The following is a 123,006-nucleotide window of genomic DNA, read 5'->3' as shown; positions in this document are numbered from 1 at the left end:
CTAATTACCACATATATAACAGACCTCACATTCCAACAGGTCATAGAAGCATGCTTGTATCATACAGCATGATTGTATCTACACAAAAATTGAAAACAGGAAGAATCAAGCAGTATATTATTTAGGGATACATATTTGTATGGTGAAATTATAAAGAAAAGAAAAGAGTAAATTCAAGAGTTTAGTAACCCCAGGGCTGGGGAAAATGAGATTTGTGAGTTACACAAATGCTTTCAGAGATATGGGTAATGTTCTACTCCTTAAACTGAGTTGGGAATACAGAGCCATTAAATGTACTATTAATCCTTAAACTGTATAATATGCTATCTATCCACTTTTGTTTCAATAATTTCTTCATATTATTTCAATATATATAACCACTGGGGATTTAGCTCAATCTGATAAATAGCCATTTTATGACAAACCTACTGCCAACATCATATTTTTCTCTAAATTCAGGAATAAGACAAATACGTCCACTATCGCTACTCATGTTCAACATAGTATAGTACTCAAAACATTAGTAAGAGAAATTAGGCAAAAAAATAAAGAAAGAAAAGAAAAGGGATATGTATAGGAAGAGAAGTGGTCAAATTATCATTACTTGCAGATGACATGATCCTTCACATAGAAGACCCAAAAAAAATCCACCAAAAGATGCAAACAAAATTTAGTAATGTAGCAGACTACAAAATCAACACAGAAAAATCAATAGTGTTCCTGTACACTAATAATGAACCCACTGAGAAAGAAATTAGAAAAACATACCATTCACAACAGCACAAAGAAAAATTAAATACTTAGGAACTAACCTATCTGAGGAAATGAAAGACCTTTGAAATGAAAGCTACAATACACTGAAAAAAGAAATCAAAGAAGACATCAGAAAATGGGAAAATATCCCTTGTTCCTGGATAGGCAGACCCAATATAGTCAAATGGCCACACTTCCACAACTCATATACAGCTTTAATGCAATCCCAGTTAAAATGTCAGCAGCATTCTTCACAGAATTGGAGAAAACAACCCTAACATTCATATGGAACCAGAAGAGGCCAAGAATAACAAAAGCAATCCTGGGTAACAAGAACAAAGCCAGAGCCATCACATTTCCAGGCTTGAAGTTATATTACAAAATGACAGTGATAAAAACTGTGTAGTACTGGCACAAAAACAGACAAGAGGATCAATGGAACAGAATAGAAGCTTCTGCACAACAAAAAAAACAACCAACAGAGTGAAAAGACAACCTACAGAACAGGAAGAAAATTTTACCAGCTATTCCTCAGACAGAAGACTAATATCCAGAATATATAAAGAACTCAAAAAATTAGACTCCCCCAATAAAAGACCCAATCAAAAAATGGGCAAGCGAAATGAATAGACACTTCACAGAAGTACAGATGGCCAATAAATACATGAAGCTCAAAATTGCTGGTCATTAGGTAAATGCAAGGTAAAACACTGAGATTCCATCTTACCACAGAAAGAATAGCCAGTATCCAGAAAACAAATAATAACAAATGCTGGCAAGGCTGTGAGGAAAAAGGAACCCTTCTATACTGTTGGTGGGAATGTGAACTAGTACAACCACTATGGAAATCAGTATGGGGATTCTTCGAAAAGCTATGACTAGAAATTCCATTTGACTCAGTTATTCCCCTTCTTGGTATCTTCCTGAAAAAGCTAAAGACATCATATTACAGTGATACATGTGTACCCACATTTATAGCAGCACAGTTCATAAATCTTGGAAGCAGCCCAAGTGTCCATCAACAAATGAATGGGTAGGGCCGGGGATTTAGCTCAGTGGTTTCGCCGCCCGCTGCACAAGCGCAAGGACCTGAGTTCGATCCCTGGTACCAAAAAAATAAATCAAAACAAATGAATAGGCAAAGAAAATGGGGTATTTGTACACAATGGAGTACTTACTCTGCCATAAAGACAAAAACTTGAGTCATTTGGGGTTGAGGATTTAGCTCAGTGGTTCTGCTGCCTGCCCCGAAAGCACAAGGTCCCGAGTTTGATCCCCGGTATCAAAAAATAAAAAAGGGAATTAAGATGTATGATGTACATGTACCAACTCCACACACAAGGAATGTAAATATTATGTGCTGCAACCATGTACTAATAAAAACAATAAAAATAAATCCAGGTAAGAAGTGGGAATTAATTCCTGGCTTTGGAGACATTGGTAAATCCAGCGTCATTGGTTCAGATCTCAAAATGGGTGCCTGGGATTCCAGGACAAAGACTATTATCACAGTGATAACTATACTATATTTACCTTGGGACCGCAGAAATGCCTGTATTTTCAATTTAAAGGATAATCTGAGTTTATTTTAAAATTTTGTTTAAAAGCAAATTGGAATACTGTACATAAAAGAGTACAAATATAGTTCATATAAACAGATCCAATAAACACTGATTGTGTTAAAATGGTACAGAAATCAACTGGGCATGGTGGTACACACGTTTAATCCCAGAACTTGTTCACACTTCTAATCCCAGCATGTGGAAAGCTGAAATTGCCCCAATTTCGAGGCCAGCCTATGATACATAGTGTGTTTAAGACCAGCTTGGAATTCATAGCGAGACCCTGTCTTACAAAATAAACATACAAAAATGGTATGGAATGCGTGAATAAACAAGTTCAGAAAGAGGAAATCTAAATAGCAAGTAAACATCTGGATTTGTCTTTAAAAAAAAAAAAGCTTCCATTAATTAGTAGTTTAAAAACTATTATTATTTTTTTTTTGGTACCAGGGATCAAACTTGGGTCCTTGCGCTTGTGAGGCAGGCAGCGGAACCACTGAGCTAAATCCCTGGCCCAGTAGTTTAAAATTTTTAATTTAAACTATTCATCTTGACTGGATGACAGTTCAAGTTTATTGACTCCCAATGTGAGTTTCCTTGTTTATTCACACTTTCCCATATCTCATTGCCTTATTTGACAAGGGAACTTTTAGTTTCTTGCTAAAGTTTGGAAAAGTGTGTTGTATAAGTTTTGTCCTGTTAATTGTAGAGTATTTCCAAGCTTGATTTAGTAATGAGTTTGAACAAGTTTTAGTCTGTTTATAAAATGTGGATCCCAAGGACTGTATCTCCTGAGAAGAGCCATAGATTTCTACCCTTTCCTGAAGACTGAATCAAATGCAGTTTAATCTGGCCAATTCCCAAACTTTCCTCTTTTTTTAAAAAAAAGTTTTTAATTTTTAATTTATTTATTTTTCCAAACTTTCCTCTTACATCTTCACCACCCAAAATTATATTTGGAATCTCAAAACTAATGTCTAAACTGTATAATAAAAGAAAATGTTTTTAAGGCTTTTATTTGGCAAAATCTTTTATTTGGCCCAATGTTGTGACCAATAACCCTGAGACAATAAATAAAAGAAAACTTTTACACTCCTGGGAAAGTTCTTGTGTGATAGAGAAGGTGAAGCCTAATAGAGGACAGGAAGCAGGAGAAACAGGAATTCATAGGCTTCTGGAAGCCTAAAAAAGGGAGCGCAAGTTTGAAGTTATACAAAAAAAAACACATTTTTTTTTTTTTGGTACCAGGGATCAAATTTAAGACCTTGCGCTTTCAAGGCAGGCGCTGAAACCACTGAGCTAAATCCCTGGCCCTAAAGAAAATATTTTTAAAAATTTAATCTCAGAATAACAATTCACTTTTCAAAGTAATAAGACTTAGCACCAACTCATCAGTAGTAAAACAATGTAATTCCTGGAACAATTGACCCAGAGGATTAGTTACTTTGGGTTGAAATTGCAGACTCTAGATAAAGCGAATTTCCACTATGACCTTAATATGTCCTTGTATCGAGTGACAAGCTCACAAAAGGCCATGTACTTGCTCTGGGGCTGACCTTTCTCAAATAAAATGTGGTTTTGCTAAAATAAGAAAGGATCTATCAAGGTCAGGCTGTACTTGATTATTATCTTACAAAATTTGGCAAAAGTTTTTCTCTGAACCCATCAGCAAGGATGACAATTCAATAGAAGAGTTTGTTTAAGCTGGTACCACTGCTCCTGAGGCGTAATCTTATTTTAGGAAACTTCCTTTTTAGGGGAACACCACAGTTTAAAGATGTATAATTTGATTATTATGGGACAATTGAAATAATTTCTGAAGGGAAACATTCTAAAATAGAAAGTCATTGAAGGAAAACTCTGCAAAAAAAAATGGGGGGGGCGTGGTTTCCTGTGTAGTATAAATGACTTTCCCCCTCATTAGTCAGTACTTATAATAATGTCTTTTTATGCATAAAACTTTTAGAGCGTATTTTCTGAAGAAGGACAAAAAAAAGAAAATGAAGGAAGCTCTTAAAATTTGGGGACTTGAAGTGTTGCACAATTTTAAGAGACAGGAAAAACCACTGGGAAACAGGAGAACTTTATTGGCTGCACTGGCAACAGCTGGACTTATGTCCAAAAGGACTGAAGCCCTGAACAAAGAAATGCTCTAGTTTTTATACATTTTCTGAAGGGGTGGGCTCAAAACGGAATAAAGACAATTGTTTATTTGGTGACAGTTTTAACAGCTCAACCTTGAGAGAAAACAGACATAAAGAATTTTAGGATGTCATAAGACTTTGTTCAGGAACACAGTTGTCAACCTTATCTGTATCTCTTGAGAGGAAACAGTTTCTCAGAGGTTGTAAGCCTCTTATTTACAGGGTTATAACTGTCTACCTTATCAGGACCAGGGGGAGGTCAGCCTTGAAGAAAGGCAGATTCCTGAGAAACCAGAACATCACAGTACTCTGTTAGCCAGAGTCTTGCCATTTGTCCTATCTGTAGCACAGCAGAGGTCAGTAACTGCAGGGAGGCAGAATCTAAGGGGAAAGCTGCCTGAAGCTAGGAGAGACTGCTCAAGGCTTAAGAAATCTAATTTTCTTTTAAGTTCTGTTTTAGAGGGAGAGGATCATAAAAGCTACCCTTTATTATACTAGGAGTCATCCTAGGCAAATTTGTGAAGAAGTTTTCTTCTCTTCTGCTATCATTTCTTCTAGTGCCCTTTCCAACTTACAGGTTTTGTAATTTTTAAAGTCCTTATCTCCAGCCAGATGTCAAACACCAAAAATTATCTACTCAACAAATCTTCATGATGATGGTTTACCTTTCTAACTGTGCGTGGTGACGCATGTTTGTGATTCCAGCACTCTGGAGGCCGAGGCAGGAGGATCACAGGTTCAAACCCAGTTTGGGCAATTTAGTGACTTAGTAAGATCCTGTCTCAAAAGCTTAAAAAGGGCTGGCAATGTAGCTTAGTACAAAGGCCCCGGGTTCAATCCCTAGTATAAATAAATAAATAAATAAATAAATAAATAGTTTTGCCTTTCTAAGGAATATTTAGATTTCTAAGAATCGGAAATGAACATAACTCTGATATTGGTATTTTATTTTATTTTTGGTACTGGGGATCAAACTCAGGACCTCAAGCTTGCCAGGCAGGCACAGTGCCACTGAGCTAAATCCCCAGCACTGATATTAGTATTTTAGACTATGGGATGTTGGTGGGTAAACATATGGGGCCCTCAAGAGCATCCCTTACTCATAATACACGGTTTGATCACATATGAAACATGTTTAAGACTAGTTCCAGGGCCAAGGATTTAGCTCATTGCTGCCACACCTGCCTCACAAGAGCAAGATCCTGAGTTTATTCCTCATCCCCAGTACCAAAAAAAAAAATAAAAGATTAGTTCTAGATCTTCAAAATGCCCTAGGAAAGGAATTTTGATTTCTTTGGAATTGTCTAGAACTAAGACAGAAAGAAGCGAGGGAGGGAGAAAAGGAGAGGGAGGGAGAAAGACAGGGAGGGTGGGAAAAGGAAGTAAGAAAGAGGAACTGGGAGATTGACATCAATATGTGGCAGGTAAGTCATTAATGGGCAGGATTATCATATCTCCTAGAAAAGAAAGAAAAGGACAAACACAATATTGTCTTAGAAAACAAATTCTTGTTTTTGACAAACTTATGTAAAAAACAAAGATTGCCCTAGAAGCATACATGACAATTCTCTAGCCATGTGATTAAAATATACCTGAACATTTCTGGCTCTGTTGGGTTGGCTATTTTTTTTTTTTTTTTGTACTGGGGATTGAACTCGGGACCTTGTGTTTTCGAGGCAGGCGCTGGAACCACTGAGCTAAATCCCTGGCCTAGGTTGGCTATTTTTATGTGCATATGGTTTCAACAAAAATCCTCCCTTCTTACTGTCATCCATTTATGTTTTTGTTTTGGTTGTTTGTTTGTTTGCTTGGTTGGTTTTTTGAGACAGAGTTTTGCTTTGTAGTGACAGGCTGGCCTTGAACTCACTATGTAGCCCAGACTGGCCTCAAACTTGTAGCAATCCTCCTGCCCCAGCCCTAAGTGTCCACTTCAGTTTTTTAAGGTTTTGTTTTGTTTTGCAGTATTAAGGACTGTTAGGGTTTATGTCTAGATGACCCCCAAAGCCTCATGTGGGACATAGGTGGGACTTTTTTAGAGGTGGTTGAATCTAGAGTGTGTGATGCTGGGTTTAAAGGTGTGTGATTACTAAATCACACATGATTGGTTTGACACCACTCTAATTCCTGTTGCCTAGATAAAGTATAAAAGGGGCAGAAAGAAGCTGCTAAGGTCCGTTGCTTGCTTGCTTGCTACCCTCTGCCCTCTATACATTGTTGCTCCTCTGCAGTGCCTGTCTGCCATGCCACCCTGCCTTGGAGCCAGCTGATTATAGACTGAAAGCTCTACAAACAGTGAGCTAAATAAACCTTTCCTCCCTTAACCTGTGGGTGTTGGGTATTTTGTCTCAGCAATGAAAAATATAACTAAGTCAGGTATTGAACCCAAGATACTCCCTCTGAGCTACATCCCAGCCAATTTTATTTTATTTTATTTTTTGAGACCAAGTGTCATTAAACTTCCCAGGCTGGGGCTGAACTTGGACTCATTCGGCCTCAGCCTCCCAGAGTGCTAGGATTACAGGTGTCCACCAGTATACCCAGTTCTACTTCAGTTCTTGACATCAGTTTTACGTTTTAGTTCTTTTCTTTCTTTTTTTTGGTACCAGGGATCAGACTCGGGACCTTGTGCTTGTGAGGCAGGTGGCGGAACTACTGAGCTAAATCCCCGGCCCATTCTTTTCTTTTTAAAGATGCCTCATTATCTTGGGATTTCTAGGTACCACAAATCAATTAACAGCATGAAACAGAGTGTGGGGCAATAGACGCCATTACCACAGCTGTAGCACTCACCTCTAGCATAAAATTGCATTTATTTTTGTCTTTTAGGATTTGAACGATGTATAATTGCATTGTAATGCTGTTGAACACACGTATAGTGTGAGCATTCACACATACTATGTTTCTCCGAAAGTAAGACTAACCAGAAAATAATCAGCCTTGAAAACTAGACCTAAAGAATACCAGCCCCTGGCCTGTAATCCCAGCACTCAGGAGGCTGAGGCAGGAGAATCAAAGGGAGTTCGAGGCCAGCCTGAATTGCACGTGAGACCCTGTGTCCAAAAACAAAATAAAACAAAAAAGCCCCCCAAAACTCACAAATGTCAGCCTCCATCAGCCTATTCTTGCCTTAACTGCCTTACAGAGTAGCCACCATGCAAGAGAATAGTGATGGCAAGGGCAGGAGGAGTGGGACTGGCATTTTTGATCTCTAGTTTTCAAAGCTGATTGTTTTTCAGCCAGGTCTTATTTTCAGGGAAAGGTCACACCTTACCTGATAAGATCCCTCAATTCTGCCCACCTTTTTTTTTTTTTTTTGCTGGTCTGGTTAAAAGCCTAAAATATGAGGTCAGAGTCAGGTACTTTAGGTCTTAATATAAAACCACATCAACCATTTTCTTTGGAGGAAAAAAAATGCATGTATTTTCACTATCATTATTGGATCTTAGTCCCTGGTGAGGTACATTTTCTGCAGGGAAAATAAAAAAGGAAATTCTGATGCAGATAAAATGTTGAATAAAAGGAGAAAATGAAAACATTCAAATCATTCTGAAACTAAATAAGAGTAAATTACAACAGCTTTCAACAATTTCTTTGTTCTTAGGAAAAGTACTTACCATAGCAACCATCATATCAAATTGATCTTCAACAGATCCCAACCCATACAAAAAAAGAAAGCAAAAGAAAATTTATGTCCTAAACCCATATTTGTTCAGTCTGTGGACAAGGGGGTAGTCAACAGCAATCTGATAACACCCACATACATAGTTCACATGCACCATGATTTCCCTCTTATGCCATACTTCATCTGTACCATTTTGTTGACGTGTTCACGACAGTGGGCCCACTTTAACTAACTTGATCGCCCTCCTGCCATTTCACAAGGGATCCCCAGACTATTTAACTGGGAAATGGGAGATTTTCAGTAAATAGTGTTCAAGACCCCACTTCTCATGGGATTTCTGAAATAGAGTTGCATTAAAAAATTTTTTTCTTAATACATATTAATGGGTGTTGGAGTCCGTATTCCCTTCACCGAGGCATAATACCTGGGATTTGAAATGGATGTCCAAGGCAGAAATGACACAGTGGAAGGGGATGGCTGAAGAAAGCTGCTCATGTTACAGCAGCCAGGAAGCAGAGAGAGTGAGGGGAGGAGCCAGGGACAGGACGACACCCTTTTAGGTTATGCCCCCAGTGACCCACCTCTTCTGACCTGGCTCCACCTCCTACCAGCAAATTCAGTTTACTCCCACGATCCCATCACTTTTCAAAAGCCCCGCCTGTGAATGTGAGAATTTGTGGGGACGTTTTCCATCTAAACCATAACAATGTGGTGTGATATTTCCATATGTGCAGACAGCGTACACTGATCAAATTCAGCCGTCCAGAACTGGAGATGTAGCTCAATGCTGGAGCGCTTCCATAGCATGTACAAGGCCCTAGGTTTAATCCTCAGCATGAAATTTTACAGAAACAAAATCAACCATCCTTTTTCCATCCTCTTCCCTCCTCAATCTCTAGTAATCACTATTGGATTTTCCAGGCAATTTTACTTTAGCCTCACATCTGAGAGAAGATGTGGTATTTGTCTTTCCATGTCTGGCTTATTCCATTTAACATAATGTCCTCCATTTTGCCCCTCAATGTTAAGATTTCATTCTTTGTGGCTGAATAATGCTTCGTTGTATATATGCTACATTTTTGTTATTCATTCATCTGTTGGACAAATAGTGTTACTTTCTTGAAGTCCCTTCTATACCATAAGTTTGCTCCCCTACTTTGATTTTATATCATAAATGAAAATATGCAAAGATCTTAAGGAAATAATCTTATATATAGATAAAGATATATAATACAGCATTATAAAAACCAAAAAACTAGAGCATGTTCTAAGAGCATTACTCTTTTATTCTTATTACCATAACATAACAATAATCAGAATGAAGGAGTAAGAGCCTGGACTCAGGACTTAAGTATGTAGCTTCTTTCTCTTTCAGTTTTTTTTTTTGTTTTTTTTTTTTTGGTACTGGGGATCGAACTCAGCAATTTGTGCTTTCGAGGCAGGCGCCGGAACCACTGAGCTAAATCCCCGCCCCATCTCTTTCAGTTTCTTAACTATAAAATCGGGATGACAATAATATTATATATAAGATTTTTACGAGGTTCATATGTGGCAAAGGCAGTATGGTTAATAATGCATATATGTCTTAGCCTGTTTTGTGTGGCTACAGCAGAATACTGTACCTGCAACTGGGTAATTTATTTTAAAAATTTTATTTCTCATACTTCCGGAGACTGAGAAGTCCAATATCAGATGATGGCATCTGATATGGACCTCCTTGCAGTATCATAACGTGGCAGAGGGCATCATCTGGCGAGAGAGCTTAAGTGAATGTGGGAGCATAAATTCAAGTATCTCATCCTTTTCTTATAAAATCACTAATCCTGTTATGAAAGGCCCACCCTCTCAACCTCATGTTATCCCAAATATCATCAGTCTATGAATGTGTGGATTAAGTTTCCAACCACATCAACTTTTACAGGACACATTCAAACCATTAGCAACATAATAAGTCCAATGTCATTGTCATTGTCATTATTATGAGTGCATACTATTGTGCCTGACCAGAAGTTCTTTAATATATAGGATGTTGGCTCATCTAATCATTGTAGACACCCTATATGGGTGTCTTATTATAAGTCTCATTTTACAAATAGAAACTCACACTCAGAAAAATTACATAATCTGCCCAAATCATGAAACTAGGAAATGGTATGGCCCACACGGCATAGATGAATGTAGAGATAATTTTTAGATTCTAGGCCAGTCTTTCCTAAATATAGATATGTTTAAAGAAAAATTTTGGACCAAATGAACAAAATTTATTTATTATTTTTAGATTTCTTATACACAAGGTCTTGCTAGGTTGCCTAGGATGGTCTTGAGCTCTTGCACTCAAGTGATCCTCCTGCCTCTTCCTTCCAAGTAGCTGGAACTACAAGTGCATTCCTTTGTGCCCAGCTACTAAGAGTTTGTTTGAGCAAAGAACATTTCATGAATCTGGCAACGCTCAAAAGCAGAAGAGGTTCAGAGAGGTGCCTGGCAGCAGTATAGGCAGTGAGATTTATAAGCTGAATGTACAAGGAAAACTAAGAAAATATATTTGATTGGTTCTGTGGAAAAACCCCACATAAAGGTTAGCTAGTGATTTCCAATTAGTGAAGTCTCTAGTTTTGTTTTGCTGTTTACATTGGGATGTCAGTTTGCCTACTTGGGAACTTAAAGCACTCCCATTCTAATTTCTTCCCAATTAATTTTTTAACAGATGGAATATTTGCAAAGAAAAAAAGATCTGACGTAAAATATAGGATACCTGATTTACAAAATATTTATTTTGGGGGAGAACTAGAGGTTTCCTATCTAGAGCGTCTGATACTAAAGTGTGTTAAGGAGTTGAGAGTCTAGATCAGTGATACGGAGTTCACCAAGCACGTGTGAGCTCCAAGTTAGGGCCTCAGAGCTGCTAAGAATAACAATGAAATATGAGGAGAGGGCACTTGCATGTTCACAAGGAGATACACACAGCACATACAACAATCTACAGGCAGAGAAAACAAAGAGCTATTTCAAATATGAGGCCCAAATCAGAAATCACAAGGGCAGACTCAGCAGATTTCACCGTTAATGGGCAGAACTACAGTCTTGCTGCTTCTCACACGCCCACTCCATGCAGTATTTTTCAGGAAGAAAATTATCATTGATTAAGTGATAACTGTTGAGCCCTAGGAAAACAGGCCAGCAAACTATGAACTGTGGGCCACATTCTGTTTAGGTGTTGCCTGTGGCTGCGTTTGTACTACAGTAGGAGAGGCTAGTACCTGTGACAGATACCATGCAACATATGAAGCCTATTGTCTGACCTGTTATAAAAACTGCTTATCAACTCATGCTTTAGAGTAATGCTGGAAAGGCCAGACTATTTCATAGTCACAAGGTATTAAAGTCATATATTTGTGGGCCAGAGATTTATCTCAGTGGTTTCGCTGCCTGCTGCGCAAGCGCAAGGACCTGAATTTGATCCCCGGTACCAAAAAATAAATAAAATAAAATAAAATAAAGTCATATATTTGTGTATGACATCTGCCTGGGGACATATAGGTTCTTATAAGAAGAAAGCATGTCTGAGTTAGAAATAAATTCTAAAAGAGATGACACTCATTTTTGTAAGAAGGATTTTGTATGCCCGAGATTTTCATGCCAGTAGCACTCACATGCACTTTCTATGGAGAAGGTTTGGGTAGAAACACATGCTATATTTTGGATAGGATAAGCCCACAGTGGCAGTAGCATTTCTAGGTTTCTACTTAATAGAATATTTATAAGCCAGATGGAGATAGAAGTCTGATGCCTAGGAGACAAGACAAGGGTGGAGTTATAGATTTGGGAGTCATCAGTCAAACATGATCTTTTGAGTTTTTAAAAACGGATAAGCCCTTGTATTACTGGGTTTGGGGTGCTCACCTCTTGGTTTCCAGGTTCTTCTTGTCTGGAACAATAAATCAAATAAGACAAGCAAAGATGGTGACAAAATTTATTTGAAAAAGTAAAAGTGAAGAGTAAGGGAGAAATTGGCTCTACAGAGTGAACTTGGGTGAAATAGAAGAAGAGAAAAAATACACCCTCAAGAGCACAGGGCTACCATGAGGAAAGCCACCGCAGCAAGCTCTTCATGGTGTCTGTCCTCTTTTATGCCATCCACACCGTGTGGGAATCCGCAAGAAATTCTACACACGGGGTCCTGAGAGGCAGTGCTGAGTAGGTTTGAGAATCCTGCCACGCCTCTCTTCCCAGCCAGTCTAAACCACACCCTATCGTCTATCTCACTTGTAGGGGAGGCATAATTACAATTTTTCTTTTAAGTACTCTTTGACTTCCCTTGTACACAGACATTAGAGAAGCACTCACAAATTGAAATATATGCAAATGTACGTAGTAACATTGTAATTCCAAAAATTTGAAAATCTACTACATTTATATCAATGGGGAAAAACAATTCATGAATTGTTCAGACGATTCACGCTAAACACAGCACTGGTGAAATTGAACAACTTGAACTACATGTACCATCATGAGCTAATCTCACCATAATAAGGTTAAAAAAATACTATAAAGTCAAGCAGAGAATCAGATTGGAGAAGACAATTTAAAGTACACAGCATAGCCAGGGATGTAGCTCAGTGCCACCATGCCTGCCTGGCAAGTGCAAGGTCCTGGTACCAAAAAACAAAACCAAAAACAAACAAACAAGCAACAAGTATATAGTACTAACAGAAGTGCATATTTTGGCAAAAGCTCAATAAGCTAAAATTAATATTTCACACCTGGTATGGTGGCAAGCCCCTGAAATCCCAGCACTCAGGAGCCTGAAGCAGGAGGATCACCTTGAATTCAAGACCAGTCTGGACTACACAGAAAGACCCTGTCACAAACAAAACCAAATCAATATTTCATTAAGGAAACAGATGAGTATCAATGCCAAAGAATAGCTTCTGGAATACAAAATAAATCTGATATTGTATTTAAAATATTATTGATATTAATTTTATTAGTTACTAGTTCATTTAGAACAATGGAGCTGAGGAAATCACTTCCCTCCACCCATTTGAGTTTAAACAGCACTCTAGGGCCATTCTACCTTCCATTGTCCTAAGAGAGGTAGAGAATAACCACAAAAACCCAGGAAATTGTTAATATCCTAGGCAAGAACACATGCACACTGAATCTTCTGACTTGACCTGCAGCTACTTTTACCCTACTCAAACCTTATTAAGGGTTCATAAATATGCACTGTAGGAAACCAGATAATGAGAATTGAGGCCTGATTAATTTTCCCTGGGCGCACAAAAGAAAAAAACAGCAAGGTGTGCCTCCTTTGGGAAGGTACAGGCATGCTAGCACGTTGCAAGTTCCAGAGAAGTCAATACAGCTGAGATCTAGATGTTTACCTGGGTACATGCTATAGATAAGAAGAGATAGGTGAATATTCTATTAATCTAATTGTTTGTTCCCATATCTATGTGAATAAAAGAGAGGTGAGCCAAATGCACAGGGCTCTTTGTCCACTAGAAGCCAAGAGGCCAAGAGGTCCCTTCATTCCAAATTATCTTTGTGTCTTGTCTTTCATCCTCGTTCACCCCTTGGTCGAGGATAAACTTGTAGGCTAGTTCCTATGATGCACTACACCTCCTCCATGTAATTAAAATCAGAGTGAATTCTGGGACAAGCATGCCTGTTGAGAGCCCCTGAGATGACACTGCACCCTGTCGATCATTCTGGTCAATCTTACCTAAAGACTCATTGGGAGGCACCTTGGCTGGCGTGCATATCCTTTGAATTCCGAAAGCCTGATTTATCTGTGTTCTGTGTGCTGCATGCAGTGTGCAGTGTGCAGTGCTTTTTACTTTTTGTCATCCCAGCACCACTTTTCAGTTTGTGCCATATTTTTGGTCAGCATAGACTTGTCCTGAACACATCTTCCCATGATCATCAATAAATACAGCTGCTTTTCAATTGCCATTGGGATAAAAAAGAGATGACAGATTTGCATGATTTGAGAGGGTTTCCTCTTGGTTAAATTTTAGCTAAGACATTGACATTCTACTTTAAATTTATCCTCATAGAAAGAAGAGGGGTCCAGTACAGCACTTTTTCTTGAATAATTCATGATCTAACTGGGATATAGAAACTAAAAATTAGAGTTCTTAAAGATTATTTGTTTTGTTAATTTTTTTTTTTTTTTTTTTAGGTACCGAGCATCGAACTCAGGTCCTTGCGCTTGCGCAGCAGGCGGCGAAACCACTGAGCTAAATCCCCAGCCCCATTTGTTTTGGATACTAGTACACACAGCTATACAATGATTAAAAATGTGACATCTAAGTCCTATTAGTCTAACTTGTATTGTTTTTATAAGGATATATTGACTCACTAAAAAATCTACTGTTCTTCCTAAAACTGTCTAGCTCGTGAACTCTTTTTTTTTTTTTTTTAGACAAGGTTTCACTATGTAGCTCAGGCTGGTCTTGAACTCAAGGCAGTCTTCCTGCCTCAGCCTCCCGTTTGCTGGGATTATAGGTGTGCACTGCAATACCCAGCTTCATGCACTATTAATGATGGCACAATAATGCATAGGGCAAGCTTTTTTGCCTTTGCCTCCCCTCATGTTTTTTTCATAAAATGTTTTGTTCCAGAAATGTAACTGTTTGAGCTGCAAGATGTTCCTGCCCAATGTACCAAAATGTTCAGTAACTGTTTGAGCTCCACCATGTTCCTAGCAGACCTTTCAAGAATGTTCTGTTAACTCCATCCCTCCACTTCTGTGAGTATGCTCGCCTGGTACATGTTTCAGGAATGTTCTATAACTCCACCCTCCCACTTCTGTGAGCATGGCCACTCAGCACATGGGCCCACCTCCCCTAACCCCTCTACCCCATAGATGTCTATATAAGGCTGCTTCCATTTCTGCTCGGGGCTCAGAATTCAGAGAGTGGGCAAATTCCTCTGAGCCAACTGGCTAATAAAGGTTTTTTTTTATCTCTTCAAGTAACTTACAGATTCTCAAGTCTTCAAATTGCTGTAGCTGTAAGCACTGGAGCTGTGGCACTGGAGCTATAGCACTTGAGCTATGACACTTGGCTGTAACACTGAGCTGTTCCACTTGGCCACAACATTAACCTACATACCTATATATAATATTCACCTATATACCTATTGAAAAGTTCTTAATAATGTCTATATGTAAAATAAACAGTTTTCATGATAGTAATTATCACAGTATATTCCTTTTGCAAAAACTCATTTTTACTTCAACCTACTAAAATTTCAACATACAAGGGCAGAGATTTTTACTCCAAGTTACAACTAGAACACTTAACTATATTAGAAAGTGACCTTCCAGATATTAACAGTAAATCCAAATAATACACTTTGTTCCTATGACTGACATTGTGGCACTGAATAGCTATGATTTACCTACACTTGATGGCATGATTATTGATGGCACTTTGAACCCTGACTCAGGTGCCAGAAATGATACTGAAGTAAACATTCAGCTATTTGGCCTTCCAAAACCAAAGCTGGGGCAGAAGTTGTAGTACTTCTCTTACTTGGAAAAGCTGAAAATTGTACACAAACTTGGTTTTGTTTAGGAATTATATAGATATAAATCACAGTTACAAAGGCCTGAGAACACTCATGAACCACAGGCGTCCTTTAGGTTCTCTGGGAGAGAATGGAGTGGCGGGGGGAGGCACCGAAGGAAAGACAGGTAAAAGGACCAATTGTGTTTGTAATTTGTTTGTTTGTTTGTTTTTAATTTATTTTTGGTACCAGGAATTGAACTCAGGGCCTTATACTTGCCAGGCAGGCATGGTGCCACTGAGCTAAATCCCTGGCCCAATGTTTTATTTCTTAAGCCAGATTTGGAACTTGAATGATGGTTTTATTATTCTCTCTCCTTTTTTTTTCTTGCCTAAAATTTTAATAAAAACAAACTGAGTTGTGGTGGCACATTCCTGTAATCCCAGCACTCTGGCAGGCTGAGGCAGGAAGCAATTTAGCCACTTCACACCCTGACTCAAAATAAAAAATAAAGATAAAAACGACTGGGGATATAACTCAGCCGGAAGGTCCTGGGTTCAATCACTAGTACTGATAATGATAATAGCAACAGCAACAATAACAAAAGAATAAGAATGCTATCATAAAATAAGAAACTTATTAGTATTGTTAAGAATCCCATACAGGTCTAGAAACCAGAAATACAACTTTTTCATTTATTAACTTTTATCGGAGCACTCAGGAGGCTGAGGCCAGAGGATTACCATAAATTCAAGGCCGGCCTGGGCTATATAGTAAGTTCAAGGCCAACTTGAGCTACATAGTGAGACACTATCTCAAAAAAAAAAAAGGGAGGGAAATTTAGTAACTTACGATTTAACCACATAAACAACAACCAAATCTGCAGTCTTCAGAGGTAAGAGCTCTAGCTTTAAAGGTATGTAACTCACAAACATCTTGTTGCAATGTTCCCTCACTGTTATTGGCCAGTTTTCTTTTCTTTTCTTTTTTTTATTGTTATTAAGCACAAATTGTCTGTTTTTCTCCACATCTCAAACTTCTGTTGAGAACCCTTGGTTGGAGAACCCCTCCCTTATAGTTGTTTGCTGTTGCTAAATAGCTGCCTTGTTTCCTGTTTTCTTTCTCTTAGCTAGAGACAAGACAGGTACAAAGCAGAGGAGGATATGACAGCTAGAGGGAATGTTGTAACAGTGATGAAAACAATCACTCTGAGTCTTACCCCTATTTACTCATTTTCATTCTAGCAGATTTATATCTGCAAGTAACACTTAAAGCGGGACTGGCCACACCAGTACCAGTAGAGAAGTCATCTGGCCCCAGGTATCCTCATTTAGCAGTTCTGGATAATTTCTTTTCTTTTTTGTTTTTTTAAACCTTCCCTCTAATCAGACTTTGAATTTGATGTTGAGCATTTGTAATTTTGTACCTCAATAATTCTGCTTGGAAGCAGATATGTGGCCTAGAGATGCAACAACGAGTTGGCTTTTCAGAGATGGCTGGACCTAGAATGTGTGATGCTGAGATCAAAGATCCAATGCTAGGATAAAGGGTGTGAGTGCTTCCTGCCCTAAAAGTGGATAAGCCAGGATAAGATATAAGGAACAGAAAGAGGCTTATGTTTGTTGCTTGTGCCTTGCTGCTTGCTGTCTTCTGCCTGCCTGCCTGCTCTGCGATGCCCCTCTGCCATGCCCCCTGCCTGGAGCCAGCCAACTATGGACTGAAACCTCGACAAACTGTGAGTCAAATAAACCTTCCCTCCTTTGACTTTGAGGGTTGGGTATTTTGTCTCAGCAACAAGAAAAGTAACTGTAATCCCAGAACTCAGGAGGCTGAGGCAGGAGGATTGTCATGAATTCAAGGCCAGCCTGTGCTACACAGTGAGTTCCAGACCAGCCTAAACTACATTTTGAGATCCTGTCTCAAAAAAAAGTAACTGAGACAGCCAACTCGGTGGCATGTGCCTATAGTCCCAGCTTCTTGTGAAGCTGAGACAGAAGGATGCCAAGTTCAAGGCAAGCCTGAATAATTTAGCAAAATGGTGTACCTGAACGAACGAACGAATGAAAGAATAAATAAATAAATAGGGCTGGGGTTATAGCTCAGTGGTAGAGCACTTGCCTAGCATGGATGAGGTCCTGGGTTCAATACCTCCTACACCAAAAGAAAGAAAAATATGGCTACCTTTTGTTAACCTACTACTATTTGCTGTAAATAAGCACCCTGTTACTTGCAACTATAAGCACTCCAAAAAAGCCAATCATAAGACTTTCATATTTTAAAATTATTAAAATAGGGCCGGGGATTTAGCTCAGTGGTTCCGGTGCCTGCCTCGAAAGCGCAAGGTCCCGAGTTCGATCCCTGGTACCAAAAAAAAAAAAAAAAATTATTAAAATATGTCAGCGTTGGGCCGGGGATTTAGCTCAGTGGTTCCGCCACCTACCTCGAAAGCAGAAGGACCCGAATTTGATCCCTAGTACCAAAAAACAAAAACAAACAAGATATGTCAGTGTTCAAGGAGATTTATTTTAAAGTCCAGGGGCTGCTTCTTGTGCATAGAAGAGACCACTTACAGTTAGTTTGGTTTTAAACTGCTATACAATTTATCAAACAACTTTTTAAGTTAAATTTAAAATATCTTGGGCCAGGGATTTAGCTCAGTAGCTCCGCCACCTGCCTTGCAAGCCCAAGGTCCCGAGTTCAATCCCTGGTACCAAAAAAAAAAAAAATTAAAATATCTTCTTTATAATTGGTGCCTTTATAGAGATCTGTGCAAAGGATAAAAATTATTTCTCAGAGAAGCATTTTCCAGAGCTAGGACTTAAATAATGAAGAAGGAAAAATATTGAGGCAGAAAGAATTTAAAAAAAAACAGAGTAGCACTCAGACTCATCAAGAACATGTGTGTTCTATGAGACAGAAACAGTGGAGATGAGATTGGAAAGCAAATTGAGGCCAAATTGTTTAATGGGTTTTTTTTTGTCGGTACCTGCCCCCATTTAAAGTTTTATATTGTAACATAAAAACCAGAAAGCTCTTAGCAGGTTTATTGAAGGGAGTCACATGACCCATATGGGTATCTTAGGAGGACACTTGGTTGCTATGAGAGGTCATATATTTGGAGACCTTTGCAAGTCCTCAACGGCTTGCCATCATTCTTCCTAATCCTTAAGTAAGGGGATAGTCAGATCTGCAGTCAGGTATGGGGTTCTTCCTTCAGAGCCTGACTGAACAGCATTCAGGGAAGGAGACTGGGGTGGGCGAAGGCTTCCTTGGTTCTTAGACTTCAGTGAACATGGGAATAGTAATTTGGGGAGTTTGCAAAGAGTAACTGAGTCAGATCCAGTGACTCCCCAGAATATTCTAATGTCCACTGAAGTTTGAGAATCATTGTCCTATTTGGAAGTCCCTCCCTCCTCTTCTGTGACTTGGTTACCACTACAGAGTACCTGCTGCATTCTAGCTGGGGCCCATGTTATAATTTAAAATATTTGCTCTTTGTCCCTGGTAGCTGATACAGAATCCTAAAACCCTTGGAATCTCCTGAGAGATAAAAATTTTGTATGCTAATAAGATGACTTATACAAAAAAATAATAAGATGACTTATGATGTGGGAGGGGACTCAGTAGCTTCAGAATGGAGCCTGATCATAAGAAAGGGGAATGAGAAGGGGGCAAGAGATTGAGTTCAGTCTCCAATGGCCAATGCTTTAATCAACCATACCTACTTAACAAAACCTTAACAACAGCAAAGCCCTAAACAACATAGGTTGATAGGTTTGGTTAACTTCTGTTATGGCTTGTTTCTAGATGTCCCCTCAAAGCCTCATACACTCACAGATGGGGCTTTTCAGGGCTGGCTGGATCTAGGGTGTGTGATAGTGGAATTAAGGGTGTGTGACTAAATTAGTCCAATATTGGAATTAGCATAATTCTGGGTGGCAACACCCAGCAGGCTCATTGCCTGGATGAGATAAAAGGGAAAGGCAGGCTGGCTGCTGCTGCTTGCTGCTGCTGTCTTCTGCATGCCACACCATGGACTGTTTCTCTTCTGTGATGCCTTTCTACCATGCTGCCCTGCTTTGAACCATCTGACTATGAACTGAAACTTCTTCAGACTATGAGCTGAAATAAACTTCTTTCTTTAACTTTAGGTGTTGGGTATTTTGTCTCAGTGATGAGAAACGTGACTAAGATAGCTTTGAGTTGGTGAACACATTTACATGCTGGGAGGGCAGGGAAGCTCTGCTTACTCCTATACCTTACCCTATGCATCTTTCCATTTGGTTATTCCTCGGTTGTGTTCTTCATAATACACCAGTGAACATAAAGTGTTTTCCTAATCTCTGTGAATCATTCTAGCAACTTACCAAACCTAAGGGTAGGTCCTGGGGACTCCAAAATTTGTAGTCAGCTAGAAAGAAATGTGGATATCCTGGGCATCTCATTGCTGCAGCTCTGTTTTTTTCTGTCTGTGATGCTTGTACTATGATTGGCACTCCTAAAACTCACTGGCCAGTTAATCCTATTGCTAGAGGCACTGAACTAATATCAGCAAACTCCACAGAAGCAATTCCTTTGGAAGTCTTGAATTTCTATCAGAAATCATCCTTACATCTCAAACCTTTCCTACTCTCTTGGTCAAATTCTTGCTGCCAGCTACATGCAGAAAACTGTCCTTGCATCTCTTTCCTCTGGAGTTAGATTATCAATGGATTCCCTCACAGGGCTTTTGTCTTTTCTGAATGCACTTTTCATTGGAGAATGTTGTCTTAATTTGATGCTGTGTGGCAACCCAATCTTTCCTCAGATGGCACTGTTAAATTTTGGTCCGGAGTAGGGACTTCTGTAGCAGCCTCGGAATCTGCGATCTTGACTTCTTGAACGGCTCCGTCCCCTTTCTTTGCTTCTACTTCACTTCCATTCATGGCCTTTGCTCTTTCTCCTTTCTCTATCTCTACTTGGCTTTCTTTCCTTACTTTCGCTTCTCTTTCATTCATGACTTCAACTTCTTGTTTTTCTTCCTCTTTTTGCTACATTCGTCATGGCTGTTAGGATCTCTACAACTTGTTCTCATCCTTATGATTGACAGTTCACAGTGGAATCAAAGGTGAATTCATGGGAGTAGAGGTGAGATATCGTTAGGCAAGTCTTCTTGTAAGGGCCCTCAAGAATTGCTTCAATAGCAATATCATCTACCACTTTCTCTAAACACCTGTGTGGGCTTTGGACTCCCGTAGCGCTCGTATTCCTAGCCTTGTATCTTGTTTGTGGCTGGTGTACACAGTGGGGACAGTCTGGTGGCCCTGAGCCATTTAGCTTGTGGGGTCTGTCCCTAAGTCCAGGTAGGTAGTGTCAGAATTTAAACGGAGTGACAGCTTTCCTCACCCATCATAAAGGCCATGGCACATATCTCTCTAATAAAAGACAAGTTAAGAGAAAAAAATAACATTTATTTAATCAAAATGCTTTTTGGTTTTTTTTGGTACCGGGAATGGAACTCGGGTCCTTGCACTTGCGAGGCAGGCGGCGGAACCACTGAGCTAAATCCCCAGCCCTGCTTTTTGTTTTTTTGAGACAGGGTCTCGCTAGGTTCAGGCTGGCCTTGAAATCACTATGTAGTCTAGGCTGGCCTTGAACTTTCAGTGGTCCTCCTGCCTCCTGAGTGCTGGGTTTACAGGGGTGTGCTACCATGCCGGGCCCTTAATCAAAGTTTTATGTGAATGTTCAGAATGAAGATCCAAAGACACAGAGCAATCTCCCTATTTTTATGCTTAGATGAAATGAAACATGGACAGCTAGCTGTATAAGAAAGTAAATGGAGGGGCCAGGGATTTAGCTCAGTGGTTTCGCCACCTGCTGTGCAAGCACAAGGACCTGAGTTCGAGCCCCAGTACCAAAACAAAGTAATTGGAAAGTAATGTGAGTGGAGAAACCTAGCAAAATTTGTCTGTTCAGATTCTTCTATTGTTGTCTGTTTGGCCCGTTCTGGAATGGGAGTCTTATGATCTACTCTCAGACAAAATAAGCCAGGGAATCTCTTTATGGCAAGCTCCAAGACAGAAGAGTAATATTTTTAGGCTTACTGACTTGCTTTGGAGAAAAAAGATTCTGGTCCCTATGAACTACCTTGAGGAAGACAGATTCTAGTTTCTGTGACTTGCCTAGGGGAAGAAAGGAGAGCAAAAGATAGAAGGAGAGGAGGAGGTCAAAGGGGGACTTTGCTTTGTGAGACCTGCTTCTGAAGCCTAAAGTGCCATACTTCGGATGTCATTTTTTCTGAGTCACAACAAATTATGGGACACTCAGTTGGTATCACAGAATTGGTTGGCATGTGGGGAAATGACACATAATTGGTGTCAGGAGAAAAACCGCTGTACAGGGTCCCTGTCACCTTTTGTCTCCTCCTGATCTCACCTGGCCCTTGTATAACCACATTTTTTTTTTTTTTAACAGAATGTGGTTAAGCCAGGGGAAAGGGCAATTCTGTTGCAATTCTCTGACCTAGATTCAGGGCTGAACTTTTGAAGAGGACAAGTGGAGCTTACATTTCTCTAAGCAAGCCTACCCCATGGAGGCCCAGACCTGCAGGCCTTTGACCCTGGCTTCTGATTACAGTCTACGCAATGCCTGGTAGGCAGTTCCAAGAGGCCAGGGAGCAAAGGGGCTCAATTCTAGAAAAGTGTGCTGCCCCATGGCTGTTATCTTCTCATGGACTCGCTGATTGATTGCCTTGACTCTGGCTGACCTGCCTGGGCTGTCTGTTGACCTTTGAGCCTGGACACATAATGTCTACCAGAACCTTCCCACCTAGATTCTAGATTACCCTAGTTCCTCTTGGCTCTTTATCTGTCGTCAGGCCTTTCCCAGGGCCCCAAAGTTGCTGCAGTAAACTCACTTAGCCATTTTCACACAAAAAGACCCTGGGAGCCCAAGCAAAGGCCCTGCTAAAAAGGCTTCCTATCCTGATCCTTGTATCTGAGGTCCCAGCTGTCCTGCTTTCTCAGTGCTTGGTCTTAAATCCTATCTCCTCTTTGCCTTTTCTTTTCTCTGTCTCCTCCTAAAGAAGACACACAGTTTCTTCAGTCAATTCGACCTGTCTTAGTCCACTAGTGTTGCTATAACAAAAGTACCCGAGGCTGGTGATGTATAAATAACAGAAATTTATTTCTCACAGTTCTGGAGACTGGGAAATCCAAGATCAGTGTTATGGTTTGGATCTAGAATGTTGCTTGAAAGCTTCATGTGTTCAGAGGTAGGGCTTTTGGAAGGTGATTGGCCCATGTGATATGCATCTGTGGATTAATGCACTGATGAATTCAGAGCTGAATGTGCTGTTAGAGGGTGGTGTCTGACTGAAAGAGGCAGGTTACTGGGTGCGTGACGGGAAACCCATTTCTCCAACTCTGTCTCAGGCAACCTCTTCCAAGACACAAACAGCCCAAGTTCTGAGCTGACTTGGGGTTCTCCATATTCTTCATGGGAGGCAGCTCTGTGAGGTTTGGGGGAAATTTTGTGTAGCTTAAGATGTTTGTCGACAAGCTCACCACCATCAAAGTGTTCTCCAACCTGTACCACCATCCTCTGGGCATAATAGATCTCTCTATCCAGAACTCTTTCAGACCTTCCCATGTTGATCCTCCAGGTCCTAGCTCTGCACTTCCGAGTCCTCCATCACCTGTCTTCTTTCACATTCCTGGAAATCATCCTTCTCTATGTTTTCACCTTGGGCAGTACCTAAATTGTATCTGGCACTCCAGGTGTGAGCTCATGAACAGCTAGCAGTGATTGGTACACATCTAGACCACAGACTCAGATTCCCACTATGCATGAAGGGTAGAAGGAATGAGGTGATGCTGTCAACCCTCCAAGGTCCTAGGAAAGTATTATTTATGAACTATAAACTTTTTTTTTTTTGGTACCAGGGATTGAACTCGTGTCCTTGCGCTTGTGCAGCAGGCGGCGAGACCACTGAGCTAAATACCTGGCCCTATGTACTATAAACTTGATAAAGACTGTGGCAGAATGCTACTTATTCCCCAATGCCTTCTTTTTTTTATATTACATTAATAGAATGCCTAGGATAAAGATTATACATTTCTAAATTTACCCTGCAGTTCAGTACGATTATTTGAGTAAGTTTTGACCAATAAGTATAAGGGGACATGATACATGGAACTTTAAGGTTGAGTCTTGAAAGGAGAGTCCTTGCCTTTTCTCTAAAATTCCCTCTTCATCTGCTTTCCTGTTCTGCTACTCTGAATGTGGACATGGAGTTAAGCCCCATTAGCCAAATGGACTTCAGATTACACCCTAGGGATGGTGAAACAAGAAGTCAGAAGGAGCCTAGATCCCAGATGACCACATACCTGAACTGCCATACCAGTCTTGGACCACTTCTTGAGAGAAGCAATCTTCCAGTGCCCTTGCTATCCTTGAACATATTTTTGGACGTACCAAAAATGCAAGGCCCTGATCACTCTTCAACCAGCCATTTCTCAAGGTTAAGTTTTCAATGAGCAGCTGTGAGGGATGAGGTAACATCTTCTCCCAGACAAAGAATAAGTTTGCTTACCACTTACTATAAAAAGCTGAGGGGTTAGCTCAGTGGTAGAGTGCTTGTCCAGCATGCATGAGGATCTGAGCTCAATTTCCAGTGCTTCAAATAAATAAAGTGGAAGATCCCTGCTGCAATGCTAACCTTCCTTGTGTAGTGTCTACCTTAGTCTCTTTGTTGCCACGATGGGTTTCAGGAGACTTGGAGAACTAGCACCAGCACAATAAGAACACCTCTTGTTATGCAGCGAGTAGTAAAAAAAAAAAAAAAAAATTGTCGCAGACCCAAGAATCTTGTGCTTTTGCCAGCATCCATGAAAGAGTAACTTATTAGCCTGAAGTAGGGTTAAAGTCTCAGCACCTAACATATGTACTTCTGCACTGTTTTTAGGAGAGAAATCAAGTCACCTATCTCTTAAGCCACTAATATTTTGGATTTCTATCACAGGCAGTCAGTCTTAACTTATCAAAGAGTAACTTCAAAGTTCAGTTTTGGGAACAAAATCATACTCATTATTATCTTATTGGATATTTATCATACAAAATAAGCCAAATATAATCCATTCAAAAGTAGGAAGTATATGCTGCTTGGGATCTCTTTAGCTAGTGTCATGTGGGAATTAGGAAGGCTACACCATGCAGGATCCCATGTGGGTAGCAGATATTGAAGGCACTGTAGACTTGAATCAAGCTGTCAAAATTATGAAAGTGAATTCTATGCATTTATATGAGTATGACAATTTTGTAAAGTTAAATGCTATTGTCTGCCCAGAGCTGTACTCATTCACCCATGCTTTTTAGTGTGAAATTCCATCTTTTCTTTTTGGTACCGGGGATCGAACTCAGATCCTTGCGCTTGTGAGGCAGGCGGCGGAACCACTGAGCTAAATCCCTGGCCTCTAAAATTCCATCTTTTAAGGGATGCAGTCCAGATAAACTGGAGAACAAATTCCTTGATCCACTTTTTCCTCAGATTTCCTTCTACTATGCTTGGCACCTCTTATCCTTTGTAAAACAGTAGAGTCACTGAAAATATTGAAGAAGGCTCAAACAAATTTGCATCACTATCACATTAATCAGAAGACCAAACAGACAAAAATAAAATAAGAATAGATGTGAGGATAGAGCAACACTGCTATCAAACCAGAACCACTGACAAAATGTTGCAAGCACCTCTGTGAGATGCAGGTTGTATTCTGATGCTTCAAAATATTCTTAATGCTTCAATTTAGTCCCGTCGCTCTTTTCTGGGTACATGTTGTTTTTGTGTGTTCAGCACCCATTCCCACTGTGGGACTAGCACCCAGATTTTCCCTTGGGAAATCCCCCATTCCCCTCTCCCAATCTATAGTTGGGGATGAAGCTGACCCTACTTTACAGTGATCAGGTAATCAGTTTAGAAAGGCACCAGCCTGCCCAATGCGATTCAATTCAGACACTTTGGTTGGCTATTGGGAATGAGAAGCTCACTTTATATTGAGATTGCTATTGCAGTATACTGTAAATCTAGAGGTGCTAAAAATTATTAGGTAACAAGTGAAGTGCTGAAAATAAGGCAAATTTGGAAAACAAAACCAAAGGGTAAAAAAAGCAACCAAGGGGAGGTGGATTTGGCTCAGTGGTTTCGTTGCCTGCTGCGTGAGCGCAAGGACCAGAGTTCAATCCCTTGTATCAAAAAAAAAAAATTTAAAGCAACCAAGTCACACAGATACAGTTTTAGCCCAGACTCATCGTTTTTTTGTTTTGTTTTGTTTTGTTTTGTTTTTGAGACAGTCTCACTGTGTAGCCCAGGCTGGCCTCGAACTTGCACCGATCCTCCTGCCTTAGCTTCTCAAGGGCTGGGATCACAGGCATGCGCCATCGTGCCCAGCTCACCTAGTATTCCTGAAGCCAGTTTTCACTATATTACTCAATAAATTTCCCTTTTTTCCTAAACCAAGTGTGAATTGGTTATTAAGTTTTTGGAACTAAAAGAGTTCTGATGTTTGAAAGCATTGCTGTTACAAAGGACATCTACAAATGGCTATCTTGTCTGCATAAAAGTAGAGAGTGAGTTCAGGGGCCGGGGATTTAGCTCAGTGCTTTCGCCGCCTGCTGCGCAAGCGCAAAGACCCGAGTTCGATCCCCGGTACCAAAACAAAAAAGAATGAGTTCAGGCCAGTTGTTACTCTAGAATTTCTATAAACAGGAAGAGTTCAGATGCTGCAATCAGGTCAGAAGAGATGAGATGAAAGACTCATTTTGAAGCCAATTTACAAAAAATTGATTAAATATGCATTATTCATATCAAAGAACAAGGGGGAGAGAATACCCTTGTTCTTAGACCTATATGCTGCTGTATTTAGGAATGAGGGGTTCTGACACCTACAACTTACTCTCAAAAATGAGGAAAGAGAAAGGGGAGGAGGAAGAGTATGATTAGAGAAAACTATTCAAACGCCTCAAATTCTTAAAATTACTGACCTTATGTAAAGAGTATATGGAGTTGGGCTGGGGATGTAGCTCAGTGGTGCCACGCCGGCCTGGCAAGTGCAAGGTCCTGAGTTCAAGACCTAGTACTGGGGTGGAAGGGTGGGGGACACACATACACATGAGCATGGTTGTGCACGCCTGTAATCCCAGCACTCCAGAGGCAGAGGTAGGAGGTTTGCCAAGAGTTTGAGGCCAGCCTGGGCTTCATAGTGAGTTCAGGGGGAGCCTAAACTACAAACCGAGACCTTGTCTCGAAAAAAACAAAAAGAAAAAGAAAGTGTATGTGGTGCTCATTGTACTATTCTTCCAATTTCCTATAAATTTGAAATTCTTAAAAAAATTGAAAAAGGGGACGGGGATTTAGTTCAGTGGTTCCGCCACCTGCCTCAAAAGTGCAAGGTGCCGAGTTCAATCCCCGGTACCAAAAAAAAAAAAAAAAGTTGAAAATGAACTTCAATTTAAAAATGCATAGTTTTGGGGGGTTTTTTGGGGGGTTTTTTGTACCGGGGATTGAACTCGGGTCCTCGCACTTGCAAGGCAGGCAGCAGAACCACTGAGCTAAATCCCCAGCTAAAATGCATAGATTTTTAGGGTCTGGGGATTTAGCTCAGTGGTTCTGGCACCTGCCTCACAAGTGCAAGGTCCCAAGTTTGATCCCCAGTACCAAAAAAAAAACCCGTAGATTTGGGGCTGGGGATTTAGCTCAGCGGCACCATGACTGCCTCGAAAGCTCAAGGTCCTGACTGGGCGTGGTGGTGCACCCCTGTAGTCCCAGCATTGGGGAAGCTGAGGCAGGAGGATCACCACAAGTTCAAGGCCAACCTGGACTATATAGTGAGTTCAAGTCCAGCCTGGACTACATAGTGAGAACTTGTCTCAAAAAACAAACAAACAAACAAAAGCATACATTTCAGATTCACCCTTTGATCCAGCAATTGGTAATAATCTATTCTACCTTCATTCCTTCCTAACTCCATACAGCAGTATACAATGTGAATCCATAACCACAATTCTTATAAACCTGAACACTGATAATAAACTGAATAAGAAGTGAATTGTGGTACATTTACACAGTGAAATACTCTGCAGTTATTATAAGGATTGAGGTCTTCTATAAAAACTAGTAGAGAAAAAAATCCAAACTATGGAGTTAAATGACTAAAGTAAATTAACAAAAGAGTAAGTCTAATATGATTCTGTTTTGTTTTGTTTTGTTTTAGTGGCAACTGTATGCTGTATTCAATTTTTGTTATTTTCTAAGTTCTTTTTACTTATATCAAAATTAATGCATGCACATAAAAAAACAAATAGTATCAAAATATTTACAATGTAAAGTAGGATCTGTGGGTTTTAAGAACTTTTTCTTCTTTTTTCCCTTTGAGACAAGGTTTCACTACATAGTTCAGGTTGGCCTCGAACTCACTATTCCTAGGCTTGTACCAGGCTGAGCTTGATCTCTTGGAGATCCTCCTGCCTCAGCCTCCCTGGAAGTACAGATAAGTGTCACCACACCCGAAAGTCCCTTCTTTATCTACAGTAAGTGAATGCAACACCCTCATGAGCCAAATGTGACCTAATTCAAGAAACCAATTTTTAAAAATCTATAGTTACCTTAGAAGATGATCGTGTTTATGTTACTGTAATGTATGAGAGTGTACAAAGTGATTCATGTTGGCCCATGATCACAATCACAGGCAGCAGATAAGGAAGCAGTTATGTGCTCCTATCTCTGTAGCCCAGCTACCTAGAATCAAATCTTGGTTTCCTGACTTACTAACCATGTGACCTTGAACAACCCAAACCTCTGTACGTCTCAGCTTCTGTATCAGATAATAGTGCTTGGGCAGGGGTACTTACCACAGTATCCTTGGCCCTCCTAATGCATTTTTAGGATGATACCAAGGAAAGTTTTAGTACTTTATGCTTACTAACATTCAATTAATAATAATTGGATGGGCCAATCAATGTGAATTATTCCCATTTTAAGGGCTGGGGATTTAGCTCAGTGGTTCTGCTGCCTGCCTTGAAAGTGCAAGGTCCTGAGTTTGATCCCCGGAACCAAAAAGAAAAAAAAAAGAAAAGAAAAAAATAAATCTTATATAAAAAAAAAAAAAACTGCTGCCTGCCTCAAATTATTCCCATTTTATAGATGAGGGAATCGAGGTTCAAAGTGGTTGAACTAATTACCCAGCCAGTAAATGCTAGTGGCTCTTGAACTCAGGTCTTCTAGTATCAGAGACAGTTCTCCACAATGGCATTATCTTCATGGAAGAATCTACCATAGACTCATTTAATAATTATTTATTGAACAGCTAATATGTGCCAGTCATTGCTTGGTCCTAGAAATTTTAAAATAACCCCAATATAGCTGGTTATCTTGAAACAACCCTAAAATTACAAATACCTCGAGGGCAGTCCCAACATTTTGCTTCATCCAGCATTGGCTGATAGTGAATTCTGAAAATTTAACTGAAGTTTTTTGTTTGTTTGTTTTTTGGTACTGGGGATCGAATTCAGGTCCTTGTGCTTGCGCAGCAGGTGGTGAAACCACTGAGCTAAATCTCCTGCCCTAACTGAAGTTTTTATAGAGGATAGAGATGAGGATTATATCATGTTAAACTAGAATCTGCTCAAAGACCATGTCTTATTTATTAATGTATAACCAGCATTTAGCACAGTGCTTGGCAAACGCTCATTTAATATTTGACAACTGAACAACATGTCACACAGGCAAATTTGATCCATCTTCCTAAATAACTTCTCACATGGCCCCCATGATGCCTTCCCCTCCAGAATTATTAATGAAATTGGCCTGAATTGAACTGTGAAGAGTTCTACCTTACCTGAACTTGATAGGATTCTTCCTAGTATTCCTGGCTTCCAGACACAGGAGTTTTATCTGCAACAAAATATAATGACTTTGGGTTACGAAAAAAATATATAAATCAAAATGCTGAGTCGAAGAGCCAATGGTGGAATAAACAATAACAACAACAAAAAATCTTATGGAAAGATAAGGAATACTGAGAAGAACTGGCAAGGAATGAGACAGAGAGTAGGTCTGTAGTAACATATCAACCTGATGGAAGAGAGTCCATTCTCTTTATAGACAAACTGTGAGTTGGTTCTGTAATTATATCTCAGAGAGTTTCCTCTGTCCAGTAGCCTGTCAGCAGCTTCAGGCTTCAAAGTCGTTTCTATGAATCCAGGGGCTAAGAGGTCCCAGGAACAGCGCTTGCTGCTGAGGAGGAGGAGGAGGCAGGGCCTGAGGGCTCCGGTTTCCTCAGGCCCAGTCGACTCTGTTTTGAGGACTAACCTCCAGCTGAGGAGAAACAGGCTTTATTCTTTATTGGTACACCCTGACACCTCCTCCCAGTTGAAAGAAAAATCATTTCTTTTGACAAAAAAATGTCACAAATCCTCCTCCCTTTACCTCATAACCTTGCCCTCAGGTTTAGCTCAAAGTTAAATTAGGTACTTCCTGCTGGGGATTTAGCCCAGTGGTTCTGCCACCTACCTGGAAAGCACAAGGTCCCTAGTTCGATACTTGGTACCAAAAAAAAAAAAAAAAAGAAAGAAAAAGAAATACTTCCCAGAATTTGGCAGCGTTTCATTTTATATATTCCCTCCTTGCTTCTGACCTTCTCACAGATGAAGAATATTCTCCTAGACTGGGGGGGGGGGGGGACACACAAATATTCCTAGAGTGTATCACTGTGAGATTAAGAAAATGGGATAATTAGGGTAAAAAAATCAGTTTGTGATGAAGCTGACTTAAACTCAAGGTAGTCCTCTTTGGAACAGTTAAAGACTTCACAGTGAAAGGAAAATAAAATCAAGAAGTGTACTCCTTACACCTTAGGGAGACATCATAATATATTTCATTTTCTCCCAAGCTAGGAAACGTGACCTCCCCTAGCAACACCTGGTGCTGGCCACTCAAATGCATTTATTTCTTCTGTGATGGCAAAAGGCAGAACAATGAGAACCAACTGGAGGCTGAAAGAAAAAAAAAATGTGGACTTCCTGCTCACAGAAGAGATTCTAAGACATCCTTGCTAACACAGCATTGCCGAAAAGGCTTGTGCATGAGTCAGGCACAACTGTTAAGTGGGGTGATGGGACTTGCAGAGCTTATGAGAATTTCTGATGAAGCAGCAGGCCGGGAGTGCCTGTCTGTTATTGTATGCATGCAGCCCAGTCTGTAATCTGACTTGTTTGGGTCTTTTTGTTTTGATAGGTTTCGGGTCACTGAGGCCTGTTGCAAGCCCTAAGCCTTCGCTATCAGAATTCCTCCCTAGTTCGCAGTGGAGAATTGAGGCTTTGTGGGAAGAATGCTGAATACTCCTACAAACTACACAGAAAAGGCTGAGAGACATTTATTATGGTTTATTAGCATCTGATTACAGGAACATGATCCCAGTTCTCCTAGTCTCCTAATCACAGATGCATTTCCCAGCACACCGCAATTTGGCTGGATGCTGTCTGAAGCGTGCAGGAACCAAGCCAAAAGCAGGGCCCAGCAAAGAACAGAATGAAGACAACTGAGTAAAACGTCTCTTTAGGCTTCCAGCACAGCCTCTTCCCTAGGTCCAGTACCCTTCTAGAGTTTCTAGATTTAGCAAAGAAACAGACACCCATTTTTTTATCTGGTAGTCTATTAAGGCTCTATAATAGATTTATTGTAGTCCTCTGTCAGAGCCTAATTCAGGGAAAATCTGAGTTAGCCATCAAATCTTACAGTTAGCCACCAAATCTTTCTTTATGTCTGGTTGTAGATAATATGGATCAGAATAACCTGAGGGAGGTAAAAAATGCAGATTCCTAATTATCACCCTAGGCTCTGAGAATCAGAAATGCAAGAGTGGGCCTAGGAATATGCATTTTAATACCTCAGATAATGCTGAGGGCTCACTAAGGCAAGATATTCAATGACCTCAGGACTTTCATACTTGTAGACTTCTTCCTGCTTGTAGGTATGGAAGCTGGTATCTACAGGGACCTGTCTATAGTTCACTTAATTTCTTCCTAAAGGAAGTTGAACTTCAGGAACAAGAAGGGAGAGCTCTGGGAACATCAGTTCATGCCATGTTGAGAAGGTGAGCAGGAGAAGCCAGTGGAATTCCCCGGCTCAGGTTTTGGGTTTAGAAAGACTACAGGCCCCAAAATGCAATGCCACTTTCTAAGGACTACCATTCCCAACATGCAGTGCGGCCAAGTAAATTAAGGAAAAGAATTGCCAGCCTGGCTGGAAAATTTCCCTTTCTGTCGCCCTGGCCAAAAGATTTAGAAAAGCCCCGGAGGGTATTTTTTTGCAGTAAAGGTTACTCCCTAAATCCAGACAAGGAAGGGGAGGAGCCTAGGCAGAGTCCCGTCCCTTCTCCAGTAAACTTGAGTCACTCCTGGCTTGGCCACTGGCGTTTGAAGAGCTGGGAGTAGTTGCACGTCCTGAACTTTCCCAATGGTTTCGGTGAACAGAAACGTGTTTGGAGAGCTGCCCTCGGGGGGAGGGACAGTGGAGAAGTTCCAGCTGCGGTCAGACCAGCTGAGAGTGGACATCATCTCCTGGGGCTGCACGATCACAGCCCTGGAGGTCAAAGACAGGCAGGGGACAGCCTCAGACGTGGTGCTCGGCTTTGCCGAGTTGGAAGGTGGGTTGCATCCTGCCCCGGGTCACTGGCGGACCCCAGGAGCTCTCGTGACACACCCGACTCGCTCGGGCCTCCTACTACACCAGTCCCCGAGCTTGGGATCGTCTAACTCGGGAGTGCGTGGACCTTGTTAACAGGGTTGTGCCGGTATCAGTGCTAGGGAAAAAAACCCAGAATGATTGCAGATCTCTCTAGGATTTGTTGTCTGATTACCCACTCAGGCTTTGCCTCTGGTTAACCTTCTCTATTGAGATTAAGACAAAGCTTCAGTAACCCTGGGGCAATCTTGAACTGCTGGTTGGGGGGGGGGGGGGTGTTCTTCCCAAGCGCTCTTTCTGAAGCAGGAAAATCAAAACTTGCGCCTTCTACTTCCTTTTTCCTTTGTCAAATTCTCTTGGAGGCCTAATCGACCCAGAAATTCTCCATAGTGCAAGCTGACTGACTGTAAGAGTGGAGAACTTGGCTCTTTTGGTTAGCGGAGGTATAAAGGTCAGTCTCCCCTTCTGCTCAATAAGCACATAGTTAAGGAAGGGAGTCCAGCTCTGTCTAGAAATGAGGCCTTCTAACTCGGTGAACTTTTATTTCATCTCAATCCATGGGTAATTAGGATCATGTACTAATGATTTAAAAACTTTTAATTCATTGAAATCAATTCAGCGAGCCCAATTCAGCAAGACAAACGAGGTCCCCGGCTTTGAGGAGCTTGCAGTTTAGTTGAAGAGATAGATTTTAATCCAGCAGTTGCATAAATAAATAATTATAATTGCAGTTTGATTGCAGCCGGGGAAAAGGTAAATTGTGCGATCTCTTTGGGTTATGGTGTACCTAGACAGAAAATGAGGTCTTAAAACTGGCAAAGGGAAACAGAATTAATACGCTCTGGTCTGTAGTGGGATAGACAAATTCTGCTTGAGAGGAGGTTTGAGGTTTTTTTTCCACATGTCATTCTGTCTTTTTTGTTCTCTAGATGTTTAAGTTGGTTCATGATTTGGGGTCAACAGGAAAGCTGAGAGTTTTGTTTTGCCCATAGAAAAACTATCCCACCTCTTTAGTAAAATTTATGATAAAATATTGTGAGGATCCCATTCCTCACCTCTGGCTGTCTTTACGTGCCCTGAGCTTCCAGGCTTGGCTTGGAGAGGGGTCCCTTCAGCAGACTTCCCTGTTGATAACAAGTGAGGAGCCTGTTACAGGAGACTGACTGGTAGGAAAGTGCGTGATGTGGAGATCAGGCACATTTCCCCTTCCTGTTTTTTTTCCAGACATCTTTAGAGTCAAGAGGGCAAGGCAAGTGTCCAAAGGAGACCTTAAAATCATTTTGCTGAGTCATTTTTCTCTGCTGGGAGCATAACCCCTCCCTCAGAAATCGAACTCAGAGCCTTGGGCTTGCCAGGCTGGCGCTTGGCCGAAGAGCTACATCCCCAGCCCTGCATAACCCTTTTCTAGGCTGAGATAAAAATCACAAAGAGATTATGTGTGCCTGTGCAGAATCAAATTGCTCATAGAGGCCAAGGAGAATTGATCTATACCTAGAATTCCAGAGCCAGTGAGGAAGTTGGAGAAAATACCTTCTTTCATCACCTGGTTTCCATGGCTTCCCTGTCACCATTCAGGGAGGTGCTGCCCATCTACCAGGACACACAGGCTCCCTCGCTTCTTGCTTTATTTAGTTCTGAGGTAAGAGTCACATAGATCTAAAAGCACCAGCACTCCTGGGAATTCATATGAAGCCTGAGCCACAGTGACATGGGACCCAGGAAGCACCAGTTTCTTGGTAAGCATGGAAGTGCCAGTGTACGGAAGTATACATTGTGGGAGGGCATTCACATTACCATCTGTGCCTCTGTGACTCTTGTGAGGGTCTCAATAAAAGTAATGTTCTTTTTTTTTTTTTGGTACCGGGGATCAAACTCGGGACCTTGCACTTGCAAGGCAGGCGCCATAACCACTCAGCTAAATCCCCGGCCCAAAGAAATGTTCTTAAAAGTGAGAAAAGACAGCTCCCTGTCCTCCCTTGTGTCAACACATCTTGAGAATGTTTGCTAGCATTTTCTTATCAGCATGCATGCAGCTTCACAAAATGCCAAGTTGAATCAAAGCATTCACATATTCTTCTTGGTGCTAGATCAAGATGGACATTTTCATTCCTGTATTATAATTTAGATAATTTATCCTAAAAGGAGTGAATACTATCTTCAAAACAGAAATTGAAGGAGAATATGTTTGGAATATAAAATAGTGCTTTCTAATAGGTTTAGAGGCCTTTGAGGTTATTCTAAATGGACCCTAGTTCCCTTTTAAGGCCTTGTCTTTCAGTTTTTCATAGATCCTTTTAGTATTGCCATAGACTTCACATGTCATAACAGGAAGCAGGTTGTCTCTGTCATAAAAGTATGAAATGGCTCTGTGCAACTCTTTTGGTTAAATTTTTTTTTTGGTACCGGCGATCTAATTCGGGTCCTTGCGCTTTCGAGGCTGGCGGCAGAACCACTGAGATAAATCCCCGGCCCAACACTCATTTTTTAATATGGGTTTTAACAAATTAGAATTAACCAAAAGAGGGCTGGGGATTTAGCTCAGTGGTTTCGCCGCCTGCCTTGAAAGCGCAAGGTCCTGAGTTCGATCTCCAGTACCAAAAAAAAGAGAAAGGAACCTGTAGCCAGGCATTGTGGCACAAGCCTGTAATCCTAGTGCTCAGGAGGCTGAGGCAGGAGGATTGCCATGGGCCTGACCTACATAGCAAAACTGTTTCAAAAAAAAAAAAAAGAACCTGGATAGCTGGGGTATAGAGTATAGGATGGACACATTTTTCACTGTATATCCTTTTTAAATGTCTGATTATGTAAGTATATATGAGCAGGCTGAGGTAAATAAAGTAATTAGACTTGACACAATACAGGATTATCTTGACATTACCATGTCCTAAAAATGTTTTGATCCATGAGGAATGGCCAAGCATGGGTAATTCCATGAGACGTGGGCCTTTTGTAACTGCCAGGCTGGATGTGAACAATCTTTAGTTTCCCAGATAGGTTATATAAACTGCTTGGATGACAGCCATGACCGGAGGTCAGAATGGTTCAATTTCTCCCTGGGAAAATGAGATCTTTTCTCTGTATAATTCTAAAGAGGTAAATTATACAATCTTTTAGTTATAGTCTGGAAAAAAAATCAGTAATGACTTCTATGAGCTTTTCCTACCATTTCTTGTCTTTAAAAATGTTTTTCATCTGAGTGTCCTGCCTTCAGTTGTTAGAGTTCTTTCAAAGCCTGTCATGAGAATATTTGCTTATAAGTCCGATATAAACAAGCAGTCTGCACAAGCCGTGAGACCTCTTCCCCTTGATTTTTCTCCTACTTAACACCAACACCCTATTATTGCAATGAGAACTATTATGGAAAAAAGAAAAAACAAAGTCTGATTTTAGGGCTGGGGACTTAGCTCAGTGGTAGAGCACTTGCCTAACATGCACAGAACGCTGGGTTTGATCCTCAGTACCACGACAAATAAACAAACTTACTGCTTTTACAAAACCTGAGATCAGAAGGAGGGTGAGGTAGAAATCAAAGGGGTCAGGGTAGAAGCTGCAGTTTAATGTTGTTGTTTTGGTTTTTTTCCGGTACTAGGGGTCGAACTCAGGACCTTACACTTGCGAGGCAGGTGTGGCACCACTGAGCTAAATCCCCAGCCCTGGTTTAAATCTCTACCTTGTCTCTTACAGCTGTGTGGTCTTAGGCAAGTGACAACTCCTCCAGATCGGTCCCTCCCCTGAAACAGCTTGGGGTGATTAAAAACACTGCCGACTGTGACATGTCTCTAATCAGAGCGAGCAGTTAATCATTTTTATCTCTTTTCCTTCCTTTGGCCCCAAAGATCTTCCCTCACCTTACTAGAATTTTTTGTTTCGTTTTGTTAGCCTGCAAAACATCATAGGCGCCTGGCATGGTGACGCATGCCTGTAACCTTAGCACTCAGGAGGCTGAGGCAGGAGGATCACTACAAGGCCAGCTGGGCTGCATAGTAAGTTTGAGGCCAGCCTGGACTACAAAGCGGGACTCTGTCTCAAAGGGGAAAAAAAAATCACTTATAGATAGATAGGTGGATCTGGGATAATTGAAGTGATTGTCACTGAAAGTTCACTTACTTCCTCAGAAAGCCAAAGCATAGTCATTCAGGGGGTGAAAGCTTTGAGAGAAGAATAGTAAATAATTGTATTTCTGTCTGAAGTGGGTGTAATAGTGGGGACCTGAAGTATTAGCAGAGTGGAAAGACCATATCCCCTTGCTAGGCATTATTAATTTATTCTGGCCAGTGCCCTCCCTGGAAGAGGGGTGAACTTTCTCTCACTTTAGCAATTGAGTTAGGTCAAATCAGCATTCATGGACTGACCTAGGAACTTGGAACTTTTCATTGAAAACAGTATTTTCTGCAATGCAAAACAACATTTCAGTTTTGCTGTACTCAGGATTTGGAGGTTGTCACTTTTTGTCATTCTGACCCAAGGTGAAAGCTAAGCAACATTTGTGTGAATTCTGTTTGTTCTGTGAAGGATCTTTTCAGAGTCAGCTGGGAATGACGGTTTCTCTGTCTTCTCCTCTAATCCTTAACAGCTATTCGTCCAAACTGGCAAGTGCTTTTGCTCTCCCTGGGCTGACTTAACTGTGGCCAGGGAGTGGCCACTTCTCAGGGACACCTTGCCAGCCTGTGGCAGGAGTCTAGCTGCCAGGTCTGTGCTTGTCTGCAGTGCCCAGCATACCTCCAGGCCAGAGTGGCAGCTCTGTACATTTGTGGAATAAATCGAGGTAGGACTGACAGTTAGCTACCACCCAACAGTCTTTGAGACAAAATTTCTGCTTTTTTCTACATGTTTTTTAGCCTTACTGAGGTTCAGAAAACAATATCCCAGGCAGTGAAGGCTTTAGAAATCGTTTCTGACTTCCTGTCCTAATTGCCCTTCACCAGGCCAGGTCATAGGACCAGAAACCCTTTTCCCCCAAACCAACCATAAAACCTAGAAAAATGACTCTACCCGCACCTTCTCTTTCTAAGAGTTGGCCATAAAAAAAATTCTCTGCTGAGCACAGCGGCACACCCCTGTAATTCCCAGCTACTTGGGAGGCTGAGACAGGAAGATTACAAGTTCAAGACAATTTAGGGACTTAAGCAAGACCCTGTCTCAAAATAAAAAACGAAAAGAGCTGGGGATGTAACCCAGTGATAGAGCAGCCTCGGTTTCAATTCCCAGAACTGCAAAAAAAGAAGAAAAAAAAAATTCTCTCACCTGCCTCGTTTGACTGTAGGTCACCGGCTCCCCCATTCCAGAAAGGTTCCTAAGGAACTTGGGAAGAAGGAACGCTTCCCAGATGGGTCAAAAAGAATCTAGACAGATCAGCCATGCTGGGTTTCTCCTTCAGTCACTATTATTTTATCAAACCTTTCTTGTCAGTCGTATTTCTGCATGGCTGTCCATACTTCATCACACCTAAATGTAAGAATGGATAGTTCACCCAGAGGTCGTTGAGTCAAATAAACTATGATCAAAAAAATACATGACACTTTTCTCTTGGTAGCCTGTCTTTTGCTGTGATCCTTGAAGATGGTTAGGAAAGGGATCATCCCTTTCTCTGAGTGAAAATCAGGTGAAACAAAACCAAGAAAGAGCTTGTTTGGCCCTTTGGACTGACTCCTTGTAGTTAACCATGGTTATGGCCATTATAGATGGGGGTTTTCGGAAGTGGCTGGATCTAGAGTGTGTGATGCTGGGATCAAGGATGTGATGCTAGGATTGATTCCTGGTGCAGTGCTAGGATTAAGGGTGCCCCACCCTGGGTGTGAGTGCTGCCTGCCCTAAAGACAGGTACCCTGGATAAGACATAAGGGACAGAAAAAACGTTGCTGCTTGTTACCTGTTGCTTGTGGCTTGCTGCATGCTGCCTTCTGCCTGCCTGGTCTGTGATGCCCTTCTGCCATGCCTCCCTGCCTTGCAGCCAGCAACTATGGACTGAACCTCTGCAAACTGTGAGCCAAATAAATCTTTCCTCCTTTAACTTTGGGTGTCAGGTATTTTGTCTCAACAATGTGAAAAGTAACGAAGACACCAGTGTAAGTAGTTTTAAAGGTACAGCTTCAAAAAAACCAGGAGCATAGGGAGAGAGGTGGAAGCTAGTAGAGGGATCAGCCAGGCGTGTGCCTAGAGATGGTAGTAGGGTTGGTCAACCAACGTGTTTTGTGCTCTCAAGCATAGTCAGTTCTCCCTATCTGTGGATTCTGTGTCCATAGAGAAAATCTTTGGGGGGGAAAGAATTGCATTTATGCTGGCTGTGGTGGTATATGCCTGTAATCCTAGCTACTCAGGAGGCTAAAGCAGAGGGATCACAAGGCTAACAAGAACCTGACTCAAAAAATAATAATAATTTTTTTAAAAAGGCTGGGAATGTAGTTCAGTGGTAGTGTGCTTGCCTAGCATGTGTGAAACCCTGGGTTTGATCCCCAGTACCAAAAATAAAATGCATTTGTACTAAACATATTTACACTTTCTTCTTATCATTCCCTTAATAATATAGTATAAAAACTATTTGCATTGTATTAGGTATTATATGTAAGGTAAAGATGACTTAAAGTATATGGCAGGGCTGGGTATGTATGGTGCATATACCTGTAATGCCAGCACTTGGGAGGCTGAGGCAGGAGGATTGCTGGGAGTTTGAGACCAGCCTGAGCTACAGTGAGTTCAAAGCCAGTCTGAAACATATAGCGATATTGTCTCAAAAAAAAAAAGTAATTTATGGGAGGATATGTGTAGGTTATATACAAATGCTACCTTTTTATATAAAGGACTTGAGCATCTGCATATGGTGGTATCTTATGGGGGTCCTGGGAATAAAGCCTCGGGGTTACCCAGGGAGGAATGGTAAGTAATGTGACACTTTTGGGCACAAGGACTCAAACTGCTTGGATTCAAGGTTTGGTTCTGCCACTAACTAGTGTTTTGGAGCAAGTAATTTTTCCATCCTCATGTGTGCAGTTTCCACATCTGTCAAATAGAAGTAGTGATAGTATCTACCTCAGAGAAACATTCTGAGGATGAAATGAGTTCAGTGTAGTGCCACAGGAAGTGACTAGAACTTAGAGAGTGCTCAGTCAGTGTTAGCTGTTGGAGGGCCCATGAGTAGGACTCAGAGGCATCCAGATAAGCAAGGGAGGAAGCAGGACAGGAAACCTGGAAGAGAACCATTCATCTTTAACTTGTGCCTGGCCTGCTGAGGTATGGGGACTTGTGGCCTGCAACTGGCCTGACTGATTCAGCCTGTATCCTGAGAGCCCCTTCACCTGTGGAAAAATAGTTCATGGGCTTGCACTCCTACTAATCCAAAGAAGACAAGGTGGACACAAAGGACCTCAGAAAATGGAATGGAATTCTAAGTGATCTGAAGGAAAATAGAGTCAAATGAAATCTTGGTGATAACACAAAAAACAGCCTATATCCAGACCATAATCTCTTCCGTGTAAACCAAGCACAGAGGAACTTAAAGAAACAAAGTATCAGGAGATGGCCAGGCACAAAGCTGTAATTGCGGTAATGCAACATCACTCTCTATAGTGTCCCTCCCCACAAAAGAGTCCATGGGTATTTTATGCTCATCAGTATATCCTTTCACCATGAAAGATACGTAATGACATAGAGAGGGGCTGGGGATTTAGCTCAGTGGTTCTGCCACCTGCCTCGAAAGTGCAAGGTCCTGAGTTCAATCCCCGTTACCAAAAAAAAAGACATTTGACAAATGAGAAGTTGCAAAAATTTCTGTATGGTACAATTCTGTATATATAGAATATATGTATGTATGTGTGTGTGTGTGTGTGTGTGTTTGTATATATACTTATATGAAGTTAATTCAAAGAAAAAAATGCACGCCAAACTCTTAACAGTGGTTACTACTGAGAAGGAAGTTAAGAGATGAAGAGTGGCTTTTATGTTTTACCCTGTGTTAAGGTTGCTGGATTAGCAAATACTGTAAAAATACAGGGTATCTAGTTGAAATTTCAGGTAAACAACTGATACTTAACATGTGTAATAATACTGTGAACATACTTATACTAAAAATCATTGTCTGAAATTCAAGTGTAACTGGACATCCTATATGTCCTCTGGCAAGCCTGAATTATATCCTTTTGTATTTTTTTTTTCTCAAGATAGGGTCTCACTATGCAGTTCAGCCTGGCCTTAAACTATGTAGCCCTGCCTGGCCCCAAACTCGAGGCAATCCTCCTGCCTCAGCCTCCCAAGTGCTTGAATTACAGCTGTGCACCACCAAGCCTGGCCTCTTTTTGTATCACTTAACTCTCTTTAAAGGATATTTTCATATACTAATTGTATAGTTTTAAAAAAAGAATAAGATTTTTCCCCAATACTACATAAAGGTGTAATTTTTAGATAAAAACATTGATTGGCCTAAAAAAAAGCAAATTATAAAGCAGCATTATACTAAGATCCCAGTTGTATAAAAAGAAAAAAAAAGCACTAGTCTGCATACACTAGAAGAGGGAAAGATATAAATACGATTATGAACAATGGATCTCTCTGGTGATGGGATTAAGGAGGATTTAAATTTCTTTGTGCATTATAAAAATACTTTAAAATTTTTATAATGAACATGAATCACCTTTGGAAAAGGAAAAAGTCATGGGTTAAAAAATCACATTTTTCTGTCCTTCCATGAGGACTCTTAGGGCCCAACTAAGCGTAGCTCCCCTCAGAAGAGAGTGGTGGGCAGCAGTAAAACTTGTCGTCTCCTGACCTTGCAGGATACCTCCAAAAGCAGCCCTATTTTGGAGCCGTGGTTGGGAGGGTGGCCAACCGAATTGCCAAAGGGACGTTCACGTTGGATGGGAAGAAGTACCAGCTGCCCATTAACAGGGAGCCCAACAGCCTGCATGGAGGACTGAGGGGGTTTGATAAGGTAAGCTAGGGGCCTCGGACAGAGCCCCCTTTTGACACAGTTCACAAAGTGCCCTCAAGCGCGCCTTCTGTTTACGCAACCCCAGCCCTTGCGGTGATCTAGGGTTTGGGGAGCAGACCTGGGACCCATCATTCTCTGGCTCCTCCCACTGTCACAGGCGCAGGAGCTCTGAGTGAAAAGACAGGAAGTGGCTTTCTCACATTTCGGGATTGAGAAACCAGGTTAACAATACATTGATTAATAATAATACCCAGCATTTACTGCTCAGGCCTTTGCATACATTATCTCTAACACTTACTATAGCTCTGTATTATAAGCAAATGAAAAGGCTTGGGCTTTGAAAGGTCACACAGCTCCTAAGTGGGACAGCCAGGGTGGGCCTGGCCCCAAGCCCTCACGCAAGCCCTACAACTGCTTTGAATGTGTCTTGTAGCCATACCCCGAGCAGTGTGGCACTGCACCCACACCTCCCCTTCTGCTGAAGTGCTTTGTGCCTCACAGTTACCTCTGGTTCTCTCCACTTTCCCCTTCTAAATAAAAATTCCCATTCCCCAAGTGAATCCCTGGAAAACAGGTCAAGAAAGCAAATGGATCCACCAGCTTCTCCCTGGTGTAGAAATGCCTAGCCTTCTGCTCCCCAGACCCATGGGAATGTGCAGGTTAATCTCAGTGACTCTCCTGCTAGTCTCGTTTCAGGCTGTGAGAGAATACTTCAGAGATCAAGTCCCTTTAAATTATTACCCCCTCGCACACACATCAGTTATTTGCTAGAGTCAGATAAGACAGCAACAGATACAGCAGCTAACGACCACAATTTCTTCTTTTCTGCCTCTGGCCACCACCTCTCCTGTTGAAGGAAGTTGGTTGCTCTCAGTTTTCCCTCTCCCACCAGCTTCCTGTCTGTGACCTAGAACCAGATTGCACCGTTGGTTCTCTTTTTCCTCAGTGATAGGCTCTTCACCCGTGGAGAGCAGAAGGCTGAGGGTGGCAAGTGTTCTACCAGTGTTGGAGCAGTCTCCAAACATCCCAGGTCCGTGGCAATGCCCAGCCAGGGGAAGTTGGACCTATCTCTGGTTGGGGTGAAGCTCTTCAGAGTTATCGCAGAGCAGCACCTTGTTCTAGCTTGTTCCTCTTCTCTCTGTGGTATTTTCTGAGGTATTGCTTCATAAGGATTCCCTGTATGAACACAGAAAAACAGTCTTTGTCCCTTTTCAATTGCTGCAACTGAACACACCCACTGGGTGATTTATACAGATGAAGATTTATGTAGCTCACAATTCTGAAGGCTAGAAAGTCCAAGAGCAGGGTGCTAGCCTCTGGTGGGGCCATCTTGCTGCATCACAACATGGGGGGGGGGTGTCAGTCACGTGGTGGGATATGGTAAGTGAGCCAGCCTGGCTCTTTCTCTTTCAAAGCTGCTAATGCCATCTTGGGGGGAGGGGTGACTCTCATGACCTCATCTGATCCTAATCACCTGCCAAAGGCACAACCTCCAAATACCATTAACGTGAATTTGGGGATTAAGTTTCCAACACAAACTTTGGGGGACACAGTCAAGCCATAGCGGTATCCTCCAATGCAGCAAGCCCTTCTGTGAACCAGGGAGCCCAATGCGCTAGGATTCCTGAGGCCCACGGTACAGTGAGGCAGATGGACCCTTCCACAAGCAGCAGTCATAGGTGAGCTATAGTAACACATGTGAGCAGCTTGCGGTAGGAACTGGGTGTGAACAAATGAATAGCAGTGGTGGAGGTGATAGCTGAAGTGCCTTTGAAGAATAGATAGCGTTTCATTCAATCTGCAGATGTTGGAGAGGATGACTGTGTAGCAGCCAGAGGGCTGGGAGAGAACAAGTGTTTTTATGGAGCCACTGAAAGATTTTCAGCAGTAGGTTTTGATAGAGTAACGTGAGCAGCATCAGATGAACTTTTTTCTCAGTATTTTATTGGATCTCAACAAATGCTAAATGACTAGTTTGGAAGTATGTGCTTTTCTATTTACATCAACACATTTTTTAAAAAGATGAAAGTTGAGTAACCTGAGAGGATTCAGAATAGTACTTTGAAGCCTAGAGATATAAAATTTCGGGAAATTTGGAAACTGCAGGGCCACGAAAATCTTTCCATTAAGAAGAATTACACTTAACTGCTAATTTGGTTTATACAAAAATCTTTCCATTGTGTCTTTTCTCTAAAAGAGAAAATTTAGGGCTGGGTATGTAGCTCAGTGTGAAGGCCCAAGGTTCAATCCCCAGTCCTGCAAAAAAGAGGGGGAAGAAGGAAAGAGAGAGACAGACAATATCTAGGTAGCAAGTTGGTGGTATTTTATTTTGAATATTTAATTCCTAAAATTTTCCATTTGAGGAATTCTTTTTTTTAAAAAAATATATATATATTTATTGGTACATTTTAGGTATAAAATACATTTACATTTATCATTGGGTGCTTGTACCAGAACATGATGCATCTTAGTTTTTATTTTTTCTCCCATTACCTGTGCATCCTTCACCCCCTCCACCCTTCCCTATCTACACAGAGTTTGATTCCTTTTTTTTTCCCCCATAATTTTTTTCTTTCCCTTCTTCCCTTTCCCCTTTCCCTTCCATCATCCCCAAACCCTTGGACCTTTTCTTATTTCAAATTATCAATTATTGGTTTTAATCATTTTCATCCTTATTTACACTTTCAATTTCTCACAGTAGAGAAGCTATTCGGTATTTACACGTGTGTCCTATTTATTTCACTTAAGAGGATGGCCTCAATATGCATCCATTTAGCTATAAATGTCTCTAGTTTCTCGTTCTTTATGGCTGAGTAGTACTCCGTTTTATAAAAAAAAAACATCTTCTTTATCCAGTTTCCAGTCCATGGGCACTTGGGCTGTTTCCAAGCTTTAGCTATTACAAATTGTGCCACTATAAACATAGGTGCACATATATCGCTGTGGTATGATTCTTTTAATTCTTTGGGGAAGATTCCCAGTAGGGGAATAGCTGGGTCAAATGGGAGCTCTAGCCCTAGTTCTTTGATGTATCTCCGTACTGATTTCCACAGTGGTTGTACCAGTCTACACTCCCACCAACAATGGAGAAGGGTTCCTTTCTCTCCACACCCCCGCCAGCATTTGTTATTGGTTGATGTCTTGATAGCAGCCATTCTTTGTGGGGTGAGGTGGAATCTCAGTGTTGTTTTCATCTGCATCTCTCAAATGACCAGTGATGTTGAACATTTTTTCATATATTTACTTGCTGTTTTTACTTCTTTGTCTGAGAAATGTCTGTTCATTTCAGATGCCCATTTTTGAATTGGGTCTTTGAATTTGGGAGGTCTGATTTTTTTCAGTTCTTTATATATTCTTGATAGTAGACCTTTGTCTGAGCTACAGCTGCTAAATATTTCTTCCCACATTGTAGGTCGTCTCTTAGCTCTGTTGGTAGTTTCTTTTACAGTGCAGAAGCTTTTTAATACAATGAGATCCCAGTTGTTGATTCTTTGTGCTAGCTCCCGTGCTACTGAAGATTTGTTCATAAAGTCTTTTCCTATGCCAATGTCATCAAGAGTTCTACCTAACTTATCTTCCAGCAAGTTTAGTGTTTCTGACTTAATACTTAGATCTTTAATCCACTTCGATCTTAGTTTAGTGTGCAGTGATAGGTATGGGTCTAGTTTTAATTTCTGACAGGTTGAAATCCAGTTTTTCCAACACCATTTATTAAATAGACTATCTTTCCTCCAATGAGGGTGGTTGGCTCCTTTGTGAAAGATGAGGTGACTGAGTATGTCTGGAGTTGTTTCTGCATCTTCTAATCTATTCCACTGATCTTCGGGTCTGTTTCTTTGCCAGTACCATGCTGTTTTTATCACAGTAGCTTTGTAGTATAGTTGAGGAATTCTTTTTTTAATTACACATACAACAGACTTCCTATTTTAAGTATCTTGAAAGGTCAGCATTTCTGGGAGATAATTCAGGTGTAAAATTCTTTTTTTTTAGTACCTGGGATTGAGCTTGGGACCTTGCACTTGCAAGGCAGGTGGTGGCACCACTGAGCTAAATCCCTGGCCCATAAAATTCATTTTTTACTAAGCCCAGTGAATTCATTTCAAATGCCAGCCTCTTTCCTGTGGATGAGGGCGGACTCCACTCTCTGGGCTGTGCTCTCCTTCCTCCCAAACATGATGTCTGTGAGAAGCAGACCCTGCCAGCGAGGGGTGGCCAGAGCGTGGCCTCACACCCATTCCTCTGGCCCAAGAGGTTGCCTTTTAACTCTATTTGGAATGACAGTTTGACCTAAACTGTACTGTTGAAAATGGAGATTTGAAGAAAAATTCACCGAGACTAAGATGTCGAATAGTGTACAGTATGCAGCCAGACTTGTCTGAATCCTGGCTGTGACACTAATTACATGTAAGAATTTAAACAACTTTTTTTTCCCTTTCAAACAGTGAAGTGTGAAAGGGTACCACAGTACTTTTCTGGGATGTGGGAGGTAGAAACGGGCAAGATAACTCTGCGGAACTCAATTTGCTCATCTGTAAAATGGGGATAATAATATTCGTTGGAGCCTTATGAAACTTGTCAATGTTTGTTTCAACCTACAAAGATGGTCATTTCCTTTGGCCCAACCTAATCCTTTCTTCCAAGCTGTTGTACGTACAGCACCAGGTCAGTGACTGGTGAGCACTGAACAACTTGGAGGTCTTATTTCTGCTATAGGCTCTTTGTAGCTATCCTGAGCTCCCTCAAGGGATTGGGACTCTGGCCGACAGAGTAAGGGAACGGGTACCTGGGCCAAGCAGTTTGTCCTTTCTGAGCCTCTGTTCTCTGCCCCAAAGAGGATAATGACACCTACTTTCTCTCTGCTCTGAGAGAACTGAGATTGTGCCTGTGAAGTTTCTATCCAGATGCCCAGGCTTACATCAGGCACTCACTAAATGTTGGTTTTCCTGTCTCTAGAAGTGTGATTTTAGGGCTTCTAGGGCCAAGGGGAACCACTGTGTTCATCTAGGATTCCTACTCCTATTTCCAAAAGCTCTTTTGGAAAACTTCTTTCATATTTTTCTTGTCTTTCTTAGAATGATACTTACTAGAACAAGAAGACACTTCTAACATAATTTTTACACCTTTATTTTACAGAAAGTTCAATGCTTCAAGTCATATGACAAATTAGGAACAAACTAGGCCACCAAATTAGGACTCCTGACTTGGAGGCTGGACTTCCTAATGGAAAACAAGTACCTTATTTGTTTTAAATTCTGCCCTGGGACCATAAGAACCTTGGAGTTTATATTTGTATATAGTACCTCAGGAAAAAAAGGCTGATTCATTAAGGTTACTTTTTAGTACTGTTAAAAAGGTATTGCCATATGACATTTATCAGAAATGGAGCTCCAAGATTAAAATGAATATATATATCAAAGAAGAAGAGAAAAATATTATAGATACATATAAAATCAGAATGCATATAGGGAATGGGAATAGTTACAGAGAAAAATAAATTTTTTTCATAAACCACTCATCTTTATAAAACAAAGTTTTAGATTAGTTAAAATTCAAGCTCTTGGTCAAAAGCCTTAATGATTATATAACTATTTCCCTTTCTGGAATCAGTTATCTTTTTTTTTTTTTGGTACTAGGGATCAAACTCAGGACCTTGCCCTTGCAAGGCAGGTGGCGGCACCACTGAGCTAAATCCCCAGCTCCGGAATCAGTTATCTTTAATATTGAAATGTGGCATTTAGCTTGGGACTGGTATGACTAAGCAGCTTTGCAAACGCTTTTCTCTAGGTCCTCTGGATGCCTCAGGTGCTGTCAAATGGTGTGCAGTTTTCCCGCGTCAGCCCAGACGGTGAGGAAGGCTACCCTGGAGAGCTGAAAGTCTGGGTGACGTACACCCTGGATGGTGGGGAGCTCGTGGTCAACTATAGAGCCCAGGCCAGTCAGGCCACACCGGTGAATCTGACCAACCATTCTTATTTCAACCTGGCAGGCCAGGTGAGTGAACTTGCTGCTCCCCAACTCTGTAACTGACGGTGCTTCATGGAATAATCAGGAGGTATGGTTAGAGAGACAACAAGTGTGGACTTCCTGTGGGGCTGGGGTCACCCCGTGAAGGTGAAAAGGGCTCAGCAGAGCATCTGGCTTATAGTAGGTGCTCAATAAAAGTAAGTCATAGAGGAAGCCGGGAGGAATATATTGTCCTGCCAAGAGAAGTATCTTTCCCGTATGCTTCAAACAAGAACTAGCTATTTCAAGAACTCCCTCACTCATCTAATTGCCACATGTGCTTACATTTGCTTCCCTTATTGTACTCCTGCTCTCCTCCAGACTACTTCCATTTAAGGTGCCTTCTACCCTTGGCTCTCTGGCAGTGATGCTGGCCTCACTATTTAAATATGCTGTAAACCCATTTGTGCTCCCACCGGGCAGCCCACTAGCTCCTCCCACAGCCTCTGGTGGCCAGTCCTGCCCTGCACAGGGCAGTGAGAAGAGCACCGGACTTGGATTTAGCAGGCCTGGGCTTTTTTTTTTGGTACCGAGGATTGAACTTGGGACCTTGGGCTTACGAGGCAGGCAGCGGAACCACTGAACTAAATCCCCAGCCCAGGCCTGGGCTTTTTAGATTAATAGGCATGTTCCAAATTTCATCATACTCTTTCCTGAAAAATAAGACCTAGCTGGAAAATAATCAGCCCTGAAAACTAGAGCTCACAAATGGCCAGCCCTACTCAGCCTGTCCTTGCCTGCTGGTGGCGGGTTTTGGGGGGGTGGGGTGGGGGGGTGGTACAGGGGATTGATCTCAGGACCTTGCGCTTTCGATGCAGGTGGCGGGACCACTGAGCTAAATCCCTGGCCCCTGATGACATTTCTTTTAGCCCCTTTCTTTTTTTTTTGGTACCGGCGATTGAACTTAGGACCTTGTGCTTGCGAGGCAGGTGCCGGAACCGCTGAGCTAAATCCCCGGCCCCCCTGATGGCATTTTTGATCTCTGGTTTTCAAGGCTGATTGTTCTCTGGCTAGGTCTTATTTTCAGGGAAACACTGTAGCTACCTATTATTTATCAGCCACTGTTAGAAGCTTTATAAAGCTCTTGGTAAAGGTACTGAAATCAGCCCAGCACAGGGATGAACCTCAGTGGGAAAGGCCTTAAAGTGTCTGTCCACCTATGGATGGTATGGAGCCACTGACACGCCCTTCACTCATCCCCTCTTAACCACCTCATTCTCTCCCCGGGGGAACAACTTTGTTTGTTGGAGTGGATCACTTGAGACAGAATAAAAAGCTCAGCCAAACCCTGTAGATTACATCTATTACTTCCTCCTTGTCTGAGAATTCGTCACTGTCCACTTGTCTTGATTCACGTTGGTGTGATTTCTATAAGAGGATGTTTACAGCCAGCCAGTATCTTACATTTTTGCCCCTTTTAAGGAGTGTGCTGCTACTGTGCTGATTTGTTTCTGTATTTTTTCTCAAATACCAGAGCTAATTGGCTCTTATGTAATTTCCAAAGTTCAATCTTTAAAAATAAGAAAGATGGCTTTTTACTTGCTTGTTCTTATCTTCAGGGACATCTACAAATCCTTCTTGAGATTTTAAAAGCAAACCAAAAGCCAAAAACAAAATAGAGCACCCCACCATAAGAAGGTCAACTTTTTAAAATAAGTTCAGGACGGGGGATTTAGCTCAGTGGTTCCGCCACCTGCTTTGCAAGCCCAAGGACCCAAGTTTGATCCCCAGTACCAAAAAAAAAAAAAAAAAAGACTGATAAAATAAGTTCAGAAGAAACGATAGAAATAGAACAAAATATTGTTTTATGTAGGTCATAAATTATGGTGATTTTTCTGTTTTCCAGTTTTGTATACTTAGGGACATCCTGTTTTATAAAGTGGGGAATAATCTAAAGGAGTAGATTCAGAAATAGCAAGAGGTATTATACATGAAGTGTTCCATCTGCCAATGTGCTCCAGTGAAGGAGATAGATAGCAATGAAAGATTTTCTAAGGCTCTATTTTCCACCCTTCCAATCCTACAGGAATGATAGGTATTTCTGCATCTCTTCCCAGAGGCTGAATCATTTCCTGAATCCTAGACTTCACTCAGAAAGGTGGTCAATATTAACCTCCTACAAACACTTTTTGTATCTTTGTTTGTTTTTGAGACAGGGTCTCACTACATAGTTCAGGCTGACATTCAACTTGCTATGTAGCCCAGGCTGGCCTCAAACTCGAAGCAGTCCTCCTGCCGCAGCCTCCTGAGTATTGAGATTACAGGCATGTGCTGCCACACCTAGCTGTAAACACTCCTTTCATAGCTTCTTTATTAGTGCAACTCAGGCACCACCTTCAAAGTTGGCACCAGCCTTCGGAGTTGCTGGGGTGGGGTGGATGGGTCCTCACAGGCCTGGGTCGGAGGCCCCCCTTCATCCTCAGAACCTCCCTTACCCGACCCTGGGAAGCATTATCTGCCTCACACCCTCTCTGGGGAAATGGGTCGAAGATTGACATTTAAAGTAGTCAACTTTTGTTCTGCTTTGGGGCCCAAGAATTGGCCCATCACTTCTAATTTTGAGTGTTGGAGGCCTGGGAGGTGGCGGGGAGAACTGCATTTATCAGTGAAGGGGAAAAAGTCTGTAGGACAAAGTGTTTTTTGTTTTGTTTTGTTTTGCTGTACCTCCTATGCCTGACACAAAACCCAGAGAATGTGTTGTTTGTTTGAAACGTTACCTAACGAGCTGTGAAAGCAAATCGGGGCGAATTGACACGAAGAACAGTAGCTATGGTTGTGCTGTGACTAGATAGAGGCTTCCTCGGGGACCCAGTCTCTTCCATGTTCCCTGCTACTTCCACAGTGTTGGGCTCTGTCTTTGGCTTTGTCCCCTCGTAGCCGTCATGTGGTTGTGACAGCTCCAGGAGTCGCTTCCTTATACAGTCATCTCCAGAGACCAAAAAAGGACCTATTCCCTTTCATATCTCTAATGCGGTTGCTTTTTCTAGAAGCCCCCCGCAGACCCAAAGTGTGACTCCCACCCTAGCTAACCTTGCCAGCAAGGGCAAGATTGTCCAACCCGAAACCTACCTTTCTAATGCCCTCTATTTTTTTTTTTTTTTTTTTTTTTTGGTACCGGGGATTGAACTTGGGTCCTTGCGCTTGCACAGCAGGCAGCAAAACCACTGAGCTAAATCCCTGGCCCGTTCTGCCCTCTTTTTTTGTTTGTTTTTTTTTGGTACCCTGGATTGAACTCGGCTCCTTAAGCTTGTGCAGCAGGCGGAGAAACCACCATTCTGCCCTCTTTTTAAAAAATGTTATAATAATTTTTGGGGGGGGGGTACCAGGGATTGAACTCAGGACCTTGCGCTTACAAGACAGGCACAGCGCACTGAGCTAAATCCCTGGCCCCAGACTCTATATTTTATATGTTGCTCAAGTTAATTCCTCTTCACTTAATAAAAAGAGGACAAACAAGGCAGGAGGCCTGGGGTTGGACACTCCTGGAATTGAGCCCAATCTAACTTGTGCTCTGGGGGTGGGGCGCAGGTCCCTGCCCTGACTTTAGAACCTAGCATAGAATAAATAAGCGAGCTGTTTCCTCCTGGAGAAGGACGGACGTGGTGTCAGGGGAGTTGCTGTGGCTTCTGTGTAACCAACAGGGTCCGTTCCCTCCCGCTGGAGGCGTTAGGAGCTGAATGATGCAGCAGTGTGGCGGAGCACACAAGGGTCTTTAAGCCCCAGGCTGGTCATCATGACTTTGTAAAGTCACCGCAGAAACAGGTAGCAGCTAAGCGAAGTTAACCAAAGCAAATACTGAACTCAGAGATGGGCTTAAGGTGTGTTTGTAACTCGGCATTTCTTGCCAAGTTTTCATCAGAGAGGACATGAATCCAGCAGTGCTGTTTCACTTGAGTCCACCATTGTATTTTTCCAGGCCAGAAGAAACATAGACTGAAGCCTGCTTCTCTTCCACCATGAAGGTCACTGCTGCCTGGTGACCCGGGGCCCCTCAGAAAAGGGGCCCCTGATAGACATACCTTCCCTTCTCCCCGCTTCTTCCTGGCATCTCAGACTCCTAGTTTATTTCAGTTTTGATGTGTGATTTTCAGGTTGATTCATTTCTTCCTGCCCTAGTTCTTTTTTTTGGTACCAAGGATCAAACTCAGGTCCCTGTGCTTGCACAACAGGCAGCCAAACCACTGAGCTGAATCCCCAGCCCCCTAGTTCTTTTTTGTTGTTGGTTGTTTCTTGTTGGGTTTTTTTTTTTGAGATAGGATTTTGCTGTGTCGTTCAACCTGGCCTTAAACTCACTGTATAGCCCAGATTGGCCTCAAACTCACAGTGATCTTCCTGCCTCAGCCTCCTCCTGAGTGCTAGGATTACACGTGTGTACCACCATGCCTGGCACTAATTCTTTTTTTTTTGGTACTGGGGATTGAACTTGGGACCTTGTGCTTTCAAGGCAGGTGAGAGAACCACTGAGCTAGATCCCCGGTCCCCTGGCACTAGTTCTTAAAAAACAAAACAAGTCAGGTGTGGTGGTGGCACATGCCTCTAATCCGAGTACTCCAGAGACCAGCCTGAGCTACATAGCAAGGCTGTGTCTCAAAACCAAACTAGGGCTGGGGATTTAGCTTAGTGGTGCTGCTGCCTGCCTCGAAAGCACGAGATCCTGAGCTCAGTCCCCAGTACCAAAAAAAAAAAAAACCCAGCAGAAAAGGACATTCATAAGCAATTGTAAAACACTAGGAAAAAAGCCACAGGTCCATTTATATGAGAAAGGATAAATAAATTGTGATATAGTCACACTGTAGAATACTACTCAACAATGAAAAGGACCAGGGCCGGGGATTTAGCTCAGTGGTGCTGCTGCCTGCCTCGAAAGCAAGGTCCAGAGTTTGATCCCTGATACCGGAAAAAAAAAAAAAAAAAAAAAAGGAAAAGCACCAAATTATTGATCCAATAGCATGGGTGCTCTCAAGAGCATCATGTTATGTGGAATATGTGGAAGATACAAGGCACACGAGCATATCTACTGTAAGATTCTGTTTATGTGAAGTTCTAGAGTAAGCAAAACTGATCTATCGCAGTAGAAATCAGACCAGGGTTTTGGTAATCGATACGTAACTTTCTTAAAGAAGGAAAGGACACAAGCACCAGAGGAAACTGAAGCCCTGGACAGATGCTAGGCCATGAGTCCAGAGCAGTCTGCAATCTCACCTCACTGATGATGTTTGAGAGGCTGTCTTTCAAGTCTTGCTTGTACAAAGGAAGGACAGAGGAGTCTTCTTCTTTCAGGACTCTTTAGGTCTACCTGAACTGTATACCAAAACCCTCTGTGTTAGGCCTGGTAGTGCACTTTGATAGCATGTGCAAGGCCTTGGGTTTGGTCCTTAGCACTGCAAACAAACAAGCAACAATAATAACAAAAGCAAGCCAGGCAGGAGGATTGGAAATTCAAGGTCAGCCTGGGCAAGCTAGCAACCCTGTTTCAAAATTAAAAACGAAAGGCTTGCTGGAGATGACCTTAGTGTGAAGTCCCTGAGTTCAATCCCCAGTACCATAAAACGAAACTCCATGTCGAGCTGAGCCCTTTAACAGTTCCGAAATCTCTCCCCTCACTTCTAATTTCCTCAGTCCCAGAAGCCTCTTCAGTGGCAGCGCTACGCTGAGATGTAAGAGGGTGCCAGAAAGGATAGATGCTGTCATTCAGAGCTGCACTAGGCAGGGGTACAGACCCCTCCCATTCTGGACCTGCCCTTCCAGGGCAGAACAGGGAGCAAACAAGCAGCGAGGGAGGGAGTGTGGGTGGAGGAGAGGTCCTGTCTTGGTCTTGCCTGTCTCCCGAGGCCTCCTGCCCCTGCCCACCACACACCCACTTGGAGACTATGAGGGAATCACTTCTTCGGCAGCAGAGCATCATGGGAGTTCCTGTTATGTTTACTCACAGAGTCTCATGGTCTCTACATCTTGGGCCTTTCTTCTCAGAGTGGCTTAACTCTCAGGGTGGCCCAAGTCCTTCTGCTCACACAATCTGTGTCCTGCCAGCCTGTAGCCCTCTGCCTCTGTTTCCCTCTCTGGAACCAGGCAGAGGCTCAGTTTTGCTTTGCTTGGGATTTCCTGGCCTCAGCACTACTGAAATTCTCGGGGAGGGGGGAGGGCCACTGTCCTGGGCATTTAGCAGCCTCATGGGCTCCTCCCACTAGAGGCTGGCATATCACCACCCATAGACACTGTCCCATCCCGCGGGTAAGTCAACGGAGACCCTAGAGGGGGAGTGAGAATGACAAAGGACAGGGGACACGAGAGATGGAGACAAGACACGTTTCAGATCAAGTCTCGTTTATTGCGGAAGCTGCTACAGCATATATACCGTAGGGTTAGAGGGAAGGAGCAAGGGGAGGGTACTGGGGCTACTTCCTTGTTGCCGGGTAGACTTGCAGCAGGCCCAGACATGCCTGTAAAAGGCACTCAAGAGTTCTAGCGGGGGTGGAGCAAGGCCCCCCACAGGTCCTCCCTTTAAAATTATAATTTTAGAAAGGCGTCAGGAGAGCCAAGCCTGCGGGGGCTGAGCCTGTCTTGGGTCAGAGCGACATATGTGTCTGCACCGTGCACCTTACCCGTCATCGGTTAACCAGAGAATCAAGGCTCTGGCATCTGTCTTAGGCGGCGCACGAGGGCTCTCTCATTGCATGGCACACTTGCTCAGTTGCCCGTCATTGGCTTGTCAGCCCACTCACCAGGTGGGGCGAGAACACTTTGCCACAGCAAGGACCTAATCGACGGTCCGGCATTCGTCCTGGTCAGCCATTGCCAATCAATGATAGTAGACCTGTATGGGTGCTGTTTTTATTGTCTCTATCTGGGCTCTAAGGAAGGCCATGATTTTGTTGTATATTATGGGCCCCAAAGAAATGAGCAGAAGTAGGCCCAATAAGGGTCCCAGCAAAGGGAGAAGATAAGGGAGGAAACCATTGAGGCCAGTCCAGAGGGGATTTTGAGCGAATTTTTGTCGTCGTCTGTTTAGATCTTCCTGAAGTTCGCCAATTTTTCCCCTGACGATCCCAGATTTATTGGCATAGAAACAACAATGTTCATTTAGGGCTATGCAAATCCCTCCTTGTTCCGCCGTGAGGAGGTCCAGGCCCCTTCTATTTTGAAGGACCACCTCAGCCAAAGAATCAATCTGATCTTGTATATCTGTAAGAGTGTTGGAGAGAGCTTGAACAGCATTAATCAACTGGTTGGATAATTTGGCATAGGAGTGTAACGCCACTCCGATGCCAGCAGAGCCAGTGGCAAGGGCACCGGACACCCCCAGCCCCATGAGCAGGGGGACCAGTGAAACGGCCCTTTTACGTCGCCCAGCGATATAGTCAAAGCTGGGCAAGGGCACTGGCTCATCTCCAGGAATGAGGGCGATGTCCGGGAGGACAGTCGCCACCACGCACAGCCCAGTCCAATTAGTGGGGAGGGAGGTGAACGCCAAGCTCCCTCCACAGACGAGCACGTGACCTGGGGCAGGGCAAATGGCGGCAGAGCCATTAAGCATTACAGAGCAGAGAGAGAAATTTTGGACTCTGACAGGTATATCGAAGCTATCGTTGTGGCCCGAACTTAGATAACAAGCTGAAGCATTGAACTGTACTGGCTGGACCCTGAAGGGCAGAGAAAAACTGCAATTGTAACTAGGACTGTTGGCATAGTCAGTTTGGTCGACAACTGGCAAGGCGAGGGGCAGGGGTGTGCCAAGGGTCAAGCATAGCCAACAATCCGCAGCAAAGGCTGGGTTGGATGTATTGATCAATTGATAAGTGGCCTCTAAGACACTCAGGGTTTGGACATCAGGGTCTGGGCCTCGAGGTTTGGGATGGGCCAGCGGATGATAATTTAGGGAGGGGTACATCTCTTGGGTGATAGTCTCGAGCTGTTTTTGTACTCGCTCTTCTCTGAGCTGATCTGAAGGCCCACCACCATCAGATACATGAATTGGGGCCTGTGGCGGCCAGCAGACATCTTTGCCGGGACTGCCGTTGCAGGAGGCTTGGCCAAATTTAGGATATCCAGTGGGGCTGGAAAAGTCCCAGTCACCTCCGACGGAGCCCCTGTAAGTTCTTTGTAGAACAGCAGTTAGATATATTTTTCCATCGGAATGTGTACATTGTTGGGCTTCAGTGTAACAGGTAGAATGCATCTCTGTGGCCTTGGCACAATTGGCAGGGCATGGCCCTGGTTCGCCATTGACTGTTGGTATGACTTTAGGCTTAGGGACGCAATCCCATTTTTGGTTATATCCTTTCGCTAGTGCGGCCTCATAAACCAAGTAGGCAATCTTGTTGCCGCAATCAGTACTATGAGTGTAACTTGTGGGTGCAGCCCCGCCAGAACCCCCAGCACAGTCACAGGGGTTACCATACAGGGCAATGAGCAGTTGTTCTTTGTTAACTGGTTGAAATCCGCTTTTTGTTGTCGGTGCTAGGAACAGCAACAGACCATGTAACAGATTTAGGGATGTCATCTTTTTAACCTGTAAGCAAAATTTCGTCCTGCAATGTAAGCAAGGCTGGGCTGTAGATAAGAGAGTTAGGCTAACCTGATTAAGCTTTTGAAGATAACCAATGTGGACATATTACAATAACATATTTAAAACTTAACCAATGTAAATATTTTGTAACAACATATTCAGTGCTTAAATATCAAGAATAACCACTGTAATCAATTTATAACATATTTAGATAATATTCGTTGTGATGTGTCTCCCATAAGATTATAATATAAAATTTACTAGGGGGTCCCTTTAATGAATTAAGACCAGAATAATCATGTTCTGGGTGGCCACTTCTATATTCATCAAAGGGAGTCCCCATCTATATTCATTTTGACAAACAATTAAGGATATATATCTTTTTATTTTACAACTGTCAATTGCAATTTGATTATTGCATGTAGGTGGCAATACACATTACTTTCATAAAATAAATCTCAGTGGCACTTTGATCAATTAGCAACCTGGGAAGGAAGGCATGTCTTTAATTTAATAATATTTATCTGTAAGTCAATTTAACAATAGGCGAATATCCTTTGAAAAGGAAGGAACATGTTGAGCTCAACTGTACGAACACAAACAACAGACAATAGACAAACATATGAGACAGTGTATAAAATTAGGGTGCACTCAGATATAACTGGCCAAATTGAATTATACTATTCTCTTTATGATTATTAGATTATAATTGTAGGCGCCATTGTTAACTGGTTGAAATTGGACAATGTTAGGTCATCGGCATCATCAACACGCTTATCAACTTGTTTTACTAAGCGTTCTGGAAGCCACCTGGCCAACTTCATTTCCATGGAGTAAACACACACTGACCCTAGGCCCCAGATGAGTACGGGGTCAGGCCCATGCCATGAGTGGTCCAGGGGGTCTCTCCACATCACAGAGGCAAATTGTTTTTGTGTCTCTGGTTGCCAGAAACGGTTAGCTGCGGATAATCCCTTAGCATCCAAATTTAAAAAGTTAAGAATAAATAGTGCATGTGATATTAGGTTTCTGGGTGACCCCTTGATAGGGTACCATCCCCCCTTTTTTATTTTATCTAATGTAATTTTGAGTGTGAGGTTGGCTCGTTTTATAATGTCTTGTCCTTGTGGATTATATGGGATTCCCGTTATGTGTGTTATATCTAATTGTTTGCAAAACTTTGAGAAACCAGAGCTGGTATAGCCTGGACCATTGTCTGTTTTAATTTGTTGTGGACATCTAAGTACTGAGAAGGCAACTAGAAGGTGGGCAATTACATGTTTAGTAGCCTTCCTGGATTGTAGGGTGGCAAATATAAATCCACTATATGTATCAATGTTGACATGTATATATTTAAGATTTCCAAATTCAGGGTAATGTGTGACATCCATTTGCCATAGGGCATTTGGAATTAAGCCACGAGGATTAACTCCTAGATGAGGTGTGGGAAGATGGAGGGTGCACGTAGGGCAGGTTTTAACAATTTGTCTAGCTCGTTCTCTAGTAAGTTTATACATGAGGCGAAGCGTGTGGGCACTGAGGTGATGTAACTGGTGCACCTTCTGTGTCTGATCAATCTGAATGGAGGCATCAATACTTAGAGAGTAGGCAGAAGCCTGAGGTCTTGTGGCCAGATCTGTTAACTGGTTGTCTTCTGTAAGTGGGCCGGGTAGGTTAGAGTGGGCACGAAGGTGCCCAATAAAAAAGGGCTTGGATCTTTTTCTGATTAGATCTTGTAATTGAATAAAAAGACCACCAGTTTGAGAAGCGTGTTTTATCAATCCACATGTCTCTAATAGGGGAACAGATTGAGCAATGTAAGCACTGTCAGTAAAGAGATTAAAGGCTTGTTCAGGGAATGCAGAAAAGACCGCTATGACTGCATGTAGCTCGGTTATTTGGGCTGAAGAACAGCTGGTTTGGAATTGGACAATGTTATTGTCCCACACATAGGCAGCTATCCCGGTAGAAGAACCATCTGTAAAGACTAATAGGGCTTCTGTTAGAGGAGAACAGGAAGTGACTTTTGGGAAAATGAACTCATGTCTATTGGCAAAGTCAATAAGTTTGTTTGGAGGATAGTGATTGTCTATTAAGCCTGTATAAGAAGCGAGAGCAATTGGCCAGGAGTCGGTAGTCTGTATAAGCCAATCGATTTGATCTTTAGGGTAGGGTTGGATAATAATATCAGGTTCTTTTCCAAAATACATTTTTTTATGGTCTCTGTCTAGGATAATCAGGTCTGTAACCGCAATATAGTAGGGATAGAAGACCCGTTTAGGGGAAACCGGGAGATGAACCCACATAAGGGGTGCGGTTTGCCAGAAAACAGCAGTGGGAGAGAGAGAGGTTTTGCAGATAACATACTGCAAAGGAGAGTTATAATCCATAAAGGTAATTGTTTGGTTTTGGATAGCTTGTTCTACCGCGCTAATGGCTTTACGTCCCTCGGCGGTGAGCTCCCGAGGTGAAGTGGGGTGGCTATCTCTTTGTAGGGTATCATAGAGAGGTTTTAGGTCATGTTTAGTAAGTTTTAAATATGGCATGAGCCAATTTATATTTCTCAGCAATTTTTGGAAGTCGTTTAGGGTTTTAAGATTGTCCAACCGTAAGGTAAGCTTTTGAGAGGAAATGTTATGTCCCTTTATCTGAAATCCGAGGTAAGTATAGGGGTCTTTTAGCTGAACTTTATCAGGGGCAATTTGGAGGCCACGAGACTCAAGGGCCTGTTGGAGATCAACATAACAGGCTAAAACCTCACTTCCTTGTTGTCCCGCCACTAGGACATCATCCATATAATGGACAATGTACATCTGAGGCCAGTTGTCTCGGGTGGATTGGAGGGCTGCGGCCACAAATGACTGGCATAGGGTGGGACTATTGGCCATGCCTTGGGGCAGTACTAGCCATTGAAAGCGTTGCATTGGAGCACAGAAATTGGTCGCCGGAAGGCTAAATGCAAAGCGTTTTTGATCAGCAGGGTGCAAGGGAATGGTGAAAAAACAGTCCTTTAAATCAATGACAACTTTATAATATCCAAGGGGGATGGCTACCAGTGAGGGAAGACCGGGTTGTAAAGCTCCCATAAGTACGATGGTCTTATTGACTGCTCTAAGATCTTGTAAGAGCCTCCATTTTCTTGACTTTTTCTTAATGACAAAGATGGGAGTATTCCATGGGGAATTGCTGGGGATGATATGGCCAGCGTGAAGCTGTTCCTGCACCAGCTGCTGAGCCGCTAATAACTTATCTTTGGAAAGGGGCCATTGATCGACCCATACCGGATCATCTGAGAGCCAGGTGATCTTTTCAGCATGGTCCACAGGAGTGTCAATGACCCCTATGGAAAATGACCTAACCCTGCTGGGGGGGGGGGGGTCGAAGGACTGGCTCAATGGGCTGTATAATACCTGCAGAATTTTTACCTAGCCCTTTTCCTGGAATGTACCCATTTTTAAACATCTGCATAGTGACGACTTTATTAGGGCTAGAGATAATCATCCCCTTTTGTGATAATAGGTCTCTCCCCTTTAGATTAATGGGTAACCCTGAGATGATATAAGGTTGAATGGTGTCCTGATTGTCATCTTGGTCTTTCCAGGTCAGATCTTTGGCACTTTGTTTAGGGTTTTGACTCTGACCTATACCCTTGAGGTGGGTGAGGGTGTCTTTTAATGGCCACGCCTGAGGCCAATCTTCTCCTTTGATGATAGTTACATCAGCACCGGTGTCTACCAATCCAGAAAACTGTCTCCCATCTAACCATAAGGTCATGAGAGGCTTCTGGGCTAGAGTATTTTCGACCAGTAGACATCGGATGAGCCGAATCCCTGGCTGCCTCTGACGTTGTTAAGAGCCTTATTAGAGGTAGGGAGAAGGGGAAGGAGTAACAATTGAGCAAATCTTTGGCCGGATTGAATGGTGTTAATGGCTTTGGGGGAAGAAACCATAACTTTAATCTCTCTGGAGTAATCACTATCAATCACCCCCGGGTAGATTAGCAGCCCATCCATAGTGCTGCTGCTTCTGTCTATTACAAGCCCAAAGGTCTCCTTAGGCAGGGGTCCAAAGACCCCTGTCGGGAGGGCCTGTACCCCCATTTCTGGAGTCAATACTGTGTGGGCGGTGGAACTGAGGTCCAGTCCGGCACTTCCCGTTGTTGCTCTGAAGAGGTCTGAAATGGATTGTTGTTTGCTGGAGCAAAATTGAGTGCCCCGTAAATTTGTTTGGGTCCGGGGGCCCGGGGCTGGCCCCCTTTTTCGTTTCCCTGGTCTGGGTTATGGGCAAGGGGGACGGGCCGGCCTTGAGCGTCTGTCACGGACTTGCATTCATTTGCCCAATGTCTCTCTTTATTGCATCGAGGGCAAGGCCCCGGAGGTGTGGCCCTAGGGGCCGACGCCCTAGGGGCCTGACATTCCTTGGCAAAATGACCCGTTGCCCCGCACCGGAAACATTTGTTACCCGGGCGGCTCGACAAAAACTGTTTGACCGTGTAACCCTGTATGGCGGCAGCCATAGCAAGCCCCTGTTGGTAGGCGGTCCCAATTTCTGAGCAAAGGCGAATGTAACCTGAGAGATCAGTTTTCTTTTTATAAGGGCGGATGGCAGCCTGGCAAGCAGCATTAGCATTTTCAAAAGCAAGCTGTTTAACAAAATCTGTCCCGGTTTCTGTGCTCCCAAAAATCCGACCCGCTGCTGTGAGCAGGCGGTGAACAAAATCCGCGAAGGGCTCATCAGGCCCCTGTCAGATATTGGTGAGAGAAGCACTCACATCTCCTTTAGAAGGGAGCTTTTTCCAGGCTCTAGTGGCTGTGGTCTGAATCTGGGCATACAACCCCGCATCAAATTGTATCTGTTGATCGTTGGCGGCATAGGCCCCATCCCCCAGAAGCATATCGAGTATCCAACCATTACCCGCCTGAGCATTGTGTCTAGCAGTATCTCGGCAATTTTTCACATATTCAGATTTTCATAGTAAATAATCACCTCCTGTAAGGGTGGCGCGGGCCAGAGTCTGCCAATCAATTGGGGTGAGCCAGTTTTCTGCCACCGATTCTAAAATGGCCATTGTGTAAGGTGTAGTGGCCCCATATTGAGCAGCGGCCATTTTAAGTTCTTTAATGACCTTAAAATCGAAACCACTGTGGTGTCTCCACGCCTGTCCCTGCGCTTCAGTAGTTTCAGTTACGGGAAAGGCTTTCACATTTTCAAGTTCTAGGGGTACTCCTGATCCGGATGGCACCCTAGGGGCCGCCCCTCTAATGGGGGGTCGTGGCTTAAATTTGTCCTCTCTACGGACATTTTCATGGGTTTTGCCTGTTCTTAAGCCTTCGAGCTGGGTAATGAGTTCTTGGTGTTCCTTTTCTAACCTTATTTGTTCTTTTAGAAATTCTATCTTGTCCCGGAGTTCCTTTTGGGGATCAACAGCAGGGCATGCCAAAGCAGGCGCATTGGGAGTGTTGGGTACTGGAACATAAGGAGGCGGACATTGAACTATGGGTGGCCAGTCAGGATTATGATATCTGGTTGTCTCCTCCTCAAGATTGGCCCAGTCAGCCTCCCCCGGATCGTTCTGTGGCAAGGGGGGGTGTCTGAGGTGGCGGAGGGAAGGGTACAAGGCCAGTTCCTCCTTTACAGGCGGGGCGGGGTCAGAGGCAGGGGCTGAAAGAGCGGAGGCGGAAGCTAAGGAGCGCCGAAGCTTTTCTTTAAAAGGCTTGGAAGAGGCAGAGCCCGTCTGTAAACCCTCATCAGTTGCATTTTGTTTTTTCTTGTCTGAGTCATCGTCACTATCAAAAGACATCAAGTCTTCTCCCTCATTCTTTGAGGGAGTCCCGACCCGCAGGGGCTCGGGCCTTGGCGCCATCTTGGCATCTCGGGGGGTGTTTACAAACTTCTCATTCCGAGGGAGCGTGATCCACCCTTCCTCCGATCGGAGAGCTGTCTCCCTGATCTGGATGGCTTGAGCCACCAGCGGATCTTTGGTTTTTTGGGAGATAATTTCATTAATAAGATTCTAATAAGAAAATGCAGTAATCGGGACCTTTTCTGGTCCACAAGTAGCATAATAATCTTTAAGGGCCGCCCCTACTCTTTTCCATCTCCTCTCGTCAATGGTATCCTCAGCGGGAAACCAAGGGCAGAGATCTCTAATATAATCAAAAAATTTTAACAACTGTTTGACTGTAACCTTTACCCCTCGTGTCTGTAAAGTTTCTTTAAGACCTTCTACAAACAACTCATGTTGGCTAATCTCCTGTCCCATAATCGCTGCTCAACTCACCGAGGTGCAGGAAAGACGGCAGGTTCACGTCAAACGCAATCCTCTTTTTTCTATTTTATTGGGCCCTCGAGCAGTGTTCTTCACTGGATCTCCCGTTCTCTGGCCCCACGTTGGGTGCCACTTGTCCCGTCCAGCGGGTAAGTCAACGGAGACCCTAGAGGGGGAGTGAGAATGACAAAGGACAGGGGACACGAGAGATGGAGACAAGACAGGTTTCTGATCAAGTCTCGTTTATTGCGGAAGCTGCTACAGCATATATACCGTAGGGCTAGAGGGAAGGAGCAAGGGGAGGGTATTGGGGCTACTTCCTTGTTGCCGGGTAGACTTGCAGCAGGCCCAGACATGCCTGTAAAAGGCACTCAAGAGTTCTAGCGGGGGGGAGGGGGGGTAAGGCCTCCCACAAGACACAATCATTAGTTCCATCTCCAGATGTCCCCTGCAGGACAAACATGTCCCCAGCTGAGCCAAAAGCCCTCACTTGATTCCTCTTTCCCAACTTCTGCTATGAAGCTTTAAAATATAGCTATTGTTAATAAGAAATATACATGTATAAAGTGTTTGCCAATTTGCAAATGGCACATCATGTCCTTACCAGGTTCCTCATCAGGACCCTGGAAGAAGTGGGGACATTGTTACCCCGATTTTGCCCCAGAAAAAATGAGACTCCAGGAGGCTCTGTGACTTTCCTGGGCCCACACGGTGAGAGCTGGAACTGGGCCCTGGCCCTCCCACCATGACCCGGCTTCCTGGCAAGCCTCTGACGCCCACAGAAGGGCAAGTGCTCAGGAGTGTGCATGGTTCTCGCTCCTGAGCTTCTTCATGTGGCACAGTGGGGTCCACCGAGTGGGAGCCGAGACAGAGAGGGTGACAGATGGCCCCCTCTAGTGAGGCTGGAGGCTGTGCCCGGTGCTACCTGTGTATGGCAGGTCAGTGACCTGGCTGCTCTGTTTGCCTGGTGTGTGAGAGAAGAGCAGAACCACCTTCGCTAAAAGCCAAGGGCCAGGGCTGGGGATTTAGCTCAGTGGTTTCACAGCCTGCTGCGCAAGCGCAGGGGCCCGAGTTTGATCCCCAGTACCAAAAATTTAAAAAAATAAAAAAATAAAAGCCAAGGGCCAGAAGACTTTCAAACCCTCGGGTCCCCCTGACTCTTCACTTTCATATTCCACTTACAAAAGAAAATGCACAGGGAGAGTCACACATTGGAAGCTTCTTCCGGATTTGTCAGTAGCTATTTGGAGTTTCTGTCTACCCACACTTAAATGATTGTATTTAATCTCACCGCTGGTCAATATGAATTTCTGAAGTTTTGGTGAATGATAAAACCATATTTCCAAGAGAATTTATAATGCAAATATATAAAATAATAGTAAGCACTCATCTTTTCTTTCTTTTCCCTCCCAGGGCTCCCCAAATGTATATGATCATGAAGTCACCATAGAAGCAGATACTTTTTTACCTGTGGATGAAACTCTGATTCCTACAGGTGGGTGAATTTAAACTTTGTATGCAGTGTGGAGTCATGGGTTGGATTCTAAGCCCAAGAAAGGACATTCATGAAGAAACTGATGAGACCCTTAAAAAGGCTGTAGTTTATAGAATTAGACCAGTGTTCATTTCCTAGTTTTGATATTTGTACCCTATTTATGTAAGATATTAACACTAGGGAAAGCTGGGTGAAAGGAATACAGAGATGTACTATTTTTGCCATAGTTCTATAAATTTAAAAATGATCTCAAAATTTCAAAGTTAAAAGAAAATCTGAGTAAGAGACTACTTCAAGTTTACCAGATACCTTATCCTAGAGGAGGGCTTTTGCTTTAGTTTAGCCTCTTTAACACAATGGGGTTGTATTTATGGCTGCTAGTTTACATTTTTTAGGAGGAAAATGATAAGCATGGAAGTCTGCCTACTACATAGCAACTTCAGTTAACAGCAGGAATTAGGAACTTTCATAAATATAGTGGCTATAAAACCAATTGGAATAATAATGAGAAATTGGAACAAATTAACTAAGAAATTTTGGCATCCCAATTTCGAATATTTTCCTGGCTCCAAGGCTGGATTTACAGGCTCTTATGTTTATCTCGGAAACGTATGTCTTCTTCTGATATTTAAATGGCTTAGTAGATGAGCATGACTAAGCTGGCCCTTCTTGGACTAGATGCACAATTGTTGCAGTAGAACTATATAGTATGAATTGTACAGAAAAAAACAGGGGTGCTGAGGATTTATCTCAGAGGCACTGCGCCTGCCTCGAAAGCACAAGGTTCTGAGTTCGATCCCTGGTAAACAAACAAGCAAACAAACAGTGGTGGCTGCTGTTTTGTGACTGATAAGGAAGAAAGTGAACTAAATAGCTTATAAATGCAGGTTATGAAATAATTGGGCATTTACAGTATATGTTAATAGAGTCTTCTTACGCTAAATTTTGATTAGATGAAAATCACAAAAATACATAGTCCATGCCATGTAAATAGTGTTTGTCATGATTGTAAGAAATCACTGTGGCAAAGCACAGTAGAGCCTAACTTGCAGTCTGATGGGCTGTACAGAACTCTTTTTCATCTCAGTTCAGCACCTTAAATGGCTGTTGGATGAAATTCTCTACCCCCGAGCTCTGTACTCTGGTAGGGAAAAAAATCCTATTTCTAGTCTTAGTATGGCTGTTAACTAGCTAGGGCACCTTTCACATTTGTGCAATGCTTTAACACTTAACCCTATGGATTTCCATTTCCTTTTCTGCAAACAGGAGAGACATTGAACTCAATTAGATTATTTTTAAAATCTAATTTTCTTGCTGGGTGTGGTGGGGCACAGCTGTAATCCCAGCACTCAGGAGGCTGAGGCAGGAGGATCGCTGAGAGTTCAAGGCCACCCTGGGCTACATAGAAAGACCCTGTCTCAAAAAAAAAAAGAAAGAACCCCCTCAATCTAATTTTCTTTTTAAAAAGATTAGGAAACTTACTGGGATATCCAGACTTTTATGTTTCCAAATTAGAAAAGCTACCCCGTAAATACAGGACTATCAAAACTAATTGGGAATATATGTGTTATATAGTCACCCCTCGGTTTCCATAAGGGCTACATTTCAGGACTCCCCCACAGACACTAAAATCTGCAAGTGCTCAAGTCCCTTATGTAAAATGGCATAGTATGATAGAAACAGTGGCTTGTAATCCCAGTTACTTGGGAGCTTTAAGCAAGAGGATTATAAATTCAAGACCAAGAAACGTAGTGGGATCTGACTCACAATAAAAAATTAAAAGGGCTGAGGATACAGTTAAGTGATAGAGCAGCCCTGGATTCTATCCCCAGCACCACATATACACACACAGAAAGGCATGGTATTTATATTTAACCAGCCCACATCCACCTTTGTACTTCAAATCATCTCTAGATTACTTATAATACCTAATACAATATAAATGCTATGTAGAAAGTTGCTAGGGTCAGGGATTTAGCTTAGTGGTGTCATCCCCTGCTGTGCAAGCGCAAGGATCCGAGCTCAATCCCCGTTACCAAAAAAAAAGAAAGTTGTTATACTGTATTATTTAGGGATAATGACAAGGAAAAAGTGTATATGTTCAGTATAGACCCAACTTTCCCCTCAATAATTTAGCTCTATGGTTTGTTGAGCCCATGGATGTAGAATCCAAAGATAAAAGGGACAACTGTATTTCAATTAAAAAGTTCTTTAAAAATGAATTAGGGGGCCGGGGATTTAGCTCAGTGGTTTTGCTGCCTGCTGAGCAGGCACAAGGACCCGAGTTCAATCCCCAGTACCCAAAAAAAAAAAAAGAGAATTAGGACAGGGCTGGGGATTTAGCTCAGTGTCTCCATGCCTGCCTCAAATGCATAAGGTCCTGAGTTCAATCCCTGGTTCCAAAAAAAAAAAGAGAGAGAATTAGGACAATAATGAGGAACAGAGGTAAACAGGCTACATTTATCAAAACAAAATACCAAAATACCATATGTTTTCATAAAAGATCTGTGTGTGTGTGTTGCTGAGGTTCAAACCCAGAGCCTTGCACATGCTAGGTAAATACTCTACCACAGAAATGCTCTACCACAGAGTTATAGGCCCAGTCTATGAATGAATTTTTTTTTTTTGGTACCAGGGATCGAACTCTGGTCCTTGTGCTTTTGAAGCAGGTAGCGAAACCACTGAGCTAAATTCCCGGCCCTGAGAATGAATATCTTAATACCACAAAAGTGGAGAAAATTTAATCTCAGAATAAAGAACAATTCTTCACATTGAATTCATTTAGCTTTTTAAAGAGTGATAGTAGATTAACCAGATGCATCTCTGTTTTCTGTCAACAGTGACAATTTTATCTTAAAGTCAGAATAATTGATCTGTAAGGCAACTTCTAGTTCTTGTGTTCTGTGATTCTGTGAGGGTCTGAGACTAACATTTTTACTGCTAGTTCTGCTACCCTTGAAATCCACTGGAACTCTGTCATAGAAGTAAATAAGTTACAGTAACTTCAAAGTTCATGAAAAATTCATAATTTTCTTCTACTTTTCCACATGTTCACCAGTCCTGCATGTTAACACCTATTTGCCTTGTTACACTTAAACAGAAATTGTATAAATCCTTTGGAACCGTGATGTAAAAATTCATGTATCTGGCATACTTACCATCAAGAAGGAATCTCCAGAAGCCAGATTTCATCTGACTCTTTTTGATCAAAAGCTCATAAACCAGTGCCCTAATTCCAAAGCCAATCCATTGGTCATTCAGGCGGTCATTCAGAAGCACCTCCTATGTTGCTGGGCTCTCCAGGAGTTGGCCGACTAGCAGAAGAGTCATCCAGAATTCTGTCCCTTGATAGAGACTATCTAATCAGGACCGATCTATCTAACTGGAGGTTGACACAGAGGAAAGCACAGCCTGGGAGCGCCCAGGTGGAGGAAATGAGAGTTCAATACAACCTGGAAGGACAAGTGGAAGTTTGTTAGACAGCCAGGGGGAGAAAGGTGTTCTAGATAAAGATAAACAGGTCTGGGCAGAACAGGAAAGAGCAGGATAAGGAAGTGCTTCTGAAGCATCTGGCTGCACCACACACTCTATGCCCTGGAGAGCTTGGCTGGCCCATGTGTGGTCTGTACCAGGCCTTAAGCACCTGCAGTCCCAGGGTTAGTCCTAGGTGACCCCAGGGGAATTCAAGGCCAACCCACATAGAGCAGATTCACAAGTGTATCTGAGTCCAGTCTCAAACTTCTGTGTATTCAGCCAGAAGTGGACTGAACCAGAAGCCTGCTTCTGAGATATGCAGTAAGAAGCTGTTAGGCCAGCTACACTCCATTAAGACTTCTCGGAATCAATATGCAGTATCTAGAAGTGGTGGTTGTTATGAACTGAGAAAAACAAGATACTAATAGCTTGTGAAATGAGTGAAAGTTTATGATATCAGCTAGTATATAGAGAAGACTTTACAAATAATCTATACCATAACCCTGTAAGATAGATGCTATTAATTTTTCTAATTAAACAGATGTGGAAACTGTAGAACAAGAAGTTTAAGTAACTTAGTGAGGATGTTGTGGTTTGGATATGACTTGACAGTGTCCCCCAAAGGTTCATGGGCTAGGAGCTTGGTCCTCAGGTGTCAGGGTTTAGAAGGTGGGGCCTAGTGCAAGACAGGCCACGGAATGTCTTCAGGAGGGATTAATGCTGTTGTCTCAAAGAAAGGCCACCTGCTGTGTGTGGCTTCTTCCTCAAGAGGCCTTTCCCTTCCTGCTTCTCCACCACATTATAATATAGCCAAGGAGGCTCCCACTAGAAGCTAAACAGATGGGGCCAGCCAACCTTGGGCTTTCAGCCTTAGTTATTTTGTTATAACAACAGAAAATGGCACATTACAGAAGATCATCCAGTTAACAAGTGGTGGAAAGCTAGAATTCACTAGGAGTCTGCTATCAGAACCCAGGCTCTTGGGCTGGGAGTTTAGCTCACTGGTAGAACACTAACCTAGCATGGATGAAGCCCTGGATTTGATCCCTACCTCTGGGAAAGAAAAAAAAAGATCAGGCTCTTTAACTAGACTCATACTCCATAGGTCTTATAGTGTGTTAGATGTTAAGAAGGTTTGGGATGATGAGGGAAAGTAAAGGCAAGAGGAAAGATAAAACATTAATTTCTTGACTATATATAGTCAAGAGCTAAGATCACTATATATAGTCTACTGGAGACCTCTGCAGTAGTTTCCAGTCTCCTGCCCAGAGTACAATGCAGGGCTGAAGAAAGTCTCAAAGACAGAATTAAAGAAAAAAGTGAGAAGCCAAGATGGCCAGTTCTGAGCAACCAGTAAAGGCCCCAGCCAGTCCAAGCCACTGCTATTTATTGATGACATGGTCAAATTGGGGTAAAGGGCTATGCGAGAGGATGTGCAGTTGCTATGAACACGTTACTGAAGTAGGCAAGGCTTGTAAAGGAAAAGACAAAGCATTCTTAAATTAGAAACATACCAGACAGGGCCGGGGATTTAGCTCAGTGGTTCTGGCACCTGGCCCCCAAGCTCAAGGTCCTGAGTTCGATCCCCAGTACCGAAAAAGAAATAGACCAGACAAAATATAGGCTGTGGTTATTAATTAACTGTATCTTTTTAGTCAAGATGATTCGAGTCACTCTGACCTCTGCATGAAGGCTTTGGCTAGACTCACTTCTATAAACAAGCCAGTTGTAAGGTTAACTTTTTACAGCCTGGACTGCTTACAGCCTCCTTTGGGCAGAATCAATAAAGCAGTCCCCCACTTCAGTCAAGAAACAAGAAGTAAGCCAACAACAAAAAAAACTTTTAACAGGCTTAACAGTTGTTCTCATTTCTTTGCCACCTTTTATACAGGTAAGGGACAAATTTTCACTTTGCAGTTCAGACTGGCTTTGAATTCATGGTAAAGACTCCTACCTAACCTGAGTTCTGGGATTACAGGAATGTGCCACCACACCTGGTTGGTTCTTGCTTTTCTCACCTGCAAAATCTTTTATCGTCAACTTACATTGAAAGTTCACCTTATATAAATGTGTAAATTGATCATTACTGTTGAAGATGATAGGAAAATCCCCTTTGAGTGAAAATTCACGTAGTAAAAGAAAACCTTTACCACTTACAAGGTAGCTGTCACAGTGTGTGACCATGGCTGAAAAGGATAAGAAAGATTACTTGGAGATGAGATTTAACTTAATCACCAAGAACTCAGAGGGGCTGCTTCTTGGCCATAAGAGAGCCTCAGGGAAACAGTAGCTAACTGAGACCTCTGCGGTTATTTATTTGTAAATCAAGGATATGAGGACAAAGACATAGAAGAGAAGCATTTTCAACAATTTGATGTAGGAGTTTTTGTCAGGGGACAGGGCTGGAATGGGATGGTTTGTTGCATGACACATGTTGACCTAGTTTATAGGCAATCTTATGGGGGCAGAGGGGACACAGTGGCCAAAGCAAAGCTCTCTGACAGTAACTTCCTCTTAATTCTCCTCACTGTTGTTCTGCAGATTCTGATCTAGACTCTAACCATGCATTCTAGAGTAGGGAGCTGTTGTTTCCCAAGTCCCTTCCTTAGCACACTCAGGTTAATCACTCCTTTGGCCAGCATCTCCCAATAATTCCTCCTTTTTTATTTTATAGTTTAGATTGAGCAGAGTGAGAAGAGAACAGGGTAGAGGGGTATTGGACTCCACGCAGGAAGGGTCATCAGGCTTCCACACAAAGGGTCCATGCGAATAGCATACAGAATGGTCCTAGGACTGCAAGAAAGAGCAGAAAAAAGATTACTCCAGTAGCTCTAAGAATCCAGATGTGAAAGTTGAGACCAGAGAACCAATGTTTAGGATTTAGCCAGTAGGCAGTGTCATTGAGATGATCATCCAAAGTAATGTTGCAAGCCTCCGCTTGAAGTTTATGAAGTTGGACCTGACATTGGCCTTGGAGATTAGTAATGTCTCTGTCCAGATTTATATGAAGAGCACTGTTGAGAAGGTGTTGAATCTCCTCCCAAGATTCAAGATAATTAAAAGGAGGGGCCGGGGATTTAGCTCAGTGGTTCTGCTGCCTGCCTTGCAAGCACAAGGTCCCGAGTTCCATCTCTGGTACCAAAAAAAAAAGGAATAGGAGTGGGCCAGGATTTAGCTCAGTGGTGCCATGCCTGCCTCAAAAGCACAAGGTTCTGAGTTCGATCCCTGGTACCAGAAAAATAAAAAATAAAAAGAATAGAAGTAATGCACATCAAGTAATACCCAGCATCACAACTAAGATGACTATGTGTCCATAGGGCTTGTTGGTGTTCACCACGCCAGTTGACAGCTGCCTCAGGACATCGTGTCTTTGTAGAATTTCTTTTTTTTTTGGTACCTGGGATCAAACTCGGGACCTTGCGCTTGCAAGGCAGGCAGCAGAACCACTGAGCTAAATCCCTGCCCCTTTGTAGAATTTCTTTATCAATATTAGTTTGAGTCAGTAATTCTGAGGTAACATTTTGGAAATAGCCATTCATAGTTTGAGCAGTTTGGATGGAGTAAATAAAGGCAACTGCTGTAGTCACAGATGTAGTGGCCAATGTAGTAGCTGCAATAATAGTTGCAATTAGAATTCCCAGAAAATGTGTTTTTCTAATATGTTCAAGTGCTAAGTTGATTTGTTCAAGAGTCAAATTTCCCACCCACACTCAAGTGAGATTGGTGGGGAGCCAGGCTTTGGGTTGCTGTCTGAGTACCATAACGTGTGTAATATTCAGTTGAGGAATATTATTATTTGTAACACAAGGAGTTAACCAGGTGGCATTACCAGGCAAGGAGATATTAAGTGCTTTAAAGGGTCTGTAATGATGATTAGAAGAATTATATTTGGTTATCTTGGGTTCCTGATTAATGAGGACTAGAATAGATGGATGGGCAATGAATATCATAACATGGTCAGAAGTATCATGAGGAAGCCATCTGAGTTTATAACAGTTATTGAGAACTACCAATTTTTTTTTTTTTTTGGTACTGGGGATCGAACTTGGGACCTTGCACTTGCAAGGCAGGCAGTGGAACTACTGAGCTAAATCCCCACCCTGATAACTACCAATTCTAATAATGCAAGGGAAAAGGGAATACTAGGCATCAAAGGGATTTCTTGATGGGCCAAAGTGTTTAAGGAGAGGCGTAGCAAGGGTCCAGCAAGCCCAGGATTCCGTAAAGGTGGACTGTTATAGTAATTAAAAGGCAAAGCATAATTCCATGTAGAATTAGACTCTAATTATGGCGTCTCCAGTTTTCTAGGGTTATTATATGTGCTGCTGAAGCAAGCACCCTAATTTTCTAGGGTTAGATATAAGCCAGATGAATAGTGGAGAGATTAGTGAACTACTGGCATGAAGCCTACTCCAAATTTAGGCCATCCCCTGTAGGTTATACACCATTGGGGATGAAAGGAAACACAATAACTACTATCAGTGATATCGGTGACTGTGCATAATAGAGATTTTTCTACCAGGAAATACCTGGGGTATTTTCCATGCATGAGGTAACAGGTGTTAACCACTGGACTAGCCAGAGTGGCTGTAGTCTCTCCCACAGTCCCTTGTGGGTTTGAGAGGCAGCAGTTAAGCTCCACTTGTGTATGAGATGCCATTAGAGGCTTTGAATCTCCCCATGTAACTATGTCAAAGGCGAAGCAAGAACATGAGCCCAATAAATCACGTCACTTACTTGAGGTATATATGTTGCGAATTCAGAAAGATAAGGAGCCTTTTCACCTTTGTAATTTTGAAGTTATTATTGACTTGTGCAATCATTGTAAGAAACAGGTTTCCAGAATTGAAGAGAATTCTTGTGCTTTGTAGTGTCTCACTTGGTGCCACATGGTATGGACCCACAGTCTTTGCAGGAATCCAAAGAGGGCCCATGCATGGGTTACAAAACAGATGCATATCTGCTCCGCCACATTAACAATTTTGTTGGACTCAGCTATCGTGAGCCTGACAGTGGGTAATGGTAAAGGACCAGTGGTTTTATTCTGTCCTTTGTGGGAATAAAGTGTTTCTCAACTGTGGTGAAACCTTTTGAATTATAATTTTTAAAATTTAAAATAAATAGTGCTTTATATACTCATTCTTTGGAGGGAGTTTCTCCATTATACTCTCCCTGTTTTGTTTTAATAATTGGGTCTTAAGGAGCCCATTGTCTTGTTTTACTATTGCTTGACCTATAAGATTATAAGGTATACCCATGATATGTTTAATATGCCAGAGTTGAAAGAAAACTCAAAAAGAATTGGAAATATAGATAGGGGCATTATCAGTCTTAATTTGTGAAGGCAATGCCATTACAGAAAAACATGAAAATAAATGAATTCTTTTTTTTTTTTTTTTGGTACTGGGGATCAAACCCAGGACCTTGCGCTTGCAAGGCAGGCGGTGGAACTACTGAGCTAAATACCTGGCCCTGTGAGAATAAATGATATTTAACGTGTTTTACAGTTGCAACTAATATATATATATTCCATCCAGAGTAGGCATCTATAGAAATATACTCATGTTCATCAAAGGGGTTAAGATTTGTCAGATTTCATTACTTTTAAACCACAAGGATTAACACCTATATAAGGAGCAGATTGTATCTGTTTTTGGCAATTGGGGCAGGTGCAAATGATTTTTTGGGCCTGTTGATGTGTAAGATTGTAAGAATGAACTTTTGGGCCTGTTTATGTGTAAGATTGTAAGAATGAATGAGTGCTTTAGCTTCTTTGTGAAAAAATTGATGTGAAACAAGAGTCTTTTATTTAGAGGTAGAAAGCATAACCAGTGTGTCGACCCACATGTTGCCTTCCACTAGGGGGCCAGGGAGATTAGAGTGAGAGTGTATGTGAGTAACAGAATGTATGTAACAGTACAGTGTCTAATTAATTTTTGTAGGGGTCTGAACATGTGAAAAAGAATTTTATCATTACCATTATGAATAAAGGTGGTTTCAATAACCTGTAGGATTCTCACAACATAAGCCAAATCAGTGACAATACTGAGTGGTTGATTAGGGAACTATTATTTTGTATCAGTCATGGTTGGCCTAGAAGTTGAATCTCTGTAGAAGGTTAGCAGATAACAAGTTGAAAGCTTTATAAAGAAAATTTGAGATCAAGGGCAACATAACACATTACCATAACAACCATGAGGATATTATTATATTAAGTGATATGAAGAAACTTTTATCCAAGTTTGTGATTTTTTTAATAGCATTATTTGAGAAGAATGTATCTGTCTATAGATGTATTTTATGTATCATTGTTTGGACTGTATAATGTTTGAACATGCTTAAGTATTGTAGGCCTTGAAAAAAGTATATGTATTTTTTGGTTGGCTGTCTATGTTGGATTTGCATGTATACTTTATTACGAATAGCTGGAGCACAAAGGAAAGTCAGATATTTGAGTTTAAAAGTTTATCATCATGGGTAATTTTAGCCTGGGAGTCACCAATATGATGAGATGGTTTTTAGCTTTGTATCTTTGAAAATCTATAGATCTGAGAAATCTAAATATGTTTAGTACAGCAAAAGGCCAGGAATATTGGATGTTACAAACTAGGTTTGTAACTGTCTAAAAAGGTAGCTTTGCCTTATGTTGTGTCGTTGACCAATTTAGGTGTCTCTACTAGTGCTGCAGAAAAGCTTGTGTTTAATATTAATCTCCAAAATGAGAGAAAAAAAGAGAATTAGGCTCCTGGGCCTGCAGGTCTGTGCAGAGCTGCAGACATGGGTCTCGAGTCCATGGGATGGGGCTTGTTAAAGTTGTCAAGCATACGGCCTACTTTAAGAGATAGCAAGTGAAGTTTAGAAGAAGACAAGAGGGCAAAACTGATTACTAGGCTCAGAAACACTTGGTGATCCAAGACAAAAATAAGTACAACACACCTAAATACAGCATAATAGTTTGTGTAACTAACAGAGACATCATTTGTCAGATTGCCTATCGCTGTATTAAAGGGGATATAATAATCTGCACAGCACATGCACTACCAAAATACAGTGTGAAAGTTGGCCTAACAAATTATGCTGCAGTAGATTGTACTAGTCTGCTGCTGGCCCACAGCTTCTCAGTAGGTTTGGTATGGATAAGATCTATGAAAGTCAGGTGGAGGTGACTGGAGATGAATACAATGTGGAAAGCATTGATGGGCAACCTGGTGCCTTCACCTGCTATTTAGATGCAGGCCTTGCCAGAACTACAACTGGCAATAGTTTTTGGAGCCCTGAAGGGTGCTGTGGATGGAGGCTTGTCTATTCCTCACAGTATCAAATGATTCCCTGGTTATAATTCTGAAGGCAAGCTGTGTGTTACCTAATGGAATAAAATGAAGATGCTTACAAGAAACAGATCTCTCAGTACATAAAGAACAACATAACTCCAGATATGATGGGGGAGATGTATAAGAAAGCTCATGCTGTGCTTGCTTTGGGAGCACATACACTAAAACTGGAATGAAAGCTCATGCTGCTATACAAGAGAATACAGTCTATGAAAAGAAGCCAAGGAGAGAAGTTAAAAAGAAGAGGTGGGGGCCAAAGGTTTAGCTCAGTGGTTCTGCCACCTGCTTCGCAAGCACAAGGTCCCAAGTTCGATCCCCGGAACCGCCCCCCTCAAAAAAGAAAGAAGAGGTGGGACGGTCCCAAAATGTCCCTTGCGCAGAGGAAAGATTGGGTGCCTCAAAAGAAGGCAAGCTTCTTCAGAGCTCAGACATGGGCTGCTGAGAAGTAAACCAAATTTTCTATGAGGATTTTTCAGATAAAGACCAATAAACTTATTCATCAAGAAAAAAAAAAAAAAAGACACACACACATGAGAATTAAGGCCTGGGGATGTAGCCCAGAGACACCATGCCTACCTGGCAAGCACAAGGTCCTGAGTTGGATTCTTGGTACAGGAAAAAAAAAGAGAATTATAGCCTTTGTCTGAAAGCATCAGATGAATTGGAAAGGAGAGTTGAGACCTGGGAAAGAGTGACTGATGAGAGTCAGGGCATCGCCCCCTAATCTTTTAGCAACAAGGAGCTTTTAGAAGTGGTAGTCTGGGCTCAAACAAAGAACAAAGCTTAAAATAACTAAATACATATATTACTTTCTATGAAATCCATCCTCCACGAATCTGTTTTTGACATACTTGAGCTTTTAGTCTTTGCCACTATGTCTTCTTTTTCCTGTCTTTGGGAGGGCAAAAACTTATCATCTAAAATCTTTTCATATCAAAATGTATCTTGGGCCGGGGATTTAGCTCAGTGTTTCTGCCGCCTGCCTCGCAAACGCAAGGTCCTGAGTTCAATCCCAGGTACCAAAAAAATATGTATCTTATACTTAAAGCCTTTTGCCATACTGTCTTCTCCATCCTACTGTTTATTTCTTTCTATAACAAACCTGGCTGTGGCTGCTTGGATTCATAGTGTCTGTGTGTTTTCTCTAATTGTTACATTGTAAATTTGACTGACTGCCGATCAGCCTCTCCTGGCTGCCAATAAATCAGGTAACCTTGTCTGTACTGAAGCAGCAGGAGAACAAATTAACCCTGTACCTGCAGTCCAAAAAGTTACAAAGTGCAAGAAACATTTTAAGCATATCACTTAAACAAAAATACCAATTTAAAATGAAAGCCCAATGTAAATTCATCGATCAGCTAAGATTTGCAACAGTGGGCTCTTGTAAATTCAGGAAACAACATTTACGTCCAACAGATCATGTGGGCAAAATTCCAGAAAGAATTTTTGTTCCTATCCTTGTTTTTCTAGGCTTAAAACGTTTGTTTGTTATTTTTGGTTGGTCCCTGTGACAGTTTTTTTCTGTAATCTCCAGTGGAGGTTTTATGTGTACTCTGACAGCAGCTTTCCTGTTCATTCAAGACAAAGTATTTATAGTCTAATTTTTTACTTTGGCTTGTTTGAGAGGTTGTTTGGTCACCACAAGGGTCTGTTTTATTCCATCTGCAGCAGTGTCACTGTTCTTAAAAAACTCTCAAGTATTCTATGGCTTCTGCATAGAGGCAAAAAATCCTAGGTAAACTGGACCACCTGAAGAGGGGGTGGGATATGTCTCCCTCTCCACCAGGACCCATTACGCACAGGCACGGAAGTTCCTGGGTCAACCTCTGATTGCAAAAGAAGTGAATTTACTTGAGATCCGAATTGGACTCCAGATGCAGTGAAAGCAAGGCTGTAATTTAATACTTTTTCAAGAGTGAATTTTCCAGCGCACACAAAGCAGCTGCAAGTGTGGTGCTTAGCCATAGCATCTTTGAACTTTTGTAAAAAAACTGATAAGAGCTTCTTTGGGGAGAACATGATACCTTAAGCCTGTTACCATAATTTTAATTTGTCCCATATAATCTGTTTTTAAATTTCGAGACATATCTGTAAAGGGGCTGTGGTGACTTTGAGTCAGCTCCCTTGCTGGGGCGTGAACATTTCATGATTGACTCCCAGTTAGTTTGGGGATGTGGGGAGTTGCACCCTTTTCCCCTTTACATCACATCAACATCTACATCAAATTTAAAGCAGTATTGATTAGCCCAATGATACCTTCTTCTACATTTTGGACATTTTGGCTTTGGTTTTGTACCAGTATCTTGTTTATTATTATCATTTTTTTTGGTACCAGGGATTGAACTCGGGTCCTTGCACTTGCAGGGCAGGTGGTGGAACCACTGAGCTAAATCCCCGGCCCTCATTTATTATTTTTACAATCTTTTTTAAGGTGACCTTCCTTGTCACAGTTGTAACATTTCCAAAGCTGCAAGGCTGCAGCAAGAACTTGAGCTTTATGGGATTCCATCCTTACATTTTGGCAGGTCTTAATCATTTCTGCAATACTTTTTTGTTTTTTGGAGGGAGGACAGGGTATCACTATATAGATCAGGCTGTCCTTAAACTCACCACGTGGCTCAGGCTGACCTCAAACCTGTGGCAACCTTCCTGCCTCAGTCTCCGGACTGCTGGGATTACAGATGTGTGCCACCAGGCCGGACAATTTCTGCAGTATTTAAATTTTTTTTCCTTAAGAAGACCTTCTACGAGAGGGGAAGATGGATGGGTAACCAAGGATCCTGAGGGAGCATAGGAGGTGGGGAGGGGGAAACAATTTCTCCTTTGGAGCCTCTTTTGTTTGTATAGTGGGAATAGTGACCCCGCAAAGGTACCACATCATGAGGTGAGCACCCTTTCCTGAGCTGAGACTGTTTCAGTTTGCAACCAACTTGTTCCCAGTCCTCTACCTCCATGTTACCCTCCAACAAGAACCAGGGATAGTGCTGGCAAATGACAGTTAACAATTCAACAAGCTGCGGCTCTGAAACCTTACATCCAGACATTTTAAAAAGACGTTGTAAGTGCTACTTAAAACACTTTTTCTCTTTAGACGAAGTTTGACCCATGATAGTAACACAAATGAGAAAACAAAAGCTTAGAAAAAGAGCATGTAAAGAAACACTGCCCCCGCTTAGTAAGCAACTGGGCTGTGATAACCTCTGGGTGGAAAAGACCTAGGCTGTGACCTCACTGAGAGGTCACTTACCCATGGCTGTCTGTGTCTCCCTTACCAAGACTGAAATGAAGAGTTGGCATCCTGATTCTTTTTCAGGCTTTGGGAGCCCAGTCCTATATGCTGGGTTGTAACTGGAGGGTTTTTGTGGGGGGTTTTTGGTACTGGGGATTGAACTCAGGACCTTGTGCTTGCGAGGCAGGCGCCGGAACCACTGAGCTAAATCCTCGGCCCAGTAACTGGAGGTTTTGCTTGCGGTTTCATAGCTCACAGTGATGCCCCACTGTTTCTTTACCTGAGATGTGACTTTGTGCCCCACACTGGGGACCACTTGTTGCAGTGTGGACTTGTGGATGTGCAGAGGACGAGAAAGATGACTCAGAGACAAGATTTAGTTCAATCACTGAGAATTCAGAGGGGCTGCTTCTTGGGCATAAGAGAGCCTCAGGGAAACAGCAACCAACTGAGACTTCTGCAGTTATTTATTTGTAACTCAAGGACATGAGAACAAAGACATAGAAGAAAAGCATTTTGCAACATATCGTATAGGAGTTTTTGTCAGGGGACAGGGCTGGAATGGGATGGTTTGTTAGTTTAGGCAATTTTCCTAGGGCAGAGGTGACACATGGCCAAAGCAAACCTCTCTGACAGTAACTTGCTCTTAATTCTGCTGACTGTTCTGTAGATTCTGATCTAGACTCTAACCGTGCATTCCAGAGTATGGGAGATGTTGTTCCCCATGGTGCCTTCCTTATCGGAACTCAGGTTCAATCACTCCTTTGGCCAGCATCTCCTCATAGCTTTCAGTTACCTGGAACGTTCCCTTTGGGTGGAATGCCTCACTCTTCAGCAAAGATGCTGGGTAATAGGTTCATTCCAGACCCTCTGCTCTCCCTGGCCTTCCCTATGGCTGCTGCATGGTTGTGATGAAGCCTTAAGAAGCCAGCAGTAGAAAACTATAAACAATTCTGGTGGGGCCAGAGATTTAGCTCAGTGGTTCCACCGCCTGCCTCGCAAGTGCAAGTTCCCTGGTACCAAGAAAACCCCAAAACAATTCTGGTCTCCTTGACTATGAATGACTTTTACTCCATAAACCAGTTTTTTGTTCACCGCAACAGTTCTCTGCTTCCTACGCCAAATCCTTGCTTGTGTCTTTATTTTTTAAAATCTCTTACTAGGGTCCTAACATTTCTTATTAATTTTACTTGGATGCCTTGGAGAGAAAAGTCATTATTACTATCACTGTAGCAGACAAGAAGGCAAGCACCAAAATCCCCTTAACAGATAACTAAACCATGTCTGAAAATGGCTCATGCTGGAGTGAATTGGAGGGGTGCTGGGGGCAACATTTTAACCAAGAGGGCTCTTATCAGATCATCTACATTCCTTGAATTCTGTGTGGTTTGTCACAGGTGCTTAATCTGACATTCAATCAGCCTCCTATTGACTTTCAGCAAGTCCTGTAGGGTCCCTTCTAAGATTGTGTGTTTCTGTCACACACACACACACACACACACACACACACACACACACCCTTTGTGGCTTTTAGTTTATGCTTATGTTTTAACTTTTTGTTTTTGTTGCCTTTTATAAAAGCTATGACCAGAGCTATTCTTCAGAGAAGTGCTGATGCAGATCTAAATTTTGGGTGTATTTTTCACCCTGACACTCAATCTGTCATTTACCCAACATTCACAGTAAATAATTTTGCAGGTGAGGGGAAAATGATTTGTTATGAAAACACAGCACCTTTTATTTTACAGTAACTATAATACTGTGGCTGGGTTACTCAGTAAAAGGGACAGACTTCTGTCTGTGGGTTTGGGGAGGGGTGAAGTCCTGTATACTGACTTGTTTCTTTCTTACTTAACTGTTAATGCATAGAAAGGAAAAAGACTCCATGGCAGACAGTTAGAGGAGCCAAAGCAAGCATGCTATGATGAAATTGCCTCCTGTCTTAAACTTGGAATCCCCAGGCAGACTTGCACCCCAGGCAGGGTCCAGAGACTTCTGGCAGCCTTGGGCACCTGCTTTGCTCTTGCCTTTCTTCCTGTTGGCAATTTTTAGGGCCGTTTAAAATGTCTTCAGCCCTTTTGGTCAGTAAAGCTCAGAAGCCTGTGCAATGTGGCTTCTTCATTCTCCTTTTTCTCCATTCTCCTATATCAAAAGGCTATTGTTTTCTCCAAGTCTGATGTAAAAGCCTCAGAACATGTAGAAGTATCCATAGCCTTCAAAGGGGCCCAGTCAGGTAACTCAGTGTCACCTACATCTTCCCCTTAGGAAATTCCTGCCATCTTGTCAGCCCTGGAGCCTTCCTCACACAGGCAGATAATATTTTCCATGTGTGCTAGGCTGGAAAATTATCACATCTTTGCTCTTCTGCTTGAAAAAAAACAAACCAAAGAGCCAAGTGCAGCGGTGCACACCTATAGTCCCAGCCACTCGGGAGGCTGAGCAGGAGGATACTGGACCCCAAGAGCTCAAAGCTGCCTGGGCAACTTAGTAAGATCCTGTTGAAAGAAAAAAGAAAAAGCCAAAAAATACTTTGAATAAACTCCACCACCTGGCTTCTAAAGCAGCTCCTCTGTGTGACCTTCTGGGTACTTGGGAGTCTGCAACTGTATTTTAAACACGGTCCTTGCTCGTAGCTACCCCTTTCCTGTACCGGACGTGCAGCACTAGCAGAGCTTATGCACAGCTGAGAGCTCATTTTAACCACAGACTAGGAGGAGTTTGCAGCTCAGTTGTCGGCCTTAGTTTATATTCCACAATCAGTTTAGCTGTGCTTCTTCCAAGCATTGTTTTTAGCTATTTTTTTAAAAATCATATTCATAAAGCATTACTCCTGTGTGGGATGGAAGCCCTCTCAGTGCAGCATCGTAGTTCTCCTCAGGAGTGTTTTTTGTGGTTACTGAAGTCAGGGCCAGCCTGGTAGGATCCCACAAGTGGTGCTCCAAGAAGCCATTTACTGGAAAGGACAGATATATGAGGTGTGATTGGAAAATATGGTAAATGCTTAACAATTTTAAAAAATTTACTACAGTAAAAGACATACTAATTCCTCTCAGAATTCCCCCCCTTACTTTGAACACACTTATCCCATCATTCTTGCCACTTTCTGAAGCAGTTCTGAAAATCCTCCTCTGTGAATGTCTTTAGTTACACTACCTCTGTATCCTGAGTTGATTAAAAATGTTTTCCTTCATAGTCATTTTTACTTTGGGGAGGAGCCGGAAGTCACATGGTGCCAGATCTGGTGAATAAAGTGGATGAGGAACCACCATCCGTTTCTATGAGCCTGTCTTTCTGTTGGATGGCACTCAGCAGCAGCTTTCACTGTATTTTATTTTATTTTATGGTACCAGGGATCAAACTCAGGTCCTTGCGCTTGCACAGCAGGCAGTGAAACCACTGAGCCAAATCCCTGGCCCTATTTTATTTTTTTTCCTCACACCTCATAAAGACATGAAAGAGGACTTCCAGAACTGCTTCTGAAAATAGCAAGGATGATGGGATAAGTGTGTTCAAAATGAGGGAGAGTATTTTGAGTATGATTAATACCAATGTGTCTTTTAATGTAATAATTTTTTTTTTTGGTCTCAGAGATTGAACTCGGGACCTTGCATTTGCAAGGCAGGCAGCGGAACCACTGAGCTAAATCCCCGGCCCTAATGTAATAATTTTTTTAAGATATAAATATTCACTATATATTTCAATCACCCCTCCTATAATGAATGTTCAGGATAGAGAGCACTCTGGTACCAAATCCCTGCACCACCATGTCTAGCATTCAGCTTGGAGACTTAATTCTAGTGTCCTGCCCTGTGGCAACAAGAGGAAACTGGTCTCTGGTGCCTTGCTCAAGTGGTGAGAAAATCCAATCCCGATTTGTCCAGGGATTAATTCATTCCCAGGACGGTAAATATTACATTTCATCCATTCGCCTTACAGAATGGTGAGCAGAGGAGACAGACTAGGCAAGGTGCCTGGCAGGACAGCACCATGAATGGAGCACAGTGCAGGACTGCAGGGGCCTTTTTTCCTTTTCATTTTGCTGCTCTCTATGTGTACTAATAGATAAGGAATTAAGAAAGCAAAAATGAATGCTTTAACCAGGGCTTCTGCCTCTTATAGTACCATTTGTAAAATCTTCCTTTATTCTTCCTTGAGAAAAGATACCTTTAAATTTATAAAAATTTATCCAAGCTTTATTTTTAAAAAACTTAGATTCTCTGTCCTTCAGCCCATCTGTGTCTACCTGCTGTTCTCACTGCGCTCAGTTTCTGAAAGCTCATTCTAAAATTACATGAAAGCAACCCCATTTTGACAAAATTAGAGTTCTGGGAGGAAAGGCTTACCACAAGGCTGGGGAGAGAAGCCCAGCAAGACTTTTCTACTTTTTTTCAACCTCTCTCCGCTCAACCTACAATTTGGCCAGTGACATAATTACTTCCCTAGGGCAGGGATTTGTCTCTGCGTTGGAGAAATGACAAGGTCCAAAGAAGTCTCCTGTCTCAAAGAGGCTGCAGAAGAAGTTTCTTTTTATCTTCAGGTATTAGCATAGGGGTTTGAATCTTTCTGGAGCACCTGACAGAAAATTCCCTTAGATATTCTATAACCCTAAAATCCTGGGCACAGCATTTGTTTGAATCATCCGGGAATATGCTTCTCTTTCTTGTTTACGTTTTCTCCCAATGATTAGTCCTGCTGATTTTTAACTCCAAAGTAGTTCTCAAATCTGGATGCTCAGTATGTCTTTTTTTTTTGGATACTGGGGATCGAACTCGGGACCTTGCGCTTACAAGGCAGGCGACGGAACCACTGAGCTAAATCCCCGGCCCCCTCAGTACGTCTTCTTGGTGACATGACTCCATCCCTGTCAGCACTGCCCTGGCTTCGGTGCTCTTTTCTCATCCAGATTAGTGCCTTGCTTGTATTATAGACTTCATAAATTGGGATTGATAAATGAATGCATGAATCTAGGCAGTTGCTCTCTTACTTAAAAACAGTTAAGATTCGGCCAGGGATTTAGCTCAGTGATTTCGCCGCCTGCTGCGCAACTGCAAGGACCCAAGTTCGTTCCCTGGTACAAAAAAAAAAAAAAAAAAAAATTAAGATTTATCTTCTAAATCTCCTAGGGGATTTAGCTCAGCGGTGCCATCGCCTGTCTTGCAAGTGCAAGGTCCTGAGTTCCATCCCCAGTACCAAAAAAAAGGATGTCTCTTCTATATGGTTCCTAACGGTATCTATCTAAAATGCAGAACTTGTGTTACGTACATGTACCAGTTCCCCACAGTGAACATAACCATTATGTACTATAAATATGTACTAATAAACTTTTTTTTAAATTGGTAAAAAAACAAATAAGAATAAAATGAAAAACTTAAAAGACCTTTTAGATGGCTACCAGGCCTCTCCAGCAGCTGCTCTCCAGGACGTGTCTCAGTGTAACTCACCCAAACCTGACCTGTTTCCATACATCCCTCTCCCCTGCCTACCACGACCCCACAAACACCCCCTTCTTTACCATACAAATCCCTGCTCATCCGTCAAGACTCACAGTTTCTCCTGGGAAATCTTGTCCCCATTTCCTGGAAACAATAGGTCATCTCTTGGGCTCCCCTCTCCCCTTTCCCCTCAGACAACCTTTGGACCTAACTGTAGATCCAAAGTAGAGATGGGGGGGCACGGATTTAGCTCAGTGGTTTTGCCGCCTGCTGCGCAAGCACAGGGACCTGGGTTCGATCCCCGGTACCAAAAAAAACAAAAAAACAAAGTAGAGATGGTCTCTTCAGGCTGAAGCTGGAAAACTAATCCATGTTAAACACAAAAGTGAAACCACATAAGAGCTGATCTGTACATTGTAGGAACAACCACTTCTTTCCCTCATAGCCAGTCTCTCCACTCTTCCCCCTTCTTTATAGTTGCTATAAATACAATATATTAATGCACTATGGTGTGAGAACCGGGATTCAGAAAACCAGGTACAGGTCTCAGCTCTGCTTCCCCCCTGGTATGCTTTTTTTTTTTTGGTACCGGGGATTGAACTCGGGCCCTTGCACTTGCGCAGCAGGCGGCGAAACCACTGAGCTAAATCCCCGGCCCACCACCCAGTATGCTTTTGAATCAGCCATGAAAACTCTCTGAGCCCCATCAACCAAATCTGTAAAATCTGATTACATGGGGATTGCGTGAGTTAAACATTTTTTTTGGTACCGGGGTTCGAACTTGGGACCTTGCAGCTGTGAGGCAGGCAGCGGAACCACTGAGCTAAATTCCCGACCTTACGTGAGTTAGACTCTTGAGATCCTGTCCATTTCTAACATCTAATTCACAGACTACATGGGGGCCAGGACTGTAGCTCAGTGTGAGGGGTTGAGTATGTACAAGGCCCTGGGTTCAATGCCTGGGACCATAAAAATAAAATAAAATAATGAGAAAAAAAAGAAAAAGAAAATAAAATGGATTTATATCTGACTTCTGAACAGCAACAATAAAAGCCTGAGGTGCACAGAACCTATATAACCCTATGTGTCTTGATAGATGGAAGAACTTCAAGGGATCCAGGGTCCTCTGCAATGCTATGGAAAACCCTGTCATCTTGGTCCACACAGGGATTTTCTTGCCTTTTCCCTCTCTCAGGGTAATGATAGTTTATGGCTGCCCTACTGTACCTTACCATGCATAAAGAAAGTAATTGTTTTGTTTTGTTTGAGATACTGGGGATCGAACTCAGGACCTTGGACTTGCCAGGCAGGCACACTGCCACTGAGCTAAATCCCTGGCCTTTTTCTCTTTTTTTGAGACAAGGTCTCACTATGGAGTCCAGGGTGGCCTTGAACTCACTATGTAACCCAGGCTGGCCTCAAATTCACAGCAATTCTCTAGCCTCAGCCTTCTGAGTACTGGGATTATAGGCATGTACCACACACCCAGCCAAAAGTCATTTAAAAAAACCCTACAAAAACAACAATAGTGCTTCCTTTTGGGTATATTTGGGGGTAGTTTGGTGTTTTATTTTGCCAATTCATCACCACTGAATTTCCTGAAGGGAGGTAGAATGCTAGCTAGTGGAAGAAGATGTCACAACAAGAAAAAACAACTTCCCCAAGTGCCACCCAGAGGAATATTAACTATGCAGGCCTTGGACTCGATGGCTCTTTTTTGGTTCTGCTTGACTCAACACATGAAAAGGCTTTCAGGCATCCACCTGCTGTTGATCCAGGTAGGATTCAGGCCTAGACATAGAGATGTAAAGTGCAGAGCAGGCCAACACGCTGGCGGCATATGGAAGTGGAAAACCGGCACCCTGTGCTGTGGTTGTTACCAGCTCTGCAGTTCTGGAGATTCAGCTTCAGCTGCTGGTCTGCTCCCCGATATTATTTTTTTGCCCCCCAAGTGATATCAAGTACCTCCTTGGTCCCAGGAACTATCCCAGCCCTGTGGAAGTAATGTTGAGCCAACTAGATATCTGCCTTCGTGGAGAGCATAGAGGTATGGCCATGGCACAAGTCCTGTCCCCAACAAAATATGGCTCCAGTTGAGGAAGTGCCTGATTCATATTGAAAGGATTAAATTCACAACACTCGATCATGTGGAATGGTATTTACCCTGGAGCTGCCTATTCTATGATAGGTTCCTCTTAGATAGTATTCAGGGAAGTTCAGTGCAGAAATCCAAAGACCTCTCCTGGTGGCAATGACACTCTCCAAGGGGCTATGTCACTGAGTCTCTCTCTCCAAAGTGCTGCTAAGAACAGTTCTGGGAACCTCCAGAATGACTCCCAAAGCTACTCACGTTCTCTGCTAGAAAACATAGCATTGCTACAAGATTGGCAAATGCAAGCCTGCGTGGTGGAAATTTGGCAAGAAGAAAGCTCAAAAATTAGCACTTAGCCAGGCATTGTGTAATTCCTGTGAAAATTGCAGGCTCACATCAAGTTAATTTCTCAGAAGGGGAGTTATTTGCAGAAGCTCTGACTACCACCTTTGGAGATCTCACATAACACCTCTCCCTCCCCTACCCCAGCTCTGGACAAAGGCTGGCTCCATCCTGACAGCCCCCCATTCTGAAGGGAGAGGGAGGTAACTGGGGGTTTTAACTGATGAGTCAGAGGCTGACTCCAGTGAATTCCCAGAGCAAATTTAAATTCAGTTCACCTAACATTTATAGAGTCTTTGCTGATTACTACATGCTACCTGGGCACTGGCCACACCTAGAACAGTAATGGAACACTAAGTGCCTCATTTCTTTGAGCACCCCACTCCGCTCTTGAGTATATCCTACATCTCTACCTTTAATAAACCTTCTTATATCTTGTGCCGCTTGTGCTTCCAGATGGTCTCAGTTGCAGGTTTAACCCTAAAGCATTCTTTTTTTTTTTGGTACCAGGGATCAAACTCAGGACCTTGTGCTTGCGAGGCAGGCGGCAGCACCACTGAGCTAAATCCCCGGCCCCTAAACTGAAATGTGGTTTGTTTGTTTGTTTGTTTTTGGTACCGGGGATTGAACTCAGGTCCTTGAGCTTGCAAGGCAGGCAGCAGAACCACTGAGCTAAATCCCCAGATGAAATTTTGGGACTCATTCCAAGTCCTTTTTTTTTTTTTTTTGGTACTGGGGATCGAACTTGGGTCCTTGTGCTTGAGCAGCAGGCAATGAAACCACTGAGCTAAGTCCCCAACCCCCCCTAAAGCGTTCTTGAACATTACAGCATCCTTTTCTGTGTGGGGTTAAGTGGGAAATCCTGGGGCAATGTCTCTCTAAGGACACTGAGGTCTGCTTGTGCACAGGAGAGAGACTTAGAAGGCTACAGCCTTCAATTGGCCAACTTGAGTTATAGCCTTCCCTTGTGAATGAATTGAATTCATAAGTGAAGGGTCCACTGTACTTTGAAATATTTTTAAGCTGGGGAACTGACCTAGTAAGACTGGTATTTTAGAGATACTGCCTCCGTCCTGTTGGGATGAGGCCTGACCAGAGCCAGGCCAGTTAGTTCAGGAGGTGAAAATCAGAAGGCCTGAGTTGGATGTGGAACACAAGGAAGCAGGAGGGCTGTGGACTGGCTCCTTGGTTCCTGGGGGCGGGCAAGCGAGGCAGAAAAGAAGACACTGAGCAGTGTAGAGGAGGAGAAAGATCTGGCATGGGGACTGGGAGAGGTATGGCTTTGGTTTCGGAAGTACATGTGGTCCTGGTACCTGGGGCATCCAGGTGAAGATGTACGGCAAGCAGTTGGACAGGTAAGTGTAGTGTTAGGAGAGAGAGCTGGAGGGACACATCAACCACTCGTCCTTCATAGAAGCCATGTGGATTTCCCAAGAAGGAGGCAGAGACCGAAGAGAGCAGCAGTGTGAGGACTAATCCCAGAGGAGCCCAAGGAAACCACCACCAATACTGAAGGTACAAGAAAGGCCACCTCAGGGTGCTAAGGGAGATGGGGGGGGGGAGGCAAAGGAGAAACAGGGTCTGGAAGTCTTGGAGTGACCAACAGTGTCAGGATTTCAGGGTGGTTAAGGCAGAGACCTGGGGAAAGTGACCATGGCTGACTCCATTCAATAGTGTGGTCAGGGCAGGAACCAGACTGTGACAGTGTGAGAAGTGACACACAGTGAGGAGAGGGAGAGACTCTGAACCAATGGGAGGCTCCCAATTACAGCAGCTTTCCTGAATAAAGAATCCTGGGTCCTTCTCCAGAGATTCAGGCAGGCTCCTTTGCTTCAGCTGGGCCCAGTGTCCTGTCTGTTCTCACAGTGGCCTGCATGAGCTAACAGGAGGGACCGGCTCTACTAGCTGTGAAAGGAGGAAGGGAGCCATCTCCACCTCTGTGAGGAGGAAATTCGGGGTCATGTACAAGGTTATTTAGGGAGAGAAAAACTGTCTTAAGACAAATAAAGAGGGGACTCCCAAGAATCCAGTGAAAACTATGCTTCTCCAGTTTCTCTCAGCAGCATGGAGCTGGAGACAGAGAAGGCAGACTATGGAGTGATTCACAGTTGTCTGACAGGAGGGGCAGGAGATCAGAGTGTGAGGTAGATCGGTGCGTGGCCCGAACCAAGTGGCTCAGGTCAGTAGGTATGGAAGGGCATGAGGGATCGGAAGGACGTGTGGCAGGGGAAATCTGGTGACTCTACGGGCCTGGCAGTCTCTAGAGAACAGACAAACTGGCCTAGCTGCAGTGTCCCTGTGTGCCCCACAGCAGGAAGCCCTGGAGGCCGCAGGCAGTGGGCACCTGCAGGGTGAACTTTCTGCTGGAGGCTAATTCCCCTGATAGGGATCTAAGATGGAAAAACATTGTCACGAAAATGCCTTGTGTGGGTCTGTGACGTGTGAAATTGCCTTTTCCCCTGAACATGACCTGTGGTTCCATTTAACATTTTGTGTTTTGGATATCATGTCATATCCAGAAGCAGTACCCGCCCCCACCGCAAGGCAACGTAAGATAAGAAAATGCTCAGTGGAAAGGAAACACACACACAGAGCAATAAAATAAAGCCACAAACCAGCAGCGGACGGGGGAAAACTGCAGGCAAGCTTTGAGGTTGTATGCTCTATAATAATGTATAGAAATGTTACCTTTACCAAAAAAAATCCCAATTCGCTGTACTTGCCGACTGCTGGAATGAAGGAAAAATTCCCCCCAGAGTGCTGCTTTCAATTACCGTTCTCTTTACGTTGTTTCCTAAAATAACAACTGGCATTCTAGAGATGATTTACCTAGATGGCTTAATTAGGTGTCAGATGGGTACCTGTGCCCGAGAGCCCATTTCTGCAGGCTTCCTTATGCAGATCTGACTCGCTGTGCTGAACCCGACCGGATAAAGAGACTGACATCATGGGAGCAGCTGGGCTATCCCCATGGAGACCAGACTCCGGCCCCCTGCGCTTCCTGTTGCCCGGGCACCTCCCAACGTGTTTTTCAGCCATAAGTGCAGCAGCTCATCTGAGCCTGGATCTCTCTTGGCTTTCGTGTGCATACCGATCACTTGAGGGACTTGTGAAGATGCGTACGTGAGGCTCCCCAGCACTGCAAAAAAAATCAGGAGGAGCTACTTCTGCCTCAGTGTTCTACATTGGAGCTCCCGGTCCACGTTTCTAACAACACCACCACTAATACCCCACCCCACCCCAGTGCTTGTATCAGGCATCATCAGTTTTCACTCTGACTAGCTAGTATTTACCAAGCCCGGAAAAGCCCCAAACAGCCTCAAGGGGCCTTGTTGCTTTCCCGTTTTGGCACCTATTTCTCCCCTTTTGCTCCCCACCCAGCTACCCTGTCCCTGTGTTGCTCCCTTAGCTACCTTTATCCCTTCTCCTTCCTCCAGCACCTCACACCCCCAACTCTGAGCTCTCTCATCAAAAGCCATTCTGTACAGGTCATTCCATAATGAGCTGTTCTCAGTCAACGGTCCTCCTAAATAAGACACGCTGAAAATTTTTAGAAGAAAGAAGAAGCCAGGCATGGTGGCACATGCCTGTAGTCCTAGCACTTGGGAGGCTGAGGCAGGAGGATCACAAGTTTGAGTCCAGCCTGAGCAAATTAGTGAGATCCTGTCTCAAAAAAAAAATTAAAGGGCTGTGAATATAACTCAGTGCAAAGGCCTTGGGTTCAATCCCCAGTACTGAAAACATAGGGAGAGAAGAGAGAAAAGAGCTAACTAAGATGTTACAGAGTGTCCCCAAATGGAATACCCTGCTTCCATTACTCCTGCCGCATGGGTCAGTAGGCCTTCAGTCCTTGAATGTAATGGTTGTGATGTTTTATTCAGGGCTCCGCCGTCACTGAGGTGCCTCAGGGCCAGGGTAGTCTTTGTCCATCCTGGGTCAGCACCTCAGAAAGGCCTTTCATATAGAGCTGGAGCCCATTTACCTACAGCTGCCCTACTTGCTCTCACTCTGGGATCCCAGCTGTTCCATCCTGACAGCAGGCCTAAGGCCTTAGAGTGCCGCTGACAGGTCCTCACTGAGTCCTTTCTTCAGGCAAAACATGGAGGGTCCTGCAGCTATTCTTACGCCATGATTGGGCCATTCTGGTCATCTTCCTCCAGTTCTGCTCAGTATGTCTTGAGTCTTTTCCACTTGTGAGGTCAGTGCCGTAGAAGTAACTCAGGACGGTCACCACCTCATTACAGACAGTCTGTGTGAGTCCTAGTGAATAAAATCATTTTCATACAGTGCAGCTACATCTCCCCCTGGTTGGTAATAATTATATCATACTTCACATTTATGAGAGTTAGTATATAACGTGATGGTGAAGAACACAGGCCCAGGGACGAGACTTCCTGGGCGAGAAGCACTGTGCTAAGCACTGTGTAGGTGTGAACTGTCACCATCACCATCGTTACCACCACAGTCATTGTCATGCTCATCACTGCCTATACTGATTTAATCCTCATAGCAGCTTTGGGATGTAGGGCCTTTTTTTCCCATATGGTATTGCTAAGGTGCCCAGGCTGGGCTTGACCTTGTAAGCTCCTGCCTTAGCCTCCCTGGGTGCTGTGGGATTGCAGATGTGCGCCACCACACCCAGTTCTGGAAAGGCTGGTATCCCAATTTTACAGATGAGGAAATGGGACCAGAAAAGATGTATGTTTTGTGCCAAGGGTTACAGTCACAATATAAACCTAGGCAGTGTCTTTTGTTTGGCTGCTGTTGCTCGGTTTTGGTTTTGCTTGTTTGGGCAGGGGATTGAATGGAGGACCTTGCACAGGCTAAGCGCGTGCACATGCCCTAACACTGGGGTGTTCTCCCGGGCCCCTGTTTCACACACCCCTCCCCACCCCACCCCGTACTGGGAATCAAACTCAGGACCTTGCACATGCCAGCCAGGGGAGGGGCCACTGAGCTAATTCCCCGGCCCCTGTTTCATTTTTGACAGGAGTGTAAACATCTGTTCCTGTTTTTTATAAATTTCATTTTGTAGTTGGTACTTTACCCTTACTTTGTACACACATTCCTCGTTTAAGGACTGAGTTCTGTTTCCTGCAACGAAGTTGTTAACTGAATTGATCGCTAAATGAGGAATTGTGCGTAATATGTACATTACAATATTCAGAACAAAGAACCGCTCAAAGGAAACTACAATTTGATGATTCTGCTTTTATTTGTATAACTCTTACATGCAGTACTGTAATGTATAACAGAATATAAAGCTACAGTACTCTTCTTATTGTACAGTACAATCAGCAAAATTACAGTACTATATAAACAAGGTGTGCAATACCAAAAAAAGACACAGACTCTATACACAAGATTTACAGAATTTATAAAAAAAAATATGGAGCCAGGTGTACTGGCACACACCTATAATCCCAGCACTCGGGAGGCTGAGGCAGGAGGATTGCTGCGAGTTTGAGACCACCCTGGGCTGCATAGTGAGTTCAAGTCCAGCTTGAACTACGTAGTGAGACTCTGTCTCAAAAAAAAAAAAAACAACAAAAAAGAAAAGTTGGAAGTCCAAGCAGTGATTATAAATCCAAACAACATACCCCTGAACAGTCATTAAACAGATCCTTAAATATCTATGCTGTTTTTCGGATTCTGGGTTCGGTCTTCCCAGGTGTATCTGCCTCCTAGGTTCATGGTATCTTGGTTTGAGATGAATACTTTCTGTATTTCTGATAGTGCACAAGGTTCAAGACTGGCTGGCAATCTGAAGTCCAGGTGCTGTATGTCTCCTGAATCTCCCTGAGCCGTTAGCATCTAGGGAGAAACCTAGGAGGGAGTCAGGCATGATTTGTACTAGAACTTATTTGGTTCCTTTTAAAAATGCCTCCACCTCCCTTGCAGGTATCGGTTCCAGAATCCTTCCCAGCATAGACAGCAAATTTAGAGTTTGTGAAACCAGCCCTGTAAGCAGGGCCAGATGTAAGGAACTGGGAGAAGGCAGTGTTTACAAAACCCACCTCCCAGAGAGGATAAGGACCAGTTAATGCCTGCACCTAGTTGTTCAAGGCCAGCTACGTGACTCCAGCAATGCAGATGGAGTTCTTGTGTTCTAAATAAGGCCCAGGAGGTGGTAGTCATGGTGGTGCAAGCGTTTCTATAAAGTATGAGCTTGGGCCAGTAGCTCTATCAGAAGAGGGGCTGGGACTAGCCTTGGATTTGGATTGTCTGGCTCTTTGAGCCAATTTGCAAGGAGGGAGACACTGTTAGAGACAATGGGGCTAAATCCCCCATGTGAAGCCATTTTGTGGCACTGCCTCGGTGCCCGCTGACCAGAAAGGCTGACCTGACTGCTCTTCTGATTCCTTTCCTGATTCTGTTCTCTGATGCTTGGCAATTAATGTCACGTAGCTGTTGCGTTCAGTTACCCATCCTTTTTATGATGTCGGGATGTTCACCACCTGTGTGTCCCTGGTGCTCTTCTTGGCTTCCTGTAAACCATGACTGTTGGGGGCTTTGTAATTGTTGGAAGAAACAAGAGGCGCCAGTCAGCCATCAGTCTGAGCTCCCAGTGACACCACTATCAGCAGAGCCTGCTGGAGCTGCTGTGGGGTGGCAGAACAGCCATGTGGGGAAATTCTCAGCACCCCAGTCCACTCCTCCTGTGAAACCGTCGAGCAAACCCCAAAGAGTGACTCTCAGTGTGATCAGGCAGAGCTGTCCTCCCACAAAGCAGTCAGTAGTCACTGACAGACTGACCCCATGGAAGGCCCAGGAGGATTTGGAGAAGGGTCTTTTGGTTCTCATAGAATATTCAGCCCTCGTGGTACATCTGCTCTTGGTGGAGGGCACTCTGCATGCTGTGAAAAGTGATGGGCCATGGTATGGTTTCGATCTAGCATGTCCCCCAAAAGCCTCATGTGGGCCTTTCAGGGGTGTGGCTTTTGGAAGGTGATTCGATCATGGGGTGCTGTACTCATCGGTGGATTCATCCACTCATGAGTTCAGTAACAAAATGCGCTGTTCGGAAGTGAGGGTTAGAGGTGGGTCACCCGGGGCAGGGTATGGAAGGGTGTGTCCCCCTCCCTGGATCCTCCCTTCACACTCTACTTCCTGGGTGCCATGATGTGAGCAGCTTTCCTCCCCCACACCCTTCCACATGTCCTTCTGCCTTGGAGCCAGCCAGCTAGGGACTGAGTCCTCTAAAAACCCTGAGCCAAAATAAACTTCTCCTCCTTTAAGTCCTGGCTGTCAAGTATTGGGTCTGAGCAAAGAGAAGGTGACTAAAACAGGCAGACGGGGCCAGAGATTTAGCTCAGTGGTGCCACCGCCTGCCTCGCAAGCGCAAGGTCCTGAGTTTGATCGCCGGTATCAAAAAAAAAAAAAAAGAAATTAGAAAAAAAGTTTTCATGGAATCCCACTCAACTTAAAATAGCAACAGCATGAAAAACTAAAAGTGTAAATAAGAATCAAAATATATAATTGATAATGTGCAATAGGAAGAAAAGGTCCAAAGGGGTAGGGGAAATGGGAGGGGTAGAGGAAAGGAAAGAAGGGAAAAGAAAAAATATGAGAAAAGGAAAAAATGGAAACAAAGTCTTCGTAAATAGGGAAGGGTGGAGGGGGTGAAGGGAGGGCAGGGGAATGGGGAAAAAAATAAGAACCAAGATGCATCATGTGAAGGTACAAGAGCCCCATGATGAATGTAACTGTATTGTATACCTAAAATGTACCAATAAACTTAATGGAAAACAAACAAACAAAACAAAGTACCAACAGCATTCTTCACAAAACTAGAAGAAAAAAACATTCTAGGCCCGGGATTTAGCTTAGTGGTGCCACTGCCTGACTCAAAAGCACAAGGTCCTGAGTTTGATCCCTGGTACAGAAAAAAAACAGGGAGACAACAGAGTTCCAGCCAGAAATGGAAAGTGCCTCCAACCTCAGTGAAGTGAATACTTTGGTGACTTTCAATGGCTGTTTTGTAGGACTGACTTTGACATATTCTCCTTAGGAAAATACAGTGATTTAACCAGCTCTGTCATCATGGGCAGTTGACTTTAGTGCAACAGTTCTCGTGTATAAGGTGAAAATAATAATTGGACTTATCTCACTGGTTGTGAAGATTAAATAAAGAGGTAATCCATGTACAGTGCTTAGAATAGTTCTTGGCATTTAATAAGAGCTTGGTAGGTATCAATTTTTATTATTACTGTTACCAGCAGCACCGTCTCCATCATGACCAGCATTTATTGAGTATTTAATATGTTAATTTTTTTTTTTTTTTTTTTGGTACCAGGGATCCAGCTCTGGTCCTTGTGCTTGCACAGCAGGCGGCGAAACCACTGAGCTAAATCCCTGGCCCCTGAGTATTTAATATGTATCAGACACTAAGACTGAGCACATACATGCATTAGCTTGCTCAACTACCCTTTGAAATAGGTGTTACTCCTGTGCTTCAGTTGAGGGAACTAAAAACTGGAGAGGTTAAGTAACCTGCACAGAGTTAAACAGCTAAGTAGTTGGTGGAGTGAAAATCTGGAATCAGTTTTCCCTACCTCTAAAATTAGCTCTTTTACCCTTCATTACCAGCCTCCATTACTGAGTATTTCCTTGGTGATGGGTTAGGTGCTGATCATTTTACATGCCATATCTTGTTCAGTCTTCACGCTAAGCTCTTGAGGTAGATTCTCTTGTTAGTCCTATTTTACAGATGAGGGGAAAAAATGTTCAGAAAAGCGAAGCAACCTCCACAAATGTTTACAACAAAGAAAATCAGGCATCTTAGTTACGTTTTCTTGTTGCTGAGACAAAATACCCAACACCCACAAGTTAAAGGAGGTAAGGTTTATTTAACTCATAGTTTGTAGAGGTTTCGGTTCCTACTTGGCTGGCTCCAGGATAAGGTGGCATGGCAGAGGGGCATGCAGGGGAGAGACAGTCATAGCAGAGCAGGCAGAATACAGCAAAAGCAAGCAAGCCTCAAGCAACAATAGCAGCTTCTTTCTGTGCCTTTTATATTCTGTCGAGGCTGCCTGGTGCCAAACCGATCAGTGGACTAGTTTTGTAATCACACACCCTTAATCCCAGCATTATACATTCTAGATCCAGCCAGCTATAACTGCATGAGGCTTTGGGGGGACATCTAGACTCAAGCCATAACCCAAGATTTAAATCCTGGGCTTCCTGACTATACCATTCATTTTATAAGTAGACATTATTAACTTTTTTTTTTTTTCTTGGTACCGGGGATCGAACTCGGGTCCTTGCGCTTTCAAGACAGGTGTCGGAACCACTGAGCTAAATCCCTGGCCCCCAGTATACCATTCATTTTAATGAATTTAATTGCCAAGCAGTGAGCAGGATGCTTCTAGGAGGCTGGACAAGGTAACTGGTGATCATCCAGAGTGGTGGCATACACCTGTCATCCAGCATTTGGGAGGCTGAGGCAGGAGGATCACAACTTCAAGGCCAATCTGGGCTACATAGTGACTTCAAGTACAGTCTGGACTACATAGCAAGAATTAGTCTCAAAACAAAACAAAATTCATAATGGTGATTTCTGACACCCATGTAAACCCAGGGGTATGTAACTGGCCTAAGCAACCCTATTTTCTGAGTTACCATTACGGACAATTTCTACTTCCTCTGCTTCTTCATTTTTCTGCAGTCTCTCAAAGCTGTAGATTTGCTGAGATTAAGACAAGTGCCTGTGCCTTTCACATGTTTATTTTATGAATCATCAGTGTTCTGGAAGGAGGGCCTGATGTTATTATGTAGAGCATTTGCTTCATTGTTCCCTGTGGAATCTGCTAGTAGACTCCCAGGCTGGGTTTCCTGTCCAAACACCTGGCAATGTGACTGCATCCGCCTGTGCATTTCCGCAGCAGATCAGGAGGGAGCCGTGTACTGTGATGCTCAGCAGTGCAGGCAGAACATACTCTCCAGCCTGCAGGTCACAGATTCTTTGTTTATGGTACTGGGGACTGAACCCAGGGCTTTCGTACTGAGCGACACCCCAGCCCTTTGAAAATTTTTTAAATTTAGAGTTAGGGTCTCACACTACGTTGCCCACCCTGGGCTCAAACTTGCAGTCTTCCTGCCTCAGCCTCCTAGAGTGCTGAGATTACAGGTGTGTGCCATCTGGCCCAACTCAGGCCAAGGATTCCTAACCCAGGGAATGGCTGGGCTTCAGAGGTTATGGAACATTTTGTATATGCATGTGCATTTTACTGGGAAGAAAGACTGTAACTTCTAATATTCTCAAAGGAATTCATGACTATAAAATAGCTTAAAAATCATTGCTCTAGATTTTAAAATCATTAATAGAATCTTCAGAAAACAAAACAGAAACCCTAAATATTCTTAAATAAAAATGACTATGCCCCACCAAAGCAGGAATGCACCCTTCTTTTGTATTAATGATTAATGATACTATAGTTAATACCTGTGCTCTGTATTAATAAGGGAGGGAATGTGTGTTTAAAAGAAAATAAGGGCTAAGCATGCCGGCACATGCCTATAATCTCAGCACTCAGGAGGCAGAGGCAGGAGGATCACCGTAAGTTTGAGGCCAACCTTAGCTACACAGTGAATTCAAGGCCAGCCTGGAATACACTGTGAGACCCTGTCTCAAAAAGCTAAAAAAGAAAAAAAAAAAGATCAAGCTAACTACAGGTCAGGTAGATGCCAGTATGAGCTCCATTTTACAATTGGGGAAATAGAATCTTACAGAGAGATGGAAACTTAGCCAAGGTCAGTTAGTAAGTTTGTCTAAATCCTAAGGTATCTTTTTTTTTTTTTTTTTTTTTTGGTACCAGGGATTGAACTCGGGACCTTGTGCTTTCAAGGCAGGCGCCAGAACCACTGAGCTAAATCCCCGGGCCCAATCCTAAGGTATCTTATGTACCAAAAAAATTTTTTTTTTTTTTTTTGCATAATGAAACAAAACACAGTTCAATCCCTGGTCCAAAAAAAAAAAAACACAGGACAAATCATAGAGAACAATTTTCAAATAACACACTTCATTTTCTTAAACTATTTCTTTTTCAAGGAAGGGGAAAAAAATCACTGGAGATAAAAATTTCCACTCTCCCCCAAATTTTCTAGAAGGTCTACACCAGATTTTCTTTTTTTTTCTTTTCTCTCTACTCTTTTATAATTTTCAGTAGTTGTACCTGTGCCGAGGTGTGTCGTGCAGGACTTTCTGTTGGTTGTGTGAATATGAGGTAGAACGTGGCTGGAGCCGGAAGGAAAGGCCTAAAAGTGGGTGAAGGAGGAGCTTTGGGGGCACTTGCAGTGACCGGCTTCCCTCTCCTCAGAGTCAAGCGCTACAGGGCCCCCGGGGCAGAGAAGAGAATTATTCGGATCATGGGAAATTAAAGGCTTTGAATTAAAATTCATCCCAGGTGAATTTTCTGAGTGTTTGTGCCCTGGTGGTACAAAAAAAGAAGAGAAGTTAACAGTAGTCTATGTTTTATCAGGGGCTCACCTGTTAAATCGTTTCACCTCTGTCCTGTGTCTTTAGTCTTTTGTGGCCCAAAATTAAGTCAGAGTGAGGAGCCTGTAGGATATTTATAATAGAACTATGCCTTGCCTGTGCCCACTCCCGTGCTCTTCTGTCCTGCACCCGGTCCACTTACCCAGCCCTCCACGATCAGGCTCCTGTTGCCCTCTGGAAGACCATTCTAGGCCCACCAGAGCTCATGAATGTCCTTCTCCTTAAATTTGTCACATTCTCCTGTAAGTTTCCATTTTTTAAATCTGTCTCTTCTACCAGATTCTAGGCTTCCTGAGGTTATTTTAACTCTGGACGTAGAAGATGCTCAAAAGTTGTTGAGTGAACAAATTTGTGTTTGTTTATTCCCCACCCAAAAGTAATTGCAAGAATTAGTGTTGTTTTTTTTATGCTGAGATAAACTTTATTCCAAGAAGAAAGATTTTTAAAAGGCAATTTTCATCGTCAGTTGAGACTTTAACAGCAACTGATACTTAAGGGATGTACTCCTAGAAGGAGGGAAAATATTTGACACAAGAAAGAACATTCAGCAGCAACATCTGTCTTGCTAAAAGAGCCCCCTACCCCCCACCCCATTAGCAGCTACAGCTTCCTGAAGCCCGCTACTCAGCCATCCCCAGAGGAAGGGCCACTGTGACAAAGGCATAGGCTGTCTCCTTGGGCTGTGCATAAAAATTAGTGTTCTTGGGCCAGGGATTTCACTCAGTGGTGCGGCTCCTGCCTCACAAGCTCAAGGTCCTGAGTTTGATCCCCAGTACCAAAAAAAAAAAAAAGAATTAGTGTTCTTGATGTAAAAGGCACTTTGCACAATGTAAAAACGGGAGGTATGGGGAGAGATTAGCCTCCTATCAGGACTAGTCACTGCATTATACTAGTGATCAATGACTGTATAACAAGTTACTCCATGGGGCCGGAGATTTAGCTCAGTGGTTCTGTCGCCTGCCTTGCAAGCGCAAGGACCCAAGTTTGAGCCCTGGTACCATAAATAAATAAATAAATAAATAAATAAATAAATAAATAAATAAATAAAATAAAATAAAAATTAAAAAAAAACACAACAAATTACTCCAGCACTTCATTTATTACCTCTCATTCTTTCTGTTGGTCAGGAATTTAGACAGGGCATATCATTCTCACACATGATGTCTAGACCCTCCACTAAAGATTAAAGCTGGGGTAGGAATCCTCAGAAGCCCCTTCCCTTACATGTTTGGCAGCTGATGTTGGCTGTTGGTTGGGGCCTAGTTGAGGCTGTCAGTCAAAGCACACCACACATGCCCACTCCGTGTGATTTGAGCTCCCTGACAACATGGCGGGCGTGGCTCTGAGGGCAGATGTCTTGAGAGGAGAGCAGGGAGGCTAGGCTGAAGCCATTTTGTATTTTGTAACCAGACCCCAGAAATCGCAGAAATGTGTGTCACATTGTATTGGTTGAGGCAGTTACTAAGGCTTATCTGTACTAGTCAGCTTTCCTGTCCCTGAGACACAATACCTGACACCCGAAATTTAAAGGAGAGATTTAATTTGGCTTATGGTGTGGGGGGATTAAGTCCATGGTGGATGGCTCTAAAGCAGGAACATCATGGTGGAAGAGCATTGTAGAGAAAAGCTGCTTAGTTCAGTGAAGCAGTGTCAGCAGGACATTGTAATGAGTACCTGTGGAACGGAATACAGCTGGTGCGGCCGGCTTTGAAAAATGCGATCTACTGCAACCAGTAGTGGGAAAAAGACCAAATTTTTCATCACAGAATGTATGTGTGAATCCCTTATGTGACATAAGAGATAGGGATCAAGGCAGATGGAGTTCATTAGGGCAGTTTTTCCTTCACTTTCAGAGAGTAGGTAATTGAAACTGTCAAGAATGCACATGGAGGGCTGGGGATTTAACTCAGTGGTTCCAGCACCTGCCTTGAAAGTGCAAGGTCCCGAGTTCGATCCCCGGTACCAAAAAAAAAAAAAAAAAAAAAGAATGGACATGGATAGCCGGGTATGGTGGTGCATGCCTGCAATCCCAGCACTGAAGCAGGAGGATCACTGAGAGTTTGAGGCCGGCATGGGCTACATAGTGAGTTCAAGGCCAGCCTAAACTACATAGTGAGACCCTGTCTCCAAAAAAAAAAAAAAAAAAAAAGAAAAGAAAAAAAAATGTACCTGGAAGGAGGGCGATTAACCCCATGTGACAGAGATCTGGAATGCTAGGTCTTGTGTGCAATAATCAGATCCACTTCATCTGGCAAAAATGAGGCAACTGTCGCTCCCAGAGTGACATTCATGTGAGCTTGTGAACTGTCTTTGTTGAGTTTATCTACAGCTCCCCTCCAGTCACTTCCTTTATTCCTGCCTTACATTCACGGTATCCGCTCCTGTCATAATTCTTGACCATTTCATTATCCCAAGTGGTGATACCTGACCTCTCTTGTCCTCAGCCTTCTCAGTGGCTCGCCTGTTGAGTCTCAGGGTCATACCTTTGACTTGGTCATTGCTTCTCCCTGCAGCCTTCCAGGATCGTCATTTAAGGTGGCTGACTTTCAGCTCCAGTGACTGTCAGCGCCACAAGCCCCGACAGTCCTGTGGTCCTCTGCCACTCCCTCCTGACCTCACTTCCCTCCCTCAGCCCCAGCTGAGATCAGAATCCCTCATGAGAGTCACCCCTTTGCAGGTGCTCTCAACTTTCTTGCCCCTCTCCCTCCTCTTGTCTTCTGACAAACCCTAACCTCCGTACCCCTCACACGGGCCACCCTGCAGCTTCTGGCCTCGCTTTGTGTCCAGGAAAGCAGCCTCAGTGAGCCAACACTGCTGCCTGCAGGCAGGTTTCCCGGAGATGAGGAAGCAGAAATGCTGCCTACAGCTCCTCCTCTGCCTCCGAGCTGTATCCCCATCTTTGCATCAGACCCCCCACCCCATCTGCCAGGCTTTTCTACTCAGACCATAACGCACATCTGGCCGACATTCAGGAGGATAAGAAGTCCTCATAAAAACAGTGGCTCTTCGACAACACTCCAGCCTTCTAGTGGCTTCTCGAGTGTGATGTGACATCCTCTCCGAGGGCCCTCTCCATTTCCACTTCCTTTTCGGTATTCAGCCTCGCTCAGAGAGCTATTTTGACATCTCTTTCTATTCTTAGCACAAAGCACAAACTCGTATATGCAGATTAACCCAAGAACTGCGTGTTCATTTGCCAAATTCTTAGTGAGAAAAATCAAGAGCACTCGTGCGCTCAGGGCGGAAGGGGCTGTTACCGAATCAGACACTCCGGAGCGACGTGGAAAGTAGACAAGTACCCGAGTGGAGGCGGGACTTGCTGGAGATGTGTCACCACTGGCAAGTCCCTTTCCCCACAGAGTGCAGGGTCTGGATAAGGTCATTCCCAAGGGCTGTTCTAGATCTTGCATTTTGACTTTCTCATGGGATCCACTGCATTCACAATCATACCTGTTTCTTCTGCCTCTGCTTCATTCATTCTTCAGTTTTTTAATCAAGGAAAGGCCCAGAAACTAGAGATAAATAAGGCCCGATTCCTGTCCTTTAGGGACTCACATTCCTTATAGCCAAAGAGCTTGCTCTAATCCTGTAATTATCCCATAATGTGATCAATGTTTTGGGAAAGTCTGTTCTAAGGCAGATGGGAATAAAGCAGAAAAATGGATACATTCTGGCTAAGAAAGTTAAGACTCCTGCCAGGTATAGAGGCTGAGGTAGGAGGATTGCTTCGAGTTCAAGGCCAGCCTCAACTACACAGTGAGACTTGATCTGAAAAAAAAAAAACAACAAAAAAAGAAAGACTCCTTTGCAAAGGAGGTATTATTAGAGAGTACTCTGAAGTGATCAGTTGGATTTGTCAGGGTGTGGCGGGAGTAATGGACACAGAAAGGACATTCCAGTTATGAAAAATGGTCCAAAGACGTGATGAATCTGAGGGATAAATTCTGTTTTCTACATACCTGACAATTAAACACATGAGGGAGTGTAGCTGGAAGAGGTAGACTGCACTCTCTCTCTCTCTGTTCTCATTTAGCAAAAAAATTCATTTTAGAATTATCTTGTTTCCAGCCAGGCATGTTGATGCACGCCTGTAATCCCAGCATCTTGGGAGGGTGAGGCAGGAGAATTGCTCCAAGTTCAAGGCCAGCCTGAGCTGTAGTGAGCTCAAGACCAGCCTTAAGTACAAAGTGAAACCCTGTCCAAAAAAAAATTCTAGAAATATGTTTCCAATTTTTTTTTTTTTTTTTGGTGCCAGGGATCGAACTCGGGTCCTTGCACTTTCAAGGCAGGCGGTGGAACGACTGAGCTAAATCCCCGGCCCTTGTTTCCAATTTTAAATCAGAGATTCTCTGTAATTTTTATATTACCCTGTCTAGCCCCTGCTCTGTGTTATGTAAATTATCCTGATGGTGCTTTTATGCTATCTCCAGAGGATGTCCAAGCACACCATTTATCAGATATTTTCTTGTAATGCCTAAAGCAGCAAAGAACAACAGCTGGTTTTATGGAGGGGAAACCTGAGGCAAACACTGCCTTGTAGACTGCTCAATATGGAGAACAGGACCTGGATATGCCCTGCCTCTTTCAGTTGTGAAAATCCCATGGCTTTCTTTGTTCCTTTTAGCCTTCTACCTAGAGTCAGACCTTAATGGGAATATGTGAGATCAACCTTGACTGACCTGGAACAATCACACAACGCCTGACACGAGGGTTAGAATTTGAGTCAAGAATGACTTTAAGAAGAATTAAATATTATGAACACCGTATAATAAGGAAGAAAGCAAAAGTTACCAGTCTAATTGTTTCATAAGTATCATTGTTGCCTTAAAGTCAGTCTCACCTGGGCATGATGGCACATGCCTGTGATCCCAGCACTTCCAGCACTGGGAGGCTGAGGTAGGAGGACCCATGAGTTCAAGGCCAGCCTGGGCTACATAGTGAGACCTGCCTCTCCTCCCCACCCCATGAAACCCAATCTCTGTGATGGTTAAAATGGATTTGGATTGTCAACTTGATTGGCCAGGGGATTAGTAAAGTACACTTCTGGGTCTGTCTGGGTGTGTTGTAGAGGTGTGGCTTTGGGCTCTGGTGCCCTCTTCCTTGATGTTGTTCCTCTGCTCTACTTCCTGGCTGCCATAAACTATGCATCTTTGCTCCATTGTGCCTTTCTGCCATATTTCTGCCTTGGAAACAGCAGACAATGGACTGAATCCCCTTAAAATGTGAGCCAAGCTGAAGATAGTGGTGCGAACCTATAATCCCAGCAGTCAGGAAGCTGAGGCAGGAGGATTGCCACAAGTTCAAGGCCAGCCTGAACTACATAGTAAGACCCTGTGTAAACAGTAACAACAACAACGTGAGCCAAATTAAACTCCTATAACTTGTGGGTGTCAGGTATTTCGTTCAAGAGACAGGATGATCAAAGAAACTTTACAAGACATTAAGCACTCAGGTGGGTCACTCCTTTCCAGGATTTGCCCTTTATCCTTAGAGACCCAAAATGTTCACTATTAATTCTCCCAGAACTGATCAGAGTTTAGAGGCCTGAGTCAACTCTGTGAGGTGGATGGGTGTACGTAGTTCTTTCTTTTGTGTTTCTGGCACCATCTACTGGGAATCAAGTGCCTCTACCCGAATACCTTCAGTTGAAAGTTTTGGAAATCTAACTCAGGTAGCAAAAAGGAAGGAGGAAAGGAAGGATGGTTAAGATAACAGCAAATTCTAACAAAAAGGTTTGTATATTATACTGAAGCTACTTAATAAACACTGAAGTTTCTTATACACTATATATAGATGAAGTCACTAACTGAAAAATACAAAGCTGCAGAGTGTGGTGGTGCACACCTGTAATCCCAGCACTAGGGAGACTGAGGCAGTAGGATCGCCATGAGTTTGAGGCCAGCCTGGGCTACATAGTGAGTTCAAGGCCTGGAGATGTAGCTCAGTGCTGCCTTACCTTTCTGGCAAGCACAAGGTCCTGAGTTTGATCCTGGTACCAGAAAAAAAAATAGCTACATAGTGAGTTCAAGGCCAGCCTGTCTTAAAAAAAAAAAACCTTCTAAATTATCAGAAAAACACAAGTAAACACAGACTATCTAGTAAAAGATTAAAAAATTTAAAATGACAACTGGAAGTCAAAAACACAGAAAGTTATAAGCATACTAACTTATAGGCATGGTGGTGACTGTAATCCTAGCTCTCCAAGAGGCTGAGGCACGAGGATTACAAATTCAAGCCCAGCCTAGGCAATTTAGCAAGATCCTGCCTCAAAATAAATTTTTTTTAAAAAAATAAGTAAATAAATAATTTTTAAGAGGGATAGAGATGTATACCACTAAAGAAATGATGACAGAACTAAGAATATTTAGAACATATACATGTTATTTTGATTCCATTGAATGCCCCTACTAAACAGTCTCTAGGATTTAATTCTAGAAGTCAAAACCCAGTAGAATGCTGTCTACCAACCAAGTGACTCAGAAAGGTTGAAAATATAGAAGAACACAAAAGCAAACCAGGAAAACAAAAGTGAAAGTTGTCTCAGTCTTTTGTGTGGTGCTGGAGTTTGAACCCAGGGCCTCAAGCATGCTAGTCATGTGCTCCACTGAGCTCCACCCAAGACAGAAAACATTAAATTGCGTATAAGAAGATGTCTCATAATGATAAAGGGTGCAGTTAACATTTGAAAGTTCCCAAAAAAATTATCACAAAAAGATGACCTCAGATACTTTCATAAAATATAAGATAGTCAATATTGACAAATTTTAACATCCTTAATAATACTTGGATTAAAAAGAAAATCAAGGGCCGGAGATTTAGCTCAGTGGCACCACGCCTGTCTTGAAAGTGCAAGGTCCTGAGTTCGATCCCTGGTACCAAAAAAAAGGAAATCAAATCTTCAAGCTAGGAATATCTAGAAAATAACTATATAGGCTGGGCTTGGTGATGCACATCTGTAATCCCAGCTAGGGGAGGCTGAGGCAGGAGAATCATAGTTTGAGTGCAGCCTTGGCAATTTAGCAAGATCCTGTCTCAAAATAAAAGCTGAGGATGTAGCTTACTGTTTCCTGGATTCAATTTCCAGTACCATGAAAAAAATTAAACAAAACAAAAAAACCTACATAATTACATTACAAATAATAAAAAAGTAATATATATTGGAATATATAAAATAATGAAATATTACATTTCACTATGTATTATGGAAATACCTCACACCTTATATAACTAAAGTATTGAAAGAATAAAAATTTAGCTATATTTATATTAATCAAGAAAGTAGAGCTGGGCATGGTGGTGCACACCTGTAATCCCAGCACTCAGGAGGCTGAGGCAGGAGGACCTCTGTGAGTTCAATGCCAGCCTGAACTACATGTGAACCCTGTCTCAAAAAACCCAAAAAGACAAACAAACAAAAAAGAAAGTGGATAAGTGTGATCATTATGTATGGCAAACATGTACTAATAAAATATAGTAATAAAAAAAGAAAGTGTTAGGGCCGGGGATTTAGCTTAATGGTTCCACCGCCTGCCTCGAAAGCGGAAGGACCCGAGTTCGATCCCTGGTACCAAAAAAAAAAAAAAAAGAAAGTGTGGCAGGTCATGGTGGCACATACCTATAACCCCAGCTACTGAGGAAAACTGAGGTTAGGATCATGAGTTTGAGGCCAGTCTGGCCTACAGGTGAGAACCTATCTTTAAAATACCAAGCGTGAAAAAAATGAGCTACTTACCTAATGGAAGATACTTGAAAATGTTCAAGGACAAAATAACCTGAAAATAAATAACAAAATAAACCTGAAAGAACAAAAAAATTAATAAAATAAAAGCAGAAATTATGATTTTGTAGAGAGGAGGAAAAGACAATATAAATAATCAATCCAAGAGCTGCCTCTGCTCAGTGGTAAAGTGGCTGTTTAGCAAGCATGAGGCCCGGGGTTCAGTCTCCAGCACTGCAAAACAAGCAAAAAAAGGATAAAGCATTAGTTAACCTGTTCAATACATAAAAGAAGCAGCGAGTATATGGAAATTATCACAGATGAAATGAAAGGGATCATAAATTATTTCTTTGCCCAACTGTTTATGAACAAATGTAAGAAAAATATAGATGAAATAGTCTTCCTGAAAAGAAGTCTTAAAAAAAACAAATTAAAAAAGAAGAAGAAGAAAAGAAAGAAATTAGGGCCAGGGATTTAGCTCAGTGGCACTACGCCTGCCTCGAAAGTGCAAGATCCTGAGTTTGATCCCTGGTACCGAAAAAAAAAAAAAAAGTACGTCCTCTTTTGCCCAAAGATTTGTCTTTCCTCTCTCATCTTTTAGGAACCCACAAAATCACAACCAAAGGCTTTAAGCTGCTAAATTGGTTCTCCTTTTACTTATTTATTTTAATGGTAAGTTACAAGTTCTGGATTCGTCTTAGCCTCCTAATATTTCAACCCTACTTTGCATGCTGACTTTTCCCCCTAAAAATAGTAGGCGCCAAATTCCCCAAGTATATCTGTCTGACCACAGAAAGGAAAATTAGTCATCACACTAAAAGAGTATGTTAACCAATTAATATTTATACTTACCTCTCAGATATATGCTACAGGTCTAGGACAAAAAGAAAACTTTTAAAAGGTCTAAATTGCATTCCATGTAAAGCTCCTCTTCCAAGAATGGCTAGACATTTGCCGTGCTGCAGAGGGGCCTGGGATTCTTTGTGCTTGACCTAAGCAGTTAGTTACTCCTGGATAGGTCATAATTCAGGTGGACCTCTGCTGTCCTCTTGCCCTGGGGTTTCCCACTTGGGCTGCTCAGAGCCTGTACTGGCTTCAGCTGGAGCTCTGTGTAAGTATATTTTACTTGTGTACACACATGTAAACATAGGCATATAAGCATGTTTTGTGTATTGAGTTTCCTGAAAGAATTCTGCAGCAGGAGGGGTAGGGGGTTGAAAGTCAATCATCTGACTTCATTGCACTGATGAAAACCTGGGCTCAGCAGTGACTTCATAACCAGCTGTACTGGTCTTTCCTTCCTTTGAGATGTTCTGTCCTTTTCCTGACACACACGCAGGCACACACACATGCACATTATACTCACGCTGTCTCCTTCGGTCTTGCTCACCCATTCAGCCTAAGAGGAGGGCACCTTGCGGCTCAGCTCACTCAGCCCCTGCAGTGTCAACCACGATCGCTTGTATCCCTCCTTGCGGCTGCGTCTCTGGCGCACCTCACTCTCCATGACTGAGCTGTTCCTACGCCTCTCTCCTCTCACTGCAGGCAGTGTAAAGGCAGGTACACATTTCGTTCGTCTCGCTTGCTGGCCTACCGCAGGTGTTTCAGAAGTGTTGGTCCCGCCAGAGTGACACAACGAATGGCCCTGCTGTGGCTATGACAGTGCACGGAACTGGGCAGAGCAGGCCCTGCAGCCTTCCTCCTGCGGTCTGGCTTCCTCAACTGAGCTCAATCCATGATTTGGTGTCCTTTGTTTGAAATGGCTCAGCCCAGCATCTAGGGAAGAAGAGAACTGGGAGTTAGGAAGAGAATGAAAGATGATGAAGCAGAATAACTCTGCCTTGCAGAATGCGAAGCCCACATGAGTTTCTGCTGGGAAATGATCTCTCCTTCGAATCTCCAGTTCCTGTGCCTCACAAGAAAATCCCAGTTCCTCTCTTTCTCCCTCAAAACCTTGATTACTTGCTTAGTGGTTGTAGTGAGAATGGAAGTCATGACAAACTATTTTTACATATTTTATCAACTCTAACATGCCATCAGTTATAAAGCTCACCATTATTTTACACACCGTGAAGAAAACACTCCATTAAATCATGACGAGATTTCAGAGATTTTCAAGAATGTGAAAAATGAGACTTAAATTTTTTTTTTTTTTTTGGTACTGGGGATCAAACTTGGGTTCTTGTGCTTGCGAGGCAGGTGGCAGAACCATTGAGCCAAATCCCCGGCCCAAAAGAGCCTTAAATTGATGAAATATATCCACATCGTAGGTTGCTGCTTAATGACACCAGGTTGTATGGGTCACGGTATCCTCGTCTGTTGTCTGAGCACTTTGGGCCAGATGAGTGCTTCGAACCTCGTCCTGACACCTGGAGTTCTGTCACTCTGGGAAGTAATGCTCTTGACTGGGCAGTAGCTGTGTGATCACCACCAAAACAGGAGTCCTGTTCAGCCCTCTCCCCTTTAAGAGCTGAGAGTTGGGCCGGGGATTTAGCTCAGTGGTTCCGCTCCCTGCCTTGCAAGCACAAGGTCCTGAGTTCGATCCCCAGCACCAAAAAAAAAAAGTGCTGGGGATAAAGCTCAGTGCAAAAGCCCTGGGTTCAATTCCTAATATGGAAAAAAAAAGAACTGAGGGTTCTCACATGGCAGTGTGGCTGATATGGCTAAGATGTTTTGGGAATCACTACTGGGACTTTTTTAGCACCTGACAGCCTTGACAAACGCTAATGTTCGGTGCCGAGCCCTGGGATATTTCAGCAGGAAAGCTAGAAATGTAAGCTGGGATTGAAGCTCAGCGATAGAGCACTTGCTTCAACCTAGATTCAATCTCCAACACCACAGAAATAAAAATAAAGAAATGTCAATAAGGCAATTGAGTGAATGGTTAGGATGGCCATCACTCTTTATCCAACTTGACTCTTGGATGGAAATTATGTTCTCTTGATTTTTTATTCTTCTGTACATTTTCACTCTTGAATGACTACAAATATCATAGCTGCTGCATTTTGCAATCAATAACATGTCCCAATGGGCTGGGCATGGTGGAGCACGCCTATGATCCCAGCACTCAGGAGGCTGAGGCAGGAGGATCACAAGAACGTAAGGACAGCCTGGGCTATAATAAATACAGAGTTCAGGGCTAGCAAGACCCTGTCTCAAAAAAATAATAATAACATTCTAATCAAGGAAATCCAATAAATCATTTTCCTTCCTGGCATCCCCACTTGCTTTCTTCTCTACAAGTTGGAATGAGGGCTGCAGAGCAGAAGCACTGGGTCTTCAGGACACTGTGTAAAGCTTTGGTCTGGGCGGTGACGCTGTTTTCTGCTCCTTCTTCCCCCAGGTGACATCGCCCCAGTGCAGGGCACGGCGTTTGACCTGAGAAAGGCAGTGGAGCTGGGCAGACACCTGCAGGAGTTTCACATCGATGGTTTCGACCACAACTTCTGCCTGAAGAGGTCTAAAGAAAAGCATTTTTGTGCAAGGTGGGGTACTTTTCACTTACACCGCTGTGGGTCGGGGGAGGAACTGGGATTTGCATTTGAGATTCTTCTCCTGGCTGTATCAGTAGCATTTGCTGGGCGACGGAGCCAGAAGCCCAGGTTTTCCTAGCTCTTGCACCGCGGGGGAGGCGCTGGGGAACCTTCCGTCCTTCCCACGCCCATTACCCCGCGCTGCCTGTTCTCCCTGCCCTGTTTTGGGAAGCCTCCTTCTTCCTGACTGAAGACCGGTGTGCACGCCCAGGCAGAGCTGAGGACCCCCGTTCACCTCTCCCGCCACCCGAGGTCCGGTTTGATCGACGTTTGTGTGCACCCCAGCTCCACCCTCGGAGCTTTATCTTGGGAATCCCTTCCTCTACCTCATACTATGCTTGGATAGCAAGTAACCAATCCATGTTTATAGACTCCGGAGATTTTAATGAAAGCAGAGAAAATGATTCAAACTGTGTTAGAGCTGGAAAGCGCTATTCCCGAGCGCTCTCCTCCTCAGAGCCCCCACACCAGGGTCCCGTCTGTCCCCCCTGCCCAAGGCTCCTTCCTCCTGTGTTTCTCGTCCGCTTCCTCAGCCAGCCATGGTAGCACATGCCTGTAATCCCAGTACTCAGAAGGCTCAGGCAGGAGGATCACCATGAGTTCGAGGCCAGCCTAGGCTACATAGTGAGTTCAAGACCAGCCTGAACTACGTAGTGAGACCCTGTCTCAAAAAGAAGGGCAGATCCTCCTCTTCTTTCTCCTTTCCCCACAGCAGCCGGCAAAGAAGCCTCTCCCGCTTCACTGGTTCAAATCCTGGCCTTCCACTTCCAGTCATCTTTCGCTGAGCCTCTTTGCTGACAGCATATTGTGGGGGATGTTTTAACTTTTGCCCACTTCTTTATTTTTTACTTTTTTGACTTTTTGAGACAGGGTCTCACTATGCAGTTCAGGCTGGCATTGAACTCACTATGTAGCTGAGGCTGGCCTTGAATTCTCAGTGATCCTCCTGCTTCAGCCTCCTGAGTACTGGGATCAGGTGTGCACCACCACACCTGGTTTAACTTTTGTATCTGTGTGTTTTGCCTCTTGGTGAGACCCACCCATCCCCCTCCCCTCCCCTCCCCTGCTCTGTGTGTGTGTTACTGGACATTGAACACAGGGCCTTGCACTGAGCTACATCTCCAGCCCTTTTTAAAATTTGAGACAGGGTCTTGCTAAGTTTCAGTCTGGCCTTGCATTTGCCATCCTCCCTCCTCAGCCTCTGGAGTAACTAGGATAACAGGCATGCACCATCTCTAGCTAGGTATTTATCTATCTATATCCCTTCCATAGCAAGTAAAGATCCAAGTAGGAGGTCACCTCTGTAAAGGGCTCATTTATTAAAAAAGAAAAGAAGACCAGGCCTGGTGGTACAGGCTGGGAGGCTGAGGCAGGAGGATTGCCAGGAGTTCAAGGCCAGCTGGGCCTTGGAGGAAAAGAAAAAAGGACACAGTGAATCATTGGAAACCCACAATAGAACTTTTAGGAAGACTAACCAGCCTGCTCAAGCCCCTGGGAGAGGAACAGTTTAATTCAGAGAAACATCTTTCATCAAATGTGACTAGTTCTCCTACCAGGCCAAGCAGAGAACTCCAACTCTATGAAAAAGAATCTCAAGGAAAAAAAAAAAAAAACCCACACACAAGAAGGGCCAGGGATTTAGCTCAGTGGTTCCGGCACCTGCCTCGAAAGCGCAAGTTTGAGCCTCGATACTGAAAAAAACAAAAAATGAAAGAAAAAGAATCTCAGGGGCCGGGGATTTAGCTCAGTGGCACTGGCTGACTCACAAGTGCAAGATCGTGAATTCAATCCCTGCTACCAGAAAAAAAAAAATCTCATAGCTCAGTCAGTGCTGGCCTCAAAAGCACAAGGTCCCGAGTTTGATCCCCAGTAACAACAAAAAAAGAACTATGTGCAAAAATAATCTCGGCCCCATGGGCTGGGCGTGAGGCTCACGGGGAGAACACTTGCCTAGCACATGAGAGGACCTAGGTTCAATCCCCAGGACTGCAAAAGATAAAGGGCATGGTGGCACACATCTCCAATCCCAACACTCTTGAGAGGCTGAGCCAGGAAGATCACAAGTTTGAGCCTGGCCTGAGCACCTTAGCAATTCAGAGAGACCATCTCAGAAATAAGAAAAGTTCTGGGGATGTAGCTCAGTGCGAAGGCCCTAGGTTCAATCTGCAGTACCACAATATAAATAGTGAATATATAACCTCAGCCCCTCCTGGACTCTGAAACTGCCCAGGCCGTGTGAGTCTGCTTTGCCATTCCCCAGAGAAGCCAGGATTAGAGAAACTGCTATGAGAGTGTCTGTCCCCTCTCCCTCCCCTTGTCTCCTCCATGCACCTTGTCCTTGCTCTGCGGCTAGGTCTGGTTCCTGTCCCAATGCTGCTCCCCAGCTTCTACCCCTCACTGCCCGTTTTTCAGCCTGGACCCATAGGTGGCCTCATCTTTATCCCCAGGGTGCACCACCATGGCAGCGGGCGGGTCCTGGAAGTGTACACCACCCAGCCTGGTGTCCAGTTTTACACGGGCAACTTCCTGGATGGCACTCTGAAGGGCAAGGGCGGAGCGGTCTACCCTAAGCACTCCGGTTTCTGCCTTGAGACACAGAACTGGCCTGACGCAGTCAATCAGGTAAGCCGCACACTGGCTTGTCGGAGTCCGAGGTCACACACGTGGCCACGACACTCAAGCGAGACTTCGTGATCCCAAAGTCCGTGTTTGTTCTCTTCTCCAAGTCATGCCAAACACACAAAACCCACCACCAAGTTAATGGCATGGCATTTCCATGTGCTTAGAAAACTCCAATTCTGTACCTTCGAAACCCTTATGTGGTGTAACATTTCTCCTTGTCAATACCCGTTTATCTTCTTCAACCAGACTTTAAAGCAGCTCCTCCATATCTTTTCTTCCTGTTTGCTCCCTTGTAACTTTCGTTTTTAGATACCATTTACAGCAATGCTCCTCAAAGTGCGGCCCATGCTGAGAAGCTTACACCTTGCTCTAGAACATAAACCCAACATACTGCTTCCTCCAGAAGACAGTCCTGCTTTGACAAAGTGTGCTTGGTGATGAAGATTTTCATTCCAGCTCAAATTCTTCATCTCACTGCAAACCGTAACAGTGTTCCCATGCTGGCACTGGTCCACGGAGCCCTGGTCTTAGAGACCAGTCCAGAAGCGCACCCTGGTGCGGCCCAGGCTGGCGGGTGTCACCATGTCGTTTTTCCCTTTGCAGCCCCACTTCCCTCCTGTGCTTCTGCGGCCTGGAGAGGAGTATGACCACACCACCTGGTTCAAGTTTTCTGTGGCTTAAGGAAGAGTGAAGATGACAGCCTGGTCCAGGGCCAGGCTGGGACCCCTTTGTCTCCTGTCCAGAGACGAGGTGAAGACGTAGAAGCTTGCAAAGTGATCCTGCTCATTAAATCCTACAAATGGCAGCTGTCACGATAATAGTCTGAATGTTGATTTCCTTTTTGAGTGACTGGCTGTAGGCGATATCCAGTGACAAGCTCTGTTCTCTGGTGGTTCAGAGGACGAGTGAACTCAGCCACCAGTGTCACCACCCCAGGCCTGACCCTAGCCCAGAAGTGGTTCCCTGGGACTCTCATGCTGTTCAGGTGCCATGGCTCCACATGGCCTCATTCTTTTCTACTTTCCTCCCTCCCTCCCGCCCTTTCTTTACCACTTTCTCAGCGCTTCTCCCAGTCTCTCTCAAAGCTCTCCAGCGTCCTCTGAGGTCTCAGTACCTTGCTTGGCATGTGCACAGATGAGCACTCGCTCTGTCCTGCAAAGCAGCAGGTGACTGGCGACAGAGCCGAGACTCAGGTTGAGTGACTCATCTCACAAGCCAGCGAAAGTCTTAGCTGAGACTTCAGTTCAGTCCCAGGGTCACCGAGGAGCATAAAGGGATCCAGCCCCTGTGCTCCAGCTGTTGATGGCCACCCAGTCTTCTCACGTTCGCTTTCATAGCACGCATGGGGATGAGGTGACTCTTAGCAATCTGTCTTTAGAGCCCTTGCGTTTGAAGTTGACTGAGAAAGCCCCGGCTGAAGGGCTGGGGATTTAGCTCAGTGGTTCCACCGCCTGCCCCGAAAGCGCAAGGACCCGAGTTCAATCCCCGGTACCAAAAACAAACAAAGAAAAAACAAAAAGAAAGCCCAGGCTGGCCAAGACATGAAAGAAGGGACAGGAGCCGAGTGTGAGTTTCATAGAGGAGGCTGGAGGCTCCCCTTCTAGATAATCACATCATCAACGATGGGCTTGGGCCGGTGATTTTTTAAAGAAATGTACTTTATACTACTGTCTACTACAATCAGTTGAAATAAAACCACAATCTGCATCTTCAGAAGCTTCCAGTTCCTTCTGTCATTAAGTATTGGCACGGACTGTGGGAAGTGGACCAAGTGTACAGTGTGTGTTCTGGAATCTGTTCTCCAATGGAAGCCCCAAGATTTTCCTAGAGGAAGGCCACTAACTGGCAACCTATTGGGCTGTCCATACCTCCTCTTTCTCTGCAACCAACAATAAACTAGACACTTTTTAAATTCATTTCATCGTGCACTTTCTGAGAACCTACAGTGTATAGTCCTCCACTGGGCCTTTTTTTTTTTGGTACCAGTGATCGAACTCGGGACCTTGCGCTTGTGGGGCAGGCAGCGGCACCGCTGAGCTAAATCCCTGGCTCCACTGGGCCTCACAATGTAAAGTATTGAGAAGTATTTTGTTCTCTCAGGAATAACACTTGACTATCTGGGGAAGACGAGACTAATAAATGCAAAACTGTTAGTACAGAACTGGCAGCCCTGAGCTGAGCCACTGACTTCGGTTCTGCCAGTTTTGCTTGACCTCAGTGTTCTCACTTGGGAGATGAAGGGAACTGCAGTTACCTAGAATATGAATGTACATCTGCAGGGCAGGACCCAAAGCTAGGCCATTATTCAAGTTCTTTTTCCTCGAGCCCACACCCTCCCTATAGTTATGATGAAGTGTATGAAAGGGTTTCAAGAAATGTTCAAGCTGGCCAGAGCAGCAAATGCTGGGAGCCTGGTGCTCCAGTCCTGTTTCTCCTCCTGGCTGGGTTCGAGAGGACCTGGAGGGCTAACCAGATCAACTGCTTCAGAGTTTGCAGCAATTTCTACTTCTTTCACACTTCCTCCTACGAACCTCTGGACAATTAAATTCTTACTGTTATCACCTCCTCCATTAGGAAAACTGTTCATTTGCACTTCATTGTAATAACTGTGAGAGTCCGAATGGGTTGCTTCATCTGACCCCTACAGCTCTGCATGAGGTGGTGAAGTCCCTGTGAAGAGGTCACAGGCTGGAGAAAGTCACGCTGCTACAAAAGTGCCAGATGTAGAGCGCATGACTGTACCCTCTGAGAAGAAGCCCAGTGTATGTTCTGTGGGCACCATACTAAAGAATGAGAAGGTTCATAACATACAGTGTTGATAAATGAAGAATTTCTACTCAATCACTATTGGTAGAAACATAAATTGATGCTTTTCTGGAGGGAGATTAGTCCGAAGGTAAATATGAAAAACTTGCAAAACTTATGATCTAATAATTCCACATCTAGATTGTATAGAAATACTAGCAAAAATGTGTAAAAGGAAACATTCAGACAACTGTGTTCATTCATTGAAACCTAATTGGTAATAATGAACAGCTTTTGGGCCGGGGATTTAGCTCAGTGGCTCTGCCACCTGCCCTGAAAGCAGAAGGACCCAAGTTTGATCCCCTGTACCAAAAAAAATAAAAAAAGAAAGAAAAGCTTTTAAATTACCTAATGCCATCCAGACAGAAATGGATGAATGATAACCCATTCAGTGGGATGCTATGGGTTTTTTGGGGGGGTACCAGGGATCAAAGTCAGGACCTTGTGCTTGAGAGGCAGGCATCAGAACCACTGAGTTAAATCCCTGGCAGTACTATGTGATCATTAAAAAGGATGAGGTAAAATGGGGCATGGTGCCCCATGCCTGTAATCCCAGCATTCTAGGAGGCCGAGGCAGCAGGATCGAAAGTTCAAGCCAGGCCAAGGCAACTTGGTAAGACCTCGGCTCAAAATATAGAGGGCTGGAGCCGGGGATTTAGCTCAGTGGTCTCACCGCCTGCTGTGCAAGCACAAGGACCCGAGTTCAATCCTTGGTACAAAAAAAAAAAAAAAAAAAAAATATATATATATATATATAGAGAGAGAGAGAGAGAGAGAGAGAGAGAGAGAGAGAGAGAGAGAGAGAGAGAGGGCTGGAGATGCATGTAGCTCAGTACTAAGGACCTGGGTTCAATACCTAGTACTGGGGGGTGGGGCGGGGGGTCAAATAATACATATACTGTCCTGCTTTTGAGGAGAATTTTGGATTTTTTCTGAGACAGGGTCTTGCTATATAGAGAATTCAGGCTGGCCTTGACCTCGCTATGTAGCCCAGGTTGGCCTCGAACTCGTGGTGATCCTGCCTCAGCCTCCCGAGTGCTGGGATCACAGGCGTGTGCCACCATGCCAGGCCTGTCCTGGTTTTGTAAAACAAAACAAAAACATGTTTATTTGTAAAGTCTGGAGGAACATATCACACTTTTGACAAGAGACCTCTGGGAAGTAGAAGTTGGACGGGAAAGAGGAACTTTGACTTTTTACTTTAGTGGTGCAATGTGAATTGTCAAAGAGAAACATCATCCTTTTGCAATTTGAAAAAATTTCAGTCACTAAAATGAGGATGGAGGGGAATCACTGTTGTGATTTATGTCGTGACTCTGCACACTGCAGCCCGGTAGTAGTGCACATGCTCGGATGTCTTCTCACAGTGAGGTTTGCTCCCTTCTCTTCCGCAAGGCCCTCTCTGCGACTCTCTCCACTCTGGAATTACCCCGGTGTGCATTAGCCAAGAGGTCTCAGGGGTGAACTGTTAAGCTGACTGTAACCCATGTACCAGTTTCATTAATTTTTCAATGCAAGGTTATGGTATTTTAGGAACCACAGTCATTTTATGAAACAGCAGAGGAGAAAGAATATTTTCTTATTTACAAGTAAACCTAACAACTATAAATTAGCTGTTAACTTAATAGCCTCTAGCACTGAGAATACATTTATCAGCGAAAATATATATTTTTTTCTCCCCTCTCTCCTCAAAAAGAATTGTTTTTATACTAGGCCAGGGCTCAGTAGTCCAAGCAAGGATATTCACCTGCAGGGCACGGACAGAAGGTACTAGTATTTCAATTAATTGTGTAGGAAAGAAAGTAAAAAGGCTAAGTTGTTAAACCATAAATCTGATGAAAGCAAAACTTAGGAGAACTTTGTGCGTGGAAGCAGGCAGTCTATCCTTGTTTGTGAAACACAACTGAAAACTGTTTGAGAAAAGACCTTCGAAAAGAACAAAAAAAGAAAAGGCCTTCTCCGTGGTTGAGACCTGCAGAGTGACAGCATGAGTGTGATCATAGTATTTTCTGATTTTTTTTTTTTGGTACCGGGGATCGAACTCAGGTCCTTGTGCTTGCGCAGCAGGCGGCAAAACCACTGAGCTAAATCCCCGACCCATTTCTGATTTTTATAATGAACTCACTGAAGCCTTGAGCAAGAAATAAAACACTGCCGGGGATTTAGCTCAGTGGTTTCACTGCCTGCTGCGCAAGCACAAGGACCCGAGTTCGATCCCTGGTACCAAAAAAAAAAATTACAAGCTATAATAATAGTGTAATAATGGCACAAACAGTGCTGTAGAGACTCAGATGGCGTACCATGCAGGCTGAACTACTACGCCCACTAGGTGACCAAAGACAGTCCAGTCCTCGAAAAGTAAAGTGTCAGTAAATACTGGCTAGTGAGGCAAAGGACAACTCAGTAGCATGTACCCAATGAATATAGTTTACAAAACAGTAGGACATGAGGGTCCAGGGATTTAGCTCAGTGGTTCTGCCACCTGCCTTGCAAGCACAAGGTCCGGAGTTTGATCCCTGGTACCAAAAAAAAAAAAAAAAAGTAGGACATGAAAAACCAGGACATTTCCATTTTAAAGCACTTTTATTTATTTATTCTTTGTTTTTGTTTTGGGGTTTGTTTGAGACAGGGTCCACCATGTACCCCAGGCTGGCCCCGAACTCTCGGTGATCCTCCTGCCTCAGCCTCCCGAGTGCTGGGATTACAGGCGTGAGCCACTACGCCCGGCTCGTTTTAAAGCACTTTTAAGCCTACAGAATATACAAAGCTGTCCCTCCAGAGCTGAACATTTTTTGTTTGTGGTTTTGGTTTTTTGAGACAGGGTCTTGCTATGTAGTTCAAGCTGGCCTTGAACCGACTATGTAGCCGAGGGTGGCCTCGAACTTACAGTGATCCTGCCTCAGCCTCCCGAGTGCTGGGATAACAGGCATATGTGCCACCATGCCCGGCCAGAGCTGAACATTTTATGGATAAGAGGTTACTGAAATTAAACAGTGGCAGACATGTCCAAGGAATTTTGTGTGGACTATAATTTATGAATTTTGTGACAGATGAATGAGTAGAGATGGCAACTAGTGGGCAAGAGGACAATGTTGCAATGCTGGTAATAAGAGGAAATTGTACCATGTTAGAAGCCTTGGAACAAGGTTTGTAAGAGGTTATTAGGGCACTGTGGCAGGCGCACAGTCCTCTTCCATTTGAGGCATTTCTCTTCGCCAATTCCAGCATCTCCATTTCAGTCACCTAGTGATAAGTACTCACAGATGCTTTGGGCAACGCTCCAACTGTACTCAAGTAAGGAGGTCAGCATGTTCTCTGAAAAAGGCAATTATAATGCTGGAGAAGATTGACAGAACAATTTTGATGCTCTAAACTGGGTGTGGTGGTGTGTGCCTGTAATCCCAGCACTCAGGAGGCTGAGGCAGGAGGATCGCCTCAAGTTCAAGGCCAGTCCGGGCTACATAGTGAGTTCAAGGCCAGCCTGAATTACTTAGCAAGACCCTGTCTCAAAAAGAAAAAAACAGGGCCAGGGATATAGCTCAGTGGTGCCGCACCTGCCTGTCAAGCACAAGGTCCTGAGTTCGATCCCTGGTACCGCAAAGAAAAAATAATGATGATTTTGTTGCTCTAGAACCTGATCAAAGACATCCAAACATTCCATTTGGAGATGTGCTGATGTTTGAGAAACTCTGGACTTTGGTAGGGACAGTGGGGGTCCACAGTGTTCCTGCCTGGAACTGTTCCCCTTCTCATTCCTCCTGCCTAGCACTGTGGCGGTTCTGCCAGGACCAAACAAGACTAAGCTGCCGTGGTTGGCAGGAGGCTCACTCCACTCAGAGTGGTGAGTGATGGCTGTGCCCAGCAGCATGGAGCTGAAGCAGTGATCTTGGTGCTGTGTGAGCAGGGAGGGCCCAGGGCCCCAGAAGCCCAAGGTTACAGCCAGGCAAGCAGTGCAGAGGCTGCACACGAGTACCAGCAATCAGAAAGGGTCCAAGCCACTGGCACCCTTGGCCATGCATATGCAGAAGTGAGGAAATAAGGCTTGGCAAAGCAGGGTGTGTGTCGCAGTGGCAGAGCACTTGCCTAAGGTGCAAGTACCCGGGTTCAAAGCGCAGCACCAACAAAAACACAAGGTGTGTGTGTTGCGGGGGGAGGTGCTCAGCAAAAAGGAGAAGTCGAGACAGATCTGAGGTTGGCCTTGAGTGCTTACATCACTCACCTCGAACTTCGACAGATCCATCAACAGGGCAGAGATCACACTGACTGGTATTTGAGCACAACCTCTGCAGTTACTGGTTGGCCACTACCCTCCACAGACAGGGCATCCCCCTAAAAGTAGACTAAAGATAAACACAAGATGAGCTGGGCGTGCTGGCACATTCCCCAAATCCCAGCACTTAGGAGGCTGAGGCAGGAGAATCACAAATTCCAGTCCCACCTGGGCAACTTGGCAAAGCCTTGTTTCAAAAAATTAAAAAAGGGCTGGGGATGTAACTTGGTGCAAAGGCCCTGGGGTACAATCCCCAGTACGGAAGAATGAAAATTTAAAACTAAATAAAACTCCATACAGATTATAAAAAAGAACCAAGCAAAAATTCTGATGTTGAAAAAAGTACAATCATACATGAAAAGTTATCTAGAGAGGCTCGGATCTAGATCTGAGATGGCAGAAGAAAATAAGTACACCTGAAGATAGACTAATAGGAATTATTCAGTCAGGGGAACAAATGGAAGAGAGTGAGCAGAAGAGAATCCTGGAGACCGGGACATCAAGCATGTGTGCAAGGAAGAAAAAAAATTTGAGGAAATCATGGCAGAAAACTTCTCAAATTTTTTTTTAAAAACCCATTAACCTAAACAGCCAAGAAACTCGACAAAATTCAGGAACGATGAATATAAAGAGATCCCCACCTAAGTACACCATATTTAAACTGCTGGATGCCAAAAGCAAAGAGAAAAACTGAAAGCAGCGGGAGAAATAAGACCTGTCACCAGAGGAGACCACCAGCGTGAGCGACCGCTGACTGCTCACCCGGGATGAGGGTCCAGACTGACCACGGATTCCAAGATGGAATAAACCCAAAGCAAACGGCCAGCCGCAAAACACAGCCATATCAACATCAATCAGAAGAGGGCTGGAGTCGCTATCTAAATACCAAATAGAACAGACTTTTGGGTAAATAGTACTAGACAGAGCTGCTTCATAATAAGAGGACCAGTGCATCAGCAAAATGTAACAACTGCACCCAGTAAGAGCCTCAGATGCTCTAAAGCACTAGCGATGGCCAGAGGCTATGCCTGGCGTGACTTTAGGGTTGGGCCTAACTTAATCTGTTAAACCTCGTACGGAAATACTGGAATTTAATTTTTTAGATTAGTATTTCTTTGAGCACAGTGCCCTCTACTGGTACTCATATAAATTAAAACGCAGTTTGTGCCTGTTTGATGAAAGAAAGGTTGTTTGATTAGGTAAGGAAGAATACATAGAAATCTCCCTTGAGTCACAAGTGAGTCTTGCTGGCTGACTTATCACAGCAGCAGTAAACCAGGCTAAGCTATACAGAGGCAGAGGTTCCTAATAAGGAAACAGGAGCCTATAGTGGTGGTTTGCAATCCTGGTTGCATAATACCAGGGAGGTTATTACACAGTTAATGCCCAGGCTTCCCTCTTAGTGATTTTGATTTCGTTAGAATCTCTTTAAGGTCCCCGGATGATCCTAGTACAAAAAAAAAAAAACTAGGGATGAGAAGTACTGCCATACAGTAAAAGCTTTCCCTGTCTCACTGCGCTCACCAATATTGGTAAGAAATTAATGAGTTTGGCCAGAATTTGCTTCCTAATTTACAAAGCACTCTGTCAAGGAATGACTCATAGAGAAAAGTCTTACCAAACCAGAAGAATGTCTTGGCCAGGCCCCGGCAATGCTACCAATAATCTTGGCATCCAAGGGCAGAGATAATTATTCTGAAGTTATTGGTTGTTGTTTTGAGACAGGACTCCCTCTGTAGTCCAGGCTGGCCTTGAACTTACTTGGTAGCTCAATTTAGCCTCAAACGCATGGTGATCCTCCTGCCTCTCAGCGTTATTCTGAAGATTTTCAAGTTGAAGATGGCTGGGAGTGTGCATATATGTAATTCTAGCACCCTGGGAGGCTGAGGCAGAATAATACCAAATTTGAGCCCAGCTTGAGCAAATTAGGATTTAGCAAGACACTGTCTCAAAATAAAGAAATTTTTTAAAAGGCCAAGATGTGGTTCAGTACAAAGGACCTGGTTTAAATCCCCAGTACTGCAAAGAAGAGAGGGGAGGAAAGAGGAGAGAGAAGGAACACAGCTAGCTGCATTGCACAAGACACATGGAAGGCACACAGAGCTTCTATGCTGTCTCTAGGCCCGCCGCTCTCCAGCTACTCAGCTAGCCACCAGCTCCCTGGCCTTTGGGATCTTATGGAGTCTTGGGGTCTTGGGGTTTTATGGAGTTTCATGGCACAGGCTTAATTAAATCACTGGCCACTGAGATCAGTTGGGACCTGCCCCCACCCACAGGCCGGATGGTGGGGTTGAAAGTCCTTCGCTTCTAATAGTGCCTTCGTCTTTCCAGCTATCTAGGGGTTCCCAGACACTGAGCTATACACCCCCTCCCTCTGTCTAAGACATTGAGGCTGGGCTTGAACTTTTGATCCAGCTCGCTCAGCCTCCCAGATGGCTAGGATTACAGGTATGTTGTGTCCAGGGTGAGCAGCTGTCTAGGATCAAAAGCTCAGCACCAATAATGAATTAGAGACGGAGTTTACAAAAGGAAGGTGATTTATTTGTAGGGAGGAAAAAGCAGCAGACAGTAAACTGTCCCACAGATGGGGCGGGGACTATGGAAAGGTGGATACCCGAGCTCTTATCCCTGGCTACTTATTAGGACTAGTGACCCTTTCCTCCATGTGGGCACCTGGAGCTTGTCAAAATCTGCCTGGCTGCCTGGCTGTCTTTAGCCCTAACCTGGGCACCTTTGCCCTCAGGCGCATTCTTTCTGGTGGGCTTCATTTGATTCCTTCCTGCCCTTTTGTCATGCATACGTTGGTGAGGGGTAGAGAAAAGCAGTATGAAGTTAGTAACTAGGGGGATGTGTATACCTAGTGCAGTAATATGGTGACCCTGAAGTATGTGAATTAGCCAGAAACTCCCCAATAGCCTGTGCCTGAACTTTACCCCCTTTTCCTCCCCAGATTGCTTGTTCAAAATGATTAGTTAACCAGCACATAGCTTACCTTGTGGTTGAGATCAAAGGACAGAACATATCTTGTCTTGTGGTTAAGAACAAAGGACAGGGCATGTTATTCTGCGGCCCTAACCATAAAGATAGGAATTTCCTGCCAGATCCCAATATTGGATTTTAATCTAACTTGCTATCTGCTTCTATAGCTAGCCCTGTGCTTGCTCAAAGATGAGACCATGGCATTCTATTGTGTGGTTTTTCCCTTTAAAAACTGGGCTTCCCTGCTTGCTCAGTACCAAAAGGAGTTAAGAGTGAGAGCTCACCTTTTGGTCCCCGGCTATTAAAGGACTTTTAATTTGGACATTTTTTGTAGCATGATTCTTTTCGCTGAAACGGCTGTAACAACCCTAACCCTATACTGAGAAATATATACATATGTATATAAATGCACGGGTGTATTTTCACACGCTAAGAGTTAGGTGCCGCCCCTTGTCTCCTATGCATTTTATTAGAGGTGGGGGAAGCGGGGCAGTTATGCTTCTGGTTTCTGGTTTTTCATGCTTATGGCTCCCTCAGAGCTTCGTCTATCAGCTCTTTCTCTGGTAAATTCTTATGTTAATTGCCTTTCTAGGTCTGGTTTCTTTCCCATTGTCCTTTTAACCAGCTCAAATCTAACTGCAGAGGCAAAAGTCGCTTTGAGTAAGATTTTCTATTTTTTTTTTATTTTAGTAAGATTTTCTATTGATCTCTTTAATAACTAACACCTGATGGGACCCTTATTCTATTTGTTCCCTGCCTACAGGTAGGTATATACCACCATGCCAACTACATCTACTGCATACATTTTCTTTCCCGACATTATTATTTGTCATTTCTACAATTTATTTCTTAAAGATATGCTACAACTTAAAATAAAAATTAACAGATTAGTCTTTGTGTAAAGTGTCCAGCCACCTCCTTCATCATTAAGAAGCACAACCCAGCCGTGTGTGGTGGTGCACACCTGTAATCCCAGCACTCGGGAGGCTGAGACAGGAGGATCGCCAATAGTTTGAGGCCAGCCTGGATTATACAGTGATATCCTGAGTCAAAAAAAAGTACAACCCAGCAGCTGGGCATGACAGCCTACATGTAATGTATAATTACAACACTTGGAGGCTGAGGCAGGAGGATCCCAAATTTAAGGCCAGCATGGGCTACACAGCAATTCCAGGCCAGCCTGTTACAAAGCTGGACCTTATCTGTCTGTCTCCCTTACACACACACACACACATACACACACACGCACACGCGCACGCACGCACACACGCACGCGCACAGTAGCAGCCTACCAGAGAAAATCTACAGATGGGCAAGACATAGCCTCAGGCAGCTGAGTCATGAAATGGAAGCTGGTGAACCTCCAACGTGACCTAGGGCAGGGTGACTCACCGGGCTCGTGAGCTCTTGGTGACAGGTGAGCCTGTGGCCCTCCTACAGAGAATGCTCTCTGCCCTGAAAGTGGCCACACCTTCTCCTTGCAGAACCCTCAAGACGAGCAGAACTCCAGAGTTAACCCAGCTAAGGAGAGAAAACCTGGTGCAAGGTTGCAAAGTGGAGCTGGACACTGAACATGGCCTGCAGGGTCTCAATCCTCTGCAGGCTGATGCCGACTGCAGTCAGTCTTACAGGCCCCTCAAAAGAAAATGGGGGCTTTCACTTGATGTGGTGATTACAAAGGTCTCAGAAGAAATTCGTTTCCTATGCTTGGTTTAGTAGACTGGAGTTCACTCAAGAAGGGCAGTGATGTGCATCTCATCCCGACTACTTGGGAGGCTGATGACTGTAAGTCTGAGGCCAGCCTAGACAGTGTCTCAGACTAAAATTAAATAAAATGGGCTGGGGGGTGGTGTAGCTCAGTGATAAGAGTGCCCCTGTGTTCAATCCCCAGTACCACAAAAAATAAAAAATGCATTAATTCATTTATTAACATTTTACACAGGCTGGGGATGTAGCTCAGTGGCACTGCACCTGCCTGGCAAGTGCAAGGTCCTGAGTTCAATCCCTGGTACGAGGGGAAAAAAAGAAACATTTTTCACTTGTCAAATATTTCAGTGTTGCCCGGGATTTAGCTCAGTGGTTTCGCCGCCTGCTGCGCAAGCACAAGGACCCAAGTTCAATCCCCAGTACCAAAAAAAAAAAAATTTCAGTGTTAAATTCTAGGTAAAGGTACTTGAGGAA

The 123,006-nt window shown here is 43.3% G+C and overlaps 1 protein-coding gene and 2 pseudogenes across 1 annotated transcript; all 3 read left to right on the top strand.

Annotated features, from left to right (window-relative positions):
* The first annotated feature begins 32,003 nt into the window (after nucleotides 1-32,003).
* On the top strand, nucleotides 32,004-111,583 carry Galm (galactose mutarotase). The gene is made up of 7 exons (XM_004839319.3): nucleotides 32,004-32,272; nucleotides 41,076-41,230; nucleotides 47,015-47,221; nucleotides 63,421-63,502; nucleotides 107,960-108,101; nucleotides 110,597-110,771; nucleotides 111,375-111,583. The coding sequence occupies exons 1-7, from the start codon at nucleotides 32,083-32,085 to the stop codon at nucleotides 111,450-111,452; spliced, it is 1,029 nt and encodes a 342-aa protein (XP_004839376.1). The 5' UTR covers nucleotides 32,004-32,082; the 3' UTR covers nucleotides 111,453-111,583.
* Nucleotides 63,509-74,574, top strand: LOC147827014 (large ribosomal subunit protein uL18 pseudogene; annotated as a pseudogene).
* Nucleotides 111,584-112,683: 1,100 nt separating the features above from the next.
* Nucleotides 112,684-121,147, top strand: LOC147827013 (small nuclear ribonucleoprotein G pseudogene; annotated as a pseudogene).
* The last annotated feature ends 1,859 nt before the right edge of the window (nucleotides 121,148-123,006 follow it).

The sequence above is a fragment of the Heterocephalus glaber genome, unplaced genomic scaffold, assembly GCF_053883595.1.
Source record: "Heterocephalus glaber isolate CG9 unplaced genomic scaffold, H.glaber_assembly_v1.0 deba00001457, whole genome shotgun sequence".
Taxonomy (NCBI): Eukaryota; Metazoa; Chordata; class Mammalia; order Rodentia; family Bathyergidae; genus Heterocephalus; species Heterocephalus glaber.
The sequence above is the reverse complement of the archived record's forward strand: the minus strand, read 5'-3'. Positions and strand labels throughout refer to the sequence as shown.

Bases quoted from the DNA above. Each gene is read 5' to 3' on its own strand.
- Galm (XM_004839319.3), top strand. From the start codon at position 32,083: ATGGTTTCGGTGAACAGAAACGTGTTTGGAGAGCTGCCCTCGGGGGGA. The intron at 47,222-63,420 runs GTGAGTGAACTT...TTTCCCTCCCAG, and splicing joins ATTTCAACCTGGCAGGCCAG to GGCTCCCCAAATGTATATGA. The intron at 63,503-107,959 runs GTGGGTGAATTT...TTCTTCCCCCAG, and splicing joins TGAAACTCTGATTCCTACAG to GTGACATCGCCCCAGTGCAG.